At 40.1% G+C, this 144,179-nt stretch overlaps 1 pseudogene; it reads right to left on the bottom strand.

Annotated features, from left to right (window-relative positions):
• Positions 1-51,517: 51,517 nt before the first annotated feature.
• LOC149238379 (potassium transporter 7-like) lies at positions 51,518-129,737 on the bottom strand (annotated as a pseudogene).
• Between the last annotated feature and the right edge of the window lie 14,442 nt (positions 129,738-144,179).

Below are 144,179 nucleotides of genomic sequence, written 5' to 3'. Positions count from 1 at the left end.
TCAAGCTCGTAGACCAGCTTTCATTCCCCGGTTCACACATAGCAAATAGTCATATACCATCCCTAAATGGTCTTTTCACACAAGGAATGTCTCATCAATCCCCAGTCCGTCCTCCTGATGAGCGCGAGTGATTCGGAGGACATGACTGAAACCCAGGGGGCATGCACCCTGGTCTGCTTTGGTAGGAAAACTTCAGATATAGGATAGGTTTCCGCGAGAGATATATGACTAGTCTGACACTCCCGTCCATGATTGGAAAAGGGGGTTGGACTGGAATAAGATTCTCTTGTCAAAGTTATGTGGGTGGAGGCTCCTGCGCCACTCACTGTTGTCTATTTCGGTAGGCATCGCCAAAGAAGTGTTTTGTTTGCGGCCCAGATAAAACAATCTTTGGTAACCTGAAAGAGGTAGGCCTCTCCTGATAAAACGATTTTTTTGTCGGTAGAATAGAAGGTGACCTTGAAACTCTATTTTATACCTAGGGGCATGCAAACCTTTTGGCGTGCAAGCGAAGAGCGACCATTTATTTTTTTAAATTTGTAGGTCCTCTAACCCTTTAAACTTGTAGGATTGGTCATTTCCTAACTTGCATAAAGAAAGGATGTGGGGCAAAGATTTGAAAAATTGCCATTTTCATATATGAGACATTCTTATTTTACGACTGGATTAATCGAGCAGTTTTAACGCGGACTTCATGCTCATTAAAAAATAAACATAAGCAATGAGAAAATGTTTCCCCTAGCGTTTAAGCTCAATAAAAAATGAACCAATTCCCAGTAAATAATCATTGTGAATGTAGTACTTCAGCCTTTAAAGCCTTGGTCGTGTTCCCATCATCACCTCCACTCTGTATTGGCCGATCATTCACCTCCATTTCATTGTTTACCCCTTTTGAGGAATAGCTGCAAAGAGTGATCCTATTAGCCATCCTTGTAACACTGCCGTGATTGGAAAATTCCAAACCTTACCTGGAATCAGTTGCTACCCAATTTTATCACTCGTTCCTCAAAGACGAGTCTCCTTTAAGCTCTTTTCAACTGACACGTAAAATATGAAAAGATTGCCGAGCCATTGGCCTCTCCAGCTCGTTAAAGGTACCGGAAGTGCTATCCCTCCTTTAGATTTTAATCTTTTTGGACCTGAGGGATTATTACACAAAAAGATCGAGCGCTTGTTTTGTTCGGCTTGTTAAAAGTATCGAAAATTCATCCCTTTTGTATTGTTTTATACTTTTTTGGACTTAACGGATTAGATGACGAAAAATGATTTTGGAGTTTCCTTTACGTCCCTTTTCAGACTCTCTAAAATTGAAAAGGACCGAGTTATCTTTGTCTTTAAACTCGTTAAAACCTAATAGCGACAAACTTGTCCATAGCAGACAAGAACGAGTTTCACTATCGCTAGGCTTGTTAAAACATAGCGATGGGTTTGCCCGAAGGGAAAATTATAGAACAAGCATATGTTATCCTCCTCAAGCTTGACAAAAATAAATAGGTACTGGTCAACAATGACTGGGGAACAATTGGGAAGAAAACTTGAAGAAACTTTGTTGGTAGCAAGTCGCTCTTGAACATGAAACTTTCACTCCGTATCCAAGTCGGGTTGGGCTGTTTCATTCACCGGTCACATCACCATGGTCCCATCACACCATCCACATTTGGGGTTAATGCTACCAATCCATCACGTCAGTGTCGCCGATATGTTCAAGAGAAGTCACTCAGAGAATTCACCTGTGTCTCACCTGCTGCAATACATTTACGCTCCATTCTTTCATGACCGCCACCCTGAACCTTATATCACCAGATCGTTTTCACCTCCATTAAAATCATTTGCTCTGTTCTGTGTCATTGATGTGGGATTCATTAAGGCCCTCCTATGAGGGATCGATTCTTGTCGACATTAGCTCATTATCCAAGAAGTCGATCTAGGAACACCCCTTTCAGTATTTTGAAGCTTTCATACCTCAATGGCAAGTTTCTCACTTCCGGCGACAGGTTTACATCAATGACCTTCGACCGAAAGATTTTGCATGGTGTTCGACGCCAAGTCCTTTATTCACACCACGTGAATTGTACAGCAGTGCCTTGAGGGTAATTATCATTATCGGTGATTCCTCTCGCGCCTGTTAATAACTTACATCACTGGTTGGTAATCAGGTGATGTCTTTCCATGTTCGACTACAGAACATCTCTCACATGGATCGACTTGTACTTTGAGTGAAGATCGAATGAGATTGAAGACCCCGGATCTAGTTTCATCCATCTGGGCTGCGATATATATTCTGGAAAATAAATACATCAAATGTACATCATTGATACACAGATAATCATTCGATCTATGAGATGATGGCTCTACCAGAATCATCAGTCTACACTCAGACGATTGTATATCCTATGTACATGAAAATGAATTTATAAAACTGAGCATGGGAATGCCCGCCTTAGCTAGATCATGAAAATATTATGAAGATAATGTATTGTTTTGTATCTTATTACAGGTCTCCTCCCAGGTTGAAAGAACTTCGGATCCTCATGATAAAGCATTTCACCCGACATCAAAAAAGATTAACGACCTCATGCTTTAGGGGGCAACTGTTATAGACATTTTTGGGCACTGCAACCCCAAGCATAAAATGTCCATAAACCAAGGGCTCCTAAGTCCCTAAAAGTGTTGTTCCAACCCCTAAAGGAACAAAGTCAACTGATTACAGCTTCTCCCAGAAGTTCTCCATGAAAAACTACTCAGAACTGGTCAAAACAAGATCATTGCACCTGCTCCATAGGCAAAGTGTGTTGCATCTCACCTAAGTACACTCTGTGGGTGCGTTGCATTTCAAAAATTCCTTCTATGGGGTGCGATGGGCGAGAAGAGACAAATGGCAGTGTCAATCCGCGAGGTGGAGAGGCATGGAATCTTCCAGAAACTTCTCCTGTGACACTTACCCCTCTGAATTCGACCAAGGATGAGTAAGAGATCATCAATCTCCAAGTGGAAGCAAGAACTATCAGAGGGAAGAAACTAATCAAATCACAAGCTGACTCATCTCCCTTACAGATATCTATATATGGATCCCTCATCCCAGAGATCCAGAGGCTGGAATTTTGCATCTTATAAGGAATTGTTGTTGGTTTCTTGAGGCAACATCATAGTGTTGGGTGATCTAAGCTTTTGTATGAGGTGAAGAAGGGTTACTTGCTGAGAGGATGATGCTGGGTCAAAACAATTGGTTGTAACTCTCTTGGCTCTTTCTTGATTATCAATAAAACTATTCAAGTTTTCCTCCATACTCTTGTGTCATTTATGTTTCATGCATTTGTATGGTCAATTTACATCTGATCCTAGATTGTTTATGATAATAGATCCATGTTCTTGTATAGTATTATGCTGCTTTGATTCTACAGGTACTCTATGAAGCTGGGTGTACAAGGAAGCAAGTAGCACAAGACTATCAGAAGAGAGAGGAATTGAGAAAGGAACCAAGCGCAAGACAGAGTTTGGTCTCCTTTATTCTTCTCTCATCTATCTTTCATAAAGGAAAATGAAAGTAGTTTTACTTTGTTTGTTTCTAAGGTAGCTACCACACCTTAGTGGGATTAGCAGTTCTGCATAGACACTTTTCCCTGTAACACGTGGCCTTGGAGGATTTTGTGCCATTGATAGTATGTGGGTATGGGGAGGTGTTGCAGTAGGGTTTGAAGGTGATTGGGTAGAGGAAGATATAGCTCATGTACCTATGTGAATCAAGATCTGGAGTGGTGGGATGGATAATTGATCTTGTGAGGGTATAGATGGGATGAATGAAGATGATGATAATGCTGTGAGATTCAGATGGTGTCTTCTTAGATTTTTTCTGGCTTGGAAGAGGAAACTTGAACAAAATTATTCCGAACTTTTTGCTCTGTGCTCTAGTTAATGACCAAGATGGAGTGAACTAAGAAGTAACACTATCCTGAGATATCTCAGATTCTTCTTGTGATAGCGAAACCTCCTGTAATTTGTGAATCAGAGATTGAACTTCAGGGGCTTCGATAAGAGAAGAATGGTCTGGATTGATTGGGGTTTCAGCAATGGGTTGTATAATATCTTGTGCAACTTCTTGCTTAGGATGAGGGGATTTAGAAGACTTTCGAGAAGTTGGAGGTGAGGGTGAGGGAGTTTTACTCTTAGAATGGCTTGTTAATTTGGATTTACTTGCCATTCATAGTTCAAGCCCTCCCTCTAGTGCCAAAATGTTGAAGCCTCGAAAATCGTTGCCTCAACATGGGGGAAAACCACCCGGTCCGAACCTTGGTTGGCAGCTCCTTTTCTGTTTGGAGTAGTGGCTCCGACTGGGGATAGTGGGACCAATTTCCTAATCTGTTTAATGCTTGTGCTAAATGGGGTGACATGTGATGTTTTAGAGTAATGTTTAAGCTAACAGTAATCTAGTTTAAACTAATCAATCACAAATGCATTTAACTTCTAATTTTAAAAACTATCTAATCATAATATACCCAGGATAAAATTGATATATGCGATCTATAATAATTTCTAAAAGCAATTTGTAATAAAGATCATTCAATTACGATTAGAAGTGAATCCATTTTAACAATAATTTTTTCGTATAAAAAGTTAGCCGAAATGATTGTGAGAAATATATCGCATAAAGATTTATTCAGATATTTAGCATAAAATAAATATCATCGTCATACATAAGTGCAATAACGATAATCAAAATTCATACTTTCATACGTAAATAATTCGAAAAGAAATGATTGCTTAATACATAAGTTAAAAGGATTATGAGATAAAAGTACCATTTATAATACGGCCTACTCATGTGTTTCAGCAATATTGATCTATCTTCAATCCATTCAACATCATCTAAGAGTACAAAAGTACAATTTCAGTAGAAGACGCTAAATCAGATAAAAATAAATCTTGTTCCATATATTTCACCAGAACTTCTTCAAAGGGACAGAAGTGCATGTTTTGAAGAGAGTTTCTGATAAAATTTTGGACCCCTCTCTAAATGCATGAGAGGGGTTTAAATACTAAATTTATAAAACTAAAAATAGAGTATTACAAAAATAGTTGAGGAGGTTTAAACAACCTGCCTCAATTTATGCAAAAATAAAATCAAAATTAAGGTAAACAAGGTGACTAAATATGTTGCATTTGATCCTTCAGATTGCAAATATCCACCATAGGCTTCAACTGTGTAGGTTGGCCGACTTCAGCTTTCAATTGTCCATTTAATACGACATCGGTCAGTGTTGGCACCATTTTCTCAGCAGAATTGGTTAGGCATCACAGGGTCATCCATTGGCTATGAGGCTTGACCAAATGTTGCCAATACGCCTCCCAGTCTAACCTATTCGTTTTCCTTATTACTTCTACCTTTTATTCTGATGTCTGTTTCCGTTGTTGTTCAAGTTGTTTCGCATCTAGAAGGAACCCTCGAATGGATTCTGCCTCTAGATTGGCACCATGCAAATTCTCATTGATATTTTCTATGATAATGTTTGTTGTTGCCACTGCGTCCGTTGTTTCCTTTTCTACTTCTTTAAGCTGAGAATCCCAGCCTGCAAACATAATTCACTTATGTGATTCTTCTAGCTTGGGCAGGTCGGCTTTTCTCCCATCCTTTGTTTTTTTTCAGGCGATGAAATCAGATACCTTTTCAAATATCTCTTCATATTCAAGTCACATTTCTACAACTTGACTTGTCAGTTTATCACTTGTTTCACAATAAGATTTCCAGTGTGAAATCTTCAGGTACAGTAATTATTTCTGATGTGTCAAATGGGAATTAAGTCTGAGCCTGTGCTTCCTTCTCGGCTAAATTGGTTCGATTTTCTATTTGCATTTGTTCAAATACCTATTGAAGCTTGGCCAACTGTATCTCTGCCTGCTGGTCGGATTTGACTTGTTGTAATTATTGCTCAAGTGAAGTTATTTTATTTTCCTTTTCTCTAAGCAACATTTGGACTTCTGTTGCTTTGTCTATGGTCATTGTAGCATAAATAACTGCAAACTGCGAGAGTCTAGTTAGGTTAGCGGATGGATCGACAGGCGAGTCTTTCCATAGAACATCCATTAGTTCATTTTTAGGGGTAGTAACAGCTATAGAGTCCAATTTTCTTTTCTTTCTTTGTATTTTCACCATGACCTTATGCTATGGGCTATAGAATATTTCCAAAGGGGGTATTTCTTCAATTCTCAAAATTATTTCGGAGGTGGGGGTAACAGGGATATGCCCTACTTCTTGTTCATTTGTAGTTTCTTCCACTGTAATTTCCAGAGCTGTTTTCTGTTGTGAAGTTTGTAACTCTGGCACCTATTCCTCTATATTGAGACTTTTATTAAAATTATCCCGCTCTTCCTCTAAGTCAATTACTGTGGGTTTTATTGGTTGTGCAAAGGTAGTAGGAATTTCAACCTTCTTGCTAGCTGAAGCTTCTCCAACTATCTTCTGTGTAGATTGGGCCGTATCCTTTATTGACTCGATGCTTCCGCTTCTACCATTTTGTGATGACTGTCATGATTCCCCGATAGATTTCTCTTGAGAATCTGCCTCAGAATCAGATTTGGAATTTTCTTTGGAGTCACCTTCTATAGTCACACTAGGAGCAGGCTCCCTTATTGGTTCAATTAATAATTGGTCCAATGGGACCATTTCCAACCTTCTTTCTCTGTAACTATGTTTTTCTACAAAAAGATATCATCAAAAACATCCTCCTCATTAGTGAATACTTTTATTTTCACCAAAGTGGTGAAATTCTTGACAGTGCCAAACGGGTCATACTATTATCCAGGGAATTTGGGTAATTGTATAGATAGAATGTCCTCTGCTTCTTTGAATGCGTGTCCTAGGTCGTGTAGTGAAAATGCTCCACACTATACAGGGAATGCAGGCCAAATGGCCTTTTTTGACTCATTCAGTGTATGGCTTATTCCTCCCTAACTAGTTGTCTGATAGGTTATCTCCCTATCCATCAATTTATCTGGAACATAGTATGGGAGGATATGGGGGGAGGTGATGCTGCCAAAAACTCTGATATATGTAAATGTTTCCTCCCTGAACCATCTGGCCACTGGGAGGATGTCAACTTTAGCTTCTTGGGAAAACCTAGGGGCATCTCGATTATAAAGTTGCTTGTGAATAGGGAGCATAACTCCATGGAAAATCTTGAAAAAATGTGGTTGAAAATTGGATTCCCACATGACCTTGTGGTACATGTGAATGGGAAGTGGATTTTGAATAGTCCATTTCCATCCCATGATGGGGAACTTTGAACTAAAACAAATATCATCCATAACATAAGCGCTCATAAAAAATGGAGGGTAAACCCTCGAAGCAATACTTCTTCTCCTTCTATACTTGATAATTGTTTTTGCTAAATTGTTTGACAACATTTGGGCCCAATTCATTATATTTGCATTAATGACTACATCTATTAATGACAACCACTCTGGGGAGAACTTAGTACTATCCAGTTTTCCAAACAGTATACATAACATAGCCGCCGCAAAACTATAAGGGGGACAAATAGACGCAGTAGAGTACATACCATTTTTGTCTTTCTTGATTTTCTCTTCATTATTAGACCAGGCACGGGTGCAATCCACTGCGTCATTGTTCTCTTTAGAAAACGTCTCTATGAATTTCCTGTTGTAAATGACTCGTGGCTCTTGTAGGTGGTACATAAGCCGTAGGTTTTCTGGGGTAAAAGATATGATGACCCCTTGGCTTCTCATCTTGAATTCTCTGTCTGAGATGTTGGCTTCATCGATAACCCATTTTACCATGTTGGTATAAGGGATTATCTTTGGCCGAGTGGCTATGCGGTGCAAAAATGAGCAAGCCGTCTCTAGCATGGAAGCGTCTGAGGAATCTTGTCTGTCAACTATAACATTTGTTTCCATAATCCTCGGTTGTTCCTCCTCTAGTATGTTGTACATAGCCTCCCATGTAGAGGTTCCTCCCTCTCTGTTGCATGTGGTATCTATGAATAGGGGAGTCATCTCTGTCTTCTCAGAGGCTACAACCTTGCCTTTCTTCCCCATTGTTCTCAACGCTCTGCTCTGCGGGTTTTTCCTGAAATGAAGAACAACAGCTATCAAACACTCAAAGATGAACATAAAAATGAAATAATGCAGATAGCTTGTAAAGGTGGTAAAAGAAGCATTATTTGAACACACATAACAAGATATTGTATCAAGCTAAATGGCTTTTCACACATAAATGCAGTTATTTCCCACTAATGCCCACTAATGATTCGTTATCCCTTAGCTTTATTGCTCATAAATGTTTGCATCGTAAAACGGGATGAAAGCTTCTAGGGTGGCGAGCCATTGTACTGCGATGATAGTGATTGTATGATTTGTGAAGCAATATCGCAAATCGCAATATCACAAAATATGCCTTTTAGCATTCTTACCTTCTGTTGTGTGTCTGCGAGATACGAGATGTGAGCCGTCCATTAGTTGTTTCACGTATAGTTAATCTCTAGGTTTATCCTATGCAATAGACTTGACAGACTCGAAATATTTACTTTTAATATTCTAAGGTGTGGGTTCAGGTGCCAATTTCATTTCGCAATATCGATTAATGGTAAGTGCAAAGCATTTTCTTGAATGCCCGAAATGTGATGAGATAAAATTCAAAGCGTCATCGTTGTTTCACAACTCGCAAATTTCGTTATATCATTTTTAAGAGAGATTTCTTTATAAGTCATGATATGTGATGTGAGACTTAAGCCTTAAAAGCTTGAGGACTTCTGTTTTTGTTGGATGTTATGATAATTTAGAGATTGGAGCCCTTATCTAATATTTTTTCTTGATTTTGGATGTTTTTTAGAAGGGTCCTTTGGTGGGTTTTAGATATGATATATATGAAAAGGTAAGTCTTTGGTAGTTCCCAAAAATGTTTTGATTGTTATCTTTGTTTTTTTCAAAAAATAAAAGAAATGACTAAATGCTAAGTTTTTTTTCTGGGTGAAACTTTTTTAAAGGGTCCCCATTTATAAATGTAACATTAACTACTATCATTAACAAATGGGGGGTTATTGAATACCACAACACCAGGGTAAACATGCAATGAGAGGCCACTATGATATGATTCAACCTCCTAAGTCATGTTAAGGAAGTGGAGCTGATAGAAACACACCATACATATGTTAATCATCAGCTATAGGACCCTCAGGAACCAATCCAATACTTTATACAACTTGTCTTAGGGTCCCATTGAGCTTTTGGACAATTTAATGCTCATTCGCTCCCATGCTATAGGCATGAGTGCAACCAGAAACACAAAGTCTCTCTCATAGGCTTGCCTGCCAGCGACCAGAGACAAAAAATGTCAGTGCTATGCCAACGACTTTGGGATTTGAGCCACTTTTTCAAGCATAGATCCCAAGTCACTGCCTAGAATTGAACCATCTTTTCATATTAATAAAATAACATGGAAATGATAGTACTAAAGCAATCACTTTTTCAAGACCTTAACTAGACCCCTACTAGCCATGACAGGAATTTCATCAAACATATTGCAAATGTGTAAACTACATGTGTAATTAATAGTTATGAGCAGAGGGGTCTCATACTTAGCTGAGAATCTCTAAGAACCATTCATGCCTCAACACATCAACTGCCATTCCATCCATTAGGTCATAGATACATTGATCATTCAATTACAAGTAAAAACATGATGAGATCCATACATGGCTGCTATCATAAAACAAATACATAACCGGCATAATAGGGACATAAATAGTTATGAAAGTACAACCATATAGACCACATACAATCCATCAAAATTCTCATAGAAATACAAGGAGAAATAAACTTTCATAAATGATACAAAATCCAAACCTGAGATTGGACTTCCACATTCCACCTGACCATAGAATGGCTGAGCCAAATCTCTCTTCAGCGATTCACCCCTTGTGCCATATTCCAAGCATGAATGTGGGATCCCATAGAACACATCAATAAAAAATCATTCAAGGCTTCCAGAGGCCATCCACCTCAACCCATCAAACAGTGATTTCACCTCGAGGCTGGACATCACAAAACCATCATCAGATCGGTCTCTATCCTAGCCATGTAGGGCTCCAAAGTGTTTATCCACCCCTACTACAGGACTAGTAACTCAACCCACAAATTTTACCGAGCTCTAGAGCATTTATTAAACCAATGCTACGATACTAGTAACTCAAGCCACGAAGGGCTCTAGAGCATTTTTCCAACCAAGCCTACGGGTCTAGTAACTTAACCCAAGTTGTTCCAGGGCTCCAGAGTGTTTGTCCAACCAAGGCTATGGGAATAATAACTCAACCCAAGCTAAGGAAACATGAGAACCAACAAAAAAAACAAGGAAATAAACCCACAATCACCATGGCTATCCAGGAAATGCCAAGGCTATGCAATCCACAGTCAATCCTGTCCATCCTCCATGCCAATGACGATCACAACCAACAACCCATATGCATGCCAAAACTAGTGAAGGAAACATACATGCAACTCTGTACCTACAAACAAATCTGATATAGCTGATGATATCAATGCCTTCTTACACTTTCCCACTCTTCCTTTGTCTTCTTGCTCCAAAAATCCAAGTATGCCACACCCTTCAAGAGTGCTCCAAGAAAAATCTAAGTTTCCAATAGTATGATAAAGAGAGATAATAATGAGAGAGGTCCAAAACTGAATTGACCAAAACATTACCAATTGATCCTTAGAAGCCTTTTTATGAATGAGGCCTCTATTTCTTCATTTTCCATTATTTTCCTTCAATTTCTTCCTCACATGCAACCTGTGACCTTTCATCTCCCTTTTCTCCTAATTTCCATTATTTTCGTAAATAATTGTACCAAAAATGCCATTTTTCCTTTCTAAAGCCTTAGCCATAAAAAATCACAAGTGACCCCCATCGCTAGGATTTTTCCCAACATTCAGCTTGGAATAAGTGTCCCATCATCCATGGTTATTATTTTTCCTTTATTTACTTTTTATTACATGGAATTTTCACCAAGGTTGTTACAAAAAACATATGGTTATGGTTGAACAAGGAGAGGGTATAGGGTCCTAGTAGTAAAATCAAGGCTCTACGATATGGTCCTCTCAAGATAGTTGAAAATGAGGTAGATAATTCTTATAGACTCATTATACCCCATACATGTGCATTTACTTGATAGCGAATATGGAAAATATGAAACTTAGTGAGCCTTTGATGTTGGAACTAAATTGAATCCGACCCAAGTTTTAAGCACATAATGTAACCAACAAAACCCCACTTAGTATCAGCCCTTATGACATCACCTATGAGCAAGCAAAGTCTCACCCAAGGCACTTATGGGGGGTTGCAGGAACATGTTTTTGTGGCAATGAAGGGAATTGGAATCGGGAATATGCAAAGACATTACAAAGTTCAATTGATATTTAATCCAACAATAAATACCCAAACAAGATATTAAACTACCATAATACAGATTCAAAAATTTAAAATGGGTCCTTTAACTATTTAGGATGTTGTACTCAATTCATCCATGCATTAAAGTCATAATAATATAGCAGGACTAATATTAAACATGACCAATTCATAAAACATAGAGGTTATGGACAAACTGAACTCTAGCATTTTACCTCAACTCACTAACCTAATTTCAGCATTACAAAGATACACTAATTAGAAAAAACGACCATCAAAACCCATTATTCACTAGTGAATTCATAATTTCTTAATGAGCCAGCGATGAACCAATAGTGAACCAAGCTCAAAACCTTTAAATTCTGTCGATTTATACATGATTACATAAAGAAAAATACCATGGGAAATACCCGGGTATGAAATTTCCACCAGCATTACCATGGGTAGACATGCTAAAATTTCTAAACTAGACCCATGCAACATAAGGAAAATGATACAATAAAGCTTAACCATTATTTTTCCTTCCCTTATGCACATTGCTAACTACATGGTTCTCCATTATGTGCTAACTTTGTGCACTTTGACATAACTTCTTAATGACCTAGCACACTATTTTTGCTCCATCCTTCTGTGTGCACTACCAAAATGTCTTAAAATGTTGCAATTATTTCAACCCAAAACCTTTCCCAACATGACCCCAACACACTCCTACGGCTCATCCTGAGCCACTCAATCCTTTTTCTATTCCAATGGTCTCCGAAAGTCCATTCCCCTTAGTGAATTAATCTCCTATGAGTATGTCACATCCTTAGACATCCATTGCTATTACTTCTTCCTTCCACACTCCTTTTTAGAGTTTGAAGCCCTTGCCTCTACACCAAGATATACATGCCACCTCTCAAGGCATTCATGATTGATTTTGTTTGGTTATTGTACTTCACATCCAATTATCCAATGTGATACTGTTACTAGAATTTTTCCTCACATGTATCATGATAAATGTTTTGACTCAACAATACCTCCCCATCTATAATATCTCTTAGAGTTGTCTCAACTTTTCCCAACAAGTCCATACACCTTATGAAACATCATTTTTTCAATCAGAACTCTTGACATCTCCATACACAATATCCCAACTCCAAATATTTGTTTCTCAGAAACCTTGTGTAACCTCATCAGTGAACGAGGTAGGAAATGGATCATGCACATTGAGATTTTTGAGATCAACACATATTCACATGTCTCTCGTTGCCTTGTTCTGCACCACCATATGATTGATCCACTATGATTCCTCTACTAGTTCAATGATCCCCATCTATAACATCTGGCCCTTCATTTTTAATATTATACTTATAGTTTAGATTTAGTTTATAAGGTCTCCACTTAACAAACATCACATTTGGCTTTATAGGAATCTCCATCTCGCTCAGTTCACCAACTATGCCTTTCATCTCTACAAAGGTTTTTGCAAATAAATTTTGATACACTCTTAGTAGATCTTCTTCTTCTCCATTGTTTCATCATCCTAATAATCCCCTATTGAAACCATTTTTGGGCTTTTGTCACTGTGGATATTTACCTTCCTTGTATATATATGATTTAAATAATATTATGTATCTAGATCAAGTCACATTATAGTTTTCTCTCCCTCAGTCTCTAGAGTATGCAAGTCCCTTGGGTCCTCATCGCCATTAATATCTTCCATAACATTGTAACACTCCATGAATTCTTGTACTTCTTGTAAATATTGATGGGTTGGACATAAGTGGTTTGTCCTATGCATAGGTTGACCTTCTGATGAGAAATTATTCTTCTTCAACACCTTAAATTTTCAATCCAACACATCATTTTTGGCTATAAAGCTAATTTTGGACTTGAAACTCTCTCATTTCCTCTCATTATTCTATGCCTCTGTGTATCTCTAGTTCAATATACTAGTTGAAAGGAATGAAATCTAAAGTGTGCACAAATCTATGAAGCCATTCCTCCTGTGGTATCTTCCTTTTGTTCCATGCTACAACAAAAATATTCACATGGGTTGCTGGACAATCATACCCAATATACTTGGCCCCTCTAAGATATGAATTAGGCCCAAACTGAATGAATAAAAAATTATTGCATGTCAATTACGTATCCACAATAGGTTTGTGCATGGCCCACCATCATGAGAGAGTTTCTTTCAAAGAAACATTTAATGCTAACATTCTAAAATGCTTAGGTAACTTCTCATTGAAGTCTTGGAAAAAATATAGAAAACCACTCTAACCATCATGCCTAGGTGGATCTTGTACTTTGGTGTCAATACATGGCACTGCACGAGTGACATATGTGCATCTCCTAGTAGAGAATTCATGTAGCCAATTCTACCAATTCTCTAGTCATTCTTATGATTCATATGCACAAGAACCAATACTGCACTAATGGAGTACACCATCCACACTTAGGTTTACATAATTCTCCCATTGTGTAATGATATTGTAGATAGTTTCCAATACCTCTATATCCAGCTCATCCTTAACAAGTTGTACATATCTATCACATTCCCTTGGATCTAATGGTGCAATCACATGGATATCACCATATTCAAATATCATCTTCCTTTTCTTCAAATTAATAATCACCTAATTTTCAAAGGCCCAATCAATGCCCAACAATGTTGGATATGGGTTAATATCATAAACTATCTCAATTACCTCAAAATCTACTAGACTCTTGACCCCATCAATATCCACATCTACATTTGGTAGTATGCCAATAGGGAATATCCTATTATTATTAATCAATATTAATTAGATGAGGCACAAGGTTAACTTAGGGGTCCCCTTCATACAACAAGTCAAGAATGATGTTATACATATCATACTTTCTTATTTGCGCACCAAACCTAAATTATCGATTTGTCCTTTTCTTCCACCCAACTTTATTTACTATTCATCCTAAGGAGAGTGTTGTTGCAACTTCTAACTCCTTTTTACGTTGATCAGTCATCCTTTGATTCTTCTGTAGGGAGTCATCATTCTACATAAAATGAAATCATATCTTCAAAAACAAATTTTATCAGTCCATCTCCTGCTTCATAACTCTTGGAAGTAGTTTTGTCATAGACCTTAGGCATCTCATACACAAGACTATCTTCTAGAATAACCAACTTTGATGCAACTAGTTCTCTACGTGCCTCCTTGTAGGTAGTTTTATCCTTATAAGGGTTGAACTATAGTGGAGGTTCAGAATAATTCCTCATCCATTGTTTATTGGTCCTATTCTATTTGAAAACATCCAACATAGTATTGGTTCCTCTTCGTGTAACCACATTCACATGCAACTTATCTTGGAGTGGTTCCATAGTAACTATCTAAAGGTGTTTCCCCTTCTTCTCCTAAATTTTTGTGAGAAATTTAGGGATATCCTCCATTGCATGATGTAAATCCATACAATATGTGCATATTGAACACAAATTAGGACAATATGTAGTGATATGTGTAGGCTTCCCACAATTGTAGAAAATGATCGGTCACCTTCCTCATCCAAATGCTCCTTATCATCAACATGGCCCTCCAATTCCTCTACATTTCTTGCTTCTATACCCTACTGGTATTTCTATGCCATACCATATTTCCCTTCCTATACCTTGTATGAATCTATGGTGAGATCCTACATTAGCTCCAATGGTTGACACATATGGATATCATGACCAATAGATTTTAAAAATTCACAAAACAGAGTCTTTGCAAAGGTCTCATATTTTTTCATCATGCAACAAGTTTGGGGTGTATGTCCCCACACTCTACAAATCTCACACCATAATCCTCATCCTTGAACTAGTGGATAAGCTACACCAACCACCACATAATCCTCATCCTTGAACTAGTGGATAAGCTACACCAACCACCACATAATCTATCATCATTGGGAAATCATTTCTATGGTGCCCCTCCTTTCTATAAATTGCACGCCAAGAATCTGAGTGTTATTCCTCCCCTTTTGACAACTCCTACAATTGAGTTGTCAGCACAACCATCTATGATTGAATTTGGAAAATGAAAAAAAATTCTGCTCTTGTTACATCTATTGTTGGACATGCTTCCAAATTCAATTCAATCTCAAAATCTTGATCATGAGTTTGAATATTTTGCTGAGTAAAAGGCACATAGATATGTGGCATCAATCTTGCAATGAACCACTCCTTATGTTGCTTGTCCAATATCTAAAATTCCAATTGACCTAACAATTCTTTGAACTGATGATCATAGTCCCAGGAAGATTTGTTTTCCCCCTACTTTATTTCTTTTAGCTCCATGATACACTTAGATGCAGACTCGGGCCTGCCAAATACTTTCATCATTGCCAACCTAATATCTCCTAAGGTTTTCAGTCCACCATATGGAGCATTGTTCTTATAATTCATATACTAGGTCAAGGTTGAGCCTATAAAAACATTCTCCATATGTATAATCTTGGTGGCATCATCTTGGACACTATTGATAGACCATCGTACCTCAAAAACATAGAAATGTTGTTCTAAATATTCATTTCTAGAACTATGGATGACCGATATTAACACCAAAAAATCATACACATATGTGTACAATCCAAAAGACACTTAAAGTCATCCAGCAAAATTGTTGGCTTGTTGGGGCCTAACCCAGGTTCAAAAGTGTTTTAGCCAAACAAATCCCGCACTACTGGCCCTTTTGGCAACAATTCATGGAGCGCGGACTGAAGTCTCACTTGAGGTAGTAGGGGAGGGTGCTAGAACCAAGTTTCCACACCCTAGGGATGTCTTGATGGGGACTGGAGGAGTCACGATCCGATCTGTGAACTTGTGCCGCTCTGCGCGGCTATCCATCCTTTGCGTAGATCTGCAATGGGCGGTTCCTAGATTCATATTATTATAGGTGTTTATTATAGCTCAGAGATGTTTCTCAATGTCTTTAAGAAAACATTTAACAGTAATAACCAGTGCGCACAAACATAAATATGCATAAATTTAGAACATAAGCAAACAGATAGATTCGCGATAAAAAACACAATGATTCAAAAAATCTTATCTTTATTTATCTCCTGTTTAGTACAACCAGATCCACACTACGCACTCAGTTGCAAGGGTCTGCGTACACAGTTGCAGAGCCTCTATCTATCTACTAACACCCTCGACTTGGACTTACAGATGCAGAGAGAATATTGCCTTCATAAACCCATAACATTCAAGATCCAAAACTAAAAACTAACTTCTAATCTTAGAGCCTTGCTCTATTTATACATTCCCATGGTCCACGGACCATGGGCAGGCTAACTCACTTTCTATTTTCTTACATTATTTTTGGGTGGACAACCCTTTGACTTGACTCATTACAATTCGCGCTTTGTGCACTTCACAGAACCTTTACCATACTTTTACCCAAAATTGTGGACTTTAAGCCCCAAAACCATTCTGTGGGGGATCTGCTACCCAACAAGCCCCCAACACAATCATCGTGACTCATCTCGAGTCACTCAGCTGGTGCGGCAATCTTCGCACAGAGGTCATCCAGCAACTTCTATGCTTCGCTTACGCTCGCAACAAATTCTTTCGCCATCTGTTGTACCCATTGGACGTGAGCCACCGATGCATCAGTATCAGTTTCAATTACTTGTCCAGGTTCATATACTGTCTGCATGTGTGCTAAATTTCCCTCGATGTTGGTGGAGACCGTGAAGGCCTCATCAAGCCAAGGCTGGAGGCATTCCTTAAGCACTGCTTCCTTCTGTCGAGTGACGTCAACTTGTTTTTTGAGAACATGGGCCTCCCTCATCTTAGCCAATCGTTGTGTAATAGCGATTGTCTGCGCGGTCCCCTAGACATTATCATAGGCTTGTTGTAACTCTTGTGCTTCTATCTCCAACCACTGTAAGGTTGGGTCTTCCGGTAGTGAAGTGGCCGTGATAAGTGACTGATCCAAAAAGCCAGTGCACTCCTGCATGGCACGTGCTATTACTTCCTGCCCGGATTGAATGATGCCTTTCCACTGCTTTATGACCTTTGGTGGTGTAGAGGGCTATGATTTCAATTGCAGTTCTGTGATCTGCAAGTTGAGGGCCAACTGGATCCTTGCTACTTCTTCCTTTGCTTCGTGGAACCCACTGGCCAACTTATGGATCCGTATGCTGACAGGTAAATCTGCCACAATCTCGAGCTCAGGGGCACGACAACATGCTTCCTCCACAATTTGCTCCAACTGTCAATTTTGTGCTACTGCTTCATTGCATTGGAGGCTCAACTACTCCATGCTAATTCATTGCTCACTGAGTACCTGTACCACACATCCTTCCCTAGCGCGGAGCTCTGTTTTTGCGTTGTCCTGGAGCTGATATAAGCTCTCGCGTGGGAGGGCAACCAAATTTAATCCAAGCCCTGTAAGCCGACCTAATACAACTCTGTCCGCTGTGTTGTCTACTGTCAATGCTCCTATGGGGAGTGCAATAGTATTAGCCATTTTTTCCTGTAGCAGCTGCTCAATTGCTGACATACCTGTAGCTCCATGGGTAGCGACTATTCTCGGCTATGGGGCCCATGCTCTGAGTTCCTGCAGCTGTGTGCTGAGCGCCCCCAACACAGTCTGTTGCTCCGTCATGGCCTCGTCGAGTACCTCTCGGGTGACTTCGTGAACTATATCCCCTATGTCACATAGGTCACCTTTGGTTAATGTGATAAGTTCCCCATCCAACTTGGATGCCTTGGTATTCTTCTGTGACTTTGACCATTCTGTGGCACGCAATCGTTTTAAGGGCGAACAGGTGGTGGTTGGCATCGCACCTTCCATCCTTGTATCCATTTCTGGCTCTATGGTCACATTCGGGCCACTTTCGTCCTCTGTCATAGCAGCCCCTCCTGCTGTCGCCTTGCTTGTGGAAGCTTGCACTGCCACCCGAGCCACCCGTACTTTTGCAGCGAGCTGTTCGTTCCGTTTCTATTGTGCTAAGAACTTGGCCTCAGCCTTCTGTTTTTGGATGGTGGTCTCATCGCGCCCTACCACATCTGGTCCACACCACTCTGGTGGCCAGGTATCCAACACCACGAAAATAGCATCATCGATGGCAATGAAGGGAAGCGTGGTCCACGTTTGCTCTAGAACCTTGTGTGCCTGGATGTATACATGGTGCATATCTACCTTAAAATCGGCCACATTATTCACACTGTCATATACCTCGGTAGATAGATGAGGTTGCCTCGTCGCCCACAACGACGCGTATTTCGTGGCCTTCAGCCAATCTTGGTCCAAGGAGGGAAATTGACTATCTTCGGGTAATTCGCCTGTAACCAATAGGATGGATAAGGGAAACCATGCATAGTGAAAGGCCTTACCCTGCTCCTGAGCCTCCCTACTGTTGGTCAAGAATTCGTCACAGAGGAACTATGCCTAATTGAACTGAACCCATTCTGCACATTGCTCTGCTAACGCGACGACTGTTGTTGGGACCTTGCTGCCTCGGCATTTTCTCATCACCTTTCCTACCAGCAACTGGGTAGCAATGTAGACCCCTTTGTCCTGAATACTAGTAATAGCGTACCCTCTCTGCTTTTTCTCCAACTTATATTTCTTTTTCATGGCTTCCACAAGCATCAGGTCGCCACTCATACCAACTATTTCCGTGGGGTCCCTTCCTTTGCAAGGGACCCGAGAGATCCTATGAATTTGCTCCACCATGATGGGGATGGGTTTGTCTAGCCATAAGTACCCATCATGCACCAGGCAGAGTAGTTTCTTGATGACCAATATTGTAATGTGGGCCCGCTGAAAATGTGGAATTGACAGGAGGTGGAGTAGCCCGGCCTCCTCCACCTTTCGCAACCATTTTTGCGGCTGTAGTGACGTAATAGCCCCCTCCGTGCTTTGTTCCATCAGCTCACTAGTTTCCAAATGGGGAAATTTATCAGTATCCGCAAGGTCCCAGTCTTCAAATTTCACTGTGGAGATGCGGCCAGTCATCGTTCCTTCGAACGGAACCCCTTTGGCGAGGGACAGGGTTATAAGTGTTTTTTTTACGGCATCCAAATCTTTAGGTACCTTGACCCTCCCTTTCCGTGGCTCATTAATGTGATTTTGGTGGTAGATCCTGTGTCTTAATTTCCCGTCATCTTCTCCTCGGTGTCTGAAAGGGAACATCTTATCATGAACAATATCAATGACGGTCACCTTCCACCCATCCCACACAGTAGCACAGCCTCCTCTGCGTGACCGCGACCTTGATGACTAACTGGCCCTGCACGGAACCTCCTTTTCACATATCTCTCCTGCAGACTTGTTTATAGTCCGATGCCTCCTTTCAACTGCTTGGAGTGTTGATACTATGTCCCCTACAGATAGTCAGGTGGTCACAACCCTGGTGTGAAACCTCAATTTTCTTGCTAGCCTGAGCTGCGGACACCTTTCGAGTACTGTTGCATACATTAGGCTATCATATTCTGCTCTATATGGTTCATGCCCCTGTTGGTGTGGTCACAGCCATGATAGCAGGGTCGTAGCTTGTTCTAGTCTAGTAGTAGGACCGGCCAGGTCTAGTCCCCTTATTCTCAGATTCGCACGGCCCACTCGCATGACTCTGATTTTCAGTTGGCGGATTTTGGCATCCAACATTGTGCTTTTCCTCCTCAACCATGCCCATTCTTCATCGAGCTCGCGAAGTCTCAAGCTATCGCGTCGAATGGCTTCTTGTAATTGTTGAATTCCCTTGCCCGGGTTCACGCATTAAGTCCGAACTGCAGGGGCGGTGGTTGAGGAAGTTCTCTCTGCCTTCTTGGTTTCCTTCCATCTGCTTGCAGATAGGGTTATCTTCATACTCCCTGTTTTGTTTACGGTTCTATTGTCCCATCTACCCCCTGGCATGCATAGATTTAATTGGGGCAGTGTTTGTATAGCATGCGGCCGCATCCTTTCTCATAGGCGAGTGCCCGAACCACTTCGTTCGGGTTGCCCAGGTCGCGTTCGATGCTGAAGGCCTCCCACCTGTACACACAGCCACCTTCTCCATTCACGCCCATTCCACCTAGTCTTCCAAGGCGTACTCCACCCTGCGCGCAGTGCCCCGTTTTGTACCTCATGCTACTATGGCTTTATAATTGTAGTTCCACAGTGGCCTATGAATTCCTCCCTACTTGTTTCACTGTCAACATCTACTGGCTGTTTCCTTACTTCAGTTGTCATGCATCGCAATGATCTAATCATCATATTGCAATTTAGCGTTGTTACTTCATGCAATCGGTTCTGCCATCGCTCTATCTCTTCATCTGAGTCTGATTTGCAGGAGCTATCGCATTCCCATGAGATTCTCCCATCTACCGTTGGATTCACCTGGTCCTGGTTTTGCCCCGTTATCTGGTAGATGCAGTCTAGGTCATCGTTACTATCCTCATCGCGTACAGGTTCAGTGTAGCACACTCCTTCGGCTGGGTCCAACGAACTATTACACGGAGTGACTTTTTCTAGAATATCATCTTCTGTTTTTTTAAGTTGATGACCCCATTCATGTCTGCGGCCCAATCTATTCCTAGCAATGAAGGGTACGGGTTATTGTCATCAACAATTTCTATTACCTCAAAGTCCGTCTGAGTACTTATGCCTTCAATGTCCACTGTCACCCCTTACAATATTCCCATCGTAAGATCTTTTGTTGGTTGGCCATCCACAATTAAATAGGAGACCACTGTAGCAAGGGCCTACCCATGCATTCCCACGTCTATTTTGGCAATACATTTGCATCAGACCCCAAATCCAGGATGACCTGATCCATCTCATACTCACCAATTTGCATCATCATTCGCATCTCCCGTCTGGTGCGCAAAGCATGTTTTCCAAGTTTTTGGACCACACGTGGCTTTCTTGACCCTGCGCACCTAGTGATTAGTTCTTGTAGTCCCTTAACTACCTTATTGTCACATAGCAGCTTCATACATGTCTCCAAAAAGGTAGTAAGCATAGAGGGATCCATTCCCGGCTCAAGTGGATCCCTACTACCTAGAGTAGAGGCTTCCATGAAGCTCTTCTTAGCTTCCTTAGATGTTCCCTTCACATGTTCCATCTCAAAGGTAGGTTCCTTTATAAGAGCATCGTGAACCTTCACATCTTCTCCAGGTTGTTTCCTCGCATCTTCCCTTGTAGTTGTGTTGCTCGTAAGTACCATGTTTACTCTAGGGTCCTCTTCGTGTGGTTCAAACCTCATCATTTTGATATTTTGAGTTGGAGTAGGCTATAGTACCCCCTTCTTGTGCATTTGGGCAATCATAGTCGAACAATCTACCATTTCATGGTCAAAATGCTCAGAGCACGGACAAGATATTCTTGTAGGGTTATTACAGTCGTGAGCGTAGTGCCTTGGCCCTCTTCAATTATAACAAATTAGTTGTTCGCGCCCTAGTCAAGGTCCCATTCCTCCTCTCCCTCATCCGCATCCTTGGAATCCACTGCATGGCTCCACGGCTAGATCGAAACCTCGTGTTTCAGTCTACATTCGATAGGCTGGGGTCCACTCTATCATTAGCTCATAACTTTGACACGTTCGCTCATCGTGACCCACTGATCGACAAAAGTTACAATACAGTTGCTACAAAGTCTGGGTATACTTCTACAACAGGTGACAGTTTTCTGTTGCATTCTTTCCTCCTACTTGACAAATCGCACACCAGAGTGCAGGGCCACACTTGGCCCTGCTTGTACCTCCAGTCCCAATGGCAACAGTCCTCCTCCCGCCAGACAGTTCGTGAATACAGAGTAGTGATCCTTGTCGTGACCTTGACCTTTGCATTTGATACACCACACTTCTTCACACGCCTCCAGTTGGGGCTCCCTATCTTGCTTCACGCCTTGCATCTCCAGCATAGGTTTTATAGTTACGCATGGATTTGCTGAACTCCCAACCCAAGATCTTGTATTGGAGTTTCATGCAACCTCATTGCTATCTCTAATGCTTCAGCCTAGGTCAAGATCTTTTGCTACGATAGTGTCATCCTCAGATGTGGTGTCAAAGACGCCAAAAACCATGCATGGTGCTATGCATCCATCAGTGTCATGTTAGCCTCATGGATTGTACTCTTCAACCTCTGATCTAGATCCCAAGGGGTTTCACCCGGCAGCATCATGATTTCCTTGAACCCAATAATCGATTGCGTATCTGATTTTGTCCAGCTAAATTCTTTGTTCAATGCATCCTAGATCTCCACTATTCCTGCATTCAGATGATCACTAGAATGATTTATATACCACATCAACACACGATCCTGCAGTGCGCTTACCAAAGTAGCCTTTTTGATGTTATCGTCTGTAACACCTTGGGCTTCCTATACTGCCTTTAGCACAAACCAAAATTGATATGGTTCCTCGTTTCTTATGCCTCTAAAATCAGACAACTTGATCGCACTCGCCATTCCAATCCTCGGCGGTGGCAGAGGTGGGGTAGGTGAAGATGGGTTTGATGTAGGTGAAGTGGGTGATGGCGTGGATGGTGGTGGTATCAGTGGAATGTGCTAATTTATCAATCAGACTATGCTTCTTGGAGAGAACCCTGCGAGCTCCTCCTTGCTTTCTCGTGAAAGTGAAATCAGGGGACTGTTCTCTAATCCTTCAGTCCCTCGGTAGCCTCTTCCGCTCTATGTTACCCAGACATCAATGGATGTGCATAACCAATTTTTCACAAAACAGCATTTTAATCCAGGTATTCAACGATTTGATGTACTTACCCCACAACCCTTTGAGAAAGTGCCTTTCTGCCTCGCTGTAACTCACAGTTGTGTCTATCGCGAACTCAATGATAAATCCTCTGATTATCCGATCCAACCAATCTTCAAGTTATTTATTTGTAGGGTTCCAGTGTTCCGACATCAGACATCCCTTAAGCAGATCCCGATCCAGGCAACGGAACCATTTGTTGGCTTGTTGGGGCCTGACCCAGGTTCAGAAGTGTTTTAGCCAAACAAATCCCACACTACCGGCCCTTTTAGCAACAATCCACGGAGCGTAGACTGAAGTCTCACCCGAGGTAGTAGGGGAGGGTGCCAGAACCAGGTTTCCGCACCCTAAGGATGTCTTGATGGGGACTCGAGGGGTCGCGATCTGATCTGTGCACTCGCGCCTCTCTGCACTGCTATCCATCCTTCACGTAGATCTGCAACGGGCGCTTCCTAGATTCGTATTATTATAAGTGTTTATTATAGCTCAGATCTGTTTCTCAATGTTTTTAAGAAAACATTTAACAGTAATAACCAGTGCGTGCAAACATAAATATGCATAAATTCAGAACATAAGCAAACAGATAGATTCGCGATAAAACTCACAATGATTCGTAAACTCTTATCTTTATTTATCTCCTGTTCAGTACAACCAGATCCGCCCTGCACACTCAGCTGCAGGGGTCCGTGCACACAGCTACGGACTCTACTAGGCCTCTATGCACATAGCTGCAGAGCCTCTATCTATCTACTAACACCCTTGACTTGGACTTATAGATGTAGAGAGAATATTGCCTTCATAAACCCATAACATTCAAGATCCAAAACTAAAAACTGACTTCTAACCTTAGAGCCTTTCTCTATTTATACATTCCCATGGTTCGCGGACCATGGGCAGGTCGACTCACTTTCTATTTTCTTACATTATTTTTGGGTGAATAAACCTTTGACTTGACTCATTACAATTCATGCTTCGCACACTTCGCAAAACCTTTACCATACTTTTACCCAAAATTGTGGACTTTAGGCCCCAAAACTATTACGCGGGGGATCTGCTACCCAACAAGAATGCACAAGTGAATATTTCCCAGATGAAGACATTATTAAGATCAAAAAAATTAATTTCTCCTAAGGTCCAATGTATATTGAATTAAAAATTAAGTATTATATGGCTTTCCCTTCGATAGTCACGCGACCGGCAATATTTTCTTCAAAAGTCACATGGTTGAGGAAATGCAAGACTCAATAATTCGGGGCCACTTCCCACACTTGGAGGATGATTCCCTTATAGGATTTTAGTCAAGGACATCTGAACTCGAGTCGCCCTGAAGATATGCAACCCTCAAAGGAATCCTCTTGTCCTACTCATAAGTCATTTTAATTCATAAACCAAGAGAAGGAAGATGTTAGGATATTTCAACACATAGAAAATAATTAAGTATAACTTGGTCCAATGTATAGTTATGTAGAGTGTGTTTCTTTAGTATGTACTTTTTGTAACTTGCAATCCGATAGTCACTATATGTTTTAGACATGAAGTGATCTGATGATTCATTCTATCCTTAGTATTACCGACACTTGATTCATGGCTTAACACCTGATTGGTCCATGATCTCTATTTAAAGAGCATGGAGAGTCATTTGTTAGGTGACCGTTCATGAGAGAAGCTTATGGAAATTTTCTTTCCTTTACATTAATAAATTGCAGCTTACACAACAAAAGATCAAGCAGGACAACAAGGGACTAGCCATAGAGTAGTTGGTTGAACAAGTGAAGCAAGAAGCCACGCAAAGTGCAGCTGAAGTAACAGTGGTGCAAGTGGAGTCGAGAGATCTTCGCAGCAAGATCTCCACACCAGCTAAGTGACTTGAGGGTGAGTCACAATCTTTTTGTTGGGGGCCTATTTGGATGGGGTCCCCTAGGTCAGTTTTGGGGAAAAAACCCAATTTTTGATGTAAAAAGATGTAAAGTCTCCGCAAGTTGTGGTCACGAAGTGTAGAAATTCCCACTGTAGATCACCTGATAATGCAATATACTAAAGCAAAATACTTGATCTACTTATACAAAAAATTATGTGAAAGCTTAATCGAATTGAGCAAGATCAATTGTACACATATAACTGATAAAAAGAAATCAATCACACATAACACAAAAGAAATAACCCGGGGAAAGCCTTAGTCTAAAACCCCAACTCTGTATTATCATACAAGTGGAAATATAGTCTAGATTACAAAAAGAATCAGCTCACAAGCTATCCTGCTCTCTCTGCACTCCCTCTGTTGCTCATAGACAGTCAAAGGCCTCTCTCAAACCTTCTCCTCTGCCCTCCAAGCCTCCTATTTCTTTGCACAATTTTCCTTGGGGTCCAGTGCAACCACTTGTGTGAATTTGCCTCTTCACACACTCACTAACCTCTGATCTAACTGCGTAATCCTGAAGGAGATAAATCCTTCTCCATGGATGAGTTTCCTTTATAGGAAAAATCCATCCAAATGATAGTACACTGTCCCTCCTCTGATCTCAACTTGGTCTCTGTCTAAACTGACATGCATGAGTTATTCATGAGAGAATATTCAATTATCTGAAGTGCAGCGATTATATGCAAGCATGCATTAACTAACTGAACTCACATTAATTTAAACAAACTATTTAAATCAATCTAACTAGACTTGACTTAGTTAATTGAGCCAACTAATTACAACTCAAATTAGAACTCATCCTTATCTCTTTAACTGATGGATAAATTCCTCAATTAATGGAGAAATTGTTGCATGTCCTCACATAGACTTCATGTTTGGTTTTTCACAACTAATTAACTCATGGTGAATTAATTAATTTATTTTCAAATAGCTGTTAAGTTCAAATTCGAATTTTACTTCCTATTTTAGTCCAGGGACTGACTAAAATTGGAATCCATCCCGAACTGCTAAAAATAGAAATGTTATTTTTAGCACTTCCATTTTTCATTCCCTGTTGCTCAATCCAGCACTAGTACCCAAACCGCTATTTATAACAGTGCTATTTTTAGCACTTCTATTTTTAGCATTTCTTATTGCTATTTTCAACACTCCCTCTCAACAAGAAGGACATTCAACTCGAACCCGATCCTGTACCTTTGGAATGTTTTGCATGCAACACTTCTCCCAAGTGTGGTTGCTCCAACAACTCTAGAAACAAAAAAATCCCCACTGACCTCTCTGTTGGGCTAGAAACATACTCTGATGCTGAAGCTCTATCTGCCACTGACAAGTGCTCCCTCTCTGACCTCTGAGCTACTACAACACTCCATGCATCTCGCACCATTGCACACCTCTATGTGCCATCCTACACTGGTGCAACACTCATGTGCCTCTTGCATTGTTGCAGCCTGCTAGCTCTGTACTGTCTTGGGATTCCTACACTGTAGCTCTCTCTGCTGCTCCATCCGCATCTATCTCTACCCACTCAGCCAATCCTGCTACTCCTCATCGGGGCTCATATAGCAAAGTTGATTCAAAGAGGTTGGGTACCTCAAGGATCTTGCCCCCATTCTAGCCTTCTTGGGACTATCACTCCACATCACCCCACCTCCTACCTGGAGGTATGGATGCATGTGATCCCTCTACACACCTAACTCGAAATTTCCCCCTACTGGAGGTCTCTGCATGAGTAGATGTCTCTACTCGATCTCCTCTCAGCTTCTCTAGTTGTGGCTACTCCACAACCTCCTGAAGCTGCTTCACCAATCGTGGCTCCTCCACAATCGTCTGAGACTTCTTCTGGCGCTGCATGTTGAGAGGTAATGTACTCTCCCTCTCAACCACCAAGTCTCCATCAGTTGCCTTGCTCCTCAAGGCTTTGCATGCATCTTGAACCTAAAGAGCATACATATTCTTAACCCGTGAACCAATTTGCTTCACCTGTCTAGTGGTCATGTGTCAAAGGAAAACCTTTCCCTTACAGAAGACTACATCATAGCCTTGGTCTTCCAGCATCGTGATCGACACCAAATTTCTCTTCAGTCCTAGTACATACTTGACATCGGTCAAGGTAATGCGAGCTCCATGCTCTCTCTAAAAAAAATCGTGCCTACACCTAAGACACTATACTTTTCATCATTACCCATTTCTATGAGTATCTCGAGATCTTTCTCCTCCAAAGTACTGAACAAACTCTTGTCATCGGTCATGTGGAAAGAAGCTCCACTGTAACGAAACCAACCACTTCCCACCATGGATGAAACCATGCATGCGAACAATGTGAAATCCAACTCGAACTGTGAGGCCAGTGCCTCATGTTACAAAGTAATTTGTCACTGCCTTCACCCCAGTCCTTCTACTATGTCATGCGTCCAAGTCAAACATTCTCATATTGAACAAATGCTCTCTTGTGCTGCCAAATGACCCACTTTTCCTAAGTTATCTACCTCATCGCGACTATGGACTTAATATACGTGCTGAATGGTGCTCATAAACAATCCAGTTGCGCTTTTAGCACGGAATTACATCTGATTCCCGCAATGGTATGATTTCATGCTCCAGCGCAAGGTTACTTATTATCTTTAGCGATGATCTGACTAGCTACATTGCTCACTAGCGATGTCAGCGCTAAATCTCAGTTATGCACCCGCGATGATCCAGATTGGGTGAATTTGTTCCAATAGTCGGCCTTCTGGATGACTCCAGACTTGGTTGTTGGCATAGTTTGTGTCGCCTTTCCTCCTCTGTTATGGTTGTTCCATCATTTGTGCTACCTTCCTTGGAGATAAGCTCTCTCTTCCACCTTTCATGGAGACTCCTTCTCCTATTTAAACTCTCACCATTTCTATGCTCGGCTAGTTGGATAGTTGGCTAGTTGGTAAATTCTTGGATTGAGCAGTGTTGTTAGTGTTTGTGAGTTTGCTAGAAAGTTGGTGTGAGTGTGACAAGTGTGGGATTGTTGATAGTTTGTGGAAGGTAGTGAAGTTCCCTTAACTTTGCGTAAAACTTATGAGTGACAGAGAACTTTGTGTGTTTGGGAGATCCATCTTCAAAGAGTGAATGCTTGAAGAACATGCTGGCTGGATTCCTCTGAGAAGGCTTGCGATGTCAAGACTTTAGTTGTAAGCTTGCTCTTATTTCATTATTAATACAATCAATGATGTTTTCCTATGTCTTGTATGTAATTTACTTGATAGCTCATGACTTCTTGACTTTGTGAGTAAATAGATCATTGTTGTTTTCCGGTTACATGCTTTGTTGTATTTCCTTTGCATTGTTTCAGGTTGATCACTCATTAGGAGAAGGAAGTGGAAGCTGGAGAAGTGCAATGGAACTCCATCGACCATCGGTTGAGGTAGGCCTCCAACTATGACTGTTTAAGGAAAGCTATTGTTGATCTGTCCTTGTTTGTGACTAGACCCATTCTAGGGCTAGAGGGGTTGCCTCTGTCCGTAGAGGGAACACTTTCCTGCATTACAAATTGGTGACTCCACTAGGGAGTTTGGCCTATGTTTTTCTCTTGTTTTGCTCTTGTTTTGATTTTGATTTGGTATCTCTTGAAGTTTGGGGAGTAACTATCAGTCTTTTGAGTTTCTTAGGTTGATCTGGAAAATACCTCTATTTGATTGAAGGGTTGACTGGTTTTGGTTTGGGATTTTTTGTTCACCTGTCATTGTTTTGAACATCATCGTAGATAATAGTTTACTAGATGCGCTGTCATCACGCTCACCCTTTTGTAAGATCCTGTGTGTCGCTTAATAACGTCACACAGTCGCGACGACTCTGAAAATCCGTCCATTCTGGAAAAATCGTGTACTTCTGTGACGACATCACTATGTTGCTGCAATTAGTTCTTTATCAGCGCTAGTTGCTTGTGTAATACCCGCGCTGATTCCTATAGAATTGATTTTTTCAATTCTTCCTTCTGAGTCCATCAGTCCTGCTGGTCCCTTGCTTTTTTCACTTGCTCAATAGCTTGTTTTTCACTGTTTATGGTTAAGGAACTCTTTTTTTAGCTTTGTTGAATGAATCTTGCATTTTCGCCTGTGTGACCTAGTCCATTATTTCAAGTTTCTTGAATCAGTCGGCTTGGTTACTGGTTTTCTCAAGGTTCGTTTGCAACTTTTTGTTAGTTTGATTGAGCCTTCCCCATTGCTCATTTTTGGTTGATTGTTTAGTGACTTTTATTGAACCAGTCCCTGGTATTGATTCAGTTTATTTTCACTACCGAACATAGATCACAATTGTTTGGATCAACTGGTTTTTTCCACACTTGCTTGTTTGCTTATTTGTTTCCCCTAGATTTAAACACATCAAAATCAAAAGATTGCATTCATTTAGCATACAAAAGTGAAAGTGAATTTGTATTTCAAGTTTGCATATCAGAAAGCGAATGATAAAATCTCTCGCTAGTAGTATCCGTGCACTTTAGGAATTGATGTCTGTATGCACTGAGTGACTGCCTTTGTTTATCTTGGTTTTCTTATTTTAGGAATGATCTCTCTACCCTCCCGTAGGTAGGTGTTCATTGAAGTAAAAGGATATTTCGCTCATTCTAGTTGCATCCTAGGATTTGTTGTATACATACATTAAGACCTGAAAACTGAAACATAATTCAAGATCAACTCTAAAATGAACTGAATAAACCTAACAATGCATTGGAACATAACGCACACTATTTAGAGGTCTAGGCTATAGACATGCTTCAGCATCATTAAACCTAGTCACTATTGTTTTTACTCAAGGTTGGGTGGTTCCTCCTTCTGTGACTCAATAGCGGACTAGTACGGAATTATGCTCCCATGTACCGTCGAGTATATGTCGAGAGACCCCACTAGGTTATCATCCTTTATCCTTAGGAAGCCATGTCTACCGCCTTGCAAACCGTAATGCACCGAACACAACATTCAGGAAGATTGACTGCCATACGGAAAGTCCTTGGTTTTCATATGACTGCCAAGGTGTATATGCAATTTTACGGGTTGTCTGGTAAACCTTTTTCCTAGTTCTCCAGAGTAGTCACTTTCGTTCCTTTTCGGACTCCCTAAAAGAAAAGGTCCATTTGAGCACTTGTCACTTCAGGCTCATTAAATATTCGAAGGCGATTAGAGTCATCTTTTTGTCCTTTTCTCGACTCTTTAAAGATGAAAAGGTCAAGTTTTGTTCTTGTGTCTTAAAATTTATTCGGCCATGTTCACATTTACCCTGTTAGATCTTGTTTGCATTTCTTCTTGTGTAGGGTTCTTTCTCATTAATTTTTCCTAGGGTTTTTGAATCGAATCATCATGGTGGAATCACCGATCCCATCTCCCGTTCCAATTGACCAAGGGTCTCCATCTTCTGTTGCTCCTGAGATACCGGTTGTTAGTGATACTCTCCCTTTTATTCCGAGTATCCAACCAATTAACTCTCGCGCTCCAGAAGACGAGTCATATGATATTCATTGGAACCCTGTTTGGGAGCCTTCTAAAGAAGATATTCTTGGTACTCCTCCTAGTGTTTCGGTCCCAATGTCTTCTTCTGACATCGATGACACATCCCCCAACACGAGTGAAGAATCCATTGTGACGAGCGGTGAAATTCCCATCCCAACGGAAACTTCACCCTTCCGTGTCACCCCTGTCAGTGTCACGCTACCTTTACGCTATAAGGCTTTGAGGGATGTTATGGGTTCTAGGACTCCCCTCACGAGTTCCATGTGGTCTCATATCATCACTCCGACTTCGGAGTCTTTTACCCCTCAAATTCAAAATGTGTCTATTACCTCAGTCTTGACTATTCCAACTATCTGTGTGGCTTCTTCAGCCCCTGTTGTTGATGCCATCACTGCATCCTCAGTTGTGACCACTATTGTTGGACCTTCGTCTGGATCTACGAATAGTGGCCCATCGGCATCTACATCCGGAGTTGTTGATCCTACACTACATGCCCCACCTTCTTCTGGTTTCATTCCAGTAGGGTGGGCATACGATCAATATTTACAAGCTCTTCAGAATCTAGATCCCCAAGATCCGTTTCATTATTACGATTCTCGAGGATCTCATATTTATTACCCCAGACCTTTGCCATCACAACCTACGATTGAGGTCTCGGTTCCGTTGTCCATTGCTTGGGGTACCACCGCTTATCATGGTGGCCAGGTACCACCTGCGAATTTTCAAGGACCACCTTATCAAGGTCATTCGTCTTATGTGCAGCCCTCTAATGGACAGCAGTATTACGGGCAACCTTATCCAAGGCAACTTGGAGGCCCACAAGGACAACCCTTCCAGGGAAAACCTTCAGCCTCTGGTGGTTCGTATTTTACTTATTTCGGGCAACCTTCTGGTAATCTGGGACAACCTTACATACAACAAGGCCAACCTGGTGTCCAGCAAGGCTATCCTTCTAGGCAAGTCGGTCAGCCTTACATCTAGCAAGGCCAACCCACTGTCCATTCTGGTCAACCATCTAGACAAATTGGTCAGCCTCAAATCCAACCAGGCCAACCAACTGTCCAGTCTGCTCAGCCATTCAGTCAATCAGGACAACCCTCAGTTGTGCAAGGACAATCCAATACCCAGCAAGCTCAACCTTTTGGGCAAATGGGTCAACCTCAATCTCAACTAGGTCAACCTTCTAGCCAGATGTCTCAGCCTCAGTACTCTCAAGGACATCCGCCTAGGCCTGCTCAACTGGGCACTCAAATGATCATTGCTTCTCAAGCTCCACCCGGTTTTCAGCCCCAGTCTGGGCTCCAAACCCAATCCGGTCCTCAAATGCAGGTTGGATCCCAATCTCAACCTGCTTATCAAATGTAGCCTGGCTCCCAGGCTCAGTTTGGAGCCTAACCGCCTTATGGTTTCCAGCAATCCCAAGGGCAAACCAAATTTGCTCCGTACCAAAATTATCAACAAATGCAAGTGAGTCCTTACCAAAATTACCAGCAACCGTATGTTGCTCCTGCAGGCCAAGTTGGTAATCAATGGAATGCTGGGGGGCAGATCCAGGGACAGCCATCCAGTTATAGCTATAACCCCTATGGACAAAATCCCTACGGATAGAACCCTTTTGGGTCAAATCCGTCCAGACAGAATCAATGGGGGCAACAATCAGCTAGCTGGAACTCGGTGCTACCTCCTACCCATGGCCTCAGGTCTCCTTTAACCCTCAATTACCCTTTTTAGCAACGTTGGAATTACCGGATGTGTCAAAACTGACCAATGACCCTATTCTTCATAATCTGTATTGGCCACCGGTTCCAACTAAGATTCCCGGTGATTGTCCCAAGTTTGACGGTAAAGCAGGAGAAGATCCCCAAGCCCACGTCATGACTTATCATATATGGTGCTCGTCAAATTTGTGGCTTGATGATTCAATCTGGCTATGCCTTTTTCAATGGACCCTCACTAGCTCTACTATTAAATGGTATATTGAGTTAGCTCGCGGATCCTTTCACGACTTTAACTTGTTGGCTATGGCATTTTTAACTCATTTTCAGTTTCGATTCAATATGAAATGGGCACACATCTCTTGACATCCTTAAAACAAACAACAGCTACACGTATCTCCGATCATATCCATGAATGGAGATGGCGTTGTCATTTGATTATGTTTTGGATTCCCGATCAGCTTCTGACTGACTGGTTCACGACCTCATGTGTCGGTCCAATAACATGGGACATTGCTATGGGGGCATGTGTAACTGAAGAGCAGGCTATTGCGCGTGCTCAGTACCTTGACTTGGTTTACTCCCAATTTGGTACACTATATGATTATTTGCCTGATGCCCCGAGGCCCGAAACTTCCAAAGCCCCACCAACACCATCTGTTGATGGCGTCATTGGTTCTGTTAATCTGTCCTTTAAGAAATCTTCTGTGAACCCTGGGAAGAAAAAGTCGAATGCTCCGAATGAAAATAATTCTCAGGCTGTATCCAATTCTGGTAATACTTCTGAGGTTAACGTCGTCCAGTCCACCACGGTAGACAAAGCCCCAAAAGGAAAGAAGAAGGGAAAAGGAAAGAATAAAGCTAATCAACCAAAGCAGGATTCCCCTAAACCTCCACCCGAGGAAGGTTCCAAACGTAAGCCTAAGTATCCTTGCCTTATCTGCGACGAGGATCACTATACCAAAGACTACCCGAGGTGGTCTGAAGTTAGTCGTTTGTTGAAAGGTACCCCCAGGACTCTTGTCGTGCTCAAATAACCTTTTCCCTCACAGCAAACACAAATGGTGGATGATCCATCCCAATCCTCTTCTCCCTTTGGTTCTCAGGTGTTTATGGCTGGGACGATTCCCATCCACATTAGTACTCGGGAAAAAGAGTATCTGTTGCCTACCAGGAAAGAGCTTGAGGTCCCCTCTAGTGCTCCTCCGTCCAGTTCTGGTCCCCTCCATATCGAGAGACCTAGCACTGAGATGACCATCCGACCCCCTCCTAAAGGTGTACTCCGGAAGTCTTCTTACAACCCTAATTCTTGTGCTGCTCAACACTATAGCCTCGTTGAGGACTTAGCCCAGGCTCTGTCAACTATGTTCGTTTTAGAAGTTCTCCAGTGCTGCCCCTCTCAAAGGAAGTCCTTACTATCAGCTATCGGTGGCATTGACCCGGCTGACTTGGATTTGATCACTTTTGACCTAGACAGTCATATACCGAGACTGCCTCACCAAATTGCCTTCCTTATCTAGGTCATCATCAATTCTAAAATGATTCATCGTACCGTCATTGATGAAGTCGCTTCTATTTGCATAATGTCTGTTGCTTGTTAGAAGGCTATTGGTTCTTCGACTCTTAGCCAGTCTCCTACGACCTTGGAAGCCTTTGATGGGATAGAGTCTCGCCCTTATGGTATACTCCAACGCTTGCCTATTACTTTGGAAGGGAAGACGGTCGAAGTAGAGGTTGAAGTCATTGATGCCAATCTAACTTACAACCTCCTTTTAGGACGAAGCTAGACATATGCCATGTGAGCTGTGGCTTCATCTCTATTTCGTGTCATTCGTTCCCTCATCAGGGGAAGATCGTCACAGTAGACCAGCTATCTTTCTTCTCCTACGCCTCTTCCAATGGCAACGTGCCTTTTGTGGAGCATACCTCCGTTCCATGTGAGAGTGTGGGAGCTGGACTCTTTAAAAATCCTGCCCTTATGGGTGTTTTTTCGCTCCTGCCTCCCAACATCACTCCTATTAGTATGATTTTTGTTCACTCTGATCCTTGGGTTCTTCCCCCCACTAATCAGATAGAATCCTGGGGCGATGAGATGTCGTTGAGTCCTGCCAAGCTCAACTATGTCGAAATTGTTTTTGCATCGGCTCCAACCTCTGAATCTGCTCCTTCAAGCAGAGCTCTCGACTCGTACGCTCATTTCCCTTGGCTTGGAGATGGCACTTCTTTGGACCCTTTAAAGGAAATTTTTCCTTCTGATGAAGCGATTATTGAGACCATGTCTTTCGAGGAACCCCCTTGGTCAAATCATCACCATCATTCCTCGTTTCTCCCCGCCCATCGGGAAATGATTACCTGTCTCGAGTGGTTTGCTCCTTGTATCCCATCCCAACCCCTTCAAACACCCATTCAAGTTCATCAAGTGTCTTCTGAAGGGAACATGGGAAACATTACGCAAACTCACCCAATTGACATCTCTGTTAAACCAGGGATTGTCAAGCACATCCATGTTGGAGTAACTTGTACTTCGGAGGAGATTCAGCTCTATACTGATCTTTTTCGCGAATTCCGTGATGTGTTTGCTTGGTCTTACGAAGAGATGCCCGACATCGATCCTAGCATCGTGGTGCATGAGATACCTACATATCTGGGTGCTAAGCCTGTTCAGCAGCGTTTACGCTCTGTGCACCCCCGAAAGGCTACAGCTATTAAAGCGGAAGTTGAAAAGCTTCTTAAGGTTGGTTTTATTTACCCCATCCCACTCACAGATTGGGTCTCTAATATTGTCCCCGTGACTAAAAAATAGGGCACTATCTAGGTATGTGTTGATTATCGTGATATTAATCGGGCCTGTCCCAAAGATAACTACCCTACACCCTTCATTTACCAGCTCATTGATGAGCGTGTTGGGAGTGAAATGTACTCATTCATGGATGGCTTTTCTGGTTATAACCAAATTAATATTGCACCTGCAGATCAACACAAGACCACCTTTATCTATCCCTGGGGCACTTTTGCCTATAAAAAGCTCCCCTTCGGTTTAAAAAATGTCGGTGCCACCTTCCAGCACGCAATGTCTTATGCATTCCATGATATTCGACACATTGTGCAGCCTTACCTGGATGATCTTCCAGCTCATTCAGCAAAGTGCCAGGACCATCCAGCTCACCTTCGCGAAATTTTCCTCCGCTGTCAACACTATCGTATCTGGCTTAATCCACATAAGTGTGTCTTCTGCGTTGAGTCAAGCAGACTTCTCGGGTTCATCGTCTCCTGAGAGGGTATCCGTCTGGATCCCCTTAAAGTCGAAGCCATCTTGAATCTCCCTCCCCCTGCTTCTTTGCAGCAATTGCAGAGTTTGTAGGGTAAAGCGAATTTTTTATGACGATTCATTCCGAACTATGCCGAAGTGGCCAAAGGCTATACGCGGTTATTAAAGCAGGATACCCCTTTTCTTTGGAATGCCGTTGCACAAGAGTCATTTGAGCACCTCAAGGTTCTCCTTGTTTTTGCTTTGTTGTTGTGTCCTCCTGATTATCATCGTGACTACACTCTATATTTAGCCGTTGTCGATACCACTATTGGCATAGTTCTAGTTCAAGATGATGACGATGACACTGAGCATGTCGTTTACTATCTCAGCTGCAATTTACTAGATACAGAAACTCGATATGCCTATGTCGAGAAATTGGCATTGGCCGTCGTTTGTGTCGTTCAATGTTACCACCATTATATCGTATGGCGCACTATGACAGTGGTTTCTGATTGTAACACAATGACGTACATCTTGTCACGTCAGTTACTGGGGGCAAGTACTCAAATTGGATTGTTATCCTCCAAGAGTTCGACTTGGAATTCACCACTGCCAAGTCTAAGAAATCCCTCATCTTTGCTGAGTTGCTTTGCTCTCTGCCATCTCTTACCTCGCCCTCTCGATTAGAGGACCATATTCTGGACGAAACTCTATTCTTAATTAGCACCCTTGATCCCTGGTACGGGGATATCATTGTCTATCTTCAGATGTCCTCTTTTTTTCCCGATGTGTCTAAGAATGCTCAGCGACGGATACGCCATCAATATTATCCCTACCGTATTATTGGGGACACCCTTTACTGTCTCGACGTTGACTCTGTTCTCCGCTGATGCTTAACATTCGAGGAAGCTGAACGAGTTCTAAATGACTACCATTCTGGCGCCTATGGTGGTCACATGTCTGGGTATGCTACTGCTTAGAATATCCTCTGTGCTAGTTACTTTTGGCCCTCCATCTTCAAGGATTGCATTATTGTCGTCCGCTCTTTTCATGAGTGCCAAATCTACCAACGGAAGATGCGTGTACCTCCCGCTCCATTGCACCCTGTTGTTACTATCGGCCCTTTTTCCAAATGGGGCATTGATTATATGACCTGTAACCATCGCTCGGCCAGGGGGCATGGGTATATCATTGTTTCCATTGATTATTTCACAAAATGGGCCAAGGCGATGCCTACACTATCTGAAGATGGTCACATAGCGGTGCAATTTTTATTTAATCATGTTATCTCACGGTTCGGAGTCCCTCAGGCTATCGTCACTGATCACGGCAAGCATTTCCGTAATCATATGATGACTGAGTTAACAACCCAGCTAGGCTTGTGGCATGATAGATCAACACCATACTATCCTCAGGCCAATGGTCAAGTAGAAGCCATCAACAAGGTTCTAGTTACAATGCTTCAACGTACCATTGGCATGCATAAGTCCAACTGGCACTTGATGTTGTTCTCCACCTTATGGGCCTACCGAACTTCTGTGAAGGATTCCACCAGGTTCACCCCATTCCAATTGGTTTACGAGCTAGAAGCTACTCTTTCAATTGAGTGTGAGATCCCTTCTTTGAAATTAGCCATTGAATTACTCCCCAACACTACTCTGGTAGAAGAATGCCTTCTCTACCTAGAGCGGCTAGATGAGACTCATCGACTAGCCTCTTTAGCTATTGAAGCATAGAAGAAGAGAGTGAAAACTCACTTCGATCATACTATCCATCCTCGTTCTTTCGTTGAAGGAGATTTAGTCCTGCTCTATGATCAAACAAATGATAAGTTGGGGGCAGGCAAATTCGAGCCCATGTGGCACGGGCCTTGTATTGTAAAGTGAGTTTTTCAAAAAGGAGCCTATGAGCTGATTGATTATGAAGGGAACCCTCTAGATAAGCACCAAAATGGGCTTTACCTGAAAAAATATTATGCGTGAACTCCATGCACTCTGATTGTACATACGTGTGTTTTTAGCAGGTGTGTTGTGTGTGTTTTCATGTTTGGCTTGGTGTGTAGGCATAATTCCTGCTTATTGTGTTTTTGCTTCTTGTGCAGATGTCCGGTACACCTTACGTTGGTTTCGCTGATGGTGCCTGCCGCAGTACCCGCAATCTTTCTTCTACGGCATGAATGATCTACGATCCTCATAGCGAGTTAGTAGACCTTCAAGGTGTTTGTCTAGGTTGTACCACAAACAATGTCGCTGAATATAGTGTTGTTATTGAGTTACTGACCGAGGCTATCAATCTCGGTATTCATGCATTGGTTGTTAATATGGATTCTCAGCTTGTCGTCCACCAGCTTAATGGGCATTATTCCATCAGAGACCATCGGATTTTAAGGTTGTATTTACGTGTTAAATTGTTAGAAAGGAATTTTGATTTTATTACATATCAACACATTCCACGAAGATTAAACATGTTAACTAATGAAAAACCATGTATTAGACAGACATTTGCGTGACATGTGGCACATCGAGGTGCTCAAAAAATAAGTGTATATGTCCAAATAGAGTCTGTGTTCTCCATACATCCAAGACACATGTCTCTCAAAAAATCAGCAGGAAATAAAACCTAGGCATCTACTGCAGTGGGTTATGCTCCCTATAGCACACCACTGCTCGTGCCACTCACCTCAATAGGCGGTGCACCCTGGGTATCACTCCTACTGTGTGTATTTGGAACTCTATGGGGACCTCCTCGACCCCCATGTAATCAGGGATCCCCGCCGTCAGGCCCTCAAGATTTTGGGCCACTGTCTCCACCTGATCATCAGCTGGGGGAGCCAAGGCCAGCACTCCAATGCCCTGTGGATCCCTCTGTGCCTCTAGAGCCAACCCTACAGGTCTCACTGGTCCGACATCTGCGAATACCATAGAGTACATCATTAGGACATATATATGAAAAAATCTAAAAAACACCAAAAAAATAAAATGCAAAAATAATGTGATCAAGTGTCTTACCACCATCGTCCCACTGCTCACCAGTGGGCAGTTGCATGTTAGGGTCTCTGCGAAAATCCATGCCAGCATATGGCCAATCCTCGATGAAGATCGTCTTGTGCTCCAGCCACTCATGGAACAGTGTCCCCCATGACACTGGACGACCGCCCCCTCCTCGCGGCATAACGTGTGCCCACCATGTGATCCTGGTCTTCCGTGGTCTGGGCAAATCCAAGTCCATGTCCTACAACTGCAGTGCCAGCACATGGACCCGTAGCCAAAATGTTTCGTCTCTCCTCGACGGAAGTTGGTAAGTTGTCTCTTCTTATTGGCTGTCACTGTTTCCACCCAATTGAACATGGTCGGATTGATACATTCGAGAGCCAACCAAAGATGGGTCTTCGATGCCTCGTGTTGGGCTTGGGAACCTGTTGCCCTTGTCACCATAAATAGCATTGCACGAAGAACCACGTCTTCCACCGTCGGGATTGCCACCTTCTCGCTTCTCATTTTACATGCTCGTGGGCACACTCGTGCCATTAGCATCTCTAGAGGTTCACCCCCAGGTCGCTTCCCCTCTAGAATTGGCCTCTCACCATGATGGGACAACCCGGTTAGGAAATATACATTCGTGGCATCGAACTCAATGTCTTGGCCTCGGATTATGAATTTCCCATTTGTCAGATTCTAGGCACGAATCAGTGGTTCTAGCAAATCAGGTTGGGCCTGAAGGTGCGGAGTAAGGAAGAATTCTACCAACTCGCACACACATAAAGCATTTCGGCACCCAACATCAGAAAAAGCTTCCACATCGTTATCATCGTGCGTTTGTTCCTACCGAACAAATGCCATTGTTCCCTGCATGATGAGAGAAAATGAATTAGAACTTCGTTTACAAATTTCAATCCATAATTTGCACACAAAAAATAATTTTGCGTAGTCATCGCGATTGTTTTTAAAACAGTCACGATGGCATGAAGTTGACAGTTCAATTTTATCGCGGTCATCGTGAGAATACATCATATTCTCACGATGATTGGAAAGCGTTATGTGTAAAGCACACTCAGTCATCGCAGACCCAAGCGGCATACCTGCAATGACCGAGCGATGGACTCTGACTCAAAAATCCGTCTAAACTTACATGTTTAACGCTAAAATGCATTAAAAAGATACTGAAAAGAAGTCTACTTACCTGGTAGAAGTTTCAGGATGAACTGTGGACAAATGAGGTCAAAATCAGCTCGCCAACTTTGCTCAGGTTGGTGCTCCAAAACGCTCCAAGGTGAAATGAACAGTGCAAATGGTAAAAATAAATTGATTACCCCCCCTTTTATAGTAATTTTTGAAAATTAAAAAATTATATTTTAAAATGTGGGTTTTTCCTCATTTTTATCACATGGTTAGCTAAAGTTTTGGTTTTTTAACTATGTTTCCACATATATTGATCATTTTATGTCGAATGGGTTTACGTTTGACGTGTTTTATGCAGAGCTACAGGTAGTGGAGTCATGTCATGCTTCGTGTACACTTGATCTGTGAAGTCTTATTTAATGCTATTTTCCGACTTAAAAGATGAAAAGATAGCCGAGTTAATCCTCTTGACTCGTTAAAAGAAACAAGAGGCGGTCGGCTTTAAGCTCTTTTCCAACCTTGTAAACATGAAAAGATTGCCAGACCTTTGTCATTTCAGGTTCATTACTAGTTACGAAACAATGTAATTTCGGTCGCTTTTCTACTTTTTCGGGTCAATATCACTAATCACGAAAAATACTCCTTGATCATAATGGTCAAGTGGTTCTTTCGAGTATCATTTTATACTTTTTCGGGCTCGAGAGACACAAATCTATGAAAAACGACCCCCCTAGATTTTTCTTTTCCATGTCTTTTTCAAACTCTCTAAACATGAAAAAGACTCTGAGTTTTACCTATGTCAGACTCATTAAACCCTGACGACATTGGACTCGTCACCATGACGAGACTCGAGCTTCTCCTCCCTAAGGCTCGTTAAACTATTACTAGGTTGGATTCAACCGACAGTCGAACTTATATTACAAGCATATGCTATCCCCTTCAAGCTTGTTTTCAAAAATAATTGGGGTACTCGCTAGCAATGGTGGGGGAAATTTGGAAATCATCATTGGCAGCTAGTTACTCTTGAAAATCTACACTTTTGCTTCTTGTCGGGTTGGGACATCCATACATCGTCATTTGGCCTTCCGCGGGTTTGGGTTGCCATTTAGCCTCATTCCATCCAATTCATGCCATCTCCATCGAGCCTCTAATCCCTTGGTACCTGAATGTAGCCACCCTCTAGAGTCGTGTCGCTGACATGTTCAAGAGTATAATCCTTCTGCAGTTTACATCCTTGCCTCCTCATCTGATACTCTGTTTCACCATCTATCACTTGTTCCCTATCTCGTGTCGTTGATGGAAGAAACATTATGGTCCTCCTGCGACGGGTCTTCTCCTGTCGACATCAGCTCATTATCCATGAGATTGATCTAGAGATCCCCTTTGGTACCTTAGAGCTTGCATGCCTCAATAGCAAGTTCTTCGCACCTGACAGTCGACTTTCATCATTGGTCGTCGATTGGGTGATTCCACGTGTGTTCGACTTCAGCGCCTTCTTCACACTTCGTGGATTGTGCTAGATAGTACCTTGAGAACCATTGGCATTATTGGTGGTTTCTCTCGTGCTTGTTAATGGTTTCCCTCATTGACCAGTAATCAAGTGACTTTCTATCATGCTCGACCTCAACACATCTATTCGCATGTTAGAATTTTTACTACGATCGGTTGGGTTCAAGACCCTGAACTCAGATTACACATGTTCAGGCTACGTGGATTGGTTCGTGATTACATGACTCATTGATGGATGGCTGCGACCATACCTGAGTCTTCATGGATGGTTGTGACCATACCTTTGTTATTATCATGGTCTTATTAGTTGGATGGCTACGTCCATACCATAGACCTAGTTCGTATGTCTTTTGGATGACTGCGCCCATGCCTAGACTACATGTACTTCATTATCAGAGATATTAGTTGTACTTGCGTGCAAGTTCTTCCAAATGGTGTTCTGGCTCAGTCAGTTTTGTAAAGAATTTCACCCCTCCCACTCTCTCGGGCTTCATACTTTAGGGGGCATCTGTTACATAGTAATTTTTCACTGCCTTCACCCCAGTCCTTCTACTGTGTCATGTGTCCAAGTCAAACATGCTAATATTGAATAAATTCTCTCTTGTGCTGCCAAATGACCCACTTTTCCTAAGTTATCTGCCTCATTGCGACTATGGACTTAATATATGTGCTGAAAGACGCTCATAAATAGTCCATCCATGCTTTCAGCATGGAAGTACATCTGATTCTCATGATGGTCTGATTTCATGCTCCAGCGCGAGGTTACTTATTATCTTTAGCGATGGTCTGACTAGCTACATTGCTCACTAGCGATGTCAGCGCTAAAGCTCAGTTATGCACCCACGATGATCCAGATTGGGTGAATTTGTTCCAACAGTCATCCTTCTAGATGACTCCAGACCTGGTTGTTGGCATAGTTTGTGTCGCCTTTCCTCCTCTGGTATGGCTTTTCTGTCATTTGTGCTACCTTCCTTGGAGATAAGCTCTCTCTTCCACCTTTCATGGAGACTCCTTCTCCTATTTAAACTCTCACCATTGCTATGCTCGGCTAGTTGGATAGTTGGCTAGTTGGTAAATTCTTGGATTGAGCAGTGCTATTAGTGTTTGTGAGTTTGCTAGATAGCTGGTGTGAGTGTGACAAGTGTGGGATTGTTGATAGTTTGTGGAAGGTAGTGAAGTGCCCTTAACTTTGTGTAAAACTTATGAGTGAGAGAGAACTTTGTGTGTTTGGGAGATCCATCTTCAAAGAGTGCTTGAAGAACATGCTGGCTAGATTCCTTTGAGAAGGCTTGCGACGTCAAGACTTTAGTTGTAAGCTTGCTCTCATTTCATTATTAATACAATTAATTATGTTTTCCTATGTCTTGTATGTAATTTACTTGATAGCTCATGACTTCTTGACTTTGTGAGTAAATAGATCATTGTTGCTTTCCGGTTATGTGCTTTGTTGTATTTCCTTTGCATTGTTTCAGGTTAATCACTCATTAGAAGAAGGAAGTGGAAGCTGGAGCAGCGCAACGGAACTCCATTGACCACTGGTTGAGGTAGGCCTCCAACTATGACTGTTTAAGGAAAGCTATTGTTGATCTATCCTTGTTTGTGACTAGACCCACTCTAGGGCTAGAGGGGTTGCCTCTGTCCACAGAGGGAACACTTTCCTGCATCACACCTCACCTTCTAATCCTTCCATGGATCCCTTCTTGGATTTCCTCAGTGGATAATTTGTAGCAAAATGGCCCACCTCATGACAACGAAAGCATCGCACTTTCGATTTGTCAAATTTCTTCCCACCTTGGGAAGAACTGGATTGGGAAAGAGAATCCTTCTCCTTTCCCTTCTTCACCTTACTCACTAAGGCACAATTTTCTTCATCCTCCATGGATGAAGAACCATCTCTGGTGCTTCTTCTTATCTCCACCTGCATTATATCCGACCAAAGTTGTTCCCAATCTGGCTATTTCTCTATTCCATTAACCGAGTCCTGGTAGCTATGCCAGCTCTTCGGAAGATTGAGGAGTGCAAGACTCACCATGTCATCATCAGCTTTCGTGATCCCTACACTTCCAAGCTCATCCCTGCATGTGGTGAGCCTGTTCAGATACGTAGAGATTGTGTCGCCCTTTTCACACTTGATCTTTCGAAGCTTGTCCTTCAGTGCCAACTTCCTCTGATCACTGTTGTTTTGATATAAATCTTTCAATGTTTTCCACATCAAAAATGAAGTCTCCTTCCCATGGAGGCTCGAGACAATGTGATCTCGAACACCCTCCAAGAGGATTCTCCTTGCTCTAGCCACACATCTCTTCCATTCCGCCAATTGAGTAGCATCAATCGACTTGGGGACTTCTTGATCAATGAAGTCCTTTAGACCGTTATCCTCTAATACTACCTCCATGTGATCCTTCCAGGCTATATAATTCGAGCTGCCATCAAGGGCATACTCGAGTCTTAAACCACTGAATGCCATAGGTGAAATATATATGTGATAAGAACTTGATTTCTATATTCAAGAACCAAACTTCGAACTTCTCCTTCTTGTATATTGTTCTTCGCCTTGATCACCTTTGCTCTGATACCATGTAGAATTTCCCACTGTAGATCACCTGATAATGCAATATACTAAAGAAAAATACTTGATCTACTTCTACAAACAATTATGCAGAAGCTTAATCGAATTGCGCAAGATCAATTGAACACATATAACTGATAAGAAGAAATCAATCACACATAACACAGAAGAAATAACCCAGGGAAAGCCTCAGCCTAAAACCCCAACTCTGTATTATCATACAAGTGGAAATATAGTCCGGATTACAAAAAGAAATTAGCTCACAAGCTATCCTGCTCTCTTTGAAATCCCTCTGCTGCTCATAGACAGTCAAAGGCCTCTCTCAAACCTTCTCCTCTTCCCTCCAAGCCTCCTATTTCTTTGCGCAATTTTCCTAGGGGTCCAGTGCAGCCACTTGTGTAAATTGGCCTCTTCACACACTCACTAACCTTTGATCTAACTGCACAATCCTGAAGGAGATAAATCCTTCTCCATGGATGAGTTTCCTTCATAGGAAAAATCCATCCAACTGATAGAACATTGTCCCTCCTATGATCTCAATTGGGTCTCTGTCTGAACTGACATGCATGAGTTATTCATGACATAATATTCAGTTATATGAAGTGCAGCAGTTATATGCAAGCTTGCATTAACTAACTGAACTCACATTAATTTAAACAAATTGTTTAAATCAATCTAACTGGACTTGACTCAGTTAAATGAGCCAACTAATTACAACTCAAATTAGAACTCATCCTTATCTCTTTAACTGATGGATAAAATCCTTAATTAATGGAGAAATTGTTGCATGTCCTCACATAGACTTCATGTTTGATTTTTCACAACTAATTAACTCAGGGTGAATTAATTAATTTATTTTCAAATAGCTGTTAAGTTCAAATTCGAATTTTACTTCCTATTTTAGTCTAAGGACCAACTAAAATTGGAATCCATCCTGAACTGCTAAAAATAGCAATGCCATTTCTAGCACTTCCATTTTTCATTCCCTGTTGCTCAATCTAGCACTGGTACCCAAACTACTATTTATAGTAGTGCTATTTTTAGCACTTCTATTTTTAGCATTTCTTGTTTCTATTTTCAACACGGAGCGCGTAGTTAGTTAAATAATCAAAAATGGTTTTACCCTTCTTTTATGTAAATTGAGTCAGCTTTTGAAGATCTACCCATGGTCTGCGGACCACGGGATTGTATAAATAAGTGTGTCTTAGAGAGTTTAAGGCAAGTAAGGAAGAATTCTATGGGTACAAATGAAGAAGTCTAGCGCAGAAGTAGAAGTCTTAGAGGAGGAAAAGGCTCTGCAGGTGAGTGCACAGAGGCCTATAGTAGAGTCTGCAGCTTAGTGCGTGGACCCCTACAGTTGAGTGCGCATGGAAGTTTTGAGTCTATAAGCTTAACAGAATATCAATCAAGAAGATTGTTGCAGAAGTTCTTGTGTTTTATCTATTATCTTCTGTTATGTATGAATGCACTTTATTTTGTGATGAATAATGGTTTTATGAAATAATGATGTATTGATGCATGACTTTACTTGTTCTACATTGTTATCTGAACACATTTAATGTTAAGTGATTACGCAACGATTATAACTCTTTTTGTTAAAGTTGTCCAACAATTAGGTGGATTTGGTAAATAATGTTCTAAGGGTAATATAAAGCATGCGTAAGTAACTAATTGACATGTTTAGGGTCCACAAAATCCAATCATATACCTTTGTGGAGGTCTAGAGTCCGATTGGGGGAAGTTATAGCAATAGGCTATAGGAGTATAGAGGTCTGTATGAAAGCAGATCTAGGTCACCAAAAATACATCAAATTGATCTCTAGGTACAGAAACTTGGTTCCAGCATCCCCCCATACTTCTTCAGGTGAGACTTCAGTCCATGCACCACGGATTGATGTCGAAAGGACCAGTAGTGTAGGGATTTTTTTGGTGCAACTAACTCTGAGCCTAAGTCAGGACCCCCTAATCCAACACTCTTTGCAACCTAATTATCTAATGTTACAAGCACTGTGCAATGAGTGGAATACAAGAAAATTCGTGCTTACTGTTACACAGTAATTTGTCACTGTCTTCACTCCAGTCTTCCTACTGTGTCATGTGTCCAAAGTCATACATGTCTCTGATGTTGCCAAATGACCCACTTTTCTAAAGGTTTCTACCTCATCGCATTTGTTGGCCAAATAAATGCGCTGAAGGGCACTCCAAAAGTGTCAAGAAGCACTGCCATTGCGGAAGTACACGTGATTCCCGCGATGGTCGGATTTCATGTCCCAGCGCAACTGTCGCTTGTAATTTCCCGCGATGACATGACTAGATACATTATTCAAATAGCGATGTCAGCACGGCAGACCAGTTATGTGCCTGTGATGATCCAGATTGGACGAATTTGTTCCAACAGTCAGCCTTCCAGATGACTCTAGACCTGGTTGTTGGCCTAGTTTATGTCGCCCTCCTTTCTCTAGCGTGGCAGTTCCGTCATTTGTGCTACCTTCCTTGGAGATAATCTCATCTTCCCACCTTTCATGGAGACTCCTTCTCCTATTTAAACTCTCACCATTGCTATGTGTTGCTAGTTTTGGAATTCTTAGTCTTTGGAGTGGTTGCTGATAGAGCTGTTAGTGCTTGTGAGCTTGTTATATAGCTGGTGTGAGTGTGATAAGTGTGGGATTGTTGATAGCTTAAGGAAGGTTGTGAAGTGCCCTTAATATTGTGTAAAACTTGTGAGTGAGAGAGACTTGTGTATTGGGAGATCCATCTTCAAAGAGTGAATGCTTGAAGAACATGCTAGCTAGATCCCTCTGAGAAGGCTTGTGATGTCAAGACTTTGGTTGTAAGCTTATTCTTATTTCATAATTAATGCAATTAATGATGTTTTCCTATGTCTTGTATGTGATGTACTTAATAGCTCATGACTTCTTGACTTTGTGAGTAAATAGATCATTGTTGTTCTGGTGCTTTGTTGTATTTCCTTTGCATTGTTTCAGGTTGATCACTCATTAGGAGAAGGAAGTAGAAGCTGGAGCAGCGCAACGGAACTCCATCGACCACCAGTTGAGGTAGGCCTCTAACTATGACTGTTTAAGGAAAGCTATTGTTGATCTGTCCTTGTTTGTGACTAGACCTACTCTAGGGCTAGAGGGGTTGCCTCTATCCGCAGAGGGAACACTTTCCTACATCACAAATTAGTTGGATGGTTGCATCCATACCACAAACCTATTTTGTGTGTCTTTTGGATGGCTGTTCCCATGCCTAGACTACATGTATTTCATTATCAGAGATATTAGTTGTACTTGCATGCAGGTTCTTCCAGATAGTGTTCTAGTTCAGTCAGTTTCGTAAAGCATTTCACCCCTCCCTCTGTCTCGAGCTTCATACTTTAGGGGGCGTCTATTACACAGTAATTTGTCATTGTCTTCACTCCAGTCTTCCTACTATGTCATGTGTCCAAAGTCATACATGCTCATGTTAGACAAATGCTCTCTGATGTTGCCAAATGACCCACTTTTCTAAAGGTTTCTGCCTCATCGCGTCTGTTGGCCAAATAAACGCGTTGAAGGGCACTCCAAAATAGTCCAGAAGCGCTGCCATCACGGAAGTACACGTGATTCCCGCGATGGTCGGATTTCATGTGCCAGCGCAACTGTCACTTGTAGTTTCCCACGATGACATGACTAGATACGTTATTCAAGTAGTGATGTCAGCGCGGCAGACCAGTTATGTGCCCACGATGATCCAGATTGGGCGAATTTGTTCCAACAGTCGACCTTCCAGATGACTCCAGTCCTAGTTATTGGCCTATTTTATGTCGCCCTCCTTTCTCTGGCGTGGCTGTTCCGTCATTTGTGCTACCTTCCTTGGAGATAAGCTCATCTTCCCACCTTTCATGGAGACTCCTTCTCCTATTTAAATTCTCACCATTGCTATGTGCTACTAGTTTTGGAATTCTTAGTCTTTTGAGTGTTTGTTGATTGAGCTATTAGTATTTGTGAGCTTGTTAGATAGCTGGTGTGAGTGTTATAAGTGTGGGATTGTTGATGGCTTGAGGAAGGTTGTGAAGTGCCCTTAATCTTGTGTAAAACTTGTGAGTGAGAGAGACTTGTGTATTGGGAGATCCATCTTCAAAGAGTGAATGCTTGAAGAACATGTTGGTTGGATCCCTCTGAGAAGGCTTGTGACGTCAATACTTTGGTTGTAAGCTTACTCTTATTTCATAATTAATGCAATCAATGATGTTTTCCTATGTCTTGTATGTGATGTACTTAATAGCTCATGACTTTTTGACTTTGTGAGTAAATAGATCATTGTTGTTCCGGTTACGTGCCTTGTTGTATTTCCTTTGCATTGTTTCAGGTTGATTACTCATTAGGAGAAGGAAGCGAAAGCTGGAGCAGTGCAACGAAACTCCATCGACCACCGGTTGAGGTAGGCCTCCAACTATGACTGTTTAACGAAAGCTATTGTTGATCTATCCTTGTTTGTGACTAGACCCACTCTAGGGCTAGAGGGGTTGCCTCTGTCTGCAGAGGGAACACTTTCATGCATCACACTTACCAATTAATATTTTTTTTATAACTATCACAACTAACTATTCCAACGTATAACACTAAAATAATATCCTATTACGAATGACATGAATATGGATATATGGCTCACTCTATTATACTAGTAGAGTCACGAATCTAGTAAGCAATAAGTTGTAGGCCTGGTAAACTAATTCCAGAATTACCAAGTAGATTAATAGAGTATTGTAATGCATTTTTAATCACTCAAAGATACTAGGCTCACCCTTTTTCATGTGTCATATGGACTAATTAAGTATAAGTCGTATTAAGGTTCCAACAAGTAGGATTAAGCTCATTTAGATTTTGTGGCTAGGATTCTTTCACTACGCTAATTTGTTTTGTATTTTGGAACTTCACTTAATAATGTCCTGACTCTCTAGAGTGTTTAGATATTTCAACAACGGGGCTTCTGTTCATTTTAGAGTCTTGTATTTTGTCTCTACTTTCATTTCTTACCTAGACATTGTTTGGACTCATGAAAGTTTAGTACCCTTTTGTAGTGGGTATTTTAGTATCTTTTTATATATCCTTTTAGTATCTTTTATGTATGCTTTTGATTTGGCTTAAAGATCTTGAAGTGTATCTTGGATTTAAGGGACAAAAACATTCTATGCATACATCTCTTTGGAACAATCTTCATCCAAATCAAGTAATTGGCACTCCTTTTATCGTCAAAGAAATGGATTTCCTCATAACCACTCTGGATGAAATTACTAGTGTACATTCAAACTTTACAACTCCCATTATAATTAAACAAGGGAGATTCAATGGATTTGTTGGATGGTTTGATGTCCATTTTCGAGTAAGCAAGCTAACCTTGTTTCTATAAAATATAAGAATCCTTTTCTTTTTGTCCATAATGCTACTAAATTTTAGTTTATTTGTTTTACAGATTTGACTCGATTTCATACAACCAAAATTTATGTTTTTGGCCTTCCCAGGGAAGTCCTTCTAGCCCATCTAACCATGAGGTTGAATTGACAACAACTCGTAGTATAGACAATTCAATGCACTGGGGTGAGCAAGTTAGGGAAAACTTCATTGTCCTTTTCAACATGTAATTTGTGCTTTTGATATTAGCTTCTCTACTTTAGTGATGTGATTCGATAAAACTTTTCTATTTCTCTCTCAACATAGGTGTTTTTGTTGCATCCTTCAATGCGAATAATGAGAGACTCTAGAAGGAACTTTTTCCATGACTCGCTCCAAAGAAAACCATCATTTGATGGATTTCCATTTTGTTTATAAATCAAAGCTATCATTCAAAGAGACTATTGACCCTATAACAAAAGTTTTTTTCATAGAGTAGATGGAGGCATTCTGCTCTGGAGGCACTGATACATTTGAAAAGATGGTATAAATATTGCTTAGATAAATTGGATATACCAATCTATCAGCTCTGAATTACTAAAAATTTATAAGATCTCATATATATATCCATTGTAATGACTTCATTATATTGAGGAAATTGACCTGTTTCAGCTAGCCTGTTAATGTTGTTAAAATTGTTATTGTCAAACTGGAAGTATTTTTCAGTCTGAAATTATTTTTCACAAGGAATGCATCAATATCATGTTGCAATTTTGACAAATTGTGTTTTTATTTCCCTATCCATATTTCAATGAGGACATATGATTCTCTTAATATTTGTATATTATTTAATATGGCAGGTTTGTTCAGTTAATAGTAAAATCTTAATCACTACACTTGGAAAGGACTAGAGGCATTAATTTCTTTTTGAAACACATAAGATTCCATGATATTCAAAGGAAACATAATGCTGAATAGTATGATTAATTTTCACTATTTTAGTATATTTTATTTAAACTGAAAATCACAGACATATAAACCATAGTAGCAATCCTTAAGCACAAAGAAGATTAATAATTATTGCTACTTGGAGATGGGCAGGTTGAATTTTTTAATCATCACTCATTCACATTCCAACTTGCCCAGTTCATAGTTCTACCCATTCCCGGGGACGAGGCAACAATCATTAGGATTATGTGTGGTGCATGATGTTTTCCAACAATGATGCCAACAATCAGAGTTGCTTTGCATTTTAATTTATGGCATCCATTGGCTCATCAAGGTTGTTGGGAATTTAACCAATCTTGGATGTGGACACAGTATTTCTAATGTTGGTTTCTTATCCAAATTTAAGCCTCGGTCACTGATAATAACTACTCAACACGTCCCCATACCACAAGCCAGGGAATCAACTATGCAATGAATTTTACCAACATTGATTCAATTTTTGGAATGGATTCTGATGGAATATGGTTTAGAAGCTATTATTTTCCATACTGCATATCAAAACTTGGCTAAAACTTCCATTGATCATACTAACATATGCAAAAACATCAATATTTAAACCAAACAAGAAAAATGGCCATTAAAATTATGATTCACTTCAAGAATCACGTATGTTGAGATGGTTGACAGGGGCCTTGGTTGTGGCAGATCTACGAGATCCTGCATTCATTTATCATTGACAGTAAAGACATTTAATGATTTTAATGGCAAATACAAGAGAACATACCTCAAATCCAATTGGAACAATAGTGAGCATAAACACTACTCTAGATTCAAATAGAATATAATGTTACCTTGTACCTGAGATGTAATTCCATTTTAGTGGGATTGTTGGCCATGACCATGTATGTTTTTTTTCATGCCCTATACAATTGAACGGTCTGTATTTTGCACAAGACGCTAACCTAGTCTTGGTCATGGGCATTTTCTGTTGAAACTGCCTAGTTTTTAGCATATTTACAGTGGTTTCTTAAGCGGCCAAGGTTTTTGGTAGAATTCCATGTACATTTTGGATACTATTAGTAGATAAACAAAGCATTTTATCCCAAAAAAAAAATCCTATGTTAGAATTACTTTTCAAGGTTATCGAGCATAATGTAAAAATGCTACTTACATTCCAAGAAATTTATTAATGTCTTTATTCTAATTAATGTTAGTCAGGAGAAAATATGTAGTTCCTAAAAGCTTTATAATGTTGTTACATTTTCAGGACTCTTAAAGCTAGATTTGTAAATTGATGCTTATAATGCATCGATGTTAAGCTAAATTTGTACCAACTCCTTTCAGAAGATGTACTGCCTCCACACGCATTAGAAATGTTTGGACTGCATCTATGTGCATGGGCTGCTGCATTAGGGTACAATGATAATCTGACCCAAACAAGATAAACCGTGTCAAACTCAGGAAAAGATATCAAAACTTCCAGGTGATGCCCATATTCTTTTGAAGTAGCAACAGGGTATATAGATCCTGACTCAAACGAGATAAACCATACCAAGTGAGATGTGGGGAATGCGTAATTCCACTAAAGGACCCCTGCAATTTTCTTTTTTGAGAAAACTGTATGAACAATTAATGGAAATATTTTTTAAAAAAAATGAGTCATTTTTTACTTTAACGTAGGAGTGCCCTAATATAAATGCAATCCTAGATTCCCTAGCCTGAAAAAGTTCTTGCAGCTCATCCTTTACATTAGAATCAATATCAGGACTGCTAGGTAGTAGAGATTGGAATTTCCTCCTCTGAGCTAGATGAGGAGAGTGAGTTTCTATAAGATCATGTATGATTTGGATGGTATGTGATGAAAGATGGGATATATTAACAGACTGTATGCTCTCCTTCGTTGTTTCGTAACTTAGAATGCTCTACAAGCCATGCACAGGGGTTCCAATCATAGTCATTCTTCCATCTGTAGATTCTGCAGAGTAATTGTGACTTTAACAAGAATATTTTGATTAAGAATGAATAAACTCTCTAAGGTTGAGAATAAGTTAATCCTTAAAACCATCAGTATCCCCATGGACATCGTGGTAACCATATCGAACAATGTATATGTATAACCTGTACTCTTTATGCCCTATGCGACCAATGAGAAACCATTATTCTGGGGGAACATACGACATTGGCTCTGATTTAATGCATATAAAGGCAAGCACCTGATGGAATGCTAGAAGATTTGTTACAAAATGTGTAAAATTTGTAGGTATCCCAATGACAATTTCTATGTAATAAGGAAATGATTTCAACCTGAACCAGAAGAAACAAAAGAAAGAAAATGTGGATTGCATTAAAAAATTACCTTTGCCCATGAAAAGAGTTGTGGCAGATCTACGAGACCCTGAATTCATTTATCATTGACTTCAAATACATTTAATGATTTGAACCTAGAGCATAAGAAAGAAAAGAAAGAAAAGGTGGATTTCACTGAAAAATACCTTTTCCCATGAAAAGAAATGTTGCGAGGAAAGCTTCCAGGAGTAATGAGACCAGGATCCCTATCTCCATGCTCGCTATTTTGGGTAATGACTATAGACAGCTCAACTTTGTTGCTTATGAGTGATACTTAAAAAAGGATTCAAATAAATGTGATACATTTTATGTTCTTTTTGGATGGGAGTCAAACAAATTGATTAGGAATCAAAATTAAGGTTTTTCCAATTAAAGCATTTAATTAATATCCCTAACCAGTCAACTTTACTTTTTCTTCTTTCCTAATGAAATCCTAAATAAATAGTATAATTTATAATCTGTATGGGCCAACAATCTCATTCCTTTTGTAGTACAAGTTTCATCCAATGGAGAGGGAAAGTATCTTATATTTGGGTCTGTAACTTGAATCGAATCACTACGAATCCAATTTGACCTAAAAACTCAAGGTGACTAATGCAAACATTTTAATGCTGGAATCGAATCTCATTTCTCAAAGCAACTGGAAAATATGGAAAACTATGATCGTAGGAATGTACTGACCATACTTATGTGTAACCATATTCCCTATGCGTTGTTGGAGGAATCATGTTTTGTTTTTTGAGAAACTGTCAGAGGCGCACTGAGCGTGCGAGTACTATCAACCTCCTCTTAAAACTATCAGAAGGTCCCACAAAGGGTAGTGAGGACAAAATAAGGCTAAGGAACGTGAACAGGTATCATCAACTCTAGAGATGGAAGGTTTAAGAGGTAGACTATAACTCTCACAATCATCCAAAAAAAAGCAGTAATCCACTCAGCTTCTGAAGAAGACCCTTTTTCTATTTTATATTCCTTCCACCATGGAGGACTCCTCAATATAGAGTGAGGTTGAATCTTAAGTGAGTTCAAGTGAATATGATCTGATCTAGATGAGGTGGAGTTGTTTTTAAAATAAATTTGTTATGGAGGGGCTATTGATTCAATTTACTTCACTTGTTTTATTGTTGTTGTCAAAATACCTTTGTTATGAAGAGGTTATTGGTTTACTTTTTTTGATATTTTTGGGTCGGGTCAGATATTACGATACTATTGTTCTCAAAATACCTAAATACCTTTCTTATTGAAAGGTTATTGGTTCAATTTACTTCACTTGTTTCACTGTTATTGTCAAAATACCTTTGTTATGGAGAGGTTATTGGTTCAATTTTCTCGACATTTTCAGGTCAGGTTTTATGATTAAGCCCAAGAAAGTGATCCTTCTACTGAATCTATATATTACAAATATTCCATATATGTACCAATCAACCATCTACAAAGTCCATAAACAACATATTAAAAAAACAAAACAAACTTGATTGGAAGTCAAAATTACATGGAGCATAAGGATTTGTAAAATATTTTCCCTGGCCCAATCTGATTTGAAGGTGTCAGGATGCCACAATTGAATATCATGTGTTGAATTATATTGAGTTTCTTCTTGGACAATGTGTCTTATAAGTTGTTCTCGAAAAATTTTCGTTTAAGGAGAACAATGATGCTAAGAGAGCAAGGGAGCCATTATCGCTCATTGATATGAGATTGGCCTCCCTTCCTCAACACAAACCCAGGCCCTAAAAACTATACCACCAATTAGCTATAACCTTTGGTAATATCAACCCATATGGATCATAGTGATATGGAAATTTTAGATTCTGGGTTTTGGTTTCCATAGAAAAATTGTGTGGAGTGTTAGCTTGAACTCCAAATGGCATGTGCAGAAGTGATCTCTAGTGTTTATCTGTGGCTTCATGTCTAGAAGCAAGAATGGGAACTTTTTTACAGGATAAAGAAAACCTTAATTTGTACCAGAATGGTAGTCTTGTGCTTTTAAATATGAACTAAATTTTGGGAATGGACTCACCAGGTTTTGAATATATCAAAAGGAGGACAACTTCTTTAGGAACACAAATAGTACCAAACATGATGAGAATAGATGCCTCGGAGGTTTTGAACCTACAACCACTAGACCTTCATAAAACCCTGAACCCTAATTGATGTTCTTTGACTTCAAATTATGTAATACCAACAAATGAGTTGTTTGAAGGATAAACGACAAGTGATATGATCCCTCCCTCCATGTGACTATTATTGCACAACACGAGCATTACTTTTACTACAAATTTGTGATTTCCAAACCAAATTATCAACTAGTGGATGGGGCAGAGATGTTTTATATTATTACATTCAAGAGGTTGTGAAGGTAGATAATTGAAATTCCAAATAGATGGATCCAAATAAAAACAAAAAACAACATTTCCATTCACACACACTTTTATGTATCTAAAGTTGTCATCGGAGTATATTTCCCTAAAAAATTATTTGAAGGTTTTCAATCCACTGGTATATTGGTTGCAAGCGAGAAATGAAAATAAATTCTCATAAATTACCATGTCTCTTTTTAACTTGACCAATTTCAGTAAATAAGATTTCATTCCTACCAAAAATCCAAAGACAAGGTAAAGTATCATTTTTTTAATGGGAAATAAGGGGCACAATAACATTTATGTGTAGAACTTACTCAGATCACCAAATATATAGCCAAACCATTAAAATGACACACTTTTTTGAGTAAAATTATGAAACACCATGGAACAACTCAACTTAGAACTTATAGCCAAAGCATCAAGAGTTAGACTTGAGTTCTTAAGTGATCATAATAAAAATAATACACATTGGAAATATCATATACACATGGATCATACATACCAAGCTAAATGTGGTAGCTAAAGAAACCTCTTCCTACACCTAGTGTCCTAGATGGCCAAGGCAAGGTGTCATCAAACCTCTTCCATAAAAAGAAATCCAGTAAGAAAAAAACATCATTTTTGTATTAATATTAATGCAAAGGTGTAATTTACATCATCTAACTATAATAAATCTGCTTCACATGTATAACATGATATTCTAATATGTGTAACATCTAATGTTCAGGAAATATCAAAATCCCCATAGGATTCAAAACAATTTCATAAAATTATAGTACTGTTATGTTCATAATGTAAGTTCAAATTACTAGATAAAAAACTTGATATCAAAGTTAAAATATGTTATCCTAAGTTCAATGGATATGACCCTGATAATAAAAAATGTAGATATGCATGAAAATTTAAGTGTTCAACTAAAGGAAATGTGTCCTCTCCTAATTAGCCAACACTTCTTCTTGTAGTTATTCTTCATAATGTATTTGACCCAGTTATAAGCCCACTCCCATTTTGGATAATATGTAAACCTTTGAATTTAATTCCCCGTGAATGTGATCAAAGGATATAACCCTAAATATTTTAATCATCTCCATAATTCTAATCATCCACTGATCCAATAAAAAAGTTTTGAAGGAAGTATAACCTTTGAACCAATTTATAACAACATTTGAATCCCCTATCACTTGTAAGTTTAGATTGTTGAAGTGACACAATTAAAATGACTAACATAAACGATTCATTCATATTATTGTAGTACTTTCTAGGTAGACATATTTTTGTTCTAGGCTAAATTAGTCATTCACGTTAGTCATTTTTAGTTGTATTACTTATTAGCTAGTCATATATTTTAGCCCAGGACCAAATTATTCATTTACGTTAGTCATTTTTAGTTGAGTCACTTAAGATTGCTCATTTTTGGTAGTATTTCACTTGCAAAAGTTGTGGTGACTAATGTTTTTAGTCACCTAGTCACTAATTTCTCATTTTCTACTAGTGAGTATTGGTAGGTGGTGCCCCTCTAAAAAGCGAATTGTACCAAGCTTGTGACATACTAGAAGTGGTGTTCCCCCTAGGCTAACCAGGGACAAAAGGTGACCCCCTCCCCATATATTACTAGAAGTAACCATGCCTAACTGAGGGATAGGAATAGTTTGTTGGGAAAAATGTGGTGTAAAGAATTATGATCCTACCTATTGACTAGGCTGAGGTACCATGGTTAGCATAGGAGATGGTGCGGGCATCGAAACATTCGAGAAATTTGCAGGAGTCATAGACAAAAATGATGGAATGCCCCAAGAAGAAGTAAGAGGTGTGGACAGACGAGTGGGTATAGCCACACTATGAGGTGGAAATGATGTCATAGTAGCTAATATTGTTGATGCAGAAGATAAGGATATCTCAGACTCCGCCATAGGGTAAATTACGGACAAAGGCACTTGAATGTAGGCAGGTGTGGAATTGTTAGGATTTAAACTCTGGTCCTAAAGGATCGATCAATGGTGGTTTGGCATGGGCGTCAAAGTCATCTACCAAATTCTCGATAGAAATCAAGTCACTATCCAAAGGACCAGGTATAGATTCCAAGACAATATTTTGATCTAAGTCTTGATAATTGACGAGTACTCTCCATGCAAGGGTAACAAGTCCACCTCATTCAAGAGGTAAACCGTGAATACGATGTGACCATCGAGGAAAAAATTCAGCCAGGGTGATAACTTATCATTTAAATACAATTATCTTAGTACAAACACCCTAAGGCTAAAAATACTCACTCAAACCAAACAACACACACTAGAAACATCCTAGAAGATAGCACACATAAACCAAAATACAAAGAAGCTGGCGGTGGAATAGTTATACTAGCGACTTGCTACCCAACGCTTTTATTTGCAAACTCAGTGCAAGTGCCCTTATTAGTCGTGAGGCACCCTCTGAGAGGACGGAGAGAGTAGGGCTAATATATGTCCCAGGTACAAAGAAGACAAACCCGACCCCGCACCTATGTATGACGCCTAAGAAGATAGGCCACTATGGTCACCACGTACAATAACATGACCTAGGGGGACAGTCACAGGACAAATCCACATGCAAGGGCAAGAAACTTAACCCCAAAAGGAGTTGAGACCGAAACCCCCTTGATCATTGCCTCCCAAGTGGTCCCCAATTATAATCACATCGTTTGTAAGCGTGGAGATTCCGCTATATTGTGCCACTCGAAACTAAGTGAAAGTGGTTGTGTCAATTCCCCTAGCCCAAGCATGACCTTGTGCTTGACCCTTTTGTGAGGAGGGCTTCCCAGACCGCACTATTGCAAATGGATTTAACTCCATACCATAAGTTGCTAAGTTAATTTTGTAGTCTTGGAGCAGTTAACTCACACTCCTATATCCAAGACCCTAGCCTAAGCTAGTGTTGGTGTACTACCAATGAAAATAAAAGATGAATCTAGTTAATTTTATTATCATGATTATATTAGTTCCTATTTTTTACACAAGCGGGATGTGGCATGAAACTGAGATGGTGTGAATGGCTCTTAGTTAGTCACCGTAATGTAGCTATATGCGATTTTTTATTTTCAATTCGATGAATGCTAACTACAGGAGGGTAAGAGCCTTCTAACACACAAATTCCTATTATGATGCACCTACAAATATTCTTGAATGTACATTGTCCCAAATCTTATGAATTAATGACCCAAAACAAACCAAGAAGGAAAACCAAAACAATCTGAAAAGAAACCAGAGAAAAAGACTCTCAAGCAAGAACACAAAGCATTCCAAAAGTGTCACAACTAGGAAAAACAAAGCCCAATCAAAGAAACACACTGAAAGCAATCAAATTGAAAGCCAAAAGTGAAAAGAGGAAGGGAAATGTCATCAATCTAGGTTTGTAGTACAATAGCCTAACCATGGCCAGTTGTCTACAAAGGTCACAACCTGACCCTAGAGGAAAAAATTTATAAACAAGATCAAATGAGGGCACTACAAAAACAATTAAAACACACTCCATAGAACTTTTTTAGATGACAAATGCACAACTGGCCACAACACCACCAAATGTGACCAAAATAACCCAAAAAAGAGGAAAATTTTCTCAACAAGAGACAACAATAATGAGTAGAAGTGAAAAATGTTTGTCAATAAGATGAGGATTAGACCTAAACAGTCATTGATACTAGCCAATGAGATCTAAAAGTGAGACCTAGAGGTGAAAATAAATCATCAACCCAAAGAATCCAAAAGAGGCTTCAAAAACAATTTAAGGGACTAAAGGAAACATAAATATTTGGACAGAAAAGATCAGACCAGACACATGCAACCAAGAATTAGTAACAAAAAACCATAAATCCCATAATCCTATAATCAGATCAGCAAAAAAAAAGAGAGAATAAGCCCAATCAAAGACAAAAAACCCACCTTGATAGAAAGTGATTGATCTAAATAAAATCGACAAACAACAACAGAACTGGACCAAATCCAACAGATGAACAGGGGCCCAGACTGAGCAGGAATAAGGGTGAAGAAACTCAAAACAGATCAGGGCATTTTCTAGGGCTTAAAAGCCTGGTCATTGGCACAAGATTGTATCAGAGTGACAAGTGTTACTCTTAGGATATCAACAAGGGAGAAACTCTAGGTCCTAGTCACACGGATGACTCACAGTGAGAGCGACTGAGGAAAAAAATTAGACTAGAAAACTTCAATCACCCATAAAATCCTCATTCGATGTCAGTTTTCAGTGATTTTTTTTTTTAATGAAATTCTGAGAGGAATCCAGGTATGTGATCAATTAAATCAAATTATGTACACAAATTACAGAATTCTATTTTAATTCCCAAATCTATTCTTCCCTCATACAAAAGAAAATAATCATTGATATCTTCTATTTTTAGTCTATATTTTTGGGCCTTAAGGAAAGGCTTCGTAGTTGAGTGCACGGAGGCCTAAAAGAGTCTGCAGATGAGTGTGTAGACCAGCTGCAGTTGGGTGCACAGGTCGAAGAATTTGTATGTACTGAAGATCTATCTTAATAAAGAAGAAGAAGTTTTGGAAAAATCTTATGTATCTGTACTCTTTATCTGTGTTTATACATACTGTTATGCATGCTTTTTACAGAATTATGTGAAAGAATACATGTGATATTTTTTTTGATATGTTTATGCAATAAGTACAAACCTATGAAGTATATCCTCAACACAAATTTATTTATGTATGTGAAGTTGTGGATAGGTATAAAACATAAGTAAACACATAGGTGCCACAATAGGCATATCCCTCTAGCTGCAACAACCTAGTTCTTCAACCTCCCATAACTGCTTCAGGTGAGACTGTGATCTTCTTGCAGGTCACTATCGAAATGACTAGTGGTTGAGGGTTTTGTTGGTTGCACAATACACTTTGAACCTGGGTCCAACCCCCTTAGCCAACAAATGGTTCCGTTTCCAAGACCGAGAATTTTTTGAGGAATATGTTTTGGCATTTTTCGAAGAAGGAAATCTAGGGGTGGGTTGAACCAAAAGAGTGAGAATTTGCAGTTCAGGAAAACAAAAATTTGCAATTGTCGATTGAAATTAGGTTGCAGAAGTATATCTTCAAAGAGAAATATGAAAACTTCTTTGGTTCGTTTCACATTGAACTGTACGAGTGGGCATCAAATTTGACTGAGCATAAGACTTATTTTAAAGGAGACGAACCTAAGGAGTGGAATCCTACATTGATACAACGATTCAAGTATGTCAATAACAGGATCTCAAGAGTTTTTGATTTCTGGATTGATAAGATTTTTGGAGGGTCTATTAGTGAATTCTTAATAGACATGACTGTATCTTACAACAAAGCTGAGCGAAGAATTTTCAGGGATCTACGAGGTATGTACCTGAACTCTTTCAAGTTGTGGATTAAAATGATTTTATGTAAAAAGAGCGTACTACAAATGCAGTCATATTAATGTTTAGACGAAGAGGGAATAAGTCTGAACCGGGATCTACGCAAAGTGGGAAGCGATATAGAGTAGAGCATGGACCAAATAACTTTATTAACACTGAATATAGTCCCTTGATAGGTGGATCTAAGAGTTAATAAGAAGCAAGTAACCCTGCAACCCCGCGGTATTCCCCCTCTCATCCTGAAGGCACATCAAAGATAAGAGTTGATAAAAATTAGGGCATCTTTGGAATTCACCATCCATTTATTCACCTTACCCCCCATCCCCCTCCCCATAATTCCCCTACACCACCTCCCACTCCCCCTCCCCCTCCCCCTAACCCCCCGAGAATAAAAATTGTCGATGACATTAAGTTGTCTATCTTTAAAGGACTTGGACCAAAGGATCCTGACTAGTTCTGGTTTGTAGTTGATGTAGTATGGAAAGCAAGACAAATCGCTAACGAATATGTAAAGAAGGAACATTTCATCACGATTTTGTGAGAAAGAGCATTGACTTGGTACATGAAGTACTCAATGACTAATCTGGTTGCTTCACTGGATGATATTAATAAAGTGATGGTATATGAATTCAAAAATCCAAAGTCAAGATAACAGTGCATTACGAAGCTGAAGGAAATCAAACAGTAGATTATTGAGTCCATGTAGGAGTTGGATCAATGATTCAAGATGTTAATGGGACAAGTAAGCTTTAACATACCCCCAGAATAGCATAAAGAGTGGTTTATAGCTACGTTACTGCAACATTTCAGGTTACCCTTGACACAATAGAAGATCGTGACTCAAGCTGAAGCATTAGAGATTGTGATGAAGATGGAAGCTTCATTGATCAAAGATACTCATGCAGGAGTACAACAAATTCAAAGCCAACTAGAAAATTTTACCTTGGAATTGCAAGATCTCAAGAAAGGTAAAGAAACTGGATCAGAGGTATGGTGTACAAAATGCAGAGTAGAGGTCCATTATAATTCAGATTTTCACATACGACCTCTACTTCTAACTTGACAGTTTTCCCTTCCAAGGTGATGGGAAAACCTGTGAGAATACCATAAGGACGACAGCCTCTGCCATCAAAGGCTTCTAAGGTATTCGAGGACTAGTTGAGAGGTGGATAACCAATGGCTTTCCAACATGAAATAGACATGATGTAGGCGGAATCACCCTCATCAAGTATAGTACAATGAATCATCTTTCCTTTTATAATGACTTGGATCAAAAATGAAATTTGATGGGGAAGACGAGGAACATGGTTTTCCAAATCAAAAGTGATCAAATTTGAATCTGCAGGATCGATTCCTCCTATAGCAGACAATAATGATTTCCCTGTGTTAGACAAGTTTGGAGAACTTCCAAGATAGGCATCATCGAAGGCACTTGAGCCATATCTTCGACAATACTGTAATGTTGAGTAGCTCTAGCATTCAGATTATAAGATGACTTCCGAAGCACACCTTTAGGAGGCAGTCGAATGATGATTTCATTATTAGGTCTCTCAATATGAATAGGACCAAAACTAGGTGGCGAGGAAGTAGAAGGTGTATCAATGGCCTCCTTTTCCATCGTCTTCTTTTGAGGGGTTTGATAACCTTTCAACCTAGTGGCAACATAAGTAAGCATTGTTCCACTCATGTAAACCTGGGAACCTGAAGAGGCAAAGGATTGTGGTTGGTATACCAATTGGGTCTGTTGTGATGGAAATGGATCTTTCAATATAGTTGGAGTCCCTTTCAATAAGCCACTAACTTCTGCACGACGGGGACAATCCTTGGTATAGTGATCTTCCTCATAAATGAGGCAAGGATACTTAGGATTATATTTGGAGGCATCATCAGTAGATGGCTAAAGAGGATCATGTTTAGGGGTCTCAGATTTTTCTTTACCTTTACCCTTCTTCTTACCTTTTGAGGCTTTGTCTACACGGTAGACTAGACAACATTAACCTTAGAGGTTTTACTAGGATTCGAGGGGGTTTTCTAAGGAGGATTGGTACCAGTATTCGAAACGGATTTTTGCTTCGAAGAAGATTTATTAGAAGTTTGAGATACTGATCCAATAATACCATCAATAGGTGGTACATTTAGAGAATTTGAAGACGCTGGATCCGAAGATGGCCTCAAAGCATCAAGAAATATTTCATATAGCATGAAAGATTGGGAATAAACCAAATCTAAATACTAGGGATGGAAAATGGATTGATCTTTAGTAGCACAACCTCCCATTGCTATGTTTGCAATGATTTTGTTTACAAATGATTTGGTAAAACATTCAGCCAACAACTCATTAGGGATTTCAATCTTGATGAGACGACGTCGACGTCTCCATTCATGGATGTGATCGTAGATGTTGGTCGCAATATCCTGTTTTAGAGATGTAAACAAATGGGTACTAGTTTCATATTGAACTGGTATCTGGAAGTGAGTGAGGAAGGCCATGGCCAAAGAATTGAATTCTGCATAGGTACCTCAAGGCAAATTGATGCACCATTTTGTGGTAGCATTTGTCAAGGTTCGTTGAAAGAGGCATAGATGAATAGAGTCATTAACATAAGAATTGGAAGAACACCATAAGTGATAAGTCATCAGATGGGCCTGAGGGTCTCCTTCAAACTTTGGGAAATCACTAGGAATCTTAGTGTGAACTGGAGGCCAATAAGGTGAATGAAGTATTGGATCATTAGTAAGCCTCGGGACATCTAGTAGTTCCAAAATCGCTAGAAACGATAATTGTGGGTTGAAAGGAATGTAAGACCTTTGATAAGGCCTAGTTTTCAGATTCCATCCTTATTGGTAAGGGTTTTGTACTCAAAGTGGAGGATTTTGACTATAAGGGGCTTGATTTTTCCCCTGCTGAGGGATACCCTGACCATAAGGTGGATTCTAGCCCCACAAAGGTGGGTTCTGTCTAAGGTAAGGCTAATATGGACTTGCCACAGGCCATTGAGAACCATAAGGTGCATAAACATTTTGCGTGGCATATTGATTAGAAGGTTGTTGCAACTACTAACCTTGGTGATAAAACTAATGGCCTTGTTGTTGCAGGGGTTGGCCTTGTGGCTACAAGGTTTGACCTTGTTGATATAAAGGTTGAGTTTTGTGCTACAAGGGTTGACCTTGTTGTTGCAATGGTTGACCTTGTGGATACAATGGTTGATTCGGTTGTTGTACAAACTACATTTGTTGTTGCAAAGGTTGTTGAAACTGCTGCAAAGGTTGCCCCTACTGCTGTAAAGGTTTTTGTTGAACATTTCCTTGAGGAATTCCTTGTTGGTACTGATAAGCTCCAATTTGGATTTGACCATATGCACTGAGAATAGGATTTTGACTAGGTCACATATGAGGACCTACTTGCGGAATATAAAGTGGATTTTGAAGTGCTTGTGAACGAAATGGAACATAAGACTATTGGAGGGGTATCTATTGATACTAAACATTATTGGCTCCAGCTGGAATAGATGATTCAGTGGTATTAGGAATACCACTAACAGGTTGACTCACTCCAACCATGTGAGGTTGTGATCCACCCACATGGGTTCTGCTTGAGACAAGAGGGATATTTGGATTCCCCCCCTCCCATGCTATGAATGAGGTGGTGGTACATTTTGTCCACTTTATGGGGGAATCACGGAACTTACAGACATATAAACTGAAATTGTCGGTTGCACCATAATGGAAGCTTGAAATGAAGGTAACGGTTGTGTCGGAATAGTCGATTGAATCGAAATTGAAGTAACAATAGTTTGCACAGGGATATGAGAGGTCACATTAGGAATAAATGAACCAGAAGTAGGCATAGCATTTGATGACCAAATTGGATTTTGGTATAATGAAGAAGCCCTGGGAGTTCCTAAAACTAGTTGAGCCAAGGTTGAATAACCATGTGGAAGCATAGGCCCACTATTTTCATTAGGTGGTTGAGATAGAACTCTTCCTACATAAGGAAAACCTTCTTGGGGAAATTCATATTCAAATTCATTATAAACACCAGGAGTGTGGGTAGCTGAGACTTCCGAAGGAGCTTGAGGAGATGTTGGAAACTCACCTTATGAAGCTATAGGTGGAAACAGTTCGTGATGGGGAATCTAAGATGGACGAGGTAACTCCAAAGGAACACCAGGATTGTCATATGGACTATAAGGATGTTGAGGAGATATCACACTGGAGTCAAAGGGTATAAAACAAACCTCTTTGGACTCTTAGGGGCTTTTAGATCAGACTCCTGAGTCTCGAGGTGGGGGACGAGAAGCAAGGGTTTGGATACTTGGGACAATTACAAGTTCAAATCCTTGAGCTTCAAGTGACTGCGAAAGTTTAGGATGAATTCCTTGTGATGACCCTTCAGTATCGGATGATGAAGGGGAACTATGAGGTGAATGCTATGGTTCATCCACGATGACTTTCTCTTAAGAGAATAAGGAGAAGAGATGATTTTGTTGAGGGCTTTTAAAAATTAAAATTTACAAGGAATTACTCAATGTGAGGCCAAGAAGCAACTGCATGGGTTCTACATGTTATCATTGGCAGTTAATTTTATAACTTGAAACACCAATAAATCAAAAATGTGTATGCTAGGCAAGTGGGTTTACCAAGTATCCATGAATCGTTATATACACCTTAGCTAAAACTAAGGACTTAACGGACGACGGTCGATCTCCCCGAATGTTGTGCTTAGTGTATCACATTTACAAGGTAGTTGAATCGGTTACCTATGGTTAAAGGATAGCAACCTAGTGGGGTCTCCCAATAGATACTCGATGGTACGAGGAGCACAAGTCTATGTTAGCGTTGTCTAATGCATAATTGTTCGGTGAGAGCATTCCCATATACTTGTCATACTGAAGTGCCTCCTATATACTCAAAAGTACTGGAGAACCTTTTATATACTTCCGTACTAGAATGGGATTTCACCCCCAAGATACAATGCAGGCAGTTAAAAACAGCTTCTATGTTTAAAGATGCTAGAACACATCTCTAGCCTAGACCTCTAGATGTTTGTGTTAGGTTACAAATTCTCCTTAGGTTGATTGATGTAAATGTTAAGTTTATCTTGAATTAGGCTTCAATTTCATGGCTCAACGATGTCACCTGAATTCCTATAATGAAACTAAAGGAGAAAAATGAAATCTTTTCATTTGATGAAGGATAAACTAATGAGGGAAGAGAGACAACCAAACAATGCATAAATCAAGCAAAATGCATCAAAACATATCTCCCTAACTTTTCGAATGCAAGATGTAAAAATGAAAACTACTCTTTCACTTTCACTAACAAATGCAATTCCAAAATGAAATCTTATGAGAAACAAAATCACTTTCTTTCACTAAGATGCACTAATATTTTTGTTCTTTTCCTTTCACTTTGATTCAAAATGCAAACTAATGCATAAGCAAGGGAAAAATGGATTTCAAAACAACTAAAATGAAAATTTCATTCACTTTTGGTTTCGAATAAAAATCGTTTCAAAAATACTCAAATGAAGAGATCCTTTCACTTTTATTTTCGAAACAATGAAATCAAAAGCAAGCACACACTTTCAGTTTCATCAAAGCAAACAATTGCAATCTATGTTTGAAAATGGGGCAAAATCAAATTTCAAAGTACAAATGTGATCCAATACTAATGAAAACAACTCATGCATATGAACTGAAAGAAATTTGAAAATGGTATCCTAGTCGCAATCAAACTCTTAAATGGAGACAATCAATCTCACAAACACAAACCAAGTGATGAGTGAAGGGTTACCTAGACCTAGAAACCCTAAAAAAAAAACCTAACTTCAATCACACATCAACAGAAGCTAAGAGACAAATGGAACCATTAGAGGATAACAATCAAGATAAACACAACAAGATCACACTAGAAAAACACTCACAGAGGTTGAGATCCACAATAACTAAGAAGAAACCCTAATTTTTCCTAACCTCTAGGATCAATGTGCCTATTAAAGGAAAAGCAACAATGAAAGGCAGAGAAGCACGACTGTGAATTAAAAATCAACGTTGGCAACACTTTTGTAAGATCAGAAAACATGTTGGGCGAGGAAAATAAGGAAAAAAACAAAAAGTTTTCTAAAGTTAGACCAGACTCAACACTCTCAAGAAAAAACCAGTGACTGTAAAAACCTACAGTAATGCACACAAGCCAAGAAATTGATGATTGGTCAAAATCATCAAAGAATCAGATCAAAGGAAGTGATGGAAAAGTGGAGTCAACATTTTGTTGTCTAGGTAAATCTTCTATGTGGATAGAGACGATCCCTCTAGCCCAATGAGTGGGGCTATCAACAAACGAGACAATATTCAAGACACTTTCCTAAATTACAATCGAAATTAGAGAAGAGGAAGGAGACCTACCTCATTCTGATGCTATGATGCACTTCTTTGTTGAAGGTCTTGATCGCTTTCTCCTCAAACTCAGTCCTTACTACTCATAGCATTTGAATACTTGCACAAGAGGCCAAAGACACAACAAATCATAAAAGTGCAACAAGCATAATCAAATGTAATCCACTTAACAGATCAAGGAGCATTAAGATAAATGAAGCATTGAAACAAGAATTTATGGAAAGTGAACTAGCAGTTGTATATATTAATAAAAAAAAGAGGAAGCATACAACCTAGGACTTGATGTTAGTAATCCCTCCTTAAGTGAATGTCCAAGTCCAAGCTCAAGCTCTCCAAGAACTCCTTCTCCAAGTCAAAGTGAATAGCATGTAGGCACTATCCCAGTATAAGGGTGCAAATAATCAGAGACCAACCATTTGGGAATGGAAGAGGATGAAGATATAGGCAGGGAGAGGGAGTTAAGATCTCACCAAAGATAGGAAAGGTCCTCATCTCAAGGAGGAAGCTCATAGGGATAAGATCAAATGCTAATATTAGGAGAATTCGACCACATCCACAATGAAAAACATCCATCTCATCATTCTAGAAGCCTCTAGATCATGAAGCTTCTTCTCCTCTTTTGGAAAACTTGCCTTTTAGGGATCAGCTAGGTAAAAATTGTACCTACAGCACGAGGCTAATATGGTGCAGCCTACCATCAACATGAGTAGGCAGTGTCATAGTCATGTTGACCTAGAAATTAGGGTTTTGAAATCATTTTATCAGGAAAGGCTCAAGGCATGTTTTCATTAACTTTTCAGGGAGGATCTAGACGGAATATCAGAATGGGTACACTGCATAATTTTCAATTTTCAAGAACTCCGGGGGTATGACACAAGTGTAGGAGGTGTGACAAAATATTATGTAACAAAGCCTATACATATAACGAGATATTTTCCGAATTTGTCTTAAGTGTGCAAATATTGTAGGGATTTAGATCATGCAATGGAGGATTTCCCTCAAGTGCTAGCAAAAATTTAGGAGAAGAAGGGGAAAAACCTTCATATGGTTACTATGGAACCGCTCCAAGATAAGTTGCACGTGAATGTGGTTACAAGAGGAGGAACCAAGACTATGCTAGATGTTTCCAAATAGAATAAGACCAATAAATAATGGGTGAGGAAGGCTTCTAAACCTCCACTAGATTTCAACCCTTAGAAGGAGAAAAATACCTACAAGGAGGCACGTAGAGTACTAGTGGCATCAAAGTGGGATATTCTAGAAGATAGTCATGTGTATGAGATGCCCAGGGTCTACGAAAAAACTAATGCCAAGAGTTATGAAGTAGGAGTTGGACTAATTAAGTTATTTTTGAAGAATTTCTTTGAATTGATGTAGAATGATGATTCCCTATAGAAGCCTCAAAGGATTATTGATCAATGTACAAAGGAGTTAGAAGTTCCAACAACACTCTTCTTAGGATGCGTAGTAAATAAAGTTGGGTGGAAGAAAAGGAAAAATCGATAATTTAGGTTTGGTGCAAAAATAAGAAAGTATTACATGTATAACATAATTCTTGACTTGTTATATGATGGGAAGCCCTAAGTTAACCTTTTCCATGATCCAATTAAAATTGCTTAATCAATATAAAATATTCCCTATTGGTAGACTACCAAATGTAGAGGTGGGTATCGAAGGAGTCAAGAGTCTAGAAGATTTTGAGGTAATTGAGATAGTTGATGATACTGACCCATATCCAAAATTATTGGGAATTGACTGGGACTTTGAAAATTTGGTGATTATTAATTCGAAGAAAAGGAAGATGATATTTAAATATGGTGATATCCCTATGGTTGCACCATTATAATAAAAGGAATGTCACATATATGTACAACTTGTTCAGGATGAGTTGGATGTAGAGGTATTGGAAAATATCTATAATATCATTGCATGAAGGGAGGATTATGTAAACCTAATTTCGAATGGTGTACTTCGTTGGTGTTGTATTGGTTCTTGTGCATATGAATCATAAGAAGGACTGGAGAATTGGAAGAATTAGCTACATGAATTCTCTACTAGGACGTGTACACATGTCACTCATGTAGTGCCATGGATTGACATTAAAGTACAAGATCCACCCAGGTATGACGGTTAGAGTGATGTTCTATATTTTTTCCATGACTTTGAGGAGAAGTTACCTAATAATTTGAGATTCTTAGCATTAAATTTTTCTTTGAAAGAAACTCTCTCATGATGGTGGGTCGTGCATGAGCCTATTGTGGATTGTTGGCTTGTTGGGGCCTAACCCAGGTTCAGAGGTGATTTAGCCAAACAAATCCCAGTACTACTGGCCCTCGCAGACCACGGACTGAGGTCTCACCTAAAGTAGTATGGGAGGGTGCTAGAACCAGGTTTTCATGCCCTGGATATGTCTGATGGTTTCAAGTGGTCTGCGGTTCAACTCTGCATGTACGTCACTACGCGCACTTACCCGTTCCTCGCAGCTTGAGGTGCTTCCTTCCCGCAACCCTACTCGGGGGCCGAACAGTGTTATTACCCAAGTCCTTACTAGTAATCCAATACTAGTTGATTAACTTAGCTCATTTGTGTGCTTTCAGTTATACTTAACAATATTCACAATTCATACAAGTGCATGCAGTAAAGAAACTTTATATTCGTAAATGATATCAAACATATAATAACTCAGAACAGATACACAGAATTGGTAACAAAACCTTTCTTTATTAATCTCTTCTCCGATTACAGACTCGACTCCACCCTGTGCACTCAGCTGCAGGGGTCCGCGCACTCAGCTACGGACTCTACTAGGCCTCTGCACACTCAGTTGTAGAGCCTTTTCCTACTCTACAACCCAAGACACACTTCGTACTTCGACTTAATATCTACGACCTTTCATGCCCATTCTCTATTAGATTCGATCTCTCTTTACAACTTAGAGCCTTGCTCTATTTATACAAGCCCGTGGTCTGCGGACCATGGGTAGGTTGACTTTACATTCAAGACTAGGGTGGACAGCCCTATGATTCTAGCATACATTTCGTGCCCGCAATTCGCAGAGCTTTACAATAATATCAACTCAAAACTTGGGCTCTGAGCCTCAAAACATGTCGTGGGGGGATTCCATGCCCAACAAGCCCCCAACACAAACATCATGACTCACCCTCTAGTCACTCTGTTGGCGCGGTGATCTTGGTGTGGAGTCCCTCCAACTGTTCTCGAATGGTACTGATGTCCGCAACGCACTGAGCTTCTGCTTGATGAACCTGCTACATCCGTTCTTCTAATACCTCTATGTCTGAATTGTCTCCCTACATCTGTACCAGCATCTGCTGCATATGTTTATAGTCCCACACCTTTGTCCAGCTCCTCGGAGTTGAAGACTTTGCTTCGGCCGGCTAGTCAGATCGTCGGCCCACCCATGTAGGGCTTCAAGTGGATGCCATTTGCTTTGCCTGGGAAGGGTTCTCCATTCAGTTTGACTAGCTGGACTGCACCTCCGTCTGCGACCTCCTTAACCATGTATGGTCCCATCCAATGCATTATGAATTTTCCCAGAAATTTTTCAAACTTACTATCATACAACAGTACTAAGTCATTTACCTTGAAGGTGCGCAACTTGATATGGCGGTCGTGCCAGGCTTTTCCACGCTGCTTTTCTACTTGTTGATGAAACCTAGCCAAGAACTGTTCTTCTTGAAGTTCTTCCAATTGCACAAGCCTTTCTTCTAGAGCTTCACAGTCCATCATCCCTCTGAGCTCAGCTATGCATAGACTAGGCATGATATATTCCAGAAGCATGACAGTGTCCACACCATAAACTAACAAGAAAGGTGTTTGTCCCATCAGTTTCTTGCACGTTGTTTTGTAAGCCCATAGCACTGTAGGTATGTGCAGGTCCCAATTGCTTCATTATGCATTGCACACTTTGGTCAGCGTAATCTCCAGTATTTTTCTGAAGGCTTCTACAGTCCCATTGCCTTGTGGGTGATATGGTGTACTTTTCTAATGATACACTTGAAATTATTCTATGACCATGTTGATGGTTTCATTCAGGAAATGTGTTCCGTGATGACTCATTAAGATTTCCAGACAACCAAATCGGGTCAACACATTTTCGAACAAAAACTTTGTAGCCGTAGCGGCCATGCAGTCTTTGACTCGCCGCGCTTCCGCCCATCATGTCAAATACTCTGTTGCGGTGATGATGTAGTACATGCTCGCCTTTCCCTGAGGTTTGATCGGTCCTACAAAGTCGATTTCCCATCATTCGAATGGCTGCAGTGTCATTTATGGATTTAATGGCATCTCGCCCCTCCGCGATGGTTTTCCAGTCCTTTTACATATATTGTAGGCCTTACAATGCGCTTTCAAATCCTGGTGCAGGGATTTCCACCACAACCCTGAGAAGAGAATCTTTTATGCAGTTGCTCATCTTGAATAGTGTCCTCCTACAACGCCCCCATGTGCTTCCGCAAGGATCTGACTTCATTGAAATTCAAGTACGTATCTTCGCAATATCTCATTATTGCCCATTTTGTATAGGTGCCCTGTGATGACAGAAAAATCTGCCACGCGTACCACCAATTCCTTCTTCTGCTGGACAGAGTATTCCTTCAGTGTAGTCCCTGTTGTCAGAAAATGGATTATATCTTCGAAGTGTCCATCCACGACATGCACCGCAAAGAGCTGTGCATCAGGTAATCCTTCCTCCAAATTAGTAGGTTCCTCGCCCATCTCAATATGCGACAAGTGATTCGGTCCTGCATTCAGGCATCCAGGTTTGACCATGACCAAAATGTCATATTCTTGAAATAATAAGAGCCACCTACATATGTGCCTCCCCAACACAGGCTTATTGACCAAGTATTTCAGTGCGGAATGGTCTGTTTACATCTTGAAATGTCCTCCTAGAAAATAGTGTTGGTATTTTTGGAGTGCATACACCATCGCTAACCCCTCGCACTCAGTTTTGGAATAGTTCTTCTTGTCTTTAGACAATATACGACTTGCAAATGCGATAAGGTGGTCCAAGCCCTTGCTGCCCTCTTGTGTGAGCACTGCTCCTAGTGTGATACACGATGCATCAACATGGACATGAAACTCCATATCCTATTTTGGGAAGACCAGGATTGGAGCGGAGGCCAATTTCCCTTTTAGGACATCCAAGCTCTTCATCCAATCATCATTCCAGCAAAATGTGACATATTTTTTCAATAGTTTCTCCATCGGCACGGTGATTTGGGCATAGCTTTTGATGAACTTCCTGTAGTATCATGTGTGTCCCAAGGTAGCACACAGTTGTTTAACACTTTGTGGTGCTTCCAAATTTAGAATTACTATAATCTTCATAGGGTCCACCATCAGTCCCTATTTGCATACCACATGTCCCAACAAGTTCCTAAAGGGAACCAGGAATGTGCACTTCTTAAGGTTCAGCGCAATCTGGTGTCATCAGCAAGTATCCAGCATCAAGCATAAGCTTTCTACGTGGTGCTTAACCAATTCGAAGATCGTCCAATCATCCAGATAGACCTCTAGGAACTTGTGGATGTATTCTTTGAATGCGGCAACAATGATGTGTGAAAATATGGCTGGCGCGTTCTTCAATCCAAACAGCATAACGGTGTATTGGAAGCAACCCCATTCCGTTGCAAAGGTAATTTTGCTTCTATCTTCTGGCGCAATCTTGATCTGGTGGTACCCCGAGAACCCATCCGTGAATGAGTATGCTTCTTGTCCGCCAACATTTTCCAATACTTCATCTGTGAACAATGTCGGGAATGGGTCATGTACACAGGCGTCGTTCATCTTCCTGAGGTCCACGCATATTTTTATTTCACCCTTCTACTTTTTCTCCTGTACTACCATAGGATTCACCCAGTCAGATTCTTCCACTAGCTCAATGATTCTGACTACGAGCATTTTTTCTAATTCTACGCGGACCTTTTCCTTATATTTCATATTCAAGCGGTAAGGCCTCTGCTTAACCAGCTTTGCGTCAGGTCTCAGGGTGATCTTCATCATCCCTAAGTCTCCAACGATCCCTTTTAAATTCGTAATTTTGGTCGGGAATAAGTCTTGGTATTCGCGGAGTAACTCAGCGACCTTATCCACTGTGACATCATCCCAATAGTCTCCAATCATTGCATACTTTGGTTCCACCTCCGTTCCAATGTTTACTTGCTTCGTTTTTAGCGACACGGTGATGTCAAGATCCTCAATCAATGGTCCTCGAACCTCGCGACAACCTTCCATTTCTGGAATGTTAATATTTCATGGATCCTCATCATCCTCCTCAACATTTACATTGTAACACTCCAGCGCGCAACTCAGCTGTGTCACCCATTCCAGCTGAAGCACTTCCATTTGCTCTTGGGGTATTTTGAAGATAATTGCTTTTAGTGCTTGTAGCGCATCATCAAGAGTATCCCACTAATGATCTTCAAATGTGAAGGTTAGCAGGAATCCTTCACGCAAGATATCCCATTCGCTTGTGCCATGGCAGAGCTCTGTCTCAGTATACCAATTGATGGGTATGACATCCAAAGTATGACAGAACAAATGCACCCATTCAGGTTGTGGCTCTTCCCCGTAGACCTTGGTCCATTTCGCGAGGTGCATACATGGATCATCTCGTCCATCATACTTGTCTTCTAGCCGCATCTATTGTTTCCCAAATCGTAGGCGCATCATCCTTCTACATCCACGCCAGTCCTGAAAGCTTCTCTGATGTTTACCCCACCACCTTTTGGGCATAGCGCGCAGTGCCCATTTCAGAGCATCAAAATGTTGTTTTTCTGGCACCTCTCTTTCAAATTTTTTTAGAAATTCATCCACTGCTATCAACCCATCATACATAGGCAAATCCCTTACCTCTGTTGTCACGCAACGTAGTGATCTTACCATCATGTTTCAATTGAGTGTGGTTACCTCGTGTAACCGGTTCTGCCATCCTTCTATTTCCTCACTCGAATCCAATGTGCAGGAGCTTTCGCGCTCCCACGAAATCCTGCCATCCACTGTAGGATTTACCCAATCCTGTTCTCGAGCGGTTATCTTGTAGATACAGTCTAGATCATCGTTGCTTTCATCGTCGCGCACTAGCTCCGTGTAGCGAATTCCTTCCGCAGGGTATAAAGGTACCACTACGTGTAGTGACTTTTTCTCAAAAAGAATTTTGCACTTCTTTAGATTTATCACTCTATTCATGTCAGTGGCCCAATATATTCCTAGTAGCACGGGATAGGGATTGCTGTCATTGACAATCTTTATCACTTCGAAATCTGCAAGCACACTCGCACCTTCGATGTCTACCATTATTCCCTGCAATCTTCCCATCAATAGGATCTTCTACTGGTTCGCCATTCGTAATTGTATAGGGGACCACTGCAACGCGGGCTTGCCCATGCATTCCCATGTCTGTTTTGGCAGTACATTCACGTTTGATCCTAGATCCAGAATTACTTGATCCATTTCATATTCTCTGATTTGCACAGTCAATCTCATTTCCCTTCTTGTTTGCGATGTGTGCTTTCCGAGCTTCCAGACTACGCGCAGTTCCCCTGATCTAGCACATCTAGTTATGAGTTCTTGCAGTCCTTTCACTTCTTTGTTGTTGCACAGCAATTTCATGCATGTCTCCAGAAAGGTAGTGAGCATTGAAGGATCCATCTCCAGTTCTAGTTGATCCTTACTACCTAAAGTGGAGGACTCCGTGAAGCTCTTCTTAGCTTCCATGAATTTCTCCTTCACGCGCTCCAAATCAAATTCAGGTTCCTATATGGGAGCCTTGCGAACCCACGTACTTTCTTCAGGCTGCTTGACCTTGTCCTCTCCTATTGTGATACTACTTCGGAGCACGATGTTTACGTTCGGGTCCTCTTCGCGCGGCTTAGACCTCATCATTTGTAGGTTCTGATTCAGGGGAGGCTGGAGTATTCCTTTATCACACAACCTTGATATCAGTGTGGGGCAGTCCTCCATCTCATGATCAAACTGGGTACAATATAAACATGATGCTCACGTTAAATTTGTACAATCACAGGCATAATGCCCTGGCCCTCCGCCTCGCCCCTTGTCCCACTCCACCTCGATCTCGTCCACGCCCCTAGAATCCAGTGCACGTCATTCCTGCATTTTGATCAAGGGCTCATGTTTCAGTCTGAACTATATAGGTAGGAGTCTGATCCATCATTAGATCATAACTTCTACAGGTGCATTCGTCATGGCCTACTGATATACAGAAATTATAGAACAACTGTTGGGATGTCTAGGTACACTTCTGTAATAGATGACAATTATTCGTAGCATGTTTTCCTCCTATCTGACAAATCGTGCACCAAAATGCAAGTGTCGCGCTCAGTCTTGCTTGTGCTTCCGGTCTTAATGGCATCGACCCTCCTCCCGCCAAGTAGTTCGTGAAGACTGGACAATGGTCCTTGTCATGTCCCTGCCCCTTGTACTTTATGCACCGTACATCCTCGCGTGCCTATGGGCGAGTTGTCCTATCCTGTTTCAAACTCTGCATTTCCAGACACAAATTTTTCAGTTGCACGTGGATTTGTTGGACTCCCAAGCCAGGATCTTGTATCAAGGTCTTGTGCAGTCTCATTACAATCTCCAAAGCTTCAGCCTGGGTGGATAACTTCTGTTGCGACAGCGTGGTCCTTAGATGCGGCATTAGTGACGCTACAAACCATGTGCGGCGTTGTCCATTCGTCAAGGTCATGTTGGCTTCGCGAATCATACTCTTCAGTCTCTGATCCAGCTCCCAGGGGTCTCGCCTGGAAGTATCACTATTTCCTTAAATCTGATAATTGATTATGTCTCCGATTTTGGCCTGCTAAATTCCCTTTTCAACACAGCCTAGATATCTGCGATCCCCATCTTTGGATGGTCATTAGAATGCTTAATGTACCATGTCAGTGTGCGATCCTACAACACATTTACCAGCGTTGCCTTCTTTATATTGTCATCCATGACTCCTTGTGCTTCCCATACCTCTTTTACTACGAACCAAAATTTGTTCGGATCTTTGTTTGCTACTCCTTTGAACACTGGAAATTTTATCGCACTCGCCATATTGAACTGTGGTGGTGGCGAAGGTGGTGTGGGCAGAGATGGGGGTGAGGATGGTGAGACTGGTGGTGGTTTATGTGGGGGTGGTATGTGTGGAATTCACTGCCTTATCAAACTGATCACACTTCTTGGTGAAACTTTTGTTGGGCATGGAATCCCCCCACAGTAGGTTTTGGGGCTCAAAGCCCAAGTTTTGGCCAAAGGTTTTGTAAGACTCCGTGAATTGCAAGTGCAGAGCGCAAAGTATAGGAGGAGTCATAAGGTTGTTCGCCCTAAAATATTGTAATGTAAAGTCATGTCAGCCTACCCATGGTCCGCAGACCATGAGAGTGTATAAATAGAGTGAGGCTCTAAGTGTAAAGATAGTGAATTAGAGAGAAGAATAGGAATGGTTCAAGCATAGAAGAAGAGTCTAAGTGTATTGGGTCATAGTAGTAGGAAGAGGCTCTGCAACTGAGTGCGCAGAGGCTTAGTAGAGTCCGCAACTGAGTGCGCGGACCCCTGCAGCTGAGTGCATAGGGCAGTGTCGAGTCTGTAATCGGGATTGAAGATTAATAACGAGAAGTTGATTCCTATTTCTGTGTATTTGTTGTACATTGCCTTCTTTACGTTTATACTATTTTATTTATCGCGCACTCTAATATGGTTGTTGAATATGTTGTAATAATCTTTAATATTATACACACAAGATAATTAATCAGGTAATAACAAATTAACAACCAGGAACTTGGGTATTATAGGGGTTGCGCCCGGGGTAGGGTTGTGCAAAAGCAACATCACAGGCAGCGAAGGCATAGCAAGTGCGCGTAGTGATGGGCACGCAGGGTTAAACTGCAGATCTCCAAAAGCTCATCAAACATCCACAGGGTGCAGAAACCTGGTTCTAGCACCCTCCTATACTGCTTCAGGTGAGACCTCAGTACGCGCTCCGCGGACTATTGCCAAAAGGGCCAGTAGTACCGAGATTTGTTTAGCTAAATCACCTCTGAACCTGGTGAAAAAATGGTTCCATTGCTAGGATCGGGATCTGCATAAGGGGTGTCTGATGTCGTGCCACTGGAACCCAACAAAGAAAGAAATTGAAGAAAGGTTGGACAAGAAGATTCATGAGTTCACGACACAGGAAAATAGAACTCTGCGAGTATCTAAGGAACAGTGGTTGGAGCGCTACTTGTATATGGAAATCCACGAAATTTTCTTTGCATCCTTTCCTTCTGAGCTGTATTGGTGGATTGCAAAGTTAGCAAACAGCCAGGGAAGGTGTAGGCTCGACAAACCAATAGTGTGGACTCTGGAATTAGTGCACAGACTAGAAGCATCAGAAGATAAGATCGCACGAGTTGTGGACCATTGGCTCGATAGGATAATAGGAGGATTTATCACTAAGTTTGTGGTAGACATGACCGTTAGCTACAGTGAGGTAGAACGACATTTTCTCAAGGGACAATGAGCTAAGTATATTAAATATTTGAACACTTGGATTAAAATGCTATTGTGTGAAAAGTGGGTTATGCGAATAAATTAATGTTTGCGACTATGCGAAGCGAGAATATCTACAAAAGCGAAAGTAGTGAAGAATTAGAAAGTTGTCCCTTAATTTCACCCTCACGAGAGAGCAATGACGAGCTCGTGAAGGTTTCACCAAGAAGTGCGATCAGTTTGATAAGGAGGTGAATTACGTGTTTACCACCTCCACCCACACTGCCACGCGTTTCAACCCCCTCACCTCCATCTCCACCCACTCCACCTCCGCCACCTCCATAGTTCAATATGGCCAGCGCGATCAAACTACCAGTATTCAGAGGAGTAGGGAATGAAGATCCGGACCAATTCTGGTTCGTGGTAAGAGTGGTATGGGAAGCACAAGGTGTCATGGATGACAATATTAATAAAGCCATGCTGGTAAGCGCATTGTAGGATTGCACATTAACATGGTATATCAAGCATTCTAATGACCACCCAAACGCAGGAATTGCAGAAATCCAAGCCGCGCTGAATAAGGAATTTAGTAGGCCAAAGTCAGAAACACAATCAATCATCGGGTTTAAAGAGATCGCGACGCTCCCAGGTGAGACCCCCTGGGATCTGGATCAATGGCTGAAGAGTATGATTCGCAAAGCCAATATGACATTGATGGATGGACAACATCATGCATGGTTTGTGGCATCTCTAAGACCGCACTCAAGGACAGCGTTGTCACAGCAGAAACTTTCCACCTAGGCCGAAGCATCAGAAATGGAAATGAGATTACATGATACCCCTATACAAGACCCTGGATTGGGAGTCCAAAAAATCCACGCACACCTACAGAATCTATGTCTGGAAATGCAGAGTTTGAAACAGGATAGGGCATCTCGACGAGAGTTGCACGAGGAAGTATGGTGCATAAAATGCAAAGGCCAGGGCCACGACAAAGATCATTGTCCAGTGTTCATGAACTACTTGGCAGGAGGAGGGCCGATGTCATTGAGATGGGAGGCACAGGTAGGGCCGAGCGTGGAACCTTATTTATGGTGCGTGATCTGTCAGATAGGAGGGAAACACACTACGGATAATTATCATTTGTTGTAGAAGTATACGCAGACATCCCAGCAATTGTTTTGTAATTTCTGCAGGTCGGTAGGCCACGATGAATGCACTTGCCGAAGTTACGAACTAATGATGGATCGGACCCCTACCTATAGGGTGCAGACCGAAATGTGAGCCCTCGACCCAAATGCGGGGATGGGGCGCGGTCGAGGATGAGGTGGAATGGGACCAAGAAGGGTTCACGGACAACTAATTTGTTACAATTGCGGAGGGCCAGGGAACTATGCCCGCGATTGTACCAACCCGACAAGGATATCATGTTTGTATTGTGCTCAGTTTGATCATGAGACAGAAGATTGTCCTTCATTGATCACAAGGATGCGTGAAAAAGGGGTATTCCAGCCCCCTCTGACTTAGAATATACAAATGATGAGATCTGAGCTGCACGAAGAAGACCCGAATGTAAACATGATGCTCATAAGCGATATGACCACGGGAGATGATAAGGGGAAGTAGCCAGAAGAAAGTACGTGGGTTCGCAAGGCTCCTACGAAGGAACCCGAGTTTGACTTAGAATGCGCAAAGGAGACATTCATGAAAGCTAAAAGGAGCTTCATGGAGGCCTCCACTTCAGGTAGTAAGGATCAACTAGAACCAGGAATGGATCCTTCAATGCTCACTACCTTGCTGGAGACATGCATGAAACTGTTGCACGACAGAAAATCAATTAAGGGACTATAGGAACTGATCACCAGGTGTGCAGGGTCAGGAGAACTGCGCGTGGTCCGGAAACTAGGGAAGCATGCATTGCGCACTAGAATGGAAATGAGGTTGATTGCACATATTGGTGAGTATGAAATGGATCAAGTAATTCTAGATCTAGGTTCGACCACGAATGTATTACCAAAGCAAACATGGGAACACATGGGCAGACCCACATTACAATAGTCCCCTATTCCATTACGAATGGCAAACCAACAGAAGATTTTTCCCATGGGAAGATTGCAAGGGGTAATAGTAGATATTGAGGGTGCGAGCGCGCAGGAGGATTTTGAAGTAATAGATGTTGTCAATGATAGTAACCCCTATCCCATGCTACTAGGAATAGACTGAGCCACTGATATGAATGGAGTCATAAATCTGAAGAAGCGCAAAATGATCTTCTAAAAAAAGTCACTACGCGTAGTAGTACCACTGGATCCAGCCGAAGGAGCGCGCTGATGAGCCCCAAAAATGGACAATTATTTGGGCTCATTCAACCTTCTAATTTGACTTAATCCACCATTCTCATTGGTTTATTGCATGTTTTTGATTATTTTTATGTTAATAGAGTGAATTTGGTTAGTCATTATGCCAACAAGTCTAATGGGTGCTTTGTGTAGCCTTTTTGGTCAACCTGGAGACAAAATTGAAGGTCTTAATGAGCACTTGGCAGCCAAATTCGTGGGAGAACAAGCTAGAGGATTTGTAGGAAGGTGTCCCCCTCATTTATGGGCCCTTACCTCGAATTCTCCACCATCAACTCGGAGTTCAAAGGCCACCAAATCAATGAGCACAAGGGCAGCCAAGCAAGTCAAGTAGGACTGCTGTTAACTACAAGTCTTGGGCAGCCAAGTCCCTAAATTTTAGGAGGACTGTTGGGTCCTCAAATTGTATAAATAAGAGGGCTTAAGACCTCATTTCAGTTAGTCATTTTGGGGTTAGCTAGTTAGTCAATTTGGTTAGCCAGTTAGTCTTTTTGTAAGCCAGTTTTGGCATGATGTTAGACTCATGATTATTCAATAAAGGCAGATAGCTTTGGATTCAATTCTGAGTTTTTAAGGGAGCTATAGCTCTCAGGTTAGGGCCCAACCTGAGAGCAATAGACCTCCCCTTCCTTGTATTGTTACTTGTGTCCTTTCAGCACTTTATTTCCTTGTTTTGGTATGCATTTAGAATTTACAGTCTGCTGATTTGATTTCTTTTATGTGATTGAGTTAGTTTACAGTTCAAGTGTTTTTAGTTGTTTAGATTAGAGTAGGAGGTTTGTAATTCATTAGAGTCAAAAAGGGGTTGATAGTGCACTCGCTGCCATCTCTGTTTAGAGATTGGGGTGCAGTCTGTACCAACCACCAAAACCAAACGCAGTTCTTTTCACGTCCATGCAAGCTGCAACAGTTACTTTAGTCATAGATCCATCCATGCACTTTGGTCTTGATCATTACTTCTTCATTCCACTTCCATGCACGAGTTTCTTTCACAAATTGCACTGCTGTTCATTGGTTCTAAATAGCACAGTTAACATAGGTTAAAGAGTTCTCGTTTTTGGTGACATTCATAGACAATTTGTTTCATCTACACTGCTCCACACCATTCCATTACCTTCCTCTTCTTGTCAACCACACCTAAAGCCACTCAACCGACCTCTGTTCAGCTCGTTTACCTTCCATCTCTCCCATTACTCACGTAGCTCCATTTACTTAACCTTTCGTTGATCCCATCCTTCCAGCCATCAACCCACTACATGCACTCTTTCTCCATCTGACTTCTCTGCTCCTGAGCCATCACCAATTCCATCTCCATCTCACCTATCCTCCCATACCACTCCATCACTTCACCATCTACCAAAACTCCCACGGTCGAACATCCTGTAGAATTTCACAGACTTCCTGTAGAACCCCTGAGTTTCCCGTAGGATCCCCTGCAGACTTCCTGTAGAAGCCTGCAAACTCGGTTGTTGAGCATCTAAACGTGGTAGACTTCTGTGGACTGATGCTAGAGATCCTCTAGGGCCTCTCCTAGCCCCCCTGACCTTGCCCATGTTTTCCTTCCATTCGAACCGCTCCTGCACAGTCAAACCCTAATCGAAAGCATCATCACAATAAATCCAGCCACTTAATGAAAAAATACAAAAACATGTCTTTTCAGATGCAAGTAGCTTAGATGCATGTATTTCAGCTCACTGCAAGTAATGGCATCATTGGTAGAAGTTTCATTCACAGTTTTGCATTGTAAGGGCCTAGCTAGTCAAATTAGGGTTTACTAGGGTTTTCATGCTCTGTTGGCTTTCAGTTTCTTTCTGCAAGTAGATTAGCCTCCTTTGAGTTAGCTTTCGTCCATCACTCATAAAGCTTCTTCTGTGAGCATATAGAAGTTGGCTTGAGCCCTAGCGAACTTGTGCCAGCTGACCAAGTGACAGCTGCGACAAGAGCTAGTACTTGTGCATACAGCACCGTCGCTTCCAAGTTTGTACGAACTACCGGGTTGATAAAATTAGAGATAGGGAGCCCCAGGAGTTGTAGCATTATTGCTACAATACTGGAGCCCACCACGCGCTACACTAAACCAATGAGCGACGATGATAGTGATGATGATCTTGATTATATTTACAAGATAACTGCATGAGACTAGGATTGGGTGAATCCCACTGCAGATGGGAGAATCTTGTGGGGGCGCAAAATCTCCTGCACTTCAGATTCAAACGAAGAGGTAGAGTGATCGCAGAATCGGCTGCACAAAGTAACAATGCTTAATTGCAACATGATGGTTAGATCACTACGTTGCATGACAACGGAGGCAAGGGAGCTGCCGACATATGATGGATTCTCAGCGGTGGATGAATTTCTGAGCAAATTTGAAAGCACAGTACCAGAACAGCAGTAGTTTGATGCGCTGAAGTGGGCACTACGTGCAACACCCGCACGATGGTGGTGTACACATCAAGGAAATTTTGAGGACTGACATAGATGCAGAAGGATGATGTGCCTACAATTTGGGGAACCGCAAATACAGCTAGTAGACAAATATGACGAACGAGATGACCCATGCATGCACCTCGCGAAATGGACCAAGGTCTACAGGGAAGAGCCACAGCCTGAATGGGTACATTTATTCTACCATACCCTGGATGTCATACCCATGAATTGGTATACTGAGACAGAGCTCCGACATGATACAGAGGAATGGGATGTCTTGCGTGAGGGATTTTTGTTAACATTCACATTTGAAGACCGTTGGTCAAATACTGTTGACAATGCGCTGCAAGTAGTAAAAGTGCCATCTTCAAAATACCAAAGGAGCCAATGGAAGTACCTTAGCTAGTATGGGTGACACAGTTAAGCAGCGCCCTAGAGTGTTATAACGTGCAGGTGGAAGAGGATGATGAGGATCCACGAAATATTAATATCCTAGAAACACAAGGCTATCGCAAGCTTCGAGGACCATCAATTGAGGATCCCGACATCACCGCGCCACTAAAAACAAAGCAGGTAAACATTGGCACAGAAGCGGAGCCAAAGTACACGACGCTTGGGGACTATTGGGTTGATTCTACAGTAGATAAGGTTGCTAAGTTACTCCGCGAATACCAAGACTTGTTCTCGACCAAAATTACAGACTTAAAAGGGATCATTGGTGACTTAGGGATGAGGAAGATCACTCTGAAATCGGATGAGAATCCAGTTAAGTAGCGGCATTACCGTTTGAATCCAAAGTATAAAGAAAAGGTCCACAATGAATTAAACAAAATGCTTGCAGCCAGAATTATTGAACCAGTAGAAGAATTCGACTGGATGAGTCCTATGGTAGTGTAGGAGAAAAAACAGAAAGGCGAAATAAGAATATGCATGGATATCAGGAAGCTTAATGAAGCCTATGTACAGGATCCATTCCCAACGCCATTCACAGATGAAGTATTGGAGAATTTTGGCGGTCGGGAAGCTTACTCATTCACGGATGGCTTCTCAGGGTACCATCAGATCAAGATTGTGCCGGAAGTTAGGAGCAAAAAAACCTTCGCAATAGAATGGGTCTACTTTCAATACACCATTATGCCAACTATATTTTCGTGCATCGTGGCAGCCGTGTTCAAAGAATACATCCACAAGTTCTTGGAGGTCTATCCGGATGATTGGAATGTCTTTGGATTAGTTAAACACCATGTAGCGAGCTTACGTTTGATGTTGGATACTTGCCGTCAGCACCAGATTGTGTTGAACCTTAAGAAGTGCACCTTCCTCATTCCCTTTGGAAACTTGGTAGGACATGTGGTCTGTAAACAAGGCCTAATGGTGGACCTTGCAAAGATTTTCGTTATTCTAAATTTGGAAGCACCGCGAAGTGTTAAACAACTGCTTGTTACTTTGGGGCACACTGGATACTATAGGAAGTTCATCAAAAGCTATGCCCAAATAACAGCGCCGATGGAAAAGCTATTGAAGAAGGATGCTACATATTGTTGGAATGATGATTGCATGAAAATTTTGGATGTCCTTAAGGAGAAACTGGAATCCGCTCCCATCTTGGTCTTCCCAAAATGGGATCTGGAATTTCATGTACATGTTGATGCGTCGTGTATTGCGCTGGGAGCCATACTCACGTAGGAAGGCACAGAGGGCATGGATCACCCGATCGCGTTCACAAGTCAGAGACTGTCCAAAGCCGAAAATAACTACTCTACTACTGAGCATAAAGGGCTGGCAGTGGTGTACACGCTCCAAAATATCGACACTATTTACTTGGTAGACATTTCAAGATGTATATCAATCATTCCACATTAAAATACCTGGTGAACAAGCCTATGTTGGGGGGGCACATATGCAGATGGCTTTTACTATTTCAAGAATATGAGTTTGAGGTCATCGTCAAGCCAGAACACCTAAATGCAAGACCAGATCACTTGTCACGAATTAAGACGGGTGAGGAACCAACAAATTTGGAGGTGGGACTACCTGATGCACATCTCTTCGCAGTGCGCATCGTGGACAGCCACTTCGAGGATATAATCCCTTTTCTAACAATAGGGACTACACTGAAGGAATACTTAGTCCAACAAAAGAAGGAATTAGTGGTGCACGCAGCGGACTTTTCTGTCATCACGGGGCACCTCTACAAAATGGGAAATGATGAGATATTGTGAAGATACATACCTGAATTTGAATGAGGTCAGATCCTCACAGAAGCACATGGGGATGCTGCCGGAGGAAACTATGCAAGACGCACGACTGCAAAAAATATTCTTCGCGCTAGGTTATGGTGGCCAACCCTGCACCAGGATTTGAAAGCGCACTATCAGGCCTACGACATATGTCAAAGGACTGGAAAACCATAACGAAGGGACAAGATGCCACTAAATCCAAAAATGACACTGCAGCCATTCAAAAAATGGGCAATCAACTTTGTGGGACTGATCAAACCTCAGGGAAAGATGGGTGCGCGCTACATCATCACCGCGACGGAGTACCTGACATGATCGGTGGAAGCACGGCCAGTTAAGAACTACACGACCACTACAGCTGCGAATTTTTTATTCAAAAACATGTTGACATGATTTGGTTGTCTGAAATTCTTAATGAGTGACCGTGGAACACATTTCCTGAATGAAACCATTAGTGCACTCACAGCAAAGTTCTAGGTGTATCATCAGCAAAGTACACCGTACCACCCACAAGCTCATGGGATGGTAGAGGCATTCAACAAAATACTGGAGACTGTGTTGACCAAAGTATGTAATGCGCAGTGAAATGACTGGGACCTATGCATACCTGTCGTATTATGGGCATACGGAACAACATGCAAAAAATTGACGGGACGAACACCTTTCTGGCTAGTCTATGGCACGGAAGCTGTCATACCAATAGAACAAATTGTACCTAGTCTGCGAATAGCAGCACTCATAGGCATGTCAGACCACAAAGCCTTGGAAGAAAGGCTCGCACAATTAGAAGAACTCGAGGCAGAATAATTTCTAGCTAGATTTCATAAGCAGGTACAAAAACAGCGTGAAAAGGCCTGGCACGATCATCATATCAAGTTGCGCACCTTCAAGGTAAATGACTTAGTACTGTTGTACGATAGTAAATTTGTAAAATTCCAGGGAAAATTAAAAATTCACTAGCTAGGACCATACAAGGTTAAGGAGGTTACAGACGGAGGCGCTGTCCAGCTAGTTAAACTAAATGGCGAACACTTACCCGGCAAGGTAAACGATAGTCGCTTGAAGCCCTATACGATTGGGCCGGCTATTTGACTAACCGACCACGACATAGTCTTCACAACCCGAGGAGCCAGACCAGGGCGCAGGACTATTAAAACACACAGTAGATGCCGCTACTAAGGTCAGGACACAATTCAGCAAGCATGCAGCAGGCCCAACAAATAGCAAATCAGTGCGCTGCGGACCTCCGGGCAGTACAGGAACAGTTGGAGTGGCGTTGTGCCAAGATCACCGCACCAACAAAGTGACTCAAGATGAGTCATGATGATTGTGTTGGGGGCTTGTTGGGCATGGAATCCCCCCACAGTGGGTTTTGGGGCTCAAAGCCCAAGTTTTGGTCAAAGGTTTTGTAAGACTCCGCGAATTACGAGCGCAGAGTGCGAAGTATAGGAGGATTCATAGGGTTTTCCACCCTAAAATATTGTAATGGAAAGTCATGTCAGCCTACCCATGGTCCACGGACCATGGGAGTGTATAAATAGAGCGAGGCTCTAAGTGTAAAGATAGTGAATTAGAGAGAAGAATAGGAATGGTTCAAGCATAGAAGAAGAGTCTAAGTGTACTGGGTCATAATAGTAGGAAGAGGCTCTACATCTGAGTACGCAGAGGCCTAGTAGAGTCCGCAGCTGAGTGCGCAGGGCGATGTCGAGTCTGTAATTGGGATTGAATATTAATAAAGAGAAGTTGATTCCTATTTTTGTGTATTTGTTGTACATTGCCTTCTTTACGGTTATACTGTTTTATTTATCTCGTGCTCTTATATGGTTGTTAAATATGTTGTAATAATCATTAATCTTATACACACAAGATAAGTAATCGGGTAATAACAGATTAATATCCAGGAATTTTGGTATTATATGGGTTGCGCCCTAGGTAGGGTTGCGCGAAAGCAGCATCACAGGCAACGAAGGCATAGCAAGTGAGCGTAGCGACGGGCATGCAGGGTTAAACCGTGGATCTCCAAAAGCTCATCAAACATCCACAAGGTGCGGAAACCTAGTTCTAGCACCCTCCCATACTGCTTTGGGTAAGACCTCAATCCGCGCTCCGCGAACTGTTGCCAAAAGGGCCAGTAGTACCAGGATTTGTTTGGCTAAATCACCTCTAAACTTGGGTCAGGCCCATACAAGCCAACAACTTTCGCGAGCTCTTCCTCGCTTTCTTGCCGAGGTGAAATCAAGGGGTTATTCTTTATCTCTGTACTAGCTTCGTTTCTATATATCCTCCCACTCTGCATAGCCCCAAACATCAATTTATTCGCATAACCCGCTTTTCACACAATAGCATTTTAATCCAAGTGTTCAAAGATTTAATGTAGTTACCTCGCGGTCCTTTGAGGAAGTGTTGTTCCGCCTCGTTGTAGCTGGCTGAAGCATCTACCACAAATTTGGTGATAAACCCCCCTATAATTCGATCAAGACAATGGTCCATAGCACGCGTGATCTTATCTTTCGATGCTTCTAGTCTGCGCACTAATTCTGGAGTCCACCCAATCAGTTTTTCGAGCCTACACCTTCCCTAACTGTCTGCTAGCTTCGCGATCCACTCATACAACTCAAAGGGAAGGATGCAAAGAAAATTTTGTGGATTTATGTATATAAGTATCTCTCTAACCACTGTTCCTTTGATACTCGCGGATTCCTGTTTTCCTGCACCGAAAACTCGTCAATCTTTCTATCCAAGCACCCTTCAATTTCTTTCTTCGTCAGATTCTAGTGACATGACATCAGACATCCCTTATGCAAATCCGGGTCCCGACAACGGAACCATTTGTTGGCTTGTTGGGGCCTGACCCAAGTTCATAGGTGATTTATCCAAACAAATCCCAGTACTACTGGCCCTTTCGGCAACAGTCCGTGGAGCGCGGACTAAGATCTCACCCGAAGTAGTATGGGAGGGTGCTAGAACCAGGTTTCCGCACCCTAGATATGTCTGATGGTTTCAAGTGGTGCGTGATTCGACTCTGCATGTATGTCGCTACGTGCACTTACCCATTCCTTGCAGCCTGAGGTGTTGCCCTCGTGCAGACCTACTCGGGGGCCAAATAGTGTTATTACCCAAGTCCTTACTATTAATACAATATTAGTTGATTAACTTAGCTTATTTGTATGCTTTTAGTTATACTTAACAATATTCACAATTCATACAAGTGCACGTAATAAAGAAACAATATATTCACAAATGATATCAAACATATAATAACTCAGAATAGATACACAGAATTGGTAACAAAACCTTTCTTTATTAATCTCTTCTCTGATTACAAACTTGACTCCACCCTACGCACTTAGCTACAGGGGTCCGTGCACTTAGCTGCAGACTCTACTAGGCCTCTACGCACTCAGCTGCAGAGCCTTTTCCTACTCTACGACCCAAGACACACTTCGTACTTTGACTTAATCTCTAGGACCTTTCATGCCCATTCTCTATTAGATTCGATCTCTCTTTACAACTTAGAGCCTCACTCTATTTATACAATCCCATGGTCCGCGGACCATGGGTAGGCCAAACTTACATTCAAGACTAGGGTGGACAGCCCTATGATTCTACTGCAATTCGTGGATCTTTACAACAATATCAAGTCAAAACTTGGGCTTTGAGCCCCAAAACATGTCGTGGGGGGATTCCATGCCCAACATGGATACGTAGTTGAAATGTAAGAATTTGTTATCCATTCAATTTGGTCCTAATTTAGATGTTTGAGGGGAAAAGTATATTGGGTATGATTGTCCAACAACCCATGTGAAGAGTTTTGTTGTAGCATGGAACAAAAGGAAGATACCACAAGAGGAATGGGTTCATATATTTGTGCACACTTTTGATGTCATTCCTTAGATCTGATATATTGAAATTGAGATACGTAGAGGAATAGAATAATGGAAGGAAATGAGAGAGTTTCAAGTCCACAATTAGCTTTATAGTTGAAAATGATGTGTTGGATCAAGAACTAAAGGTGTTGAAGAATAAGATTTTTTCATAAGAAGCTCAGCCTATACATCAGACCACACATTTGTGTCCAACCCATCAACATTTACAACAAGTACAATAATGCATGGAGTGTTACAATGTTGCGAAATACATTGGTGTTGATGAGGACTTATTGTGTCACTCAACAACCCCAATTATAATTAGATAAGTTAACTTATCCATAATGGGTACCCTATAAAAATTTTAGTATAGAGTCTTTTAAAAATTAAATAAAATAAGATTCCTAAAAAACCCCAAAAAATATGCTATCGCACTTAGGCTTTAAATCTATTTGGAATTCAAATAACTAAAGAAAAAAGTTAATAGGGCCCTTCATATATCTCATATCGGCAATCGCATAGGTTAGAGCAAAGTAGGATTTTAAGAAAAAGCGCGACGCAAATTTCCTAAGGCTTAATGAATTAACGATAGGTCATATATAACTTTAAGTAGGAAAAAACCATTATGCATGCAAAGGTCAAAATCTGTCCTGCCTGCAAGCCACGTCATTTATCACAAAAAGAACAGCGCATAAGTTATATTGCCATTTTACATTTGTTACCACAACTCTGACCTCCCGATAAATCTTTCTTTGATATTGTGAAAAGTACTCCATCACATTTTTCTCATCGCAATACTCATATCGCATTGTAAAACTCATGACAAGTCTTGCCAAGGGAACTTACGATGCAATATTTCCCACTACAAGACTTTTTTTGCATATCTAAAAGGTTGATCCATCGCATATCAGCGAGAGGAAGATTTCATGAATTTGATAATGTGCACACTAAAGAAACTTGCATTGCGAAATAAGCCAATAGGGCGCTGACCTGTACAAAGAGTGTGTGAACCCATGATTTTTCATTTATGATTAGTTATAATGGTATTGATGGTTCTCAGTAATGTGAATGATTTGATTGATCTTATTTAGTGTTTCAATATTTTGCATTAAATGCCTACTTTCATGCTATTTCTCCATTCTCGCCTTAAGTTTATAATTCTAATTTTTGCTTCTTATTCTCTGCATTCTCTATGTTCTAGGCTAGTCCCGAAAAATAGAACTCAAGCAAAATGTCAAGAGCCGCTAAGAATAATAAGAAACCAACGATACCACCAAAGCCAACACCACCTACTGTAGAGGCTACTGAGATGCCTCCATTCTTCTTTGATATGACATGCACTACAAACTTCAGGTGTTCTTCTTGGGAAGCAATATATAAACTATTAGAAGAAGAAGAAACCAAAGTAGTTATGAGACAAGTCACAGTGCTAGATGACTCTACATCGACTTCAGAAACCAGCTGGGAAGAAGTCATGAATTCCCATCTCCATTGAATTATGGCTCGGCCAAACATTATGCCATACACTAATTTGGTCAAATGGATTATTGACGATGTGAACATCGCAAATAGAACCTTCATAACCCTGAGGACACGGACATTAATTGGGTCATTTAAAGTTGAAGATTTAAGAAGGATGTAACATCTACCAGAGCCACATAAAATCTATAATGTGCAGTTTCTTTAGAAGTCTTCTACAGAAAATGAAGTTCAAACAGACCCAATAAGGCAGTAGAGGTGCGAGCCAAGCAAGAACAAACATGAAGACAAGGGTATGTATTCTCTAGCCTCCCTTTTTGGTCCTCATTGTCACATTGCTGCTATGATGTGTACACTGTTTAGGCAACTTAATACATAGAAATTCACAATAGAATGGGTTCCCCTAATGGAGGCTACCTATTAAGACTATATTATGGATTGGGCCACTATCCTATCCAACAATCTAGTCTCCCAGATCATCTCTTACCAAAGCAAGCACAATATTACTACTAGGACCATGCCCCCTTTCTACATGAGTGCTTATATTATGGACGTAGTGTGTTTCACCTCTGACTTTCCATCTATGGGATGAAAATGGACCCTTGAAGACCCTACCCTGATCCATATTTCCCATAAAATCCTTTGGGAGACCAATTTCTAGTGCCATTTTTATAAAATCTGCCATGGAATGATGTTACCCTTGTACCAAGTCATTTTTTATGAAAGACCTCCCCGTTTTTCAAGAGAAGCTATGGATGACCTTATAGCTATAAGAAAATGGTTTGGAGAGGAATTATTCACCTATGTTAGGATTTATGGAATCCTAGTCTCCCCTCATGTCCTCCCACTCTATGTACTTGATTAGCTCCTAGCCCAAGAAGTTGCCTATCAAACTATGGGCAATGGCTTAACCAAATTCCTTAAGGAAGCCAAAAAATCTATCTGGCCATATTTTCCTATTTGCTATGGAGTTTTTACTTTAGAGAATTTTAGGCATGCAATGCTTGAAATTGATAATATACTATGTATGAAATTTCCCACTATTCGGCCCAGGCAGTATGATCCAACCAAGGTAGCCCAGAATTTCACAGCTCAGGTCAAAGTTCGACAATTTCAGCACGAGCCTGATGATTTCAATGACCTGTTTGAAACAACTTGAGACTATCAACAAGTAGAAATGTTAGCCAAATCTCGCCTGAACCCTGAAGAGTTAATCAAGTTTAGAGAGTACAGGAGTTCAAGGTTAGAGAATCTTCCCCTTGATATTTTAGGGATTTCGCAATCAGTTTCACAGCAGGAACAAGTTTCTGCCTCGGTTTCAAAAGATCCTGAAGCCAATTAGGAAAATAAAGAAAGCGTAGTATCGACACAGAAGACAGAGTCACTATTTACCAGCAAGCTAGAAAGGGTATGGGAATAAATTGATAAAATTGTTAATACAGTATCACAAAAAGCATAGACCTCATCGCCAAAAGAAACTCTTAAGAATCTTGAGATTACAAAGAAGGTCCCACTCACTATTAAGTCTTCATATAAAGCATTCAATGACCTGGAAATCATTCCATCTCACCCTACATCCGAAGTTGTGCTCAAAATAGAATAAATCCCTCCCCTAGATGTATTTTACAGTCCAAACCACAGGGTTGTCATGAGAAAACAAAGGAAGAGGAAAAGAACTTCACAATCCCAGGCGTTAGTTTCGAGAAATATACCATTGTATATTGTTTGGAATGATCCACAAACTAACCCTACCAATGATCTAACAAGGCTATCATAGTTCACAGGATCATATTCTACTGTTACCATGGATATAAAGCCTCAGAAGTACAGTAGTTGATCAAGGAGAATGATGGAAATATCCTTCAATTAGAGTAGGCATTTATCAATGAAAAACAAAGAATTGATGAGGGATGGCAGGCACAGGTAACCCAACTGCAGAAAATATTTGATGAGATGAAGCTTCAACATGAAGCTGATATCAAAAGCAAGAATGACCAATTGCAACAAATCCAGCTTAGGATTGATCAACTCAAATATAATCCTAAGATTGAAGATTTCAAGAAAGAATTAGGGGAGTTTAAGACTTTCCTTGCTCAACAACAAGTTATTTTTTTCTATAATTTAATAATAGCCAATGATCTATGTAAGACAAGTGATTCATTGATGAATCAAATGTCCAATCAAAAGACATACTTTGACGACATTAAAAAAAAAATATTTTTGACTATATTTCTTGGCAAGACAACTTAGATGGCATAGAATCATATGCTCCAAGGATTCAGGATTCACAAAAGGAAACCATTTTTTCAGGACTGGGATATGAAAATGAAACAGGTAGATACAACCATCTTTAGTGCAAGGGACGTTGCAAATAACCTCACCGAAACCATTCGTGAGAATATTTTCAATGCTAATTTGATTCAAGAATTCCCTATATATGCATTTCCTGATGTCAAAACACTAATAAAACATTGGCGAGATTGGTCCAAGATGAAGGAGAATAAGATCAAAAAGTTATTTAAGCTAACTTTTGAACATTATTGGCAACACTTGTTCAACCCACATATGTAATGGCTTATGTTATAGTGCTTAACCAATACAACTGCTCATATTCTCCTAGCACTCTCTGATGCAATTTATGTGGGATAGATGCGATTAAACCCAACTCATCCTCCAGAATAAAAGCCCATGATAGGTATCTATGAATTCAGGCAGCAAATGAAAGGAAAACGGGGTTCTCATTTTGGATGATTTGTTCTAACAGACTCTATTTTTATCTTTTAGTTTTATTTTAAGGATGGTTTGTTTGAGCCGCCTCAATATTTCAAGTATTTTCTATCTTTATAGTTGATCCTTTAATTATAAATATCCTTTCATTTCATTTAGAATGGGGTTCTGAATTTTTGTAAAGAAGACTTAAGAGAGTTTCACTATTGTACCTTTTGAATCATCGTAATAGGAAAGTTGAACCAAGACTATTTTTCTTATCAACAGAGCACTGATATATTGGGTACTATTATCTTTGTGTCATTGCTGTGTTTATATCTGATTAATAGTTACATCTTTTCTTTACTATTTTTCTATGTATGATCATATATGTAGTTGAACACCTGTTCACTATTGAAGAGTATGAAGTTGTTATTTTTGAATGCATTGTGAAAACGACGAAATCTTATATGCGATATGTATTAGAAATTAATTTGATTAACTATTTAATAAAATTAATTATATTTCTTGCACTTACTTCTTGAATCGCTAGATGATCTATATTGTTTATCATATTAGAGAATCTTTCAACCGCACATATAAAGATAAGTTAAATCCCGAGAAATAGATAGCTAGTAATATATATATGTTTGTACTCATGTATTTTTATTCATCGCATCCATTATACCCATATTATACTCAAATTCCATTATATACTCTTAAAGGGAAACTGGTCCCATTATCCCTAGTTGGAGCCACTATTCCAAACGGAAAAGGAACGGTTTTCAAGTTCATGACTGGGTGGTTATCCCAAATGTGTGGTAGCTTTCAAGCCTTCAAAATTTTTTGCACTAGAAGGAGGGCCCCAACTATGAATGGAAAAAAGGTTTGATCCAACCACATCAAAAGGCCATCTAAAGAGTCACTCCCCCTAAAGATATCCCCCAAATTCCAGATCTCATTCCAAATCACCTACTCCTAGACCAGAAGTTGTGAAAACAACCACAAAGTATCCTAGCACACTACCTAATTCATCTTATCGAACTCCTTCTCAGGAGATACCAGAAGTTCAAACTTTAATACATAAATTAAAAGGAAATTATATTTCAAAAGAAAAGCCACAACAATCTGAGTTGTCTGAAAGTAGTGTTTCCTCATCTTTTCAATCTTCTCGTATTTTGACTTGTTCCCAAAGCGAGAAACTTGGGGTTATTCCATTTGAGTTTCCCTTGCCATCCCATCGAAGAAGGACGAAAAATTCCAAATCTCAATCATCCACAAGCGAGATTTTATCATCTACTCCACGTCAAACACTTTCATTGCATACCTCATCACCATTTTTCTCTCCTCCACTCAATCCTCCCTTTCATTCTCCCCCTTTTCAATCAACTGGTGTTGACTCAACTAACACTAGAATAGGGGCTACTTCATCTTCCACACAGTCAACTACTTCTACTATTACAACTCCTTATACTCAAGTTCCCATAATGGAAGGAAGGCAACAAAACCCACCACCAGCTAGACCATGGACTAGTCCTGGAGCTATTCAAATAGCAGCACCTCTCCATCCTCTACCTAAGCATCCTGAAATATGGTTACCAAAGTTTAATCTTGACGATGGACTCTCTGTTGAATAACATCTCATAATTTTATGTTGTCCATTAATCTCAATGGAGTGGTAGAAGAATATTGTGTAGTTAGATTATTTCGCTTCACCCTCGAAGGATCTACAAGTTCGTGGTACTTCTCATTACCACCAGCATCTATCACTAGCTAGGATATATTTGAAGAACAATTTTTTACTAAGTTTGGTGATGATCGCAAAACTACTACTCTAATCAATGATCTCTCCAATATTAAAGCCAATCCAAATGATAAAATCAAATATTTCAATTCTAGGTTTAATAAATTGTTAAACAAAATTCCAGATACCTCTAAACGTAGTGTTGATGTCCAAATCGAGTGGTATATTTACACTCTTCCTTCCAATATTGAAATTTTTATAGATAGAGTTAATAGAGCCACTCTCGTAGATAACATGAAAGAGTCAATATCTATATAAAAAAGTATTCTTGCCTTATAAAAGAAAACTTCTCAAGAAGAAAGAAAAACTAAGAAGGTTACCTTCAAAGAGGAACCAAAGAAGAAATCTCCCAAAGATCCTTTTGATCTATAAGGATTACAAAAGTTCATTAAATCAATGTCAAATGAAATGGTAGAAATAAAAAAACAGGTAGCTGAGTCTTCTACAAAACCTTTCAGATCTTTTAAGAGAACCCATACATCAAACCCTCAGCCTCCTAATGTCATATCAAATATTGAATCTAGTCTAAAGGAGGATGAAGAAGAAACAACATTATATGTCGATGAATCCCAAGATGAAGAAACAACCGATCTTCATGGATTATGAGACTTTATTCTTCCTACTTCGGATAACGAAGAAGAACATGAAGCTTTTCCAGTTAGTACACGGAGTAAGGGTCCTGCAAATTCATCATAGTCAACCCAAAATTATAAATCTCCTACTCCTAGTACTAAGGACAAAGCTGCACATAAGAAATCCACTTCTGCATCTTCCAATTCAATTCCATCTTCTTCCAAGTCTCCATTTACATCTAAAACTCTGGTTGTTTTTGACACCATAAAATATAATATAATTGAGGATATGAAGAATTTGAAGGCTAACATTTCCTTCTATGAAGTAGCTAAACTAAAGTAACAACATAAATTTTTTACTTAAGGAATTAAATGCAATTCCTACATCCCCTTTTCCCATTGTTGTTACTTCTAAAGATTCTAAAGGAATAGGAAAACCCCCCATAGATCCTTTAGATAAGATTGATCCCACCGATGTCATCCTAATTGGAGATAGGTCAAACTCTCATACTCCTCCTTTCCTTCTGACCTTTGAAATCTTCAATAAGAATGTGCATAATTTCTTAGTAGACTCTGGGGAATCTTCAAATGTATTTCCTTATTCAGTTTGTCTTAAACTGAACATTGAACCCCAGAAGTTTGTTGTACATATTGTTCAACTCGATAGAACCAAAGTCAAAGTGTTAGGGGAAATCAATTTTGTTCTCATTAGAATTTCTTCTAATGCTAAAGTTTGTCAAATTATCAATGTACTAGTTACTGATATTCCTGACTTTTATGTTTAATTCTAAGCAGAGATTGGTCAGAGAAGTTACATGGTTATTTCACTACTGACTGGTCTCATATGTGGCTTCCTTACAATGGTAAGCCTAATCAAATTCACATTGACCGAGAAAAGCACATGAAATATTCGATAACTGCCTTGGATGAGGAAAATGAACCGATGGTCTTCACTAATAAAATCCTTGGCAACTACTATCTAGAGTTATTCTTGGGTAGTTTCAATGCACAAGAATCTCCTTTTGAGATTTATTCTGTCACCTCTCAAGTTGAAACTTTTTCAAAAACAAACTCATCCAGATGTGTAAATATTGTAGATAAACCAATAGTTAAATCTTTGTTTTGGACTTTATAGTTTAATGGTTCTCGATCCAATGATGGTGTTGGAGCAGGATGTATTTTAATAAATCCTGAAGGAGAGAAAACAATGATAGCATGTAGATTAGAGTTTGAATGCACCAATAACATTGTTGAATATGAAGCTCTAGTTCAAGGTTTGTACAAAGAAATAAGCCTTAATGTCAAATACCTTCAAGTGTTTGGAGACTCTGAAATTGTTATTAAACAGGTGAGAAACACCATACATTGTGTCTCGAGCCACTTGAAAAATTATCAATCGCTTGTTCAAATTCTTACTTCTCATTTTCTTGCATTTAATATTTCTCCTATCCCAAGACTTCAAAATGCTAGTGTTGATCTGCTAGCTAATGTCGCATCCAGACTGATCCCACCAGAGGATTATAGTCCAGATAGATTTTCCATTGAATTGATTTTTCGCCCTTCAATTCCTGACAATCTCAATAATTTGTGTGTGTTTAATGATGACGAGGACATTGTAAGTTTATTAACATCAGAAGTGTCATATATTGATTAGGTAATAGATGAACATGAACATGAAAAACAGATGCAGCAATCAATTGAGTAAAATTCCTTACCAAAGTTTGTATTCAAGCTTGAATATTTGTATGACTTGAAGGACAGATTTGAAAAGGTCACTAACTACAAACTACAAAGTTCAACTTTGAGGTTTGAATTGATAAACCTTGGATCTAATCTGAAACCTCAAAACATTAATTTAGGCCTAGGACTTTCATCAGATGAGAGATTGACCTTTATTCATCTATTAAAGAAATACAAAAATGTTTTCACTTGGAATTATGATGATTTGAAAACTTATAATTCCTCTATCATTCAACATACTATCCCAATGGTACCTGATGTTAAGCCTATTCAACAAAAGCTAAGGAAAATTCATCCCAATCTTGAAAATTAAATCAAGAATGAACTGAACAAACTCCTCAAGGCCAAAATCATTTTTCCAATTAGGCACTCTAAGTGGGTTTCAAATTTGGTACCTGTTAGGAAGAAGAATGGTGATATTCGCATTTGCATCAACTTTAGAAATTTAAATAAAGCTTGTGAGAAAGAAAACTTTCCACTTCCACCCATGGAACAAATCTTCCAGTCAGTAGTAGGTTCTAAACTAATGTCTTTTCTAGACAGATTTTGAGGGTACAATCAAATCCATGTTCATCTAGATGACAGATTAAAGACTACTTTCAGGACTAAATGGGGAACTTAAGCATATCAAAAAATTCCTTTTGGATAAATGCAAGAGAAACCTTCCAATGAGCTATGGACATTGCCTTTAGAGGTATGATCAATAAAATTGTTGTTGTTTACTTGGATGATATTACTATATATTCCAAGAAAAGGAACAATCATTATCATGATTTAAAACGGATTCTTGAAAGGTGTATTAAGTATGGGATTTCATTAAACCCCAAGAAGTCATACTTTTCACTTACTGAAGGGAAACTTCTAGGATTTATTGTATCCAAGGAAGGGATTTGAATAAATCCTGACAGAATTAAGGCAATTTATGTTATTCCTTTGCCTCATAATAAAAAATCAATGCAATCTTTCCTAGGACAGATTAATTTTGTGAAAAGATTTTTTCAGATTTTTCTCAAATTGGCTTCCCTCTACAAGTTATGATCTATAAAAACTCAGTTTTTAAATGGGGACATAACAAAAGAGAATCATTTGAGTTAATCAAGAAATCCGTTATCGATGCTCCCTCTTTAATAACTCCCAACTTTTCTGATCAATTATTTTGCATACATTTGCTTCCGATTTATCCTATGTTGTAGTTCTAACACATATCAATGATAAAAAAAAATAATAGAGGCACCTATCTCCTTTTTGAACTCCAAGTTACAAGGATCATATCTCAACTATTCAAAAGTTGAGAAATGGGCCTTTTTAGTTTTTAAGTCCGTTAAACACTTTAGGCCTTTTATTTTGAAAACTCATACTAAAGTAATGTCTCATTCCCAACAGTAAGACAATTACTTGTTCAAACAGAATTGGGAGAAAAGAGAGAAAATTGGGTCACTGCTCTGCAAGAATATGACGTTGAAGTTAAACCTACTAAAATTATAAGAGGTCAAGGTTTTTGCAAACTGATTAATGGAGCTTCTAATATATCATCTAATGAGAAATCAAGTAACCTTGTCCAGATATCTGAGGCATGCCTTACTGATACTGAATCTCAATACACTTATCTCATTTTTTATTTAAAGTATGGTTATGCTCCATCCAAACTCAATTACAAAATTAAAAGGGCTTTAAGGCTAGAATCCAATCAATATGAACTCACTGATGATGTGTTATTTAGAAAAAAATATGATTCAATTTTGTTAAGGTGCTTAGAAAAATTTGAAGCACAAAGGGTTTTGCAGGAATTACATGATGGACCAACTGGTGGACACTTTGGAGGAGACACCACCGCTCACAAAATCATCCATGCTGGATACTACTGGCTAACCCTTTTCAAGGATATACATACCTATGTCAGAAAGTGTAATATTTTCCAAATTGTTGCAAGAAGATAGAGAAAACCAACCTTACCTCTTCAACCAATCAACATTGAACAACCCTTTGAACAATGGGGATTGGATATTATTGGTGAGATTGTTCCTCACTCTTCCAAGAAACATAGGTTTATCCTTACTGCTACAGATTATTTCACAAAATGGGTTGAAGTGATACCACTTAAAGTAGCCAATTCTAACAATATCACTGAATTCATTGATCAATACATTATTACCAGGTTTGGTCTACCCAATGCACTCATTTTTTATAATGGATCTTACTTTTAAGGAAACAATATGACCAAGTTTGCTTTAAAAAGAGGATTTAAACTTAAATACTCTACTAATTATTATCCCCAAGGAAATGGTTTAGCAGAATCAACTAATAAAAACCTCATTAGGATTATTAAGCGAACTGTTGATCAAAGCCAAAAGAATTGGCATAAATCTCTGATTTTTTCTCTATGGGTTGATAGAATAACTAAGAAGGCCTCCATAGGTACTTCTCCTTTTAATCTAGTGTATGGGAAGGAGGTTATTCTCCCTCCTAATCTAGTCCTTCCCTCATCAGCTCTGGTACAATTTATCGAAGAAAAACCTTCTTCTTCTCTGCAATTAAGGATATCGCAAATACTCAAATTAGAAGAAGAAAGGGAAAAAGCCAAACAAACACATGCTCACCATCAACAGCTAGTAAAATCTTCCTTTGATACAAGCTCAGTTGATAAGAAAAATTTTCAAATTGGAGACTTAGTCCTGAAATGGGACAAGGCACATGAAGACAAAGGAAAACACACTAAATTTCAAAACTGTGGCTTGGACCATTTCAAATTGTTGAGCAATTAGGCCCATGAACTTTTATTTTGTAAGATTTACAAGGAAAGAGGGATGCTCTTCCTATTAATGGGCTAATTCTCAAAAAAATATTTTCTTGAAGGAACATTAATTCTAATGTAAATATGTAAATATTCACATATACATACTGGTGTTTGTAGTATAAATAATGTTAAGTAACATACAAATGGATTTTTATCATTATCTCTAATCATTCTATGATTTTTTACTTCTCAAAGTATAAAAAGTTTAGGAAATAATTACGAACTTGAAGAATTGGGTAATTATTATAAAACTTTGAAATCTTTTTCCATTAAAGTTGAAGCCTCTTTCGACCTAAAGACACTTATAAAATCTTCAATCTAGTTATCAGTCAGGAAAGGTTTTCTTTAAAAAAGTAAAGACTATTTGGAGTTTCAACACCTTAAACTTCAATTGTCATCTGACACTCTTGAGGAGTGAATGAAATTCCCTGCCCAATAGTCATAAATATTTAGTGTAATTCAAAAATATAATAAATTTAAAAGATAATAGGTCTCATCAAGAGTCTACTTACCATTATCATGGGAAAATAATAGGTTGGCATTGTCACTACTGGCCACCAAACCAGGATAATGGCTTATGGTTATACAATGATAGGAAAAGGAGTCTCATCACGAGCTATCTTGTTCAACTTTATTATAACCTGTGAATGGCATTTTCATCATCTGGATACCAAACCAGGACATTTGCTTTTAAAAAATATCTTCAAAAAAGAAACCTAGTTCATTATTGGTTAAAAGGTAACCTTGTCGACGCTCTGGACTCCTGTTGGCAGCAGTAGCCCTACCTGTGACAAAGAAAGTTAATTTTAAAATCTAAACTTCAATATCCCCTTGGTTTATCTTCACAACTGATTAACGAATGATGCAGATAGTGAATATTTTCATCTATGAAAGGTTACAAGAAAGTTACAATGAAATGAGTTTTTTTTTTCAATGTAATCTTATATACCTAATATTTCAAAATAGCCTTTCTTTCCTAAATCTTTTTTCTTCTTATTAAGTTTAAATTTCATTATATATGCATTTCTCAGAGGTAACTGGTTCTTCTAGTGAATCGCCAATTGTTGTGTCACTCAACAAACCCCATTATAATTAGATAAGTTAACTTAGCCATAATGGGTACCCTTTAAAATGTTTAGTATAAAGTCTTTTAAAAGTTAAATAAAACAAGATTCCTAAAAAACCCAAAAAAATATGTTATCCACGCTTAGGCTTTAAATCTATTTGGAATTCAAATAACTAAAGAAAAAAGTTAATAGGACCCTTCACATATCGCATATCGGCAATCGCATAGGTTAGAGCAAAGTATGCTTTTAAGAAAAAGTGTGATGCGACTTGCCTAAGGCTTAATGAATTTACGATAGGTCATATATAACTTTAATAAAGAAAAACCCTCTATGCGTGCAAAGGTAAGAATCAGTCCCGCTAGCAAGCCATGTCATTTATCGCAAAAAGAATAGTGCATAAGTTATATCAGAATTTTATATTTGTTACCACAACTCTGAACTCCCGATAAAGCTTTCTTCGATATCATGACTAGTACTCCATCACAGTTTCTCATCGCAATACTCATATCGCATCACAAAACTCAAGACGAGTCTTGCCAAGGAAACTTTTGATGTGATAATTCTCGCTACAAGCCTTTTGCTGCATATCTAAAAGGTTAATCCATCGCATATTGGTGAGAGGAAGATTTCATGAATTTGATAATATGCACACTAATGAAACTTGTGATGTGAAATAAGCCAGCAGAGCGTTGACCTGTACAAAGAGCGTGTGAACCCACGATTTTTCATTTATGATTAGTTATAACAATATTGATGGTTCTCGGTAATGTAAATGATTTGATTGATCACATTTAGTGTTTCAATAATTTGTGTTAAATTCTTGTTTTCATGCTAGTTCGCCATTCTCACCTTAAGTTTCTAATTCTAAGTTTTTATCCTTATTCTTTGCATTCTATCTTAATTACAGGCTAGTCTCAATAAACATAACTTACACGAAATGTCAAGAGCCACTAAAAAGAACAAGAAACCAATGATACCACCACAACCGGTTCCACCTACTGTAGAGGTTACTGAGATTCCTCCATTTTTCTCTGATACGACATGCACTATAGACTCTGGGTGTTCTTCTTGGGAAGAAATATATAAACTATTTGAAGAAGAAGAACCCAAAGTAGTTACAAGACAAGTCACAGTGCCAGATGATTCTACATCGACTTCAGAAACCACCTGGGTAGACATCGCCAATTCCCGTATTCATCGAATTGCGGTTCGGCCAAACATTATGCCATACACTGATTTGGTCAAATGGATTATTGACGATGTGAACATCACAAATAGAACCTTCATAACCCTGAGGACACAGACACTAATTGGGTCATTTAAAGCTGAATATTTAAGAAGGATGTATCATCTGCCATAGCCACAGAATAACTTTAATGCGCAGTTTCTTCAAAAAATTTCCACGGAAAATGAAGTTTAGTTGGTCCCGATAAGGCAATGGAGGCATGAGCCGAGCAAGCACAAACATGAATACAAGGGTGTGTATTCTCTAGCCACCCTTGTTGATCCTCATGGTCACATTACTCTATGATGTGTAGACTGTTCAAGCAACCTTATACAAAAAAATTCACAATAAAATGGGTTCCCCTAATGGAGGTTGCCTCTGAAGCCTATATTATGGATTGGGCCACTATCCTATCTAACAATCTAGTCGCCCAGATACTAACCTACTAAAGCAAGCACAATATTATTACTAGGACCATGCCCCCTTTCTACATGAGTGCTTATATTATGGGCACAGTGTGTTTCACGTATGACTTTCCATCTGTGGGATGGAAATGGACCCTTGAAGACCCTACCCTGATCCATATTTACCATAAAATTATCTCGGAGACCAATTACTAGCCCCATTTTTATAAAATCTTCCATGGAATGATGTTACCCTTGTACCAAGTCATTCTTTATGAAAGACCACCTAGGCTTTCAAGAGAAGCTATGGATGAACTTACAGTTATAGGAAAATGGTTTGGAGAGGAATTATTCACCTATGTTAGGATTTATGGAAGCCTAGTTACCCCTCATTTCCTCCCTCTCTATGTACCTGACAAGCTCCTAGCCGAAGAAGTTGCCTATCAAACTGTGGGAAATGGCTTGACCAAATCCTTGAGGAAGCAAACAAATCTATCTGGCCATCTTTTCTTATTCATTGTGGAGTTTTTAGTTTAGACAATTCCAGGCATGCAACGCTTGAAATTGATAATATACTATGTATGAAATTTCCCATTGTTCAGCCCAAGCAGTATGATCTAGCCACGGTAGCCCATAATTTCACAGCTCAGGTCAAAGTTCGGCAATTTCAGCATGAGCCTAATGATTTAGATGACTTGTTTGAAATAGGCTGATACTATCAACATGTAGAAATGTTAGCCAAAGCTTGCTTGAACCTCCAAGAGTTAATCAAGTTAAGAGAGTACATGATTTCAAGGTTAGAGAATCTCCGCCTTGATATTTTAGGGATTTCACAATTAGTTTCACAGCAGGAACCTGTTTCAGCCCAGGATTCAAAAGATCCTGAGGTCAATCATGAAAATAAAGAAAACATAGCATTGACACAGCAAACTGAGGAGTCACCATCTACCAACAAGCTAGACAAGGTATGGGAACAATTTGATAAAATTGTTAATACAACATCACAGGAAGCACATACCTCATCGTCAAAAGAAACTCTTAAGACTCCTAAGATTACAAAGAAGGTCCCACTCACTATTGAGTCTTCAGATAAAGCGATCAATACTGATGACCTGGAAATCATTTCGTCTCACCCTACATCCGAAGTTGTGCTCAAAATAGAATAAATCCCTCCCCTATATGTATTTTACAGTCCAAAACACAAGGTTTTCATGAGCAGACAGAGGAAGAGGAAAAGAAATGAATATTCCTAGGCGTTAGTTCCGAGAAATATGCCATTGGATATTGTTTGCAAGGATCAAAAAACTGACCCTACCAATTATCTAACGAGGCTATCGCAGTTCACAGGAGCATATGCTACAACCATGGTAGATAAAACCTCAGAAGTACAATAGTTGATTAAGGAGAAGGATGAATGATCCGAATTGGATCCATGAAAATTATCCAAGTTATATGACTGTATCAAATCATGACAGACTTTGAATTTATGAAAACAGAGTGATTAGGAAGACCTCTAGATAGTGGCAGTTTGCAGCCAGCAAGGAACGATGAGGACCTCGGTCAAAGCCCGCTGACCGAGGCCCATGGAGACCGCACAGGAGGAAAAACTGGCAACTGGGAAGCCCAGATCGAGAAACGAAGTCCATTTCTGATGCGTGATTAGCGCTTGGGAAAAACCCCTCGAGAAGGAAAAGCCCCGAAGCACTCGATCGCATGGGAAGCCGAGAAACCATGGGGAAAGTGCTAAGGCAAAAGGCGGGTACCGCGCTCCAAAAACCAACGGTATATCGGAGGCATCCTTGGGCGATAAGCGGATTTGGCAGAAAGCGAGCGATTCCATTTAGCGCACGACGTGTGTCTGGCAGATGAGAGAGAAAACTGCCCCTCATCGCGCGCTAATGGTTGAGCAAGTCAACCGCGCGAAATGAGCGAACACCGTAGGATCTGGGGGCTCCAGACCTGACGACGGAGATTGTGCCTGATGGAGAAACCGAATTTGATAGGGGAATTAATTCACGTCATAAAGAATTTGAAGTCCACTTTGACCACTGAGTTGGCGGATGAGTCATTCCACAGTGTAACTAAAAAACCAAACCGTTGAGGAAGAGCTGGCGCAGTTCGTGAAAGGACAAGTGGCCACCTCCCTGTGAGACATTGGCGATGACATAGAGGCAGGGAACTCCAAGCGAACAGCAACAGGAAATCCGAAGGGGTGAAAAAGGAAGTGAACAGTCAAGGACATATTGGCTTTAAGCCATGGACAGATAGAGAACAGAACAAGGAAGAAGAGACAAAGAACCAGAGAAGAAACAGTGGAAGAAAAGGTGAAAGAGACAGTGAAGCAAGAAGCAGAAAACAGAGAGTCGAGCTGACCCAAGGCAGCATCGAGCAGACAGAAAGCTTGAGAGGTTCAAGTAATCCCTGTGAGGATCTATCAGGAATTGAGTACCACATTGGGCTTCTCCCATTAAAAGACCAGAGAGGTCAAGACTTGGAAAGGAAAAGAGTTTGTGCACTCTAATGGCTTGGGGAATCCAAGAACCACCCTGCCAAGCATTACCTATTTCAGGAGACTCAAATTGAGCTCCTCGTTGTAAATCTCTACTTTAAAGACACAATAAAAGAAGGCCACCATTAAAAATCTGGACCAAAGACGTAGCCCTGGAGAATAGGGTGAACTCCTTATTAATTTGTTGTGTTCTTGTATTTGCTTACTATGCTTCCCTTACTGTTTTCCATTTTCTAGTGTTTGTGTATTTTGCAATCTGATAGATCTGTTGCCTAAGATAAAATAGACACACACCAGCACATGAGTTTGTAATACCTTCATTCATTAATTATTTAACTGAGGTCACTCACGAGTGATTTTCAGATCAATTGGTATCAGAGCTTTAGGCTGTTAAGGTTAGACAAGCTTGTGTTGGTTTAGCTGTTGAATGCTAACTAGATCAAAGCTCAAATTAGGAGAAGGAGAGTTGGTCGAAACTAATCCTAAAATTTGGAGAGTCTATCCTCAGAAGACAATGTCAGAGGAAGGTTCTATGGGGTCAAGACCCTCAATTCATAGATAGTTTCCTAGCCATAAAGTCCATGGTATAAGAAATGTATAGTGACTTTAGAAAACACAAGGATGAAGATGCATTAGGCTCCAAACAAGACAAAGGATAAGATGAGTCTTTCCTCCATGACCACTCAAAAGGCAAAGGTAAAGAAGAAAGCTTTCTCACACCTCCTAATATCCCTGAACATAAAAAGAAGGCATCTTTGATTAAGCTAGATGTTAAATTTGATTTACCTATATATGATGGAGAGTTGAATGCAGAAAAGCTGGACTATTGGATTAGACAAATTGATGTTTATTGCAGAGTGCAGAGTATTGATTCAGACAAGAGCAAGGTTCAGCTGGAAAGCCTACGCCTTGGAGGCACTGCCTTGGTTTGGTGGGAAGGCAGGACCCAAGCTGACATGAAGAGACATGGTAAGACTATCTCTATCTGGAGTGAATTTTTTTCTGTAATCAAAAAGTAGTTCTATCCATTGGCCTACATGTAGCAAGCCATGATGAGCTGGCAAACTCTTCGACAGTTGAAAGGGAAAAGTGTACAAGGATACACCCAAGAATTTAGAAAGAGAGAATTGATTCTAGGAATCTCATTAGACTCACCTGAGACTCTATTGAAGTACATTGGTGGTCTACACAGCTACATGAGGCACACTATCCTCATGTTTAATCCCACTAGTATAGATGAGGTATCTGTGCAAGCTACTCATCTAGAAGCTAGAGGAAAGAATGGAAATCCAAAAGTTGGGGGACCATCCCAACCCACTGCAAGCAAGAATAAGGAGAAAAGAAAGCAGAAATGGAAAGCAAGGAAGGCTAACACTACACAGAAAAGAAAAGCTTCATGCACTCACTGTAAAAAGGATGGGCATGATGATGAGCACTATTGGATTTTGCATCCAGAGCTTAGACCTAAGAAGTTCGAGGGCAAGAAGAAGAAGACTGCTGCAACTATTCAGAAATATTTGGGGTCAGAATTAGGAGATGAAAAAACTATTGCATCCACTGGTATAAAAGGTAAGAATTCTAAAGCATCTACTAGTAATTCTGCACAATCTACTATTGATGAAGAAAATGAGAGAAAAAGACATGAGCTTTTCCATATTCGAGTTATTTCCAAACATCAAAAGATTGATACTTTGTTTGATAGTGGCTCATAAGTAAATTTAATTTCTGAAGCAATTGTAAAGAAGTTGGGATTAGTGACTACACCTCACAAGAAACCATACCCATTAGGATGTTTGAATGATAAAGCACAACTACAAGTGACTAGACAATGCAAACTCAAGTTTTCTTTTGGATCAGCATTTGTAGATGAGGTTGAGTTAGACATAATTTCTTTGGATATATGTGGAATTGTTTTAGGAATTCCTTACTTGTATGACAGAAAAGCTATTTTCTATAGAGCTGAAAAAAAGTATCTACTTGTTAAAAATGGAATCGAATACTTTGTGAGAGCTCATAAGCTCAAGAATAATTATACTCTCATAAACTCAGGGCAGATGAAATGAATGATAAATTCATGCAAACAATTCTTACTGATGGTTGTAAAGGAAAAGAAACATGATAAAGCCAATGTATTTGAGGGCTGTAATGCTAAACAGCAAGCTGATTTAGAAAAGGTTGTTTCAGAGTATGATATCTTGTTTCAAGAACCTAAAGGTCTGCCACCCAAAAAGGAAATAGTGCATGATATTATTTTGCAGCAAGATGCTCCATTGCCTAACATTGGAATGTACAAGTTGTCCACTTTAGAGAATGTTGAAATCAAGAAGCAGGTGCAGGAGTTGCTTGAGAAAGGGTTCATCAGACCTAGCACATCACCATGTGGGTCACCAATTGTTTTGGTGAGAAACAAAGATGGATTTTGGAGAATGTGCATTGATTACCGAGCACTGAATAAGATAACAATCAAAAATCGTTATCCCCTTCATCGCATAGATGATCTGATGGATCAATTGAAAGAAGTTGTTTATTTTTCCAAGTTACACTTGCACCGTGGATACCATCAGGTCAGAGTTGCAGAACAAGATGCATGGAAGACTGCTTTCAAAACAAAGCAGGGATTGTATGAGTGGCTAGTTATGCCTTTTGGCTTAACTAATGCTCCTGCTACTTTCATGAGATTAATGAATGATGTACTCAGACCTTTTCTTGATGATTTTGTTATTGTGTATCTAGATGACATTCTAATATTTAGCAAAACGTGGGAAGAACACTTAAAGCATGTTAAGCAGACACTAGATGTTTTGAAAAGAGAAAAAATTTATGTTAAACTCTCAAAATGTGAATTTGGCAAAACATCTCTAAATTATTTGGGTCATATAGTAGGGGGTGGTGAATTGAAGATAGATCCCTCTAAGGTGGCAGTCATTGTGAACTGGCCTAAACCCAAATCTGCTACAAAAGTTAGAAGCTTCTTAGGAGCGGCACAATATTGGAGGAAAATCATTTCTAATTTTTCCTTAATTTCAGCTCCCTTACATGCTTTGATAGGATTGAACAAGGTGTTTTAGTGGGGAGGCAAATAGCAGAAAGCCTTCGACACCTTGAAAGAAAAGATTAGTACAACACCTGTATTAGCATTGCCTGATCTTCAAAGACCATTTGAGATCCAAACAGATGCTAGTGACTATGCCATGGGAGCAGTGTTGACACAGCACGGTAAACCCATATGTTATCATTCCAAGACATTTAATTCTGCAATAGTTAACTATCCTACATATGATAAATAATTAAATGCATTAGTACAGAGTGTGAAAAAGTGGAAACACTTAATGGGAAAAGAGACAGTAATACAAACTGATCATCAACCACTTCAATATCTACACTCCCAAACTAAGTTGCAGCAATCACGGCACTATAGATGGATGGGTTTTCTACAACAGTTTCATTCAGTCATCAGATATAAAAAGGACATACATAATAAAGTTGCAGATATGTTATCTAGACCTATTATAAATGCATCTACTATACTTAAGCATAATTATGTATTAAATGAGAGCTACATTGAACAATATGCTCAAGATATAGACTTTAAATATGTATATGCAACTTTAAGTCAAGGAAAATGAGTAGAAGAATTGGATTATCATGTAAAGAACCGACTCTTATACCATTGTGGGAAGTTATACATTCCACAAACTGAGAGAGTAAAGATAATTCTAGAAGCACACACTTCTCTAATATCAGGTCACTTTGGGGTAAGTAAAACAGTTGCATAGCTGCAAATATTTTGTTATTAACAAAAAATGAATGAAAAAATTTTTAGATATGTAATAGGGTGTACTATGTGTGCTAAAAGCAAGCCCAGCAATAGAAAACTAGGCTTGTACACTCCATTACCAGTTCCTTCTCACCCTTGGGAAAGTGTTTCCATGGATTTTGTTGGAGGACTGCCTAAATCTAGGAAAGGTCATGATTATCTATATGTTGTTGTGGATAGGTTCAGTAAAATGTGTATTTTGATACCTTGTAATAAATAGATTACAGCTGAACAAACTGCAAAACTGTTCTTTGAACATGTATGGGTTCATTTTGGATTACCCACTTCCATTGTATCTGATCAAGACACCCGATTTGTGGGGAAGTTTTGGTCAAGTCTATGGGAACTGATGGACACCAAACTGAAGAAAAGCACAGCTTTTCATCCACAAACTAATGGCCAGACAGAAGTAGTTAATAGGACAGTGATCCAGTTACTCAGAGGATATTGCAGCAAGCATCCTAAGATTTGGGATGAACATTTGTGTTATGTGCAACATGCTTACAACAGAGCAAAACATTCTTCTACACAGAGATCTCCTTTTGAGACCTGTTTTGGTTTCACACCAAGGTCTCCTTTGGATTTTGTCTTTGGTAAAGACACCACAGTTGAGGGACATAGTGATGTGGACAAGGAAACTAGGTTCATTGAACAAATCCAAGAGATCCACCAGGCAGTACAGGAACAACTGGAAAAGAGCCAAGCCAAATACAAGGCAAGGCATGACAAGCATCGGATGGAGCATAGTTTCCAAGTTGGTGACCAAGTCTGGCTGTATATCAGCAAGGACAAGATGCAAGGTGAAGGTAAAAAGCTAAAGCCTATCAGGTATGGACCCTTCAAGATACTTGAGAAGATTGGTGAGAATGCTTTTCGCCTTGATCTACCAGCTTACATGCACATCTACTCAGTCGTAAATGCATATTGCTTGATATTGTTTGAACCATCGCTAATTGAGGATCCTGAAGAGCTCGGTCAATTGCCTTCTATTGATGACCTGCTACTTGAATATCTTAATGAATTGCAAGAAGACACAGTTCTGGACAGGAAGGTGAGGACGACGCACAAAGGAGATGTTGAGTACCTCAGAGTTGGGCTCAAGGGTTCAAAGCCGAGTAATGCAAAGTGGATAGAGATTAGACAAGTGAGACAATTGTACCCTCACTTATTCGATGCTTGAAACCAACTTTTGGTGGTCCAAAATCTTTTTCAGTGGGAAGGCCGTGATCCGAATTGGATCCATCAAAATTATCCAAGTTCTATGACTGTATCAAATCAGGACAGACTTCGAATTTATGAACACAGAGTGATCAGGAAAACCTCTGGACAGTGGCAGTTTGCAGCCAGCAAGGAACGACGAGGACCTCGGTCAAATCACGTTGACTGAGGCCCATGGAAACCGCGCAGGAGGCAAAACTAGCAACTGGGAAGCCTGGATCGGGAAACGGAGGCCATTGCATCACTGGGCAAAACCCCTCGAGAAGGAAAAGCCCCGAAGCGCTCGATCACATGGGAAGCCGGGAAACCATGGGGAAACTGCTAAGGTGAAAGGCGGGTCCCGTGCTCCAAAAACCGGTGGTATATCGGAGGCATCCTTGGGTGGTAAGCGGATTTGGCAGAAAGCGAACGATTCCATTCAGCACACGATGCGTGTCCGGTGGATGAGAGATAAAACCGCCTCTCATCGCGCGCTAATGGTCGAGCAAGTAAACCGCACAAATGAGCGAACACCATAGGATCTAGGGGCTCCATATCTAACGGTGGAGATTGCACCCGATGGAGAAACCAGATTTGATACAGAAATTAAGCTGCATCATAAAGAAGTTTGAAGTCCGTTTTCACTGCTGAGTTGGCAGATGAGTCATTCCATAGTGTAACTAAAAAATAGAACTGTTGAAGAAGAGCTAGCACAGTTCACGAGAGGACAAGTGGCCACCTCCCTGTGAGACATTGGCGATGACACAGAGGCAGGGAACTCCAAGTGAAAAGCAACTGGTGATCCAAAGGGGCAGAAGAGGAAGTGAACAGTCAAGGACAGATTGGCTTTAAGCCATGGACAAATAGAGAACAGAACAAGGAAGAAGAGATGAAGAACCAGAGAAGAAATAGTGGAAGAAAAGGCAAAAGAGACAATGAAGCAAGAAGTAGAAAACAGAGAGTCGAGCTGACCTAAGGCAGCATCGAGTAGATAGAAAGCTTGAGAGGTTCAAGCAATCCCTGTGAGGATCTACCGAAAATTGAGTACCACATTGGGCTCCTCCCATTAAAAGACTAGAGAGGTCAAGACTTGGAAATTAAAAGAGTCTGTGCACTCTAGTGGCTTAGGGAATCCAAGAACCACCCTACCAAGCATTATCTGTTTCAGGAGACTCAAATTGAGCTCCTCATTGTAAATCTCTACTTTAAAGACACAATAAAAGAAGGCCATCACTGAAAAGATGGACCGGAGACGTAGCCCTGGAGAATAGGGTGAACTCCTTATTAATTTTTTGTGTTCTTGTATTTGCTTACTGTGCTTCCCTTAGTGTTTTCCATTTTCCAGTGTCTATGTATTTTGCAATGTAATCGATCCGTTGCCTAAGATAACATAGACACACACCAGCACATGAGTCTGTAATACCTTCATTCATTAATTATTTAACTAAGGTCACTTACGAGTGATTTTCAGATCAATGACAAGATCCTTCAATTAGAGAAAGCATTACTCAATGCAAAACAAAGCATTGATGAGGGATGGCAAGCATAGGTAACCCACTTGTAGAAATGTTTTTATGAGATTAAGCTTCAGCATGAAGCTGAAATCAAAAGCAAGAATGGCCAATTACACAACTCCAACTCAGGATTGATCAACTCAAAGATAATCCTAAGCTTGAAGATTTCAAAAAAGAAGTAGGGGATCTTAACACTCTCCTTACTCAGCATCAAATTGTTTTTTTCCAAAATTTAACAATAGTCAATGATCTGTATAAGACAAGTGATGCATAGGAGCTAATCCTCCAAGGATTCAGGATTCATAGAAGGAAATCCTTTTTTTTGAACTAGGATATGAAAATGAAACAGGCAGAGGACACCATATTTAGTGCAAGTGAAATCACAAATAACCTCACCGAAATCATTTGCAATAACCTTTTCAAGGCTAATTTGATTCAAGAATTCCCTACAGACACATTGCCAGATGTCAAAAAACTAATGAAACACTAGCAGGATTGGTCCAAGACGAAGGCAAATAACATCAAAAGTTATTTAAGCTAACTTTTGAATATTATTGGCAACACTTGGTCAAACTGCATAGTTAATGGCTTATGTTATGGTGCTTAACCAATACAACTTCTCATATGCTCCCAACACTCTATGATGCAGTTTATGCGGGACAAATGCGATTAAACCCAACTCGTCCTCCAAAATTAATGTTAGGTCCCTATAATACTAGTGTATTCCCTTATTATTATTGTCATTGTAGCCCCTTATTTTTATTGTTGTTCCCATGTTGTACCCATATTGTTATTAGTTTTCCCCAAGAAGTCCACTATTGTTATTGTTGTGCCATTACATAATTATTGTTATGTCAGCTCTGATTATATTGTGACCCCTTAGACTCCTATATATAGAAAGGAGGCCTTGTCATTTGTATCATTCAAGAATTTTTCATTTGTGTAATGTAAAGGAGCTTCCCCCCTCGAAGAGGCTACTTTTGAAGTTGTTGATCTATCTCTTTCTTCTATTTTGTGAGCTGGTTGCATAACAATTGGTATCAGAGATTTTGATTTTAGGGTTTCGCTGTTTCAAATAGGCCATCGTGGTATTTTCAATATAATGTTTTTTCTGCAAAGTTTTAGAAGCTTAAATTAAAACTAATTTGAGCCAAAATTGGGATGAACCTCGTGACCGGATTTCAGATCTTGTCTCACTATATTTTCGGAGATATGAACTGAGGAAGTTAGGTTTTTTGCAGGCTCCCGAATTCGATCTCAAACAGGCCACCTTGGGAAACTCGTCATAACTTTATCTCTGAGCATCATATTCAAATTTTGTAAAAATTGACAGAAATAGGATGGACTATAGTTTGTTGGATATTGTTTTTAGCACCGAAGGTTGAAACAGTGACATGTGGCACATTTTACAAGTTCACTCTACTGAACCAATCTCTAATTAGGTCATCACGGGAGATTGGGCATAACTCCTTCTTGGAGAATCCAATCGTGATCAGACTCTTGGGGTTGGAAAGAGGACTCAAAGGGATATCATAAGCTGAAATTTCATAACTTGGAAATTCGAAATTACAGAGAAATGGGCATTTCAAGATTGAGCTCATACAAAGAGAAAAAAAAAAGTGTAGTTTTTTTTTAAATTTGCATAAGTTTTGTTTGAGAAAGTAGTTTGAAGTGATTCAAAGGGAATTGTGAAGCATAATTATCATTCACTAATGAAACAGAGAAATAAAATGCAAACACATAGTAAGCAACCTGAATCTCTACTATGACACATGAAGAAGAGGAAGAAATGCAACATGATATATCAAAATTACGAGACCAAGTGCAACAAATTTCGATCTCACAAAAAGTAACTGAAGCCAATATGGATGGTTTAAAGAATGGCATGGAAGCTAATATATATGGTACAAAAGAAAAAATTAAAGGAAACATGGAAGCTTTGAATATAGATTTGAATAAGTTGCTACAAGAAATTCTTACTAACGACGAAAGGTAGTAAAGGAAAATCATTATGAGAACAAAAGAAATGTTAGTCATGATTTCAAGGACACTAACATTAGATTGAAGACCCACCATGTTCCAAATATCTATATGAGGAATTTTGATGGCAAGGATCTTGTAACATGGATACTACAGATGGAGCAATATTTCGATCTCCATAATGTGCAAAACACACAAAAGGTACGCATTGCAAATTTATATTTGGAACCCTAACAGTTTGTATGGTATCAATGGCTTTGCTCTCGTAAACAAATTTTCACTTGGGAAATTTTTATGGAAGAAATCATAGCACATTATGAGAATACAAAAAGCAACACTTTTTTTAGCCAATTAATAAATCTCTATAAAAGGGTTCAATGGTGGAGCACATTGAGGACTTCCAAAAATTGAATATAAGGGTAAAATATATTCCAGAGGAGCATAGGATTGATGTGTTCATAGGGACTTTAAAGGATAACATCCAACATGAGGTTTGCCTTTGAGAACCTGATTCATTAGAGAAGGCATTCAGGTTGAAAAGAAAAATTGAAAGCAAAATTATGGCAACAAGGAGGCCTACCACTCACAACTATAAAGATAGAAGTGTTGTTGCCTCTTGCCTTCCACAACCTACAAGGTTGACACCAAAACAATTGGAAGAAAAAAGAGAAAAAGGGCTTTGTTACAGTTGTGATAGAAAATACACTAAAGGTCATAAGTGTGTTGAGAATAAATTATTTTACATAGATTGTGAAGAGGAGGAAGAAAAGGGACAAGAAACATCAAAATAAGAGGATACACACCAGAAACAAACCCTAGAGAAAGAAGAAATGAACCCAACCATATCTTGTAATGCATTGGCCAAAATTACTACTCCTCAAACTATCAAGATAGAAGGACATATCAAGAAGAAAAAGGTAATAGTGTTGATTTGGGTAGTACCAATAATTTTATTCATTGTAAGATAGCCAAAGAATTGAATTGCTTCCTATATCCAACACTAGAGTGTCAACTGATGGCTGCAAATGGAGGAAAGTGCCATAATATCAACTTATCCAAGGGATAATATGTGTTGAATATTCCAATGCTTTCCATTCCAATGGGTGGTGTTGATGTTGTACTAGGAGTCCAATGGCTACAATCTTTGGGTACAATAGATTTTAATTTTCAAGAACTTTTCTTGAAACGTTTTTTGGAAGGAAAGGAATTTGAATTAAGGGGTATCCCAGGGAAACCAAGAAATTTAATGAGATCTAACGTCATGACAAAGCTTCTAAAGAAAAAACAACAAGGCGTAATTGCACAATTATGTTTGCTATAGGTTCCCACATATAAATCATATATTTCTCTAGATCTCCAAAAAGCCTTGGATGATCATTCCAAGGTATTTGAGACTCCCAAAGGCCTCCCACCTATTCATGAGGATGATCATGCTATTCATTTGATTCCAGGAAGTGTTCCTCCAAACATCAAGCCTTACAAATATCCCTATGCCCAAAAGAGTGAAATTGAACGTATGGTTGCAGAAATGCTAGAGGTTGGTATAATTCAATCCAGTCAAAGTTCTTTCTTTTCTCTAGTAGTATTGGTGCACAAGAAGGATGGATCATGGTGCATGTGTCCAAATTATAGGGAGCTCAACAAGCTCACTATTAAAGATAAATTTCCCATTCCTATCGTCAATGAATTATTGGATGAATTGCATGGAGCAATTTACTTCACCAAGTTTGACCTTCGTTGAGGATATCATCAAATTAGAATGAAGACTAAAGACATTCTGAAAACAACATTTAGAACTCATGAGGGTCAATCTGAATTTTTGGCCATGCCTTTTGGCCTTACCAATGCACCTTATACATTTCAAGGTTTGATGAATTCCATTTTAAAACCTTTCCTTAGAAAATTTGTGTTAGTATTTTTTGATGATATACTAATCTACAACAAGTCTTGGAAGGATCATGTTCAACATGTTGACAGAGTGCTAAAACTATTGGAGGAGAAACAATTATATGAAAAAACCTCCAAATGTTTCTTTGGAGTACAAGAGGTATAATATTTGGGTGATATTGTATCTCATGAAGGTGTTAAGGTAGACCCTAGAAAAATTAAAGCCATTAAGGAATGAAAATAACCCACATCCATAAAGCATCTATGAGGATTTCTCATGTTGACAAGGTATTATCACAAGTTTGTTAAGAATTATGGGAGAATAATAGCACCTCTAACAACATTACTGAAGAAAGATGCATTTTCTAGGACTCCAGAAGCAACGAATCCCTTTGAACATCTTAAAGAGGCAATGTGCCAAGCACTGGTCATAGCTATGCCAGACTTCACAAAAACCTTTATTGTGGAATGTGATGTCTTAGGAAATGGAATTGGTGTTGTTTTAAAGCAAGAATAAAGACCCATTTCTTTCAAAAGCCGTCCAATCATAGGAAAGTATTTACACAAAGATATTTATGAGAAGGAAATACTGGCAATACTACATGCACTTAAGAATTGGCGACCTCACCTAATGGGAAGACACTTCAAGGTAAAAAAAGATCATGATAGTCTTAAATACTTTTTAGAACAAAGATTATCTTCAAAAGAGTAGCAAAAATGTTACAAATATGTTGGGTTATGACTTTGAAATCATCTACAAAAAAGGAAAGAAAAGTGTTGTTGCAAATTCACTCTCGAGAAAGGATGAGGATGTGGAAATATTTCTTTGTTCCATTTCTATTATCCAACCAGATTGGATAAATGAAGCAAGGGATGAATGGAAGAATGACGAAGAAGTGTGGGCACTCATTCAAAATATGTAGTAAGATCCTAGTACATATGATACATTTAGCTGGAAAAATGATTCATTATGGTACAAAGATCACTTATACCTCTATAAGAATTCCCAACTCAAACAAAAGATTCTTTTGGAATTGTACACCTCTCCCTTAGGAGGGCATTTAGGATTTTTAAAAACTTACCACAGGGTTAAGAAAGAATTTTTTTGGGATGGCCTTAAATCTGATATTCAAAAGTTTGTGGCAATTGTTTGGTTTTCCAACAAAATAAAGTTGAGACAATTAAGACCCTGGGTCTATTACAACCTTTATTCATTCCAACTCAACATTAGGAGGAGGTTTCAATGGATTTTATCATAGGTTTAGCCAAGTTTGAAGGAAAGAGTGTCATCATGGTGATATTTGATAGACTTATCAAGTATCCACACTTTTGTGCTTTATCTCATCCATTTAAATCCAGTACAGTTGTTACTGAATTTATGGAAAAAATTCAAAAGCTACATGGAAACCCAAAGATTATTGTAAGTGACATAGATCTTATTTTCACTTGAAATTTTTGGATAGAATTATTTTCTTGTCTGGATACTCAGTTAGCTCATAGCTCATCTTATCATCCTCAATCTGATGGGAAAATTGAGATAGCGAACAAATAATTGGAAGGATATCTTCGTTTCTTTGTATCTGATAAATAGACACAATGGGTCAAATGGCTACCTCTGGCTAAATGGTGGTATAACACTTCCTTCCATACTACAACAAAAATGACCCCATTTATGGAACTTTATGGATATCATCCATTGTCCATCACATCATATTTAAGAGAAAATTCTAAGATTCAAGTAGTGGAAGATTACATCAAGCATCAACAAAAAGTTCTCCGACTCTTAAAGGATAACCTCACTTTGGCACAGAATAGAATGAAACAACAGTCAAATCAACGACTACAACCATACAAAAAAAATTCCATAGATCAACTAAGCTTGTGTTAGGAATAACAATAGGTGACTGGGTATTTCTACGACTACAACTATACAAAAAAATGTCCCTCAAGCAAGCTAAGAAGGATAATAAATTATCACCAAAGTATTATGTTCCATACAAGGTGTTGCAAAAGATTGTTACTATGGCATACAAATTGGAACTTCCTGCATCTTCCCGAGTGCACCCAGTTTTCCATGTTTCATGCTTAAAGAAGGTTATAGTTGACAAGCTCCCAGTTCAAACAACATTTCCAGAACTTGAGGAGGAAGGAAAAATAATATTGGAACCTAAAGTAGTCACAAAAACAAGAACTCGACAACTACGAAATCGATCAATTTCAGAGTATCTCATCAAGTGAAAGAACTTACCTGCTAAAGATCCCACATGGAAGGATGAGAATTTTATACAGAATCATCCAGAACTACTCAAGCGTTAAGGACAACACCTTTTTGAAGGAGAGGGGCATGTTAGGTCCCTATAATACTAGTGTATTCCCTTACTATTATTGTCGTTGTAGCCCCTTATTGTTATTGTTGTGCCCATGTTGTCCCCATACTGTTATTATTGTGCCCCATAGAAACCCGCTATTTTTATTGTTGTGCCTTTACATTATTATTTTTATGTTTCCGTTGATTATATTGAGACCCCTTATACTTCTATATATGGAAAGGAGGCCTTGTCATTTGTATCATTCAAGAATTGTTCATTTGTGTAGTGTAAAGGAAGTTTCCCCCTCGAAGAGGCTACTTTTGAAGTCGTTGATCTATCTCTTTCTTCTATTTTGTGAGATGGTTTCATAACAATTAAATCCCATGATAGATATCTATGAACTCAGGCAGCAAATGAAAGGACAACAGGCTTCTCATTCTGGATAATTTGTTCCAACAGACTCTATTTTTATCTTTTAGTTTTATTTTAAGGATGGTTTGTTTGAACCTCCTCAATATTTCAAGTATTTGTTATCTTTATAGTTGATCATTTAATTATAAATACCCCTTCGTGTCTTTTAGAAAGGGGTTCTAAATTTTTTTAAAGACTTAAGAGATTTGCACTATTGTACCTTTTGAATCATAACAATAGGAAAGTTGAACCAAGACTATTTTTCTTATGAGCAGAGTACTGATATATCAGGTATTATTACCTTTTTGTTATTGTTGTGTTTATATCTGATTAATAATTACATGTTTTCCTTACTATTTTGATATGTATGAGCTTATATGGAGTTGAACACTTATTCACTATTGAAGAGTATGAAGTTGTTATTTTTGAATGCATTGTGAAAGCGATGAAATTTTATATGCGATATGTATTCACAATTAATTTGATTAACTATTTAATCTAATTAATTATCTTTCTTGCACTTACTTCTTGAATCTCTAGATGATCTATATTGTTTATCATATTAGAGAATATTTCAATCACACATATAAAGATAAGTTAAATCCCAGGAAATATAGAGCTAGTAATATATATATATATATATATATATATATATATATATATATATATATATATATATATATATATATATATATATATATAGATATATATAGATATAGATATATGTTTGTACTCCTGTATTTTTATTCATCACATCCATTTTACCCATATTATACTTCAAATTCCATTATATACTCAGAAACTGGTCCCATTATCCCTAGTCAGAGCCACTATTCCAAATGGAAAAGGAACATTTTTCAAGTTCCTGGCCGAGTGGTTATCCCCAATGTTGAGGTAGCGACATTTCGAGTCTTCAACAGGATCCAAGGGACCTGCATACTCTAGAGAATGAGGGAGAGTAGACTGTAATCAGACCTGAGCTAGATACATAATAGTATTTAAATCCTATCAAGACAACGAAGGTAAATATCCACTATGACAAAAGCCCAAAAATGGCTTCGATAGGGGATTATTGGGATGATGAGATAATGGAGAAGATAACAAATCTACCGAGAGAATATCAAAATCTATTTCCAAAAACCTTTGCAGAGATGAAAGGCATAGTTGGTGAACTAAGAAAGATGAATATTCCTTTAAGGCCGAATGTGATTCTTGTCGAGTAGAGACCAAATGACTAAATCCAATCTATAAGCAGAAGATAAAAAATGAATTGGGCTAGATGTTAGAGATGGGGATCATTGAATTAGTAGAGGAATAATAGTGGATCAATCCTATGGTGGTGAAAAATAAGAAAATGAGAGACATCTGAATGTGTGTTGATCTCAAAAAGCTCAATGTGCATGATCCATTTCCTACGCCTTTCACTTGTGAGGTTCTTGATGATGTTGGTGTTTAGGAGGCATATTATTTTATTGATGGATTTTGGGTATGAACAAATTTGGATTGCTAAGGAACATCATTATAAAACTACTTTTTCTACTGAGTGGGATTGTTATCAACACATAGTGATGTTGTTTGGTCTAAGTAATGATCTAACATTTTTTTCATGGATGGTCGTAGAATAATTCGAGTTTATACATAAGTTCTTGTAGAAATTTTGAATAATTTAACACATATTCAACAGAGATTATCCTGATCATGTACTATTGCAGAATACATACACAATACATAAGCTCCTCTATGTTGATCATCAATATAGCAGCATCAATAACAATAAAACATCAAGATCATTCACACACTAACACAGTATGTAACCCGGGGAAAGCATCTCGCTAAAAACCCCACACTATCTGTATATTAATGATTGAGAACATGTAACATTACAAAGTACAATGCTTATCACAAGCAATCCAGTACCAGCTCCACCTGTTACACATAATACAACTCAGATCTGATCTCCAAATCTATTCCACTGCTTGCCTGCCTCTCCAGCTCAATACCTGCTCAAGAACTGATGAGAATGGTTTACCAAACTCGTATTTCACCTGCAAAGAATCACTCACACTCTTTTGGACGTGAGCACAGGCTACAATTCTTGATATTGGCCAATTCATTAGCATACTCAATCCCTCTGATTGTGCAAATCATCATGCACAACTATAGTCACAACTAATAGCAATCTGATCCTCTAACACATGTCCCTGCTGAACTGAACATGCACTGACATGCAACTGAGTTAAATTATGTATTCTATAGTTGCATTATGAGTTAATAACTTGTGAATTAATTAATAACTAATTCACCCAACTCATCTCTAGTCTATTTGCCAGTTAGACTAAATACAACCAGTTTAACAAAGCTAAATTGAACACAACTCCATCAACTACACCTCCAGTCCACTAAACTCAACTCACTTGAGTTCTAACTGAAGTCCTGCATGCAAATATTAGTCATCCCATAGGTAACCACGTATTTCCTTCTGGGATCTGCATGTACCACATCCGTAGCTCATCCTGAAGTGCTCCAAGAGAATAAGATCAAGTTTATAGTCCAAATATTATTATGAGACAATAATATTTGACTTTTCTATTTTTGACAACCAGTCTAAAAATAGACTTTGATCACTCACACTGTGATCACTCACACTGTGGTCACCCACATTGTGATCACTCATACTGTGGTCACCCACACTGTGATCATCCCTGTTGGGATCAAAAAATAGAACTTGCGCCATAATTTTCGTACGGGCCCACTTAGAGAAGGCGACTCTTTTCACTAAGCTCCATCATCTTGTTGTAATCTCAACACTCCCTATCGACAAGATATGGATTATCAGCAACCCCTATCCTGCCTCGGTGGTACTCGAATTTGCTCCTAGTGAGAGCCTTCGTCAGAATATCAGCATCCTGATCCTCCTTTGGAATGTATGAAACCAACATGATCCTCCGCTGCACACAATCTCTGATATGATGGTACCTGATGTCAATATGCTTAGATCTATCATGAAATACAGGATTAGCCGAGAGTTTACTGCAACTCTGGTTATCACATTAAATCACAGTAGGATCCAAATGAGAACCGAACAAACCAAAGGATCTTCCTCATCCATATCGCCTCGCATGCAGCCAAACTTGTTGCCATATACTCGGCCTCCGCTAAACTGAGTGCCACGGATCTCTGCTTCCTGCTGTACCAAGAAACTGTTGTCGATCCAATACTGAAGACCCCTCCTGATGTGCTCTTTCTGTCTGTTGGGCTCCCTGCCCAATCTGCATCCGTGAAGCCACATAGCTTCACCTCATCCTCCTGTCTGTACCATAAACCATATCCCGATGTGCCTCTCAAGTAGCGCAATACATGCTTGCCCGCCTTCCAGAAGAGCTTGGTAGGCTTAACCATAGCTTGTGAAAGCTGGTTAACTACATAGCATATATTAGGTCGTGTATTAACCAAATACATCAGTGACCCCACCAACTGTCGATAAACAGTGGCATCCACTTCTTCTCCCGAAGTGGCATCCTCCTTCCTCCAACCTCCAGGAAGAGGAGTATCAATAGGCTTGCAGCCATGCATGTTGAACTTCTCCAGTATCTCCCGAGCATACTTGCCCTGAGAAACAAATAGTCCACCACTGCGCTGCCATATTTCCAATCCTAAGAAATAGCGAAGGAGGCCCAAATCCTTCATCTCAAACTCTGTAGCAAGATCCTTCTTGCATGACAGTATCAACAGCTCATCACCCATTAGAATCAAATCATCAACATACAGTACAATGATAAGAAACTTACCCTCCACCACAATCTGGTATAGGTTAGGATCCGCCTCGCTCTTGGAGAATCCAAGTCCTGTGAAATAGCTGTCTATCCATGTGTACCAAACACGTGGTGCTTGCTTCAACCCATACAGCGCTCTCTTGAGCCTGCACACATGCGACTCGTTGCTAAAGACCTCAAAGCCTTCGGGTTGCTCAATGTACACCTCCTCCTCAATGACTCCGTTGAGGAACACAGTCTTCACATCCAGTTGATGAATGTGCCATCCCATCTGCGCTGAGAGAGCAAGAATCGTCCGTATGGAAGAATACCTTGCGACAGGTGCAAAGGTCTCCTCATAATCGATCGCTTCTATCTGTGAAAAGCCTCGGGCAACAAATCTTGCCTTGTACTTCTCCACACTCCCGTCAGCTGCTTGCTTAACTTTGTAGATCCATCTCGAACCCACCATTGATTTCCCTTCCGGTCTAGGAACAATCTCCCATGCACTGTTTCTGACAATAGAATCATACTCTTCCACCATGGCGTCTACCCATGCGGGATCCTCCATAGCTTCCTCGAAAGAGGATGGCTCAGTCACAACACACTTGCTCATAAGAGCCATGTATCCAGTGTACCGATCAGGTGACTGTCTCTGCCTACGTTGGGCTGTAGGTGGTCCTACAACTTTCTCTGCATCTTAAGCCAGTCACTCAGCTTCTATCAAGCGCTTTCGCCCTCTGATGGTTGGTGCTGCATGAGTGGTCTCTTCCACTCCATGAACCTCGTCTTGTGGCTGATCCACGTCCTGAAGCTCATCCTTAGGAACTAATAGCTCCTCATATGCATGCAAGTGTAGCTCCCTCTCAAGCAAACACTTCATGGCTTTCTCCTCCTGAAATTTTATATCCCGTCGCACGACAGTTTTACCACTGTCTGGCAAATACACACGATAGTTGTGGGGTGTATCAGTGTACCCCACAAATATCCCAACCTCTGCGGTGGACTCCAACTTCTTCCTGGCATCCTTCGTCACATGCATGTAAATGTTACCACCAAAAATCCTCAAATGAGAAAGATCAGTCTTCTTACCAGAATAAGCCTCCTCGGGTGTACTCATGCCAAGTATCCTATGAGGTTCTGCACATAAACTGTTGTATTGCATGCTTCCGCCCACAAGTGAAGGGGTAGGCTTTGATCATGCAAAATTGCCCGTGCAGCACCCACAATCATTCTATTCTTCCGCTCAGCTACCTCGTTCTACTGTGGGTTATGGGGAGCTATGAGCTCTCTACGAATCCTTTCTGCCTTGCAGAAATCCTTGAACTCGTCCGAGATGTATTCACCACCATTATCACTCCTAAGAGCCTTCACCTTCTTCCCCGACTCCTTCTCGACCAGTGCTTTGAATTCACAGAACTTTGAATATGTCTCGCTCTTCTTCTGCATGAAGAAGATCCAGCACTTACGAGAGAAATCATCAACAAAAATCACATAATACCTGTGTTTTGTTGTCGAAGCAACTGAGAAAGGTCCACACACGTCTGTGTAAATTCTCTCAAGGATCGTCGTGGCACGACTATCCTTCTCGTGAAAGGTGGCTTTCACAAACTTCCCCAAAGTACACCCCTTGCACTGATCTGACTACGCAAGTGTGCCTTTAGGAAGCCCTGTAGTGATCTGCTGCAGCATCTTCAAGGCTCCATGGTGAAGGTGACCCAATCTCCTGTGCCACAACTCACCATCATCCCGGCTCACCAATCCTTCTGCCTTGCCTTCCATTACTGCGCATCCATCTACATGTAACTGATAAAGGTTCCTCACTCGAACCCCTATCTTTCGGGTCTCACCAGTTGTCTTGCTGCGCAGGAAAGCCTTTCCCTCGTTGAAAACAACATCATACCCCTTGTCTTCTAACATCGCCACTGAGATAAGATTCTTCTTCAATCCTGGAACATGCATGACTTCCTTCAATACGAAGGGTTTACCAGACTCCCTCTCAAAGGAAATGGTACCGATACCGGTCGCACTGTATCTACCATCATCGCCCATCTCGATGTGCACACCAAGATCTTTGTCCTCCAGATCAGAGAACAAATATCTATCTCCCGTCATGTGAAAAGACGCACCACTGTCCAAAAACCACACTGATCCCATCACACTTGAAACCCAACATGCAATCAATGAAAAATCAAGCTCAAACTGTGAGGCTAGAGCCTCTCCTTCTGAAGACCTAGCAGCCTACTTGTTCTTCTTCTTCTACGGACAATTAGTGGCATAGTGTCCGTGCTGGTGACAGTGAAAACATTTCACCTTGGACATATCCTACTTCTTGCCTTTCGCACCAGACTGAGAAGCTTTCTTGCTCTTCCCTTTCTTTGCTTTGGCAGCCAAAGCACAATTCTCTTCATCAGCTCCCTTTGACGAAGATCTGTCCCTCGTACTCCGCCTAATCTCCTCCTGCACAAGATCTGACCATAGTCTTTCCCATCCTGGAAATTTCTCCCGACCATTGACAGAGTCCTAATAGGAAAGCCAACTCTTCGGAAGACCAAGGAGAGCCAATCTCACCAAGTCCTCATCATCGACAGTAACCCCCACACTTCCCAGCTCATCTCGACACTGAGTGAACTTCGTGAGATACTTGGGAATACTGTCACCCTTCTCGCATTTGATGTTTCTGAGTTTATCTTTGAGCGCCAGCTTCCTCTGATCGCCCTTGCTTTGGAATAATTCTGTTAATGATTTCCACATCAAATATGGAGTAGCCTTTCCATGGAGGCTGGACACAATGTGATCCTTCACGCCCTCCAATAGAATCCTTCGACATTTTGCGGTCTTCTTTTGCCAAACTTCCACCTCAGCATCATCAGTAGGCTTTGGGATATCCATATCTATGAACTCCTTCAGCCCGTTATCATCCAATACTGCCTCCATCTTGTCCTTCCATGCAATATAGTTTGAGTTGCCCTCAAGAGCATACTCCAATCACAATCCGTTGAAAGACATTGTTGCGTTGTCACCAAGAAAACACTGCTGCAAATTCAAATTCCTCCAGCAACCAACTCAACCGCCTCGGATCTAAGATTCGTGAGAACACAATATTTCTCGTACAAAGATTGACTATATGGGCATTCACCGGATATCTCACCTTCCAAAGGAAGAATGAATCCAGAGGCTACCTAGCTCGATTACAGACTCTGTCTGAAGAAATAGAATGTAAAAACTTCCTGAATAGTAGATCTAATGATCAACAGCTCCGATACCATGTAGAAACTTTTTCTACAATTATCTAGCTCGCTCTGATACCATGTAGAAATTTTGAATAATTTAACACATATTCAACAGAGATTATCCTGATCATGTACTATTTCGGAATACATACACAATACATAAGCTCCTCTACGTTGATCATCAATATAGCAGCATCAATAACAATAAAACATCAAGAGCATTCACACATTAACACAGTATGTAACCCGGGGAAAGCATCTCGCTAAAAACCCCACACTATCTGTATATTAATGATTGAGAACTTGTAACATGACAAAGTACGATGCTTATCACAAGCAATCCAGTACCAGCTCCACCTGTTACACACAATACAGCTCAGATCTGATCTCCAAATCTATTCCACTGCTTGCCTGCCTCTCCAGCTCAATACCTGCTCAAGAACTGATGAGAATGGTTTACCAAACTCGTATTTCACCTGCAAAGAATCACTCACACTCTTTTGGACGTGAGCACAGGCTACAATTCTTGATATTGGCCAATTCATTGGCATACTCAATCCCTCTGATTGTGCAAATCATCATGCACAACTATAGTCACAACTAATAGCAATCTGATCCTCTAACACCTGTCCCTGCTGAACTGAACATGCACTGACATGCAACTGAGTTAACTGATGTATTCTATAGTTGCATTATGAGTTAATAACTTGTGAATTAATTAATAACTAATTCACCCAACTCATCTCTAGTCTATTTGCCAGTTAGACTAAATACAACCAGTTTAACAAAGCTAAACTGAACACAACTCCATCAACTGCACCTCCAGTCCACTAAACTCAACAACCTTGAGTTCTAACTGAAGTCCTGCATGCAAATATTAGTCATCCCATAGGTAACCACGTATTTGCTTCTGGGATCTGCATGTACCACATCCGTAGCTCATCCTGAAGTGCTCCAAGAGAATAAGATCAAGTTTATAGTCCAAATATTATTATGAGACAATAATATTTGGCTTTTCTATTTTTGACAGCCAGTCTAAAAATAGACTTTGATCACTCACACTGTGGTCTCCCACACTGTGATCACTCATATTGTGGTCACCCACACTTTGATCATCCCTGCTAGGATCAAAAAAATAGAACTTGCGCCATAATTTGCCTGCGGGCCCACTTAGTGAAGGCGACTCTTTTCACTAAGCTCCATCATCTTGTTGCAATGTCAACAGTTCTTGGAGGCATACATTGATGATTGGACTGTGTTAAAATTGTTAAAAAATCATATAGAGGTACTGCAATTGATGTTAGATAGTTGTCAACGATTGCATATTTATTTGAATTTGAAGAAGTACATTTTATGTTCTCCTTTTGGAATTTTATTAGGTCACATTGTGTGTAAGAAAAGGTTGTTGGTGGACCATACAAAAATTGAAATTATTCTCAATATTACTCCTCCCACTTATCCTAAGTGGTTATGGTCCATTTTGGGTCATACTGGTTATTATCAAAAATTCATTGAGGGGTATGCTTGCATAACCATGCCCATGGAACTACTAATGAAGAAAGATGTACCCTTTCACTGGATGGGAGAATGTTAGCTGACCCTTGACACTTTGAAGGAGAATATGGTCAATGCACAAATTTTGATTTTTCTAGGCTAGGCAAAGGAATTTCATGTGCATATGGATGCTTCATCTTTCGCTATAGGAGCTATTTTAGTGAAAACAGGAGAAGGAAACTTGGACCAACCGATTTATTTTTCCAATATGAAGTTATCAATAATGGAGCAGAACTATACAACTTGAGGGCACCGATGCTTTGCCATGGTCTATGCATTGCATAACTATCAACACTACCTTATGTGGAATAAATTTAAGTTATACATAGATCATTCAACATTGAGATACATTTTGAACAAGCCTGTGTGTCCAGTGGGGGGCACATATATAGGTTGTTATTATTGTTTCAAGAGTATGATTTTGAGGTGGTAATCAAGCCTGGGTGGTTACATGTAGGCCCAGATCACTTACTAGAATCACCACAAGACAAGATGCCCAAAATATAGATGACAATTTACTTGATGCACAATTGTTTTCCATTACAATGGTCGATGTCTAATTTAATAAAATTAATCAATTTACTAGTAGCATGGTTGTTATAGTCGAGTACAATGTTGTGCAGAAGAAATAGTTGGTCGTTAAGTCTACATATTGTTAGCTCATCGCAAGATTCCTGTATAAGTTAGGCATTGATGGAATTTTGATATACTATAGCATGCGAAAATGATGATATTAATAGAAGTGCATGAAGTAATTGCAAGAGGAAATTACACAGGGATAGATACCACACAAAATATTATATGTGCAGCTTTGTGGTGGCCAAATTTACACGCTGATGCTAAAGAGCTTTGTAGAAGCTGTGAATTTTGTCAAATAGTAGGAAAGCCTTCTTAGAGAGATGAGATGCCCTTACTTCCCCATATTACACTTAATCCTTTTGATAAATGGGAAATATAATTTGTGGGTCCTATTACCTAACCAAAAAAGAGATCTAGTGCAATACATTTAATTTACTGCAAGATATTATTTGACCAAATGGGAAGAAGTAGCACTAGTGAGGGATTGCAATAGAGAGACTGTTGCACATTTTTTGTTTGGAAATGTTGTCTCCATATTTGGCTATCCTAGAATCTTGATGATGAATATGGCGCGCATTTCATAAATAGGACCACTACAACATTGACCTGGGAGTTTGATATTTATCATCAAAAAATTACCCCATATCATCCACAAGCAAATGGTACAATGGAGGCATTCAATAAAATATTGCATAATTTCATGACAAAGGTTTGTAATGCAAGTAGAGATGATTGGGACCTTAGAATACCTACATTACTTTGGGATTATAGTACAACTTATAAATGGTTGATTAGGAAGACATCATTCCAACTGGTGTACAGATAGGGAGCCATGGTTCCCATGGAGTTTTTGGTACCTGTTTGTGGATAATGAGTTTTACATAGATGATTGAATGAGGTTCCTTGGAGCACTAAATTGAAAAATTGATGTAGTTGGAGGAGGATTAGAGGGTTGTAATTTTTCATCAAAATGTGAAATGGGCCAGAGATAAAGCTTGGCATGATCGATGTACCAAGTAGAAAAAATTTCAACCTGGGGACCTAGTTTTGCTTTATGAAAATAAGTTAGGTTCGTTTGAGGGGTCTTGACCCAGGTTCAGGGTTAGTTGCACCAACCAACAAAACCCTAAATTGTTGGCCCTTTCGGAAAGAAACCCGCATAGTGCAGGTTGCAGTCTCACCCGAAGCAGTATTGGGGGATGACAGAACTAGGTTCCTACATCCAAAGGTCTATGTGATAGGTTTCAGTTACTTCTAGGGATTTATCCTGACCTTCGTGAACCCTAACCCTTAAAATGCATAAATCACGGTAAATTACAATGAATAGAATCTAACCCTTCGTGGATTACTTTAAACATTCATAACATCAAGTAAACATGTAGATCTACCACTTGTGTGCATCAATTAAGTGTTTGTTTAGATAAATGCAGAAATCAGAGTGAAGACATATAAATTTCATAAGTAAACATAAAGGCATAAATACACAAATATCGCTCCAAAATAGTCTTTATTAGATATAATCCTTGTATTACAGACTCTTCTTCCCTGTGCACACAGTTGTAGTGCCACGCACACTCAGCTTGCAGACTTACCAAGTTCTCTGTGCACACAGCTATAGGAGCCTTCCCCTTCGCCTAAGTATAGAAAACAAACTTTTCTACCTTAGACTACTTTCACATACAATGATCTTTAATTCTTAGCTACTTCCTATGACTCTCTATGACTCCTTTTTATAGCTTCTGCTTTTACAATACCATGGTTCACGAACCATGCACGGGTCACAAAACACCTTAACTTCTAACAAATTAAGGGGCTTTAACCTTCTTAAATCCCCTTTAACTCTTATGACCTTCATGCTCCACTCCTCAAAATGTGGAGACTTTACATAAGTAACAAAAATGACTACAAAATTTACCCAAAGGGACCCTGTCCCAATAGGCCCCCAACACAAAGTCATGACTCGAGTCACTCAACTGGTGGTGCCTCAATCTTTGCCTGCAGCTCACTGAATTCAATCTTTACAACTTACATATCTGTTGTCACCTGCATAGTATCTTGACGCACTTCCTCAAACAATTTTTTAGTGGTTGGGCCTTCAACTGCAAGGCTCATGGTCCTTTGTGTTTCTTGCATCCCCTTCGGTTTTCTCTACATTGAAAGGGTCAACTAACTGGCCTCATCCGCTTGAGTTTGTGTACTTGAAGATATGATCGCTTCCTTGCGACACAGCTCATCAATTTCATTCTAGATGATCTTTCCTTCCTGTAATATAGTGAACCTTTGCATTGGTACTAAGGTTTGCTTTGTCGATCAGATTCCATCGAAATGCCTCTACTTCTCTCTGATGTTTGCACCAATCTTCTATAGAGTTGGATCCTCCTACAGCGAGGTTTATAATTCCATGGCCTCAAATAGCTCAGTGCAGCCCTTGACTGCAACCTCCAAAGTGGCCATCTCTTCTTTGATAACAGCTCCATGCTACTCTCTAACTTCTGGAGGAGTAGTGGGCTACAACTTTAGTTGTAACTTTGAGATTTGTAGCTACAACTCAAACCTAACTTGGTCAATTTCTTCGTTAGACTATTTAACTACAATGGCCAGCTATTGAATTTTCTCCGTAGAGGCCACTTCTGCTAGGATCTTGAGCTCTGGAAGCTCACTATAAGAATTTGCAATAGTAGCCTCCAACTATTGACTTCGCGTTGTGACCTCCTCCTTTTCCTTGAGGGCCTATGCCTTTTCCTCAAATATCTTATGGTTATTGGTTTTGACCTTGTTGATTACCAGCAACACGCATTGCTTTCGAATCCTGAGTTCGTCGAACACCCCTTGGCGTAGCTTGTGCAAAGTTTGAAGGGGAAGCGCAGCCAGATTCAGACTCATATTCTTCATATGTAGTAGGTATGCCTTCTCTTCAGCTGAGTCCTCGCATAGGGACCATTCTAGAATGTACATCATGTAGAGATCAAGGGTGATTTCTATGTCCAGAGCTTACCTGCTCGCTTGATTCAGGCTCACTTGTTTCCCGCTCACTTGTCCCACACTTGCTTGAATGAAACTTATTTGGACCTATAATTCCCACAAGCCCTATTGTACCTTCCCTAATGTTTTATACTACTGCACTTCAAAGTGGCTCATCAAATTCATCATTGCATCACATACCACATCTCCAATGTCATCTAGGTCCCCCTTAGTGAGGACCAAAGGAGTTGTGCCCGCTGCATTGTCTGATTTTTGCTTATTGTGCAGCCCTGTTGCACTCCTTTTCTGCCTCTTCTTGATGATGAAGGGTGACTCCAAGTCATCGCCCCCTTCCTCTTCCCCTATAAGCTCTTCCTCCATGTCTGTGCACTTGGTGTCTAACTCGTCGAGGTCAATGGTGGCCTGCGACGTAGTCTTTTCCTTAGCTGCTTCTTTTTCCTTTGCAGTAGTCACTTCTTTCTCCTTAGTAACCACTTCTTTCTATTGCACTACCTTTTCTCTTGCCGCATTCTTTTCTTTGGCGGAAGACTTCTGTGCTTCCTTCTTATTTTCTATTGTTGTCAATGTTGTTGCCTGCATTGCTTCACCTTCAGCAGCCTTTCTCATACTTGCACTGGCATCTGAGGGGGTCATCCAGTCACTTGGCCACTTACTAACCACCACTATGATATCATCTTCAGTGACTAGATATGGCAACTTGTACCATATTCCCTGACCATCCTTCTTTGCGCGATTATGCAGATCATGGAAATCTGCCTTAAAGTCTGCGAAATTGGCATACTACTTGTTGTGGAGGTAAATCCCCTCTACGGACAGAGGCGATCCCTACTAGTCCCAATAGGGTCTAGCAACAATCAAACAATGCTAACACGCAGGTTCCTAATTACACATAAAATACCAATGATGAAGGCCTACCTGGATTCCAACGCTAGTACTTGTGGAAGAGTTGATGCTCCCGTTCTTTTGCCCTGGCTGGTCACAATCCTCACGATCCTCGTGCGCGGACACCTGCACATGCAAAGAACGATACAAACACAAGCATAAAATCAAGTAGATGTAACTATATATCAGTCAGAAAGGATATAACTCAAACACTATCATAAAGACAATAAGATTGGAACCATAATGATAGTCGTCTATTATTAATAAACAAAGAAGAATACAACCAAAGTTCTGACGTCAAATCCTTCTCAAGAGGGTCCAACCAGCAAGTCTCTTAAGCATTCACCCTTGGAGGTAGATCTCCCAAGACAAAAGCTCTCTCTCACACAAGTTTACACAAGAAAGAAACACTTCACAACTTTCCTTAAGCTCCCTAGCAATCCCACACTTGTCACACCAGCTACCTATCAAACTCACACACTAGCAGCAACACTCCAAGCACTATGAATTCCAAACTAGCTGCTCATGGCAATGGTAGAGGCTTAAATAGGAGAAGGAGTCTCCATGAATGGTGGGAGGATGAGCTTATCTCCAAGGAAGGTGGCTCAAATGATGAAACAGACATGCCAGAGAAAGGAGGGCGACATTTACAAGGCCAACAACCAGGTCTGGAGTCATCTGGAAGGCCGGCTGTTAGAACAAACTCGCCCAAACTGGATCAGCATGGGTCCATAACTGCACTGGAGCGCTGACATCGCAGCTGAATAACAAAGAAGGTCATGTCAGCGCGATCAGATATGAATAACAGACGCGTTGTCTCATGAAATTCGACCAGCGCGGGAAACACGTGTACTTCCGCACTGGCAGCGCATTCCGTCTGTTATGGAGCACCCATCAGCGCGTTTATCTTGACAACAGTCGCGATGATAGCAAAAACTTTGGCAAAGTGGGTCATTTGGCAACATTAGAGAGCATGAGCATGGATGAATTGGACTCATGACACAGTAGAAAGACTGACAGGGAGACAGTGACAAATTACTGTGTAACAGATGCCCCCTAAAGCATGAAGCCCGAGAGAGTGGGAGGGGTGAAATGCTTTATGAAACTGGCCGAACTGGAATACCACCAGGAAGAACCTGCACGTATGTACAACTGATATCTCTGATAATCAATTACATGTAGTCCAGGCATGGGCGCAGCCATCCAAAAGACATATGAAAGAGGTCTGTGGTACGGACGCAGCCACCCAATTAATGAGACTGTGATGATAATAAAGGTATGGTCGCAGCCATCCATGAAGACTCAGGTATGGTCGCAGCCATCCATCAATGAGTCATGTAATGATCATAATAATCCACAAAATCACAGCCTGGATTTCAACAGACAAAACCCAGGGTCTTGCGCTCCAACTCGACCCGAACAAAGTACAAGTCCAAGCATGTGAATATAGGAGTTGAGGTCGAACATGCAAGAACATCGTCTGATTACCAGTCAATGATGAAAACTGTTAACAGACGCCAGAGGGACCACCAATAATGACAATGGTCCTCAAGGTACTATAGGTACAATCTACGGCGTGCGAATCAATGAGCTGGCGTCGAACACCCGCAGAATCATTTGATCGGAGGCCAATGATGAAAACCTCGCGTCGAACACGAAGAACCTGCCATTGAGGCATGCAGGCTCTAAGGCACCTGAAGGGAGGCCCTAGGTCAACGTCCTGGATAATGAGCTGAAGTCGACAGGAAGTGACCTTGATCGAAGGTGGGCCATAATGTTTCCCACATCATCGACATGAGACAGAGAAGGATAAGACATTTTGTGTGAGGTATCAGAGGAAGGTTGAGTATTCTTGTAGAGGTCAACTTCTCTTGAACATATCGGCGGCACGACAGTGGACTTGGCAGTATTGATATTCAAATGATCAAGGGTCATGGTGACAAGGCAATGAGAAGATGAAAAGTCAAACAGGATAACCTAAACCCACGGAGGCCAGTGTAAAACAAGATGAGAGGTGCCCACCCAGACACGAATGGAGACAAGTGCCATGTTCAAGAGTGACATACTGCCGACACAACAATGATTATGATTCCATTTTCCCCACCATTTCTGGCAAGTACCCCGGTTATTTTTTGATGACAAGCTTGATGGGGATAGCATATGCTTGGAAGGCATCATTTTGACAGAATCCGACGTCATTAAATTTTAACGAGTCTGACAAAGGAAGAACTCAGTGTCTTTTCCTGTTTAGAGAGTCTGAAAAGGCAGCAGAAAAGAAAACTCCAGAGGGGTGCTTTTTCGTAAAGTTGTGTCTCCCGAGCCCGAAAAAGTATAAAACAATGCTCGAAAGAACCGCCTGATCATTACGATCGAGGAGTACTTTTCATATGTCGTGACATCAACCAGAAAAAGTAAAAAAGCGATCGATATCACGTCGTTTTGTAACCATTAACGAACCTGAAACGACAAGGGTTCGATGCTCTTTTCATTTTTTACACGGTCGGAAAAGAGTTTAAAGACGACCGCCTCTTATTGACGTTTAACGAGTCAAGAGGGATAACTCGACGATCTTTTCATGTTTAAACGGTCGGAAAAGAGCTGAAAGAAGACCTCCATTTTTATTCTCTTTAACGAGTCAAAAAGGTAAAAATACTCGGCAATCTTTTCATTTTTTACGAGTCAGAAAAGAGCTTAAAAGGAGACTTGTCTTGGAGGAACGAGTGGTATAAAGGGTAGCAACTGGTTCCAGCAATGGTGGAACTACTCAAAACATGTAATGGTCAAGAGGCTAGCTAATAAAACCACTCATCACTGTAGTTCCTCAGGAAAGGATAAACAACCAAGTGAAAGCATATGATCAGCTAAAGAGATGGTGTCGATGGAATGAAACAACCAAGGTTCATCTAACAAAATATAGCGGATAGGTGGCAATCACAAGATGTAAATCGGGTATGGGTTCATTTTTACACAAGCTTGAACCATGGAGAACTTTGCTTGGATTTGGTTTCATGTTTACACAAGCTTGAAACGAAAAAATATGCTTGTTATGAGTTCGCATGCCCCCAACATAATGATGCAAAATGAGGTACATGCCCCCCCAAGCTTCATTGCATTCAACAAAGTGGATGGAATGAAGGTTCACTCTCGAGATCTATGAAAGACTTGACTTGTATTTTATGAGATCTTAATCAAAAGACTCGATTTGGAAAGGGAGTTGTTTCATTTTTTAATGAGGTTGACACAGTAAAAGAACTATCCTCATAACCCTTGTTTCATTTTTTAATGAGGTCGACATAAGATCAAAACTATCCTCGTAACCCTTGTTTCATTTTTTAACGAGCTTGACACAAGATCAGGAACTATGCTCGAACACCTTGTTTCGTTTTTTAACGAGGTCGTCACAAGATCAAAACTATCCTCGGCCAGATCCAATTTCATTTTTTAAGGAGCTTGACACAGGAAAGGAACTATGCTCCGAACGAACTTCATCATAATGAACAGGAAGTCGTTTCTTCCAAGGGTGTCACTCCCGGTGGAAGGACAACATCTTGGAAGTCAGGGCCCAATGCCCCTAGGACATCATGCACGACGGCATCATCATGGGATACAGGCACGGGGTAGGTAGCCACGTAGTTGACCTGCGGTGGGGCAGACACAACCGGTGGGTAAAAACTAGGAGGGGGCGACAACGGCGCAGGAGGCATCGAGGGACTAATGAATGACACTTCATCGATAGTCACAATTCTTCCATCGTGCGGAAAGCAAACCACACGGAAAAGCAAAGAAACGAGGGCCCCCATGGCGTAAACATAGTCGCGACCAAGGAGAAGACTAAAGTCTAAAACACCTTGGGTAACCAAGACGTCTATATAGACGGTTTTTCCTCCCAAAGTAATAGGGAAATTTGGGAGAACTCCTAGAGATGGACAGGCTCCTCCGTCAAAGGCCAACAGATTCTGAGTGACTGGCCCAAGCTGCGGGGAACCTAAAGCTTGCCAAGTAGTGTACGGCATAAGACTAACAGACGCCCCTTCATCCAAAACAGTGCCAGGTATTGCCTTAGCACAGGCATGTACTGTGATCTGGAAAGGCATATGGGATGGAAGGCGACCGGCAATCAGGCGATTCCAATCAAAGGAAGCGACCAGATTACTTGGTGGGGGAATCGTATGATTTCCCCCATGTGCTAAAGGAACCGAAGGAGAACCTTCAGGAGCAGCTGGGTTAGGAGAGTCATTTCGGGACTCAGGAGAATCTGAAGAGACGAGAAGAACATGGGCGTGATTCTCTTCCGAAACAGAGTGAGCGAGCGGCGGACTCGAGTCGACACTCTTTCCGACCAATGGTTGGTCTGGAACAAGCTGGGGACAACCGGGTTCGGGAAGAGGGGCCTGGACAAGAGAAGAATTTGAAGTGGGGTCTCCCCTATATACTCGACGGTACGTGGGAGCTCGAGTCCGTGCTAGACCACTATCGAGTCACAAAAGGAGGAATCACCCAACCGTAATGTGAAACAACAGTGACTAGGTTTAACGACGCCAGAGCACGTCTCTAGCCTAGACCTCTAAACAGTGAGTGCTATGTTCCAATGTGTTTTTAAGTTCATTCAGTTCATTTTACGGTTGATCTTGAATTAGGTTTCGATTTTCAGGCCCTACCGTATGAAATCTCTCAAAATCGCCTAAATGCAAACTATATGCCAAAATATGTCATTCCATTTGATGAATGCTAATTACGAGAAAGTTAGAAGGCTTTCATACAAACGAAATGATCACAAAACAACAAACAGTTTCTCTAATGCAGCTAACGGAAGTTCATAATCTTTTCTTTAAGATCACTAATCATTAATCAAAATGAAAAGCTTCTAGTTCTCATTAACCAATACAAAGCAAAAGAGAATTTTTTTTGTTCATGGCAAAGTGCATCAAACAAAATTTTGAGAAATAATAACAAACAAATGTGAAAAGAACCGGTTGACCCCAAACATCTGTGATTCGTGTCCGGGTAGTGAGAAGTAATCGAAACAATGTGAAGAATGGTTCAATAACAATCACCTAAACAACCAAGCAAAAGCAAGCAAAGAGGAAGGTTTCACAAAACCAAAAGCAAGCAGTAAACGAACCTTTGTAAGCGAGTAACCGAGCAAAGCTGATCCAAAGAAAGTGGGATGACAAAACTAGGTCACAAGACGCAAAAAGCAAGATTCGCTCAACAGACTTCACAAGAAAGTGCTTCAATCTTCAGAAAATGAAAATCAAGTCATAAACCAAGTGAAAACAGCAGGGGATAGCAAGACCAATAGGCTCAGGAGGCAGAATTGAAGAAATTCAATTCTACAGGTATCAGTGCGTGTGATACAGAGCAACAATGCGCTGATCAGAAACCACGCGTAGCATCAAAGCGCTGTCAGCGTAGAAGTACACGGCTTAACCGCGATGGTTTGATTTCCAAGACCGTCGCGACTGTTCAGTGTATATAAACGCGATGATCAAGAAGTCAAAGAAAGAGCTATGCGATGGCAGCGCGACTGTTTTATTATAAACCGCGCTGAAGCTAAAAAAACGGGCACAATCAAGCCAAAACTCCCAAACCAAGGCAATCACTCTTTAAACAATCAAGGCATCTCCCAGACCGAACCAGGAAATCCAAAAATAGAGAACTAATCCCCAAACTTTGAAAAGAGAGCAAAAAATCAAACTCAAGGAAAAAATGAACACAAAGAGACTGAAGCCAGCTCCAAGCTGTTCAGTTCGTAAACCAAACCGGAGATGGACTGAAGTGGCTTTGATCTACTTCGCTAATGCAGAGCAATAGCGTTTCGAAGGCTATCTGGCCGTGCTTCAGGCTCCGTCTAAAGTTTACAAATCAAACAACAAGGTAAAAAAACTCCCCAGTGGAGTCGCCAAATTGTTGTGGAGGTAAATCCCCTCTGCGGACAGAGGCGATCCCTACTAGTCCCAATAGGGTCTAGCAACAATCAAACAACGCTAACACGCAGGTTCCTAATTACACATAAAAGACCAATGATGAAGGCCTACCTGGATTCCAACGCTAGTACTTGTGGAAGAGTTGATGCTCCCGTTCTTTTGCCCCGGCTGGTCACAATCCTCACGATCCTCGTGCGCGGACACCTGCACATGCAAAGAACGATACAAACACAAGCATAAAATCCAGTAGATGTAACTATATATCAGTCAGAAAGGATATAACTCAAACACCATCATAAAGACAATAAGAGTGGAACCATAATGATAGTCGTCTATTATTAATAAACAAAGAAGAATACAACCAAAGTTCTGACGTCAAATCCTTCTCAAGAGGGTCCAGCCAGCAAGTCTCTTAAGCATTCACCCTTGGAGGTAGATCTCCCAAGACAAAAGCTCTCTCTCACACAAGTTTACACAAGAAAGAAACACTTCACAACCTTCCTTAAGCTCCCTAGCAATCCCACACTTGTCACACCAGCTACCTATCAAACTCACACACTAGCAGCAACACTCCAAGCACTATGAATTCCAAACTAGCTGCTCATGGCAATGGTAGAGGCTTAAATAGGAGAAGGAGTCTCCATGAATGGTGGGAGGATGAGCTTATCTCCAAGGAAGGTGGCTCAAATGACGAAACAGACATGCCAGAGAAAGGAGGGCGACATTTACAAGGCCAACAACCAGGTCTGGAGTCATCTGGAAGGCCGGCTGTTAGAACAAACTCGCCCAAACTAGATCAGTGCAGGTCCATAACTGCATTGGAGCACTGACATCGCAGCTGAATAACAAAGAAGGTCATGTTAGCGTGATCAGATATGAATAACATACGCGTTGTCTCATGAAATTCGACCAGCGTGGGAAACACGTGTACTTCCACACTGGCAGCGCATTCCATCTGTTATGGAGCACCCATCAGCACGTTTATCTTGACAACAGTCGCGATGATAGCAAAAACTTTGGCAAAGTGGGTCATTTGGCAACATTAGAGAGCATGAGCATGGATGAATTGGACTCATGACACAGTAGAAAGACTGATAGGGAGACAGTGACAAATTACTGTGTAACACTACTCATGCAAACTTGGTGATAACCTTGGCCACTAGTTAATCACCATCCTAAGCTCTAACTCAAACAGAAACCAAAAGATCTTTGTCTCCATTACTCATGCAAGGTCATTGGTAGCCCAAAGTGAAGTGAACTTTGTGGCCTCAAGTAGGTTTGAATCCTACTAAGGGAATTGGCTATCTTTAGGTGTTCTCCAGGCCACCAATGTGATCAATAGTAACAACCACACATACTGGAATGATTTTTCATCATCTTGGGCCTCTCTGCAGTCCTCCAGAAATTAGTGTCATAAATTTTGAGCCTAGTTATACTGGACCCCTTTGGCACATTGCGCAGTTAAAGAGACGACCGATACCGGTAATTCATCTGTGTGGCACTTTCACATAATCTTACCATCCAAGATATGTATAACAAACTGCATTTCTCCCTCTGATATGGACTGAATAGAATATCCATGTGACTTCTTAACCAGACCAAATTCACTCTTCATTTGATATTCCAACTTCTTTTCTTGTGACTTTCCTATGAAAGCCTCTGCAAGGTCCACTCCTTGGTATGGCAACAATGTTATGTGGTGGATCAGCATGTCAGTGATCGGGATGGGCCCTCCCAACCTGAGGCACCCATCATGCACCAGTTTCAGCAATTGGTGCACACAAACAGTATTTATAGTGGTGCGATTGAAATGCAGCACCCACAACATGTTTAGGAGCCCCATGCTCCCAACTCTAGCTATCCAGTTCATCAGTTCAAGGTGCGTGACATTCAACTCTTCATAGTAGACCTTCTTGAGCTACTTACTCGGTGCCAACTGCAGAAATCTATCATGGTCCCCAAGGTCCCAATCCTCCATTTTCAAAGTTAGTATTCGAGCCAGCAATGGGCCCTTAAACAACACACTCTCTGACAACAATGGTGTGGAAACCATAAAATTCGTGTTATCTGGATCTTTTGAAACTTTAGCAGTGGCTTTACGAGGTGGGATATACCTCGACAGCTGATATTATTAGTTCAACCTCCTCTACATCAATCTCCTCTATGCCCTCACCCAGTTCTTCCTCATCCAGGTCCAGTGGCTCCGTCGAAATTTCTCCCTTTTGGTGGATTTATGTTGTATTTTTTCACGGTGATTACCGCACTGGTTCTTACTTAGGCTTCTTCTGCTTCGTAGAAGCAGATGGCTTAGGCCTTGGAGACCTAGGCGCAGTAATAGGAAACCCTGTAGGTATAGGTTGGGCTGCCTCTATCTCAAGTGGTGTTGTAGTCATTCTCTTGAGGATTATCTTATGGTGTCAATCAGGAAAGTTTGCGAACTCTGGCTGTGAAAGAATTTCCTCCCAATCCTTCTCAAACATACAACACTTTACTTGGCACAAAGCAAGGCAAAAAAACTTAAGGCAAACTCTCAGGAAGAAAAGTGTTCAAATGCGGAGTGGTATGCCATATTTATAGACCAATTTGAATTCAAATCCAACCATTCCCTCCAATTCCTGGTCATTAATGCACATTTGGTAGCAGATTTCCAAAGATATGCTCCATAAATGCTTTCCCCCGCTCCTTCCAATGGAAAAATCACCATCCAATCAGCTACAGTGCTTTCAATGGTCACTTTTTGGCCAAGCTGCACGAGACCCACCATCATAGCACAACTCCTTCATCACTCCTCTCCTTTGTGCCTTTCCTTGATATGTCATGTTGCCCCATCACTTCATCCAACCTTTCTTTTGGCAATGTAGTTTAGAGTCTCATGTTCCCTTGTAGCTGCCTGGAACACTACGACTATCCCACAATCATATAGTCATTGCGTAGGGGCGGGATCACCCCTGTACAACTTTAATCGACTCCCATTGACTTTTCCCAAAAATAATTCCCCATTCAGCTTCGCGAGCTGAACTGCACCTCCATCGGTAATCTTCTTAATAATATATGGCCCCATCCAATGCATTTGGAACTTTGCCAGAAACTTTGTGAACTTACTCTCATACAACAATACCAAGTCATCATTCTTAAAGGTGTGTTGTTTGATATGGCGATCATGCCATGCCTTTTCACGGTCCTTCTGCACCTACTAATGAAATCTAGTGAAGAAGTGATCCTCCTCCAACTCAACGAGCTGTGCAGGTCATTCCTCAATGGTATTGTGATCATCCATGTTTGTAACTATTGTAATCCATAAGCTTGGTACTATGTACTCCATGGGAATTACAACCTCTTGCCCATATACCAGTCTAAATGGTGTTTGTCCTGTCAACTTTTTACAGGTAGTCCTGTACACCCAGAGGACCGCTAGTATGCACACATCCCAGTCATTTCGCTTCGCGTTGAAAATCTTCGTCAAAGCACTTTCCAAGATTTTTTTGAAGGCTTCTAATGTGCCATTTTCTTGAGGATGATAAGGAGTACTCTTCTGATGATATATCTAGAATTCCTCAAGGAACACAGCAATTGTCTCATTCAAGAAGTGTGTGCCCCTATCACTCATTAAAATATTAGGGCAGCTGAACCGAGACAAGATATATTCAAAAATAAACTTCACAGTGGTAGCGGTGCTACAATCTTTTACAGGTTGTGCCTCCACCCACTGGGTTAAGTATTCAGTCATGGTAATGATATATATAGCTCCAGTATTCTTTCCTAGAGGTTGAATTGGTCCTACGAAGTTTATTTCCCACTTATCAAACACCTACAACGGCACTTGAGGATTTATACACTACAAGAAAAAAGGACATTGGTGAGGGGCTAAAAATGTCACCATAAGCTCATTGGTGACGGTCAAAAGAACATTCATCACCAAAAACTAAACGTCACCAAAGGTGGCGTCGCCAAAAGTATAGGTGTTGTAGTGACATACAAAGTCCATCACCAATAATGATTTATAATGACATATAGCGACCATCACCATTTCATATGACCAATGGTGATGAACCATAGCCTCCGTCACCAAAGGTGGCATCGCCAAAAGTATAGGTGTTGTAATGACATTCAAATTCTGTCACCAATAATTATTTATAGTGACGGATAATGACCGTCACCATTGCATATGAGCAACAGTGATGGACCATAGCCTCGATCACTGAAAATTGAACATCACCAAAAGTGGTGTCGCCAAAAGTATAGGTGTTATCGTGAAATTCAAGGTCCATCACGAATATTGGTTATAATGATGGATAGTGACTGTCACCATTTCATATGAATAACAATGATTTATTGTGATTGATACTTAATGGCCGTCACTATTGGTGCATATATAGGTGATGTTCATTGACCGTCACCAAAATCCACATTGCTAGAAGTATAGGTGTCGTGGTGACATTCAAGGTCCATCACGAATAATGGCTATAATTATGGATAGTGACCGTCACCATTTCATATCAACAACAATGATTTATGGTTACGGACCTTTGAGGATCGTCATTATTGATGCATATATATGGTAGAATTCGTTGACTATCGCCATTTCATATTTTTGGTGAGGGTCGAAAAATGTCACCAAAGCTCATTGGTGATGATCAAAAGAGCCTCCATCACCAAAGATTGATTGTCGCCATTCCATATGGATGTCAAGGCACGATGGAATCGAACCGTCAACCTCATGCTTGTAAAGCAGGTGCTCTTCCATTGAGCTAGTACCCTTTAAAGAATTATACTTTTAAAAATTAGACCTTGAAACTTCTTAAATTGTAAATTCTACAACTTTCAATAAATTAAAGTCTCGGCAATATTTTACTAAACAAGCAAAGAAGTATCAAAGTTGCAAGTCCCTACCTAATGGTTATTGAAGTTATGAAAAGTGGGTGGAGGTAAAAATAGTTATGTATATGAGAATCAATATGTTCAGTTGAATACTCAATTAGAAGTGAAATTCTGAAGACATTTATAACCTATAACTAGCAAATGCACCAAATATTGCAAAGGAAATGTCATAAGTGGATAGCATATGGAAGAAGAGGAGGTAGGGACTTAGAACCCTTGTACATATTGGCATGCCATATCACTTAGCACATCTTATCTTGTTTGGCATGCCTTCGTACTATCTGGCACATGTTAGCATGCCCTAGAATTCCTTAACACACCTTGGCATCCATGACCTCACAACTAGCATTACATTTTTCCATGACTTGGGAACCTTACATTCACTAGAACACCTTGGCACTCCCTAGTTTTCATGCCCTCTGTTATCCTCCACAATGTCCCAAGCTGATGAGGAGATCGATGGAGGTAACCACAGACCAAGCTTTTAGTTGGGTAGCTAGCCCTACCAAACCAGCGAGGGCTCTCTCTATGAAATCATAGCCAAGAGATGACTGGAATGTAAAGGATTTTAGGCTAGATAGCTAGGCTCAGGTGGGTTTTTGGATAATTTGGGGACATGGAACTCTGTCCACCAGTGTCTTGCCTAGCAGGGACTTGGAACTCTATCTAGGATAAAGCACTTGAAATGCATGACAGAAGCTCCCTAGAATAGAGTACCACCTACCTAGAGGATTTTCCCCTGCTCAAAATATAGAACCCTTCTCTACTGTGCACTTTTATTAAAGATAAATCTGTGCATAAAATAGTACTAAAAAAAACACCTAAATTAAGAAAAGTGAGAATCTAAGTCAAACTATAAAATTATACTAAATGTGGCTCTATATAAGTTTTGGAAACACTAGACAAACATGCTTTCATACAACAACCATAAAATTCCTGAAATCGATGCACTTCTTTCATCGTTGCTATACCCTCACAGCAAAACTAGAACCTGTAGCATGTACCCCAAGGCTATATGCATATGCTGAAGGTGTAGATTGAAAGGGTCTGATGAGATGAAGTACTATTGAAGGAGAAACACCTTAAAAACAACAGATAAAGTCTACTGTGAATTCAACCCATTTGCACACATACCAAGGCTACTACTGGGTACATTTCTCCGCTGAATGGAAACTGTAATGTATTGTAGTGATGTTGAAGAAAAAACAACTTTAGTGCATCACAGATAAAACTCTAACAGATATTGTCACTGTGGCCACGGTTGTAGATGATCTCATAAATATAGGTAACAACTTCAATAATTGAAAAACCAAAAGGTGAGTTGCATAGATCATTTGAAATGAAATATTTGGGCATACTTTATTATTGTTTAGGAGTGTTAGTATAGAAAATGCAAGGTAGCATGTTGCGTCTTTATGTCATAGGCGAAGGATGCGAAGAAATACATAAAATATTAAATAGCATGGTATAAGTTGATTGCAGGTTATTTTGAAACAAGAATGGAATTCTCCTTGTGCAGGTTCTAATGTAGTGGGTATAAATTTAAATAAGAAACTGATAGTTATGGGGTTGGAATTGTACCACAATTCATGAAAAGTCCCAAATTTTTTCACTAGAAAGAAGCAGAGAAATTCGTCAGGTTTATGGAAGGGAACACCCTATTCGCAAGAAGATAACTTGAAATTAGTCAAGCATATTATTTCTCATCTTCTTGTACATGTGTGCTTTGAAAAGATAACCACATCCAAAGACTCAATAACAGCTCTGGTAAAGTTTATAGATGTGAAGCACTTCAATGCACTTTATTACATTTTTCAATGAATGAATGAATTTGAGGTTGTTGAATTTTGCAATAAGACATGGAAGTGTTCAGAGAATATGTCTAATGACAAGTTAATATTTTGATAGTTTATACTGACAAGGGAGCATGAACCACACCAATAAGAATAAACATACCAGTGACCCAACATGATCTCTTCCTTTTTTTGCTATTTCTTCTGATGCTTTCCTTTGATGCTCGAGATATGCCTTCAACAAAGGCACAAGTGGAAATTTTTCTACAAGTCCAAATGCAAAGACAAACCGTAAAGCATCCATTTGCCTTTGACTGCGCAATTTTTCCACAACATCTGCAAGAAACAAGACCAAACATGTCATGCAGGACCACAATCAACCAATTAGAAGCCCATAAAGTCTTGAAACAACTTGTAAAAACCACAGCTTTGTAAGAAATTTCAAAATAATTTAGAGCACAAAAGTCAGCAAGTTCAAGAAACCTTTCTATTGAAGGCATATTAAGCATAATAATCATCTATGTCTGAAGAATTAAATCATCAACCAACTAGTAAACAAACCTTTCTGCTGAAGACATATTAAGCATAATAATCATCTATGTCTAAAGAATTAAACCATCGGCCAACTAGTAAACAATCCTTTCTATTGATGGCATACTAACCATAATAATCATATGTCTGAAGGATGAAATCATCAGACAAGGAGTATTTCTGCATAAAAGTACACATCAACCTGTAAACAATTGAACAAGGACAGAAACCTTTGCAAGTAAACTCAACCTCACGCTTGACAAGGAGTAGATTAACATTCATTTGATCTCAGGAATTAGATGCATAGTTTGAAAAAATATTTATGCGGATTTGGAAAACTAGCCTTGAGTCATTGACATACCTTTAATAGTATCCTTTAATCCATCTATAAATACTACAACTTCAGTGACCTCTATCAATTTGTTGCTTAACATTAATAACTCTCAAAAAAAATTGACTTATCGTTTCGGATTTCAGATATCTTTATGTCATTTTTTACTTGAGATATTCTTCTTTTGACACTCTGTTACATTGACAATTCCCGCTCTGTGAAATATATTTATAAAAGTATCGTGTGCCATAGAAATTTATTTGACTATAAGTAGCTCAGCTGGTTTGTTCCAAAGTGACACGCTGAGGATGTGAAGCTATTGTACATACATTTTGAAGTCACATGGAGATAGGGAATTCATTTTGGATTGAGTAATTCAGTTATTTTTGTTATAATTTAACCACACGGTCTGTACATAGTTTGGCACCTATTTTCTTAATTTTTTCCCTTTCATATCGTC

This window comes from Pinus tabuliformis, chromosome 8 (genome assembly GCF_031772625.1).
Source record: "Pinus tabuliformis cultivar Carrire ecotype Pingquan chromosome 8, CPIR1, whole genome shotgun sequence".
Lineage (NCBI taxonomy): Eukaryota > Viridiplantae > Streptophyta > Pinopsida > Pinales > Pinaceae > Pinus > Pinus tabuliformis.
The sequence above is the reverse complement of the archived record's forward strand: the minus strand, read 5'-3'. Positions and strand labels throughout refer to the sequence as shown.